The following is a 107,649-nucleotide window of genomic DNA, read 5'->3' as shown; positions in this document are numbered from 1 at the left end:
GTCTTGGCCTCCCAAAGTGTTGGGATTACAGGCGTGAGCCACCATGCCCAGCCACTTTTTCCTCATTTTTTCTTGCCATGTAAGAAGTGCCTTTTGCCTCCTGCCATGATTCTGAGGCCTCCCCAGCCATGTGAAACTGTAAGTCTAACTAAACCTCTTTTTCTTCCCAGTGGGTAAGAAATACCAGGAGTGGGGTATTGCTGAAAAGATACCTGAAAATGTGGAAGTGACTTTGGAACCGGGTAACAGGCAGAGATTGGAACAGTTTGAAGGGCTCAGAAGAAGACAAGGAAAAGTGGAAAAGTTTGGAACTTCCTAGAGACGTGTTGAATGGCTTTGCCCAAAATGCTGATAGCAATATGGACAGTAAGGTGCAAGCTGAGGTGGTCTCAGATGGAGATGAGGAACTTGTTGGGAACTGGAGTAAAGGTGACTCTTGTTATGTTTTAGCAAAGAGAATGGTGGCATTTTGCCCCTGCCCTAGAGATTTGTGAAACTTTGAACTTGAGAAAGATGTTTTAGGGTACCTGGCAGGAGAAATTTCTAAGCAGAATTCTAGATGTGACTTGGGTACTGTTAAAGGCATTCAGTTTTGTAAGGGAAACAGCATAAGAGTTTGGAAAATTTGCAACCGGACTATGCGATAGAAAAGAAAAACCCATTTTTTCTGGGGAGAAATTCAAACCAGCTGTAGAAATTTGCATAAGTAGCAGGGAACCTAATGTTAATCCCCAAGAACATGGAGAGAAATGTCTCCAGGCCATGTCAGAGAACTTGACGGCAGCCCCTCCCACAGGCCCGGAGGTCCTGGAGGAAAAAGTGGTTTCATAAAATGGGCCAAGAGTCCCCATACTGTGTGCAGCCTAGGGACTTGGTGCCCTGTGTCCCAGCTGCTCCAGCTGTGGCTGAAAGTGGCCAACATACAGCTTGGGCTGCGGCTTCAGAAGGTGCAAGCCCCAAGCCTTGGCAGCTTCCGTGTGGTATTGAGCCTGCGGGTGCTCAGAAGTCAAGAATTGAGGTTTAGGAACCTCTGCCTAGATTTCAGATGATGTATGGAAATGCCTGGATACCCAGGCAAAAGTTTGCTGCAGAGGCAGTGCCCTCATGGAGAACCTCTGCTAGGGCAGTGTGGAAGGGAAATGTGGGGTCAGAGCCCCCACACAGAGTCCCTACTGGGGCACTACCTAGTGGAGCTGTGAGAAGAGGGCCACTATCCTCCAGACCCCAGAATAGTAGGTGCACCAACAGCTTGCACCATGCACGTGGAAAAGCCACAGACACTCAATGCCAGCCCATGAAAGCAGCCAGGAGGGAGGCTGTGCCCTGAAAAGCCACAGGGGTGGAGCTGCTCAAGGCCATGGGAGCCCATCTCTTGCATCACCATAACCTGGATGTGAGACTTGGAGTCAAAGGAGATCATTTTGGAGCTTTAAAATTTGACTGCCCCACTGGATTTTGGACTTGCATGGGCCCTGTAACCCCTTTGTTTTGGACGATTTCTCCCATTTGGAAAGGCTGCATTTACCCAATACCTGTACCCCCATTGTATCTAGGAAGTAACTAGCTTGCTTTTGATTTTACAGGCTCATAGGCGGAAGGTACTTGCCTTGTCTCAGATGAGACTTTGGACTGTGGACTTTTGAGTTAAGACTTTGGGGGACTGTTGGGAAGGCATGATTGGTTTTGAAAAGTGAGGACATGGGATTTGGAGGGGCCAGGGACAAAGTGATATGGTTTGGCTGCATTCCCACCCAAATCTCAACTTGAACGGTATCTCCCAGAATTCCCACATGTGGGAGGGACTCGGGGGAGGTAATTGAATCATGGGGCCAGTCTTTCCCTTGCTATTCTTGTGCTAGTGAATAAGTCTCATGAGATCTGATGGGTTTATCAGGGGTTTCCGCTTTTGCTTCTTCTTCATTTTCTCCTGCTGCCACCATGTAAGAAGTGCCTTTTGCCTCCTGCCATGATTCGGAGGCCTTCCCAGCCACGTGAAACTGTAAGTCCAATTAAACCTCTTTTTTCTTCCCAGTCTCAGGTATGTCTTTATCAGCAGCATGAAAACAGACTAATACAAGATGTCTGCAAAAATAACAAATAAAATATTAACTGAACTAATCCAACAATGTAGTAAACAATAGATATGGTTTATCCCAGCAATATAAGGAAGACTTATCAGAGAATGCATCCATGTTATTCATTGTAGTAAAGAGTAAACAAGGAAAAATGTACATTTATTTTAAAAGATGCAGAAAAACCATTTAATAAAGTTCAACAGCTATTTTTTATAATTAAAAATCTTAGCAAACCAAGTTCTATAGATTGAATGTTTGTGACCCCCCCAAAATTCATAGATTTAAACCTAATTTCCAATGTGATGGTTTTAGGAAGTAGGTTCTTTTGGAGGTGATTAAGTTATGAGGTGAAACCCTTATAAGGGGCTGAAAAGACCACAGTTTCTTCATCCAACATGTAAGAATGAAGGGAGAGATGCCGTCTATGAACAAGCACCAAATCTTCCAGTGTCTTGATCTTGGATTTCCCAGCCTCCACAGCTTTGAGAAATAAATTTCTGCTATTTATAAGTCACAGATTTATGGCATTTTGTTGGAGCAGCCTGAACAGACTAAGACACTAAAAATGGGAAAGAAAACCCTTAAATTGCTACCAAAAAAAATCTATAGCAAACATTTTTCATATAGAGAAAATTTAGGCACATTCCCTTTAAGATTGAAAATGGGACCAAAATGCCCTGTGACTTCTATTATATGACTTCGTACTGGAGATCCTAACCATTACTGTAAGAAAAGAAAATATTTAAAGAAAAAAAAGCAGGTTTAGCTACTTGAAGGGAAAAGAAGAGATGAAACTGCCATTATGGTAGGATTGTCTATGTAGAAAAACCAACAGAGCAAAGAACCCATTATAATTAATAATAAAATTCAGCAAGGTTCTCAGGAATAAGATCAACTTATAGAAATGTCTAACATTTCTCTACACCAGTTGTTCTCAACCAGGAATGATTTTGTTCCTCAGGTACAGTTGACATATTTAGTAAATAAAAATATAGGATACCTGGTTAAATTTTAATTTCAGATAAACCATGAGTAATTATTTAGTATAATTTTGTCCCATGCAATATTGAGACAAAACACTGGGTATCCTGTATTTTATCTGTCAATCCTATGGGAACATTTGGCATCTGAAGACATTTTGTCACAACTAGGGTTGGGGTGCTACTGGCATCCGATGTATATAAGCTAAGGATGCCACTAAACATCCTACAGTGCACAGAACAGACCCTCCTTCCCACCCCGACAAAGAATTACCTGGCCTGAAATGTCGATAATGCTGAGGTCGAAAAATTGTGTTGTAATCTGCAATAACCAACCAGAAAAAATAATAAAAATCAAGGACCATGCACAGCAGCTATGAACTGTCTGTGTAATAACTTAAATAATTCACAAAACTATAGAAAAAACTTTGAAACTGATAAAAAGGCAGAAAAGATTTTATAATTTTATAATTTTATGCAAGGAGATATTCTATGCTCTGGCAAATATTGTAAAAGTCAATTCTACACCTAGATCAGTACATCCATTACACCTCTAATCAAAACTTAAATTGAATTTTTTCAGAGACTAGATAAACTTATTCTAAAATTTACATGGAAGAATAAAGAGCCATGAATAGCAAAAGTCAGCTTTGAAAAAGAAGAGGGGAGTCTAGCCCTGCTAGATATTAGGGCACGCTCTCAAGCCCTGGTAATACAAACGGTATGTTACTGGCCCAAGAACAAGCAAAACAGATCAATGAGACAGAATAAAACACTCAGAAACAGACCCTTGCAAACTTAGAATATTTAAGAAGACTGGGCGCGGTGGCTCACGCCTGTAATCCCAGCACTTTGGGAGGCTGAGGCAGGTGGATCACGAGGTCAGGAGTTCAAGACCAGCCTGGCCAAGATGGTGAAACCCCGTCTCTACTAAAAATACAAAAAATTAGCCGGACGCAGTGGCAGGCACCTGTAGTCGCAGCTACTCAGGAGGCTGAGGAAGGAGAATCATTTGAACCCGGAGGGTGGAGGTTGCAGTGAGCCGAGATCGTGCCACTGCACTCCAGCCTGGGTGACAGAGTGAAACTCTGTCTCATAAAAAAAAAAAAAAAAAAAAAAAAAAAAAGATGTCCCAGATCAGTAATAAAAAATCTAATAACTTGCTAATCATGTGAACAAAAATAAAATAAAACAAGAACCTACTTAATGTTACATAAAAAGATGGATTCTCTGAGGGTTTTGTTAATCATTTAATTGATTGGAAACAGGGCCTTTAAGGTAAAAAGTAAACCTACAAATAAAATTAATAGAAGGCCACGTTAGTGGTCTAAGACTGAGAAAGGTCCAAAGTACAAGCCATAAAGCAAAAAAAAACTGGTGGAATTAATTACACCAAAATAAAGGATTCCTGGTCATTAAATGACACCATGGACAACAGGTTAGGAGAAGATACATGCACTATCTAAAGCCAACAAGGGACTAATCTAGATTAAACAAAAAACTCTAACAAATCAGGAAGGAAAAAGAAAGAATCCTGGGTGAAAAATTAGCAGTGAATATGAAAAGGCAATTAAGGAAAATCCAAAAGCTTAAGAAACATGAAGAGATGCTCAAGTTCATAGTAATTAGAGAAATGTAAATTAAAACACCCAAAAGATCTCACTTTCCACTCAACAGATTAACAGCAATTAGGAAGTGGATAATGCCAGTGTTAGTGGAGATTTGCTGCTGGTGGGATTAGGGGCTGGGTAGGGCAGCCTTTCAGAAGAGTAATCTGGTAGTTCAGGGTCAAAAGAAACAAATGTACACACTGTGATCCCCCTTATTGTACCCCTGTGTAGACGCCCAGCGAGATTATCACAAAGACAATTAAGAGAACATGTGCAAAGATGCTTATTACAATGATGTTTGTGTAGCTGGAGTTGAGCTAATGCACATATTTACCACTGAGGGAGTGAATAGGAACACACAGTGCATCCAAACAATGGGACATTGTGCAGCCACTGGAAGTAATGAGTTAGATGTACACTGTCAGGCCTCTGAGCCCAAGCTAAACCATCATATTCCCTGTGACCTGCACGTATACATCCAGATGGCCTGAAGCAACTGAACATCCACAAAAGTGAAAATAGCCTTAACTGATGACATTCCACCATTTTGATTTGTTTCTGCCCCACCCTAACTGATCAATGTACTTTGTAATCTCCCCCACCCTTAAGAAGGTTCTTTGTAATCTCCTCCACCCTTAAGAAGGTTCTTTGTAATTCTCCCCACCCTTGAGAATGTACTTTGTGAGATCCACTTCCTGCCTGCAAAACATTGCTCCTAACTCCACCGCCTATCCCAAAACCTATAAGAACTAATGATAAGCCCACCACCCTTTGCTGACTCTCTTTTCAGACTCAGCCCGCCTGCACCCAGGTGAAATAAACAGCCTTGTTGCTCACACAAAGCCTGTTTGATGGCCTCTTCACACGGACGCGTGAGACATACACATAGCAGCGTCTGTGGATCTTTAAAAGTATGGTGCTTAGTGGATGGAAAAAAGAGACTTTTAGCCAATAGAATTTTGTAAATTTTGTGTGCATGTAAAATTTCATGCACACAATATATGCTTTATAAAAACACATACAAAAATAAGTTGCACATCAAACACAATAACACATTTGTTGATTGTAAGTAGAGAATGGAAAATGAGGATAAAAGGGAATAAGAAAATGAAAAAGCAAGAAAGGTTTATGCAAAGACTAGAAAAGGCCCGGAATAAGGCAGAACTATAAGTAATTTAGGCTTCTGCACCTGAGGCCCAAACTAAAGAAAACAAAGCAGAAAGGAAAGAAAGAAAAGGACCCAACAGGCTTGGAAGAAGGTGGAAAAGCAATTTCCAAGCAACAAACAACTTAGGCACAGACCACCCATTTCTTTGAAGGTTTAGGATAAAGAGAAAATCTTTCCCCTTCACTCTCTGAAGGTTTGCAAAGATGAACTGACAAAAGGCAGATTAATTGGAGATAAAATGCATACAAATTTATTTTAACATGCATAAGCACAGGATAATCACAAGAGTATTACCCAATAACCCAATGAGGTCCAGATGCATATATACCCTTCTTCATAAAGGAAGAAGAGATGGGGAAAATGTGGCAATTTTTTTGAGGGATAATAAATCGGTATTAGGGAGAATGACTGGACTCAAAAGACAGAAATTAACTTGTAAATAATTCCCTTTGAAATTGAATGAGCCTAAGAGGCAGACATTATTTTGTGAAAAAGTCTGTCCAGGTGTGGTTGCATTCCTCAGGCTTCTTTTCTGAAATAGATAATGAAATATCAGGGAGAGGTTAGAGGACAGTTGTGCTCTCCCAGTTGGGTCGTCCTTATGCAGATAAAGGGGTATTAGAGAAAAGCCTCATCCTATGCTTTGGACAGACAGAGGCTTGGGGCAGGAGGGGAGCATAGAGAGCTCCTGAAGCTGCTTCTTTATTTGGCATGTCCATGCACCTTATATTGGGGTATTGTTTTCTGAGACCCAACATTCCCTGTCTGAAACTTTCCTAGAAGGTTTATATATTAAAAATTTTGTGAGTAGCTGTGGACAGAAAAATCAAGTTAGTAGCTGAATGGCAACGGGTCCCATTCAACCAGCCTCGCACTCTTGGGAATAGACCAGTTCAATAAATGGTTGGCATTGCAGATGGGATCTCAAAGGTAGGCCTCCATACATGATTTGGCAAAAAGATCCTTAATTAGAGGCATTTCTATGGAAATAAGAAAAACAAATGTCTGCAGTAGTCTATAAGCTGGTTCCTTTAGAGTCTAGAAGGCAGTCAGTTAAGAAGATTTGTGGCAATCTGACAGATTTTTTTTTGTTTGTAGTTTGCATGCACAAAGTTTGTCCAAATATAAGTGTCAGAGGCATTTGAACCAGAGCAACTTCATCTTGAATATAGGCTGGGTAAAATAAGGCTGAGACCTACTGGACTGCATTCCCAGGAGGTGAGACATTCCTAGTGACAGGATGAGATAGGAGGTCAGCACAAGATACAGGTCACAAAGACCTTGCTGATAAAACAGCAAATGGTAAAGAAGCTGGCCAAAACCCACCAAAACCAAGATGGCGATGAAAGTGACCTCTGGTCGTCCTCCTTGCTCATTATATGCTAATTATAATGCATTAGCATGCTAACAGACACTCCCACCAGTTCATGACAGTTTAAAAATGCCATAGCAACATCAGCAAGTTACCCTATATGTCTAAAAGGAGGAGGAACCTCAGTTCCAGGAATTGCCTACCCCTTTTCTAGAAAACTCATAAATAATCCACCCCTTGTTTAGTATATAATCAAGGAATAGGGCCAGGCGCGGTGGCTCACACCTGTAATACCAGCACTTTGGGAGGCCAAGGCGGATGGATCACCTGAGGTCAGGAGTTCGAGACCAGCCTGACCAATATGGTGAAACCCCATCACTACTAAAAATACAAAAATTGGATGGGTATAGTGGCGGGTGCCTGTAACCCCAGCTACTCAATAGTCTGAGGCAAGAGAGCTGCTTGAACACAGGAGGCGGAGGTTGCAGTGAGCCGAGATCACATCATTGTACTCCAGCCTGGGTGACAGAGCAAGACTGTCTCAAAAAAAAAAAAAAAAAAAAATTCAATAAGCAAAAATCTTTACTCTTTAATAGATACTTAGTTTTTCAAGTAATCAAAAGAACTAAGAAAGACAGCATGAGGCATACAGAGTCTGTCTCTCTCTTCCCTTTTAAAATTTCTTTTGTACTTTGTGCAAAAGGTGAACAGCCTTTTATTATCTTATTGATGCAAGAAAATCTTATTTAAAAGGGAAAAACAAATTTTACTTTTGTTTCATCAATACTAAAGCTAATTTTAATGAAACCTAATAAATCCACTCAATCTCAGTTTTGACCACACAAAATAACATTTTCATAAACCTTTTATAATCTCTTACAACTTTTTTATTCTTTCTTCCCCCAACTTTTTATATTCATTTAGTTTTATCTATATCATTTGTTCCTTTATTCATTTATTCTAAAATGAACTTTAAATAACTTCCCCCTAGACAAAAACATTTCTTTCCACAACAAAATACCTATTTTCATACCTTATAACATCTTGCTTTCCTCATATACTCTGTATACAGAATTGTTTCTTAGAGATAGTAGTTTTAATTATACATATTAATTATAATTTTAACTCTTGGTAGCTATAATTTCTATTGAAAACTTAGGAAGTAAGTTATTTTGAATTGTTTTGTATAAGTATTTGTGGATGAAAAACATTTTGTATTTTTTAGAAATATATGTTCCTGGCCAGACATGGTGGCTCACACTTGTAATCCCATCATTTTGGGAGGCTGAGGCAGGAGGAGTGCTTGAAGCCAGGAGCTTGAGAAATATATGTTCTCTCCATTTTTTTTTCTGTTGTTTATTAACAGATCCAGATATGTTTAGCTTTTCTATACCATGTACAATAATATGTCAAAATGTATAAACATATTTATGTTTAATAATTAATATTTCTGTATTTTAACTTACTGAGAAATGAGTGAGATATTTTATGATTATCTACTACTTAATCGAACATGACTTGACTTTAAGATTTTAAGTTACCAAAAAGATTTCTGAAATGATGGCAAGCTTATAAAAGCATTTATCCCATTTACACTTACCTAATTTGCTCATTCTTAACAATTATATTTGAATTGCTCATGTAAAAGTTAGCCATTTATGTTATTTTTTCTTTTGAAAAAGCAAAACCTGTATTAGCCAATCTCATCTTAACCAAGATCTTTAAGATACTGGACACAGGTACTCTCCTCAATGTGCCCCTCAGCCCCAGTCATCCTAGCTCCCAAATACCAATGTGGTACCCAGAGCAGTTATGAAGGGTGGGGCCTATCTGTGTCCTGGATTTATATAGCGAGTGCTGAGCCCAAGACAGAGGATGGAGCTGTGAAGACAATGCCTGGAGAATCCAGTGTCTCCCAGCATGGCCAGGAGGTAGAGCTGAGCCAAGGAAGATGTGGTCATATTGGGCTTGGCTCTGCCCTGTGCTGCGCACGCACATATCTCAAGTACTCACCATGGCCACCTATCCAGACCCCAGAATACAGCTGCTGAAAACCAAAGATATAAGCTTGCAGCAAGATGTGTGTAAGGTTTTGGGGGAGTCCAGAAGCCAGCCCTTACAGCTTTAGCTTACCAACAAATCAAGCAAGTATCAAAAATATCACAGAAGCAAGTTTTATGACTTTAATACATCTACAGAGACAGCCTAAACCTGTCTAACCAGTAGACTCAGGCAAAAATGTCAGAATGAATGTTGACATGACATTTCAAAATTGTCAACATTCATTCTGACATTTTTGCCTGGGTTAGACAGGTTTATTTTACCAACAATTTTTGAACTAACTTTATTTACCAAAGATTTATTGAAGTGACATGAACTTGAAAAGCATTTGGACTTAAGTAAGTGTAAGAACAGGTCTTAGAAGAGCCAGTTTGGGGAGTTTTTAAGTTTCCCAGAATGCCAATGAAGTTCTAGTTACCAGGGGTCCCAGAAAAAGAGGCCTAGTTGACTAAGAAGTTCCCACAGGAGAAATAGGACCTAAAAGATAACTTTTACAGAAATACCTGAATATCACCTTTTAATTAAGCTGACTTCTGACCATACCATATAGGTCTCAACAAAAATCCTTTTAAATATACGAGCGGCAAACTTTCTGCCCTATGAGCAACCGACCTTCCCTGGAGCTGAGGAGTGGTGGTAGTTGTGGCAGCCGTGGCTGTGGGAGCAGTATCTCCCCTTTTTGCCTGGGAGAGGCACCTTGCTTGCTCATGGCTTTGGCTGTCCTGCCCAGAAAGTAAAATAAATGGGGCGGCGGCGGCGGGGAGGGGGAGGTGGGGAGTTGCCATCACACTCTAAACACAAACCAAAGTTTTAAACCAAAGGCATAACTTCAAATGACTCAAAACGGAAACAAATTAACACATATGAGACTAAAACCATGAAGCCCTTTATGCCTTTAACCAAGGTCTCCAAAACGGGAGTGAAAAGCTGCAACATTTCCAAGATCCAGACTACTCCCAACGACAACTTAAAAAAAGGAAAGTTTCACCAGTTGCAAATGGGGTGCAACTCACACCTCCATCTGGACATATTCTCTAGGGTCCCAACCTCTCAGCTGGTCACCTGCATCAAAGACCCAACAACACATGTGACCCAACGGATGGAAAATAGAAGCAGGAAACCTGATGCTGTTCATGAGGGAAGAAAGGATTACAAATGACTGGATACCTCCAAAAGTCAAGAGTCATAGAAATGTAAATTCAAGATAAGTAATTTAAACTCTCATAAATGCTTTTTTTTCCCCCTACTGAGTCAAAGGACTTTTATTTCCAAAGAACTGGTTCCCTGACCAGGAATTGAACCTGGACTAGAGCACTGAAAACACTGAATTCTAACCACTAGACCACAGGCTAGAGTGCGTTGCTTATAAAATCCAAAGCAGACAGTGTGAGCATTTGAAGGATATTAACTTTGTTTTAAACCTAATATTTTAAACCTAATATTAGGTTTAAAACAAAGTTTTTCTTTTATTCTTGTCAAATAAGTCTCTGAGGCTATATTTCTTTTGTGTCTTTTCATGGGTACTAAGAAGACAGTCATGGGAACCCAGGACTTGACAAACTGGCAAAACAGTTGTTTAAATACGGCTGATTTATTTATCCCATAAGTGACTCAAACCAATAAGCCTTCTTTATGGAAAGTCCCAAAGGTAACTTTCTAGATTTACAATAACATGGGGCATTTTTTAAATGGGTGCAAAAAATGCAGCCCCCATGATAAAAATATACCATGGTCACTAAACCTAAGGCAAGTCTGTACAAATGCTTTTCTCCCCCACTAACCTGAATTTGGAAAGGAAACAGAGACAGTGATTTTTACCATCTGCTCTATTGGATTCCATAGACAGACACCTGGGAATCTGACTGGTGAGAAATTCTTACCCTTTTTGCCAGTTTGTCAGGTCCTAGATTCCCTTGACTGTGGTTTCCAGAAGAGCAGACTAGATGTGGTTTATCCTGCTCACAGCCTCAAATCTGCAGAAGCAAAGAGAGAAACCTTCCCCCTCCACCCTCTGAAGGTTTTCTGAAGATGAACTGACAAAAGGCAGATTAATAGGATTGTTCTCCTATTGCAGTTTTATTTTGTGTACAAATTTATTTTAACATACATAACATGGAAGAATCACAGAATGATTACCCAATAATGTAGTGAAGTCCAGATGCTTATAAACCCTTCTTCATAGGGGAAGGAGAGATAGGGGAAATGTGATGACTTTTTCAAGGGGCGGAAATGTTTATTAGAGAGAATGAATGTGCCAGGTAGACAGAAATTAACTTGTAAATGATTCTCTTTGGAATTTGAATGAAATGCTGGAATCCACAAACATTATCTTGTGAAAAAATCCATCCAGCTGTGGTTGCATTCCTCAGTCTTCCTTTCTGCAACAGATAATAAAATTTCAGAGAGAGGATAGAGGACAATTGTGTTCTTCTAGGTGGGTCCGGTCCTTAAGAGATTTCAGGGAAAGGACAGAAGGCAGTTGTGTTCTCCTTGTGAGGAGGGGGTTCAGTCTTTACACAGATCAGGGAATATCAGAGAAAAGCCTTATCCTTTGCTTTGGGAGAAACAGGGGGTTGAGGGTGGGGCAGGAGTATATAAAGACCTTGAGGTTGCCTCTTTATTCAGCATGTCAAAGGACCATTATTTTGGAATATCGTTTTCTGAGTCCCATTAAAGGACATGGCTTTCTCCTGTGGTGAGGAATCCCACAGAGCAGGTGGGAGTTGGGCAGGGAGGCAGCCCAAGCGAAGCCATGAGCATGGGGAATCCAGGGCTTGGAGGGCATTCTAGTGCAAATACCTGCGTTAAATTATACACTAAAAAAAGTGTGTTTATCCATCCTTCCATTGCTACAAAGAACTGCCTGAGATTGGGTAATTTATAAGAAAAGAGGTTTAATTGACTAATCGTTCTGCAAGATGCACAGGAAGCATGGCTGGGGAGGCCTCAGGAAACTTACAATCATGGCAGAAGGTAAGTGGAAGCATGCACATCTTCACATGGCCAACAAGAGGAAGAGAGAGAAGGGGGAGGTGCTATATAGTTTCAAACAACCAGATCTCCTAAGAACTGTATCATGAGAACAGCAAGGGGGAAGTCCGTCCCCATGATTCAATCACCTCCCCCCTCACCAGACCCCTCCTCCAACACTGTGAATTATGAGATATGTGACATGAGATATGGGTAGGGAGAGAGAGCCAAACCATCTCACAAAGTATCTTCTGAATGTTTTGCCAGTATTATGGTCTGTGGAGAATGTGTCTATGTCCACTTTGAGCCCCCAGTGGGAAATGGGAGTGCAGATCTTCCCTGAGGCTGTGAAGTGGGGGCAGCAGTGGCCTAGGGAGGGTAGGTGGCACCAAAACTGCACTGAGTAGCAGCCTGGCTAAGGCTGGTGAACACCACCAAGCTGAACTGCAGCATGCAGACTCCCAGAGGGGTGAGTCATTTGAGGGAGAGCTGCTGAGAAAGGGGGCTGAGGCCTCTACCAGAATTCAGCAAGGCAGAGGAGGCACTCAGGGAAACCCATTACAACTCTTATGTCATATATCGTAATTTTTAACAAGTATTTTTTTTAACAAAAACAGGATCACAATACACTGTTCTGAAATATTCTTTGGCATGAAGCAGCATACTGGCAATGTTTTCTATATTACTAAATGGAGAATATTTAGTAATAACCCTGCTCAATAATATTCTATAAAACCACATAGTGGTTTTATAAGTCGCATGCCGGTTACTTTCCTAATTGCGCCATATCACAGGAGGCTCCATTTCCCAGGCTCCCTGTGCCAACACACTTCCTGCTAGGTTCAACCAATGGAAACACTGCAGAAAATGAGTGGGCGGGAGGAAGGCAGAGAATTTCTTCATCTCCCACCCCATTCCACAGTCCCAGTACTTGCCCCCTTACCCCAGCTTTGGGACTCGGATCCAGCCAGTGGGATTGAAGCTACTTTTCTTGATGTTGCTAATCCCTGGGTTGCTTCTCTGTACTGCTTGGCTTCTCAGCATTGCCGTCACCCTATGCAACCAAGTCACAGTATTAAAATGTTTACAATGACTGGAATGGATTGTTTTCCTGACTGTACCCTGATAAAGGGTGAGTGGGTCTATTATATAGAGACGGTTTCTCTCTTTAGCTATTATAAGCCATATGATAGTCAATATCCTTAAAGTTAAATCTTAGTCCTCAACTATATGTATTTCCTTAGCACAAATTTCTAGAAAATTACACAAAACCTGCTGTGAGGCATATTGCCTGTTTTCCCCACATAAGGGCTATACCAATCATACTTCCACCAACAGTGTAGGAGAATGCTCCCATAATCTCACCAGTTTGATATCAGAAAAAATAGGGTCTAATTTTAAACTTTCCCTCACCCATTGGCTATCTCCATTATCCTCTTAGCCATGGTCATCTTCTTCCCTCGGTTATTGTCAAACAGGGCCATGTGAATGTTAATGGGTATCACTAGGGACTTTTGATGAATTTACTCCCCAGACCTGTGTTCTGCTTACTGGGGAGAAGGAAAAGCTTGGTAGGGAGAGGACAGAGGCAAGTGCTTTTTGGATGTTCACGAGAGCTATATATCCTGAATATGAATCACATTTGCCAACCAAGACCAGCCAGAGGCCCTCAGGGTGGTGCTAATTTCAGCCAAGCTATTTAAACAGTAGACCGCAGGACTAGCCATAGCTCTTCAGTGGCTTGAAATCTAAGGGGTCCAAGGCAGTCCAGGAAAAGCTGCCTTCTAATTCCACTGGGACTGAGTTTCTGGAAAAGCCACATGCCTCTCAAACACACACACTCAAAATCAAGACACCCATAAATTACTCATCGGGCTGGCCAGGAAGTACTGATACGACCGGAAGATGACTACTCTCTTAAAAACACTCATGAATCACATTTGATTATTTTGGAAAATGTTAAAATTTATTAATAATAGTTAACATCACATAGTTAATTAAACTAGTTATGTATTGTACATAATGACAACATCTTCACTAGACTGAGTGCTCAAGGATTTGAGATGATTCGCTATTCATCACACCCCGAAGATTGAGATCCACTGTATTTACACAAAGCAAAGCCATGTCAGCAAGGGACTGTCAACCTGATTCTGAGAACATAAACATTCAAAATTTATTTTCCAGTGTTCCTTTTTGGAAACCAACAACACATCTTTAATACCTACACACACACACATCTCTACCTTTAAAAAAAAAAAAAAAAGTGTAACTTCACAGATAGTACCTAATCTTCAAGCTTAAAATTTAAGTTAAAATTAATCTCTATTTTGTGGGCACCCTTTAGTGAACTAAAATCTACATGAAACCTTTTGGCTTTTGTGTAGCAGGAAATACCCACGTTTTGGGTCAATTAGTGCAGATGGGAGCAGCAGAGGAGCTACACCAGACAGCAAAGCAAGACTAGAGCAAACGAGAAGGACCAGCCCCTAGCCCCTCTGTGCTCCCGGGAGGACCTGGGCTGTTTTCACCTAATTACACCCAACTTTGCTTAAAAGTCGTATAATCAGACACTATTCTCAGCACAAGTTTGATAAATATACAAAAACCAGGTTCAATTTCATCGTGAGTTTCTTTCCATTCTGATCCTTGTATCCAATTCAATAGTTACATCCCTCTTTATCATATAGTATCCAGGTTTAATGTCTGTGCTTGTTTGTATTTTAGGACAGAGGCGGGCTTTCAGATTCAGAATCAACTGCACTCTTGAAAAGTAGGGATGGAAGTTTTTAAGCCACTCTCATCCCTCCCAATAGTTTGAAATAAATGTTGTGTATAAAAAAAAGAAAAACACAAAAACAGGTCAGCAGACCAATGCCAGCTCAGCCTAGGGAAGCACATGGACAATTCTTGTAAAACATTTAAAATACAAACCCAAGGTGAAACTTGCTGGGAGGGCTCAAATACACCAAAAATGTTGTCCCTGAGGTTTTATTTGGCTGTTTAATTGTTCTGTTTTGGTTTGTTGTTGAGGATTAGATACAATTTAAAAAAAGAAATTTTGGTGACTTCCTTTATCTTGTCAGAAAGCTTTAGAATACTACTGACTGCCCTAAGAATAAAGATTTCTAAGCCATGAGTCCATTTGAAACGATTCCTTTGGTTTCCTTTGCTTAACATCCCATGGAATACTGCCAAGAAAATCTCTAGATGGAGGAGCCAATTGCTGTGGTCTCTTCAGTCTATTGGCTCGGCCTCCATCTCTGTCCCTGCCTTCCACACACTTCCAAGACCACAGGGGAAGGAGGAGCCAGAAGCAACCGCTTTGCCATTCACTCACCCTGAAGAGGCTTCCCTTCTCTTCCCACAGGCGAATGAGGTATTTCTATGACTAGTCAGTATCTTCCCCTTCTGCCCTTTAACTACACTGAGGCCAATTCTGACAAGACTTGCACATCTATATACATAACAAATTAACATATAAATACATTACGTACAACTGACCATTCATTACATGTCAAGATGAAGAAGCAGATCTACTCAAGAACTAAATAAAATTTCAAATATAAATTAAAATGAAAATACAGTGATTCCACTTTTGCAGGAAAAATTTGTAAAACAAACTAAAAACTCCCCCTTCCCCAAAGGTCCATTGCTTGTGGATAACATGTGCGCCCCGCTGAGATGCGACAGCTGGCCCAACTGCAGGATGCGTCAACTCCTGGCTTTGGTTTCATTGCCCAGACTCAGGATTCCTTGATTCCAGGAATGGCAAATGCTGGAATCCACAGGGCAAATGCTTGTAGATGAGGTTAAAGAGGGGCTGCTGCGTGGATATCCATGGATTTTCCTCCACTGTCACCCCTCCACCCTCCCCACGTCTGCCTATAGGATAATCAGGCTCACATCCTCAGTGGAGACCTCCCAGATCTCTGACAGGAGAATCAGTAACAACATCAGTGCTGGGGGATGCACCCCACTTAGAAATGTCATGTTCAGGCTCCAAGGTGAAGCAACCGTATCTTCATTAGTGTCCCCATCCTGTAGAATTATACAGGGACATGGAATTTGGCAAGGGGGATTACTAAGGGAGATAATTTTCATGTTTTAGGAGAACCAATGGGAATGGTTATGATGCATGTGAACAAATCCTTATTTGGAACTCTATTTATCTTAATAGGGCCAAGCTCAGCCACCAAGCTCTACAATGAGATGCAGAGACAAAACCCAGTCCAGTGGGGTCCTCTCTGCCAAGCAAAAGCCAAGGGGTCTGTCTCTGACACAAGGGGATGACATCTTATAATTTAAAACAGGGAAGAAGGAGAGAAAGAGGAAGTCCCTTCCGATTTCAGGGGTTCTATCGCTGTCCAGCCTCACGGATGCGGCAGGCCACAGCAGTGATGAGCGCCGCCCCCTTCCCGCTGCCATCCTCTGACTGCAGGAAAGACACATCACATTTCGGAGCCAGGTCCTTCACTGTCTCATGCATGACTTTGGCAAAGCTGGAAAAGGTGGGAGGAAGACACAGGAAAAACCATCTTAGTCATGATTGGTTTGTATTTGCACTTAGAAATGAAAGCTAAGAAGCGATGCTGGAAACACAGAAATAATTAAGAAGAGGAGAAGGATGACAGCTATAATGTATTAAACATTTACTATATATTATTAAGTACCAGAAAACCGTGGCTTGGAGACACTAGTACTATGCCCAATTTCCACATCATATCAGCCATTAGGAGAGCTAGGATTCAATTCTGGGACAAACGTCTGAGATCCTGGCAAACTGTGTTCTTAAAACTAATAGTCAGTAAAAGAGAAGTTCAACAACCATGGAAGCCACAAGTGTGCCTAACAGAGGAGCACAACTCTGGAGGGGGAGACCAGGACCAGGACTCATGAATGTGATTTTCTATTTTCCTGGCGCATAGCCTCATATCAGAGCCACATGTGCTCCAAAATGTCATCGGAGGCAAAAGAAGCAGACTTACAGAGTCACTGCTAGGATATCACAGTGATCACAGATCCTTCCTATATGGACCAGAGAAAGAGAGAGTTGTGATCTGCCCCAATACAGCAGGGTCAGGACACCCTCCCCATCTACAAAGCTGAGGATGCCATGTCCCAGGGTTGGTGGCTGGGCTTCTGCCCCCTCCCAATCCTCATGAAACTATATGTACAATAACAGCCTGTGGCTGTTGCCTGTCAACCCCTGCTCTAGAATGTTGAAAAAAAATCTTGCTCCAGAGTTCTAGCATTACATTTGCCAGAATGTTCACAGTAGCACTGTTTGTAATGGTCAAAATCTAGAAGTAACCTAAATATCACCTCAACGATAGAAAAAACAACATACTCAAAGGTACGCTATACAGCTCTGAAAATTAATGAACTACCAACTGTATACTTCAATGCGGATGCGTCTCAAAACAAACACTGTGTGAGAAAAGCCAGCCACAGAAGAGATACCATGTGATTCTATTTGTGGCAAGTTCAAAAATAAGTAAAACTAAACAATATGGATGCATACCTACATATATGGGGGTGGAAAAGAAAAGCAAGGGACTGATTCAGCACAACACTTACCCCTGGCATGGGAGAATGATGACACAGTTGTGGAGGGGCTCGGAGGGGGCTTCCCACGGTGGGGGGTGAAACACAGGCCTACTTCTGATTATGAATCTTTAAACTATAATCCATGTATTATATACACTATTTGGAATGGCTGATAATTCACTATAAAGTAACAAAGGAAAGAGAGAAAGAAAAGGGAAAGAACAAAGACAGAAAGAAGGTAGGCAGGGGGGGCTGGGATCAGGCACTCACTGAGGATGTAGCTTGTAGAGGGTCCCATCCACACCCACTGTCACTTTGAGAGCGTCCAGCCCACGGTTTTCTCGTATCCTGTCCACCACAGCGGCCATGCCTGCGCCACAGAGCTGGGCTGCCCGCCGGGCCACCACAGTGCACACCTCCTTAACAATGATGCTGTCGTCACAGGTGCTCTCAAGCCCTAAGTGTTGCAGGATGGCTCGGACTTGCAGCAGGGCCAGGCAGTCACTGGGGTGGGAGGGAGACAGCAAGTGTTCAGTCATGCACCAAGAAGGCTGGTAGCCTACCACACCAGGGCCTGAGTCCTTACAGGGGAGGCTCTGTGGGGGTCTAGCTCTCCAGGAGCTGGCCCCTCGAGGTGGTTCCCATTCCTAAATTCAGACCACTGCTCAACCTACTGCACTGCATTGACTCTTCCTGACGGTGACAGGAATACAAACAGCTCCTCATTCTACTCTCCCTACTCCAGATAGACCATTACTACTACAAAGTAGATACTCAAAACAAAGCAAATTCACTGTTTATCACAGTGGTCAGTTACAAAGCTCTTTCATGTCCATTTTCTCGCTGCTGTTCATGGGTTTGCAGGGCAGGAACTAACCAAGCAGCATTAGACTCGTGCTTTATTTCTGCTCTGCTGCTCTGGGTGGTCTGAACTGTATTTATATGCTATTTACGAAGGAAGTGTAAATAAAGTTATAGAAAGAAAATAAACCCTCCTATATAAAGAAAGCTATTTTAGAAGCCTGGAATCACCTCGCTGAACATAACAGACCTATAAGCTAGAATATATCTTTCTATTCACTGGTGCAGATGCCCGAGGGGTCTACTCACATCAGTTGTCTAGTTCCTGTTCTTCTCTGCCCTGAGAGTAATGGCACAGCATTAATTTTTAAAGGGCTCTGAAATTCACTGTTCTAATTTGGAGATTTTCCACCATTTGACTGTAGGAGGGAGGCTTTGCTCTAATGAGCCACTGTGTGGCATGTGTCTGCATTGCCTGACGTTCCAACCTTTACTCAATCCTGGCTGCCTGATTACTGCAGCCAGCAGTTAGGAAGGGCTTTCAAGCCAAGTGTGGATGCTTTAATAGGTTATCTTCCTCTGTGCGTTTCAATTTACATGCTATGAGCAGGTATCTTTCTACCTTTGATACATGGTCTAAAACCCAACAATATCACTTTGCATGACCTCAGGCCAGGCTTAGCACAAACTTTCATGAGAATGCTCTGTTTGCCCTTAAAATGACAACTGCCCATAATGTGCTTTTAGTAAACACTATAGACATGAATGTGTTTGCCACTAAACTGACTTTTGTATGAGTCATGCCCTGAGTTATGGAAATCCTTCAGTTTGTCTGCCAGTGAGAAAAAAGGACATGGCCCCCCTGCTACCCTGAGCCCTAAGCTCTCACCTCTCAATCTGAGACAAGAACTTGGTTTCAAAGATGCCCCTTGTCTTGAGCCGCTCTGAGATGCGGCCTCGGAAGAGTAGTCCACGCTTGGTGAAATCGATGAGAATGTTACGGACAATCTCACCCAGGTACATTCCACTGATCATTTTCTCGAACCTGCAATGCAAGTAACATTCATGGAGGTTAAGTAGGAAGGTGGAGGGATGTGTTGAGACAGGACAGGCCAGCTTAGTCACCCCCAGTGCATCAGCAGTGGCAGACAGGCAGACTCCCCTGATGGGAAAGGAATTGCTACTTGATTCACTTGGGCAGGATCCCTGGTGTCTTTGCATGCTAATTCACAACCTTCAGCAACACTGACCACAGTGCCCGAGGCCCGTGGGGCTCCTGGGGAAATAAGCCTTGGAAAGGAACCCACAGGGAAAGGAACTCATTTCCTTTCCAAGGCTTATTTCGAAATTTCAAGAAGCAACTCGAGAAGGAACACACCATAACCCCACTGGACTTCTCGGAGCAGGGGAGAATGCTGAGTCTTAATCTTTAACCTCACTAGGCATTCAGTATACATTCTCTTGGACCTAACCATCATTACTCAAGTAACTACTGCCAGCTGTAGGGCCCCCATCCTGGCCACTGGAACTAAACGTTATTATGCAGTGGCTTGAGGGTCTTTTGGTCCTGAATCCTGCCTTGAAAAAAAAACGAGGTCCCTAGTTTCAACCAATAGCCCATCACCACCCCATCTTATCTTGACCCAGCCTGCTTCCTTCATTAATGTTGCCTGCCTGGCCCCTAGAGGCATTTTAGTCTGTAACTTCTATTCTAGACACATGTTTTGCAAAGCGTATTCTGCAGGACTAGGGTGTTTGATTAATCTAGTTAGGAAACACTACAGACAACATCTTAATGAGAAGTGTGTTAGATCTTAAGCTATTGTCTCTTAGCTCAGACCCCGCTCCCCTACCATGCACAGGACCTTGTGACACTGGGGCTGGCCCCTTGCTCAATTCTGACAGTAGGTGGTGCTCGGCGCTGGAAGATGGAGGAGGGAGAGGATTTGCTCCTGTCTGCATCACCCAAGAGATGCTCTTCAGCCTGTCAGCAGCAGGTGCTTCAACTTTCTACTTGTTTCTCCTTAGAGTGCCAGACCTAGGGTCTAGTATTCTCCCACCTGTTCTCCTAGGCTTTTGGGTGGGAGATGCTTCTTACATTTACTAACTCAGAACTTTCCAGGTGCATTCGACAAGAAACCCTTTCCAAGAAAACCTCCTTTATTAACATCTCACGAGAACCGGCGTCCTGGGAGATGCCATTGTGGAAGCTCTGATCACTTGTTGCCATCCAGTCCTGGGATACACTTAACAGGGCCCCAGTTGGGTGCCTACCTCTGCTTGCCGGGGTTGAGTGAAAGCTCATCCACAGCCACATCAAATTCTGTGCGGAAGTCATCTAGGCATCCATTGTCCCCGAAGGCCCCCCATTCCATGTTCACACACATCCGCCCCTCTTCTCCTTCCACCAGTTCCACGTTGCGCATCTCCTCCATGTAGCAGGCATTGCTGCCCGTGCCTGCCAATCACAGGATACCAGGGCCTCACTCAGCACCAACCCCTCCACACCCAAGGCTGTGCATCCCCATGTGGAAAGGACAGTCTGGGTCCTTACCAACAATGAGGCCAACTTCACAGTGAGGGTCTTCAAAGCCACAGGTCATCATAGTTCCGACTGTGTCGTTCACCACAGCAACCACATCCAGGTCAAACTCCTGAGAGGGAAGAAGCAGATGCCCAGTTCACAGGTGAACCCCAATATTCTCCTTTCAGACAATTGCATGGGAGATTTACAGGTATATAAAATATATATCATACACCATGGCTGACCCTCTCATTCCATTCAGGTCTGTGCTTAAATGTCACCTCTTTGGTGAGACCCTCCCAAGTTGTGCTATTTAACAGTGCCCCTTTCCAGCACACTTGCTCCATCTGCTCTCCTCACCCCACTTCACTCCTTTTCTTTCTTTTTTTTTTTTAAACTCTATATGGTCTAAAAAGGGAAGGCATGAATAATACACCCCTTGTTTAGCATATAATCAAGAAATAACCATAAAAATGTGCAACCAGCAGCCCTCATGGCTGTTTTGCTTATGGAGTGGCCATTCTTTTATTCCTTTACTGTGTGTGTGTGTGTGTGTGTGTGTGTGTGTGTGTGTGTGTTTCACAGCTCTTAACAGCACCTGCCACTAGGTCATGGACTTTATAGAACAAAGCTTTGTTGTGGTCACTCCTGAACCGCCAGTGCTGAGAGCATTGCTTGACACACAGTGCACACTAAACTGCTGAACGACGCTTGAGTTAATCTTCCTCCCAACCCATGCAGCCACACTTACTGTTGCCTTCACTTTCTGAACACACAGACCAGGCCAATCATTGAGGAGCTGACACATCAGACCTCGTGCCATGTGTCTCCTACCTCTCGCCGGTGGATCGCTTCCTTCAGCAGGGTCACCACGTCCTCGCCCTCGCAGCCAGATGCCTTGAAGCCTTTTGTCCACTTGAGGAGGATGCTCTAAAAATCACACACAAGCATGGAAAGGACATCAGGGAAGAGCTCCCAGGTCAGTTCTGGGGGTCCAGCTGTGCTTCTAGCTCTCAACCTCACAGGTCAGACGGATCCCCCAGAGTCACCAATCATCTCACCCGCAAATTAAACTGTTCCTAAGGTACTTACTTGGATTTATTGAGCACCTACTGTGTAGCAGGTACTGGGCTAAGCATAGATCATGCATTACATTATTTAACCCTCACAGCACCCTTGTGGAACATCTATCATGTTTATGGCCACTTTATAAGAAACTGAGGCTCTGGAGTGACTTGCTCAAGGCCTACAGCTTGGAAGAGAGAAGCAGGATGCACTCCGAGGCCCTCCGACCCCAGTGAATGGGCTCATAAGCACCACGCAGCTGACCCTGCTGTGCAACTTCTTCCTATGTGCTTGGTTCGCTCACTGGGCAAAGCAGTTTGCTCTGTCCCTATCCTTTACATCAGAAGGGTCAGTGTATGTCTCCTAATTTTCAAACTCCAGCATCTGGCGAACAAGTGCTTTGCCCACAGCTGGGTGACAGCTAGGCTTCACCACCACCCCATGTCTTTCAGTGAGGAAAACAACTCCAGGCTCCTCCTCAGCATCCTCAGTGGCCCCTTGCCTTCAATGTGGTCCTCTGGGAGCAGATGCTTGACGGCTTTGAACCTGGGAGAAATGCTTTGGGTTTTATTCCCTGATGCCCTCTCTGCTGCCACAGCCCACCAGGAAACAAGCCTCAGGGCTTCAGACTCCTTACCCAAGAGCTCGGCTTCCATAAATGAGCTGTGTGCTCATAACCCACCCACTTGCATGATTTCTCCAGGCCTTGCTCAGGGATTCATGCCCATCAGCTTGGCATTTCATTCACATCAACCTGGAGGTGTCACACTGTGTTCAGACCCCAGGAGATTCAGAAAAACAAAGCACATACCCTCAGAGAGCTGGCTGACCAGTGTGTGCTGATCTCCACCCAGCTCTCTACAAGTTAGCTTCACATGTTTGACGCAAGTTTGTGTTTACGGGATGTTCAAATAACATAATTTCAGGTGATCCTTACTGATGAGGCAAGTGGAGGCCCAACAGCTGGGAAACACAGCTGGGGGCCACAGAGCCCTGGGGTCTCTAACCCCAGGGGCCTCTGCACTGGTGGGATTTCCCCATCACAGGAGGGTCTTGCCAGAGCCCACAGGAAGAAATGACTTCTGCTTTATTTGCTCTTAATTTTTACGGCTCTAGACCTAACACGTGCTCCTCAGAGAAACCTGGAACACAGAATAAAACCTAATCCAATGGCCTGGAATCTCACAATTCAGACAGAAACAGTTAACACACATTCTGGTTTCCCTGGCAAATATATAAATAAATATATAACCTGTTGGCATGAAAAGTTAAGATAGTATCTACTTGAAAATATTTTGGTAGGAAGTCTAGAAGAAGGATATACACTGGAGGGTTATGCTTTTATCATCCCATTAATTGTATTTTATGTTTTTTTATAAAGAGATTACCATTTCTAAAGAAAAGTAGTTTTAAAACTTTTTAGTCATATCACCAGTAATTTTTCATGTGATTAAAATTTATTACAAATAACTAGTGGCTGATACTAGCTAATAAGTGGGTCATAATTTATTTAACTACTATCTCACTATTCAGCAAGTTTGTTTCTAATATCTTTGTTATAATAAGTAATGGTCCATTAAATAGTACATAAGAATTTGTCCACATGAGGCATAAAGCAACGCTAGTCTGGTTAACACTACATGAATGTTAATAGGTGTTGAGAAATGCCAGACTAAGCTGAGTTTTTATTGCAGAACTTCCTAAAACCTTAATTATACTAGTGCACATGGGGAATTCTCTCAGATAAGGAGGAGAAGGAGGCATCTACAAAACTCAGTGAAGCCAAGGTGAGGGCCACTGTTGCAGGGACCCTGTGGGAAATGCTGCTCTTTCCTTGTCACTAGGGTAGGCTCTTCTGCGCTGGCCCAGCTCTTTCTGTCACTTGCTCCCACCTACATGACCCTCTCCACAATGGGCAGCCTGCTCACCTTTCTTTCCCATCAACTCATTCTTCTGACTTGTTCCAAGTCCTCCTGACATCCCCCAGGTATGCACTCGGATTAACATCTGTCTCACTACCTGTCCTGGGGGCTTCAGTATCCATCCCACGAGGGCCACATTCCAAACAGCAGCTCTTCCTTTTCTGAGCTTGCTTCATCAGCCCAGCTTGTTTGTAAGCATCTAAAGGTAGGAGCCATGCCTTTTATACCTAGCAGTGGCATGTGCAACATACCACACACCGGCAGCGTGCACGTGCACTCCTACATGACTGAGACAGAGACACAACTGCTTAAAAACAGTCTCCAGATACCTAATGCTTAGGGCTACCAGTCATCAGCAGATCCAGCACTGCCTACTCAGTTCTCCTCCACTTCTCGGGGCACTCATGTCCAGAACATCTGGGAGTGCCAGATCCTCATGCACCTACTTCATTCACCCAAGGTAACCTGAAGAGGAGTGAGAAGCAAGATGAGACCAGAGAAGAGCCAGGGCATCCAAACAACAGGATATGGCATGAAAATGCCCTGAGCCCATAACAAGGGCCTCAGGAGCCCCACAGCATAACTGACAGCACAGGCTCAGGCATCAGGAACCCAGAATCCAAATCTTGGCTTGGCCAGTCCCAAGCTATTATGACCTGGAGCAAGACACCCAGCACCTCTGTGGGGCTTATCTTCCTTTCTGTAGAATGGGTATTCAAACATATCTCTTATATGGTTGCTGTGAGGGTTAAACGAGATAATGCAGGTAAGAAACCTAACATAGTACCTGGCACACAGTAAGTGCTTAAAAATGCTATATATATATATATAAGTTCAATAGAGATGGGGTCTTCCTATGTTGCCTAGGCTAGTCTTGAAATCCTGGCCTCAAGTAATCCTCCTGCCTCAGCCTCCCAAAGTGCTGAGATTACAGGTATGAGTCACCACACCCGGCAGTTGTTAACATTGAGTAGCATCATCATCGTTGTCCCAAAGGCTGTCACAGCTGAGCTAACCTACTTAACCTCCACCAGCCTCAACTTACTCATTCCCATCAAGGAGCCCCTCCCCACTACTGGTAACTCACGCCCTCCTTTCCTTAGTCTTAGCTCAACTTTCTCCCCTGCTCCATACCTGGCTGGTTTTGTTTAGAGTCAATAAAGCCCACAGGAGAGCCCTCCAGGAAGGTGCTGTTACCTCGTCCAGGCTGTTCTGCTGGCAGGGGAAGGAGAAGGTAAAACCCAGAGGCAGGGACACGCCCTTCATGCCCATGTACTCGAGGAAGTCCGCGATGCACTGGACAATGTGGTCAAAGAGCTGCAGGGAGAAGTTAGGACACTGAGGGAGGGGCCCTGGGCAGGGCAGGCTGCCCCCAGTAGGGCCTGCGCACAACATCAATGTTTCTTTCCACCCAGAAGAAATGCAGGCTCAGGCACAAACCTGAGTCAAGACCAGGCTGCAGCCCTGGGTCCAGCTAGCCCTCCCCAGGGTCACAGATGAGCAGAGAAAGCACTGTCCTCGAAGGCAAGAGGTGACGTCCACCAGGGGCCCCCTCCTGAAGGCGCCGCCCTGCTCACCTCGTCCCCGGTGCCGTGCATGACCTCCTGCGGGATGGCGTAGATCTTGTTGTGCATCTCCACTCCACCCCACTTCCCATTCCGAACACGGACCAGCAGGACCCGGAAATTTGTTCCTCCAAGGTCCAAGGCCAAGAAGTCCCCTTTCTCTGGAAAATAAGCCCAGGGAAGTGATAAGTTGGGGCAGAACATGGGGAATGTGGAGACAGTACACTTAAAACGATCCAAATACACCATTCCTGTTCCATCAAATGCCACTTTATATTACATTCTAGAATACAGAAGGAACAGAAGAGTCCAGCTCCCTGAAGGAAGCTGAAGGGAAATCTTTTAAACTGAGAAAACCCTCCCTTGTTGGACAATTACAGTGTGCCACATGCTTCACACACAGTCCTCGTTCAACCCTTAGGCAGCCCTGTGAGGGAGACACTGCATTCCTCTCTTAAGGATGATTGGGATCTGGCTGATAGTTAAATCACTTGCCCGGGGCCATACGACCAGGACAGGGTAGAGCAGGGACCAAATCCCAGTCTGTCTCTGGAACCTGTAACAACTGTGCTACACTGGCCTGCTCATCGACTGTCTTCTCTGAATTGGAATAAGACCACCATTTCTGAGGTTACAAGACTTACAGCAGGGGTCAGAAATCTTTTTCTGTAAAGGCCCAGACAGCAAACGTTTTAGGCCCTGTGGGTCATGCAGTCTTTGCTGCCACCACTCAACTTTGCCAAGACAGTGCAAAACAACCATAAGCAACGTGCAGACGCATGGGCATGGCTGTGTAATAAAACCTTATGTACAAAAACAGGTGGTGGGCCAGATTCAGCCCATGGGCCATAGTTTGCCAACCCTGACTCAGACCAATGTGGTGATTGCAAGAGCAGATTCTAGAACCTGAATTCCTGGGTTTGAATCCCAGCTCCGACATTTTCTAGTTGTGTGAATTTAGGCAGGTGTCTTAACTTCTCTGCGCCTCAGTTTTCTGTCAAACATAGGTGAATACATAAAATTAACTGCTAATATTTTTTAACAGTTAACAAAGATTAAATGAGCTCATACACATAAAGTGCTTTGACACACAGTAAGCATTCAATAAGTGTTGACCATTACTACTGTTTGCAGAGGAGCACCTTGTTTGAGTTTATCAAAGACTAGAACTCCCTAGTAATACGGCTGAAGAAACGTGTTCTGGTTCAAATGTCCAATGCTAATGCTAAGGGATCCCTCCCAGGGTATCAACACCAGGACAAAGGCCCACCATGTGAGCCAGGTGGCAACCCTGCCGTGTACCTGTGCCGTCCGGGGTAGCACACACGTAGGTGGGCAGCATCTTGACGGGGGCACTGGCATGAGTCTCCTTGCTCAGACCTCGCTCCATTTCTACCTTCATCCTCCTCTTGACCTCCAGCAGCTGGTCATGGCTCAGCTGCAGATGCTCTAATGTCTTCTGGCGGGCACGGTGTTGATCGGCCAGCCGGTAAGCCACTGCTGTCACCATGGCTGCACCTTTGCCACTGCCATCCTCGGAGCGGAGGAAGCGGACATCGCAGCCGGGCACCAGCCGCCGCACGGTCTTATGTAGACGCTTGGCAAAACTGCAGTTCCCCAGGGCGGGTAAGAGACAGGTGTCCATGGTTAGGGTCAATGGTGCAAATAGTTAGACAGTTGCCCACCGCCTTAATCCAAATGCCAAAAGGCACCTGCAGGAGTGGGTGCTGCCCTAAACATCCTCTCTCCACTGTCCCAAGTTAGGAACCACTACAAGAACCATATCAACTATGACCACCCAGGATTGGTTCACCCCCGCCAATGAAAGGAAAAGACCTTTTAATAAGCCACTGTCCCCTACATGCAGCCACACAAGACCTCCTCTTCCTCACTGAAGAAGGCCCCCTGGCCACTGCTCCCTTGCCCAACATGGTACCATCAGCCTCTTTGCTGGAGCAGCCCTGTGGTATTAGGTGGTTCTGATGCCACCTATCTGTCTTGTTCTATCACTCATTTCACTAGCTGCTGTCTGGGAAAGACCCAAAATTAAAAGCTAGAGATGCTCTTCTGGACTTTAGCCTCTCTTTTGCCAGTTTCTGCCAATGATCCCAAAGGTGTCTGCACAGCTAAAGACAACGTGTTCAGCCAGGAACTCTCTGGGTAGTGGCCACTTGGAGCCATGGTCTCCAGGGCCTTCCTACTCCAAGTGCAGGAGTAGGCTGCAGCCTACTGGGGGCTGTTAGAGATGCGGGATCTCAGACTCACCCCAGACCTTCTGATCAGAATCTGCCTCTTAGCAAGATCCCCATGTGATTCACGTGCACACTCGAGTTTTTGCAACACTGGGTAGGAAGAGGGAATCTCAGGGCTGAGGCCTCCTGCACCGACAAGTTAAGAAAACAAAGGCACATTGACCTGGCATTCTTATTAGGTGAAAATGATGGGGAAATAAGTAGGCACAATAAAGAGACATCTTCCAGGTCTCAGCTGACATGTGAATATTCTGGTACCTATGACCTGAGGGATCAAAATGTGGACAGGGCAGGATCAATTTAATACCAAGGTCAGCCAGAGAAGCTGGTAACCCTCACTGGGCTGGGGTGGTCCCTGGCAGAGGACATAGCACCTGCAGGAATCACCAAGAATTCTAAGAGTAAAGACAGGAACAATAACGCATACAAGAGGGTGGCAAAGAGAGTGTCCAGCAGCCAGAGGAGCTCTGCGGAGAGCCCGAGTCATCAGTAGCCTTCAGAAATCACCTCCACCCACACCAGATATGACTTCCTCCCATTCCCCCTTGCCCAGGTGGGAACTTTCATTCCACCAAGACCCTCAGCTCTATGGTCCCTCCACACCACCCCTGAAATGCAAAATGGAGCTGGCATGAGGAGTCACTCAGCCCCAGGTACTCCAGGAACTCCGCATCTCCAGGCCCTGCACACTGACTCACTGGGGGTGTTTCTTGTAGACGGAACCGTCGACCCCAATAGTAGAGCGCAGCCGCTCCTCGCCTTTGTTCTCCTTGATGCGCTGCAGCACGGCGGCCAGGGTGGCTGCGCACAGGCTGGCGGAGCGTGTGGACACGATCTGGCAGATCCGGTGAGTGGCCACGCAGTCCTCCTGAGTCGGGTCCAGGCCCAACCGCATCAGGACCTCACGGGCCTTCCGGATGCCATCCTTCTCCCTGGGAAACAGAAAGATAGCATGTGGGCCTGTGTCTGACCCACTGTGGCCAGTGTGTGTGTCGGGGGGTGGCAAGGAAGCCCTTTAGTTCCAGCAAATTCACCACCCAGTGGGGACAGAATCCCTCTTCATTGCTTAGTCCACCTGTGCAGGGGCAGGAGGAGGAGGAAGGGGGTGCAAAATATAGCACAGCCACCCTGAGGCTCCTCTCCCAGACACCACACACACACGCACACGCATGTGCGTGCGCACACACACACACACACACACACACAGAGACACACGGAGTTGAGAAACACAAGTATTTCTTATGCATGTGCTATGTAAAAACAAGGCCCTGTTCTTGGTGCTTTACCACCAAGTTGTGTGTGTGAGAGTTTGTGTTACATCTGCTTGTGTTAGGGGAGACAGACAGTGTCTCTGCTGTCAGCCACTCTCAACATGTGAACCCTGCGGTGATGCCCACCTGGTTTCTCTCTCTAAAGCAGTAGGAGTCTATTGCATTTCACCATGGACTTGGCACTGCTTTAGCTTGTGTCTAAAGATGGTTGGTAAGGGGCTAGTGCTATAACCTTAGCACCCTTCTCAAGGGAACTAAATCTTGCATCACCTTGGGGTACTTGCATCACCTTGGGGTATAGCAACAAGTAGGCCCCATTCCTTCAAGAGTTTCCCCTTAAAACAAAGTCATTGGCACTGTTCCACTGCTCCATTTGGCTCCAAAGACACCTCCTCTCCACCATCTGGTCCCTGAAACACCAGGACTTCTTCAATCTACAAGTGGAAATCTCAAGAACAGTAAACGAGGCCCGCCTGACTCTTGGGATATTGTTAACAACAACAAAAATCAAGCCATCCTCACTCTTGCCCCTGCTGGGCTGTGAAAATGCAGGCCCCAGCTCTGCTTATTAGAATTAATTGGGTAGCTATATCTCTGGCCAATTCAAAGACCTAGCTTTCTATTATGAAGCAGGGGTCATGACAGAGTCCTTTTTGAGAATTGCCAATAGGGAATCAGATGTCAGAGCTTCAGGAGAAGGAAAAGGAGGCAGATGCAGCTAAGTCTTTCGGGGGCCCTCTGGGGTCCTCCAGCTTTAAACCCAGTGCAACAGCCCAAGTCCCTGCATATGGAGGCCAACCACCGTTCCCAGTACCATGAGTCACTGGTAGCAATCACAATCGAAATCGACAAGAGTGGAGACTGGTAAGTGAAGTGAAGCCACAGGCCCGCCATGGTCCACGTCATGTGAGACCCTCTTGCAGTCTATACTTGAAGAGTCAAAAGGTACAGCCCCCTCCTCATTCCCCAACTACCCGTCAACTCGTGTGGTGATCCAGCAAATAGAGGGGGCTGGCCAGAAGCTCACCCTTCAATGTCTGAGATGTCTTTGGTCTCAAAGCGACCGGTGTTGAGAAGCTCTGGGCTGAGCTTCCCCCCAAAGAGCAGCTCCTCCTTGGCCATCTTCACCAGGATAAGCCTCACCAGCTCCCCCATGTACATCCCACTGATCATCTTCTCAAACCTGCCGGAAGACACAAACCAAAAACATAAAGTCCCCACTGCCCATGTACTCATAGCTTCCCTGTTGAAGCAAGATGCGCACACGTGCAACTTCACAACTAAGGGTTAATGTGTGCAGCACGGCCCAGGAGTAAGATACGTGGAGAGGTGACGGCTCAGAGGGGCTGGCTTGGGTTGTCCCTGCAGGCTGATGGGCCTTGACCTATGGAGAAGAATAAATGAAACTTAAGCAGCCAAATGAAACACACAGGGAGTATGGAACATTCTGGAACAGCCTGTATTTTAGGTAAAGTTATGCGTAGGGTGGTAATCTTTAAAATTCTTCTCTAGCCAGGAAATCATTTTTAAAATTAATATCTTACATAGCCCAATATTTATTTACAAGAGAAAAAAGGCGATCTGATTAGATATGTAGCACAGGCCTAGAAACTCATCAGCTCATACTGTCCACCCCTGCAAGCCGTTCATGGGCTCCAGAGAAAATGGTGTGAAAACCACCTGGGGCAGGGGATGATGGGGCAACATTATAAAGGCAGGTTGGGATAGAGGAATCTGCACTGGGCTCCGAGCTCTAAATGACAGGTCTCAGGGGTCTGGGAGTGAAACAGGCTTCTAAGCAGGCAGGTGACAAGATGTTTTAGAAAGGCAGGGGACGGCCCCCAAACCAGCAGTGCGGTCCGGTGATTTAATTTTAACACTAGGTGGCACTGTTTTCTTTCATAATTGGTCTTTCTGACTAGAACTGAGAGGAAACCAAGCCCTGGTGATAATTCTTTTTGACAAAAGGCCCATTTCTGGGTGTTTGAGAAAGAACCTGTGTCTTAGAGGAGGCACATGGGCCTGCTGCCACTAACTAGGATGAGCCCCAGCGAGGAGGAGGCCCAGGACTGAGATGTGGAAGGGATTCCAAGGTTACCTTTCCGAGAGGAAACCCAGGCCTCCAGGAAGCAGCCTGCTCAAGACCCAAGGCCGAGTACAGCAGCATCAGGGCTAACTGAGAGCTGGCAAAATTGTGAAGATGACAGCGCGCATTTTAAATGTTAGTGCACCCACACAGGCAGAGCTTCAGGAGAAGGAAACCAGCGTGGATGGGAGCCTGGCTTCAACAGTAAGGAACTCCGTGTTGCTAAGTTTTTATTCTAGTTTTTAAAAACACTTTGTTCCAGTCAACATTTGGAAGATACTTACTTGGAAATATATTAGAGGGGACAAAAATTGTCTGTAGTGACTTCAGGGCTACCATGGATGACAATTTGGTGGGTGTCAAAGGATAAGCCGGGGGTGTGCTGTCATGGTCTGGCTGGCAAATTTGTCTTTTGACATTTGAAAGGGCCTTTAGTTCCTCGGAATGACTTGGGTGTGCCTCATTCATGGAGGCAGGCACTGAGTGACTTTTCAGCTCATAAACCTCTCATCAGCCATGGCAGACACAACCAGTATGATCCTCAGAAATTTCAAGTAAAGGACTCATTTCAACATGTGAAACAAGCTTGTGACTTAGATAAATAAACCATGCTTTGACAAAGCAAGGACTCTCAGGCCGGGCGCGGTGGCTCACGCCTGTAATCCCAGCACTTTGGGAGGCCGAGGAGGGCGGACCGCCTGAGGTCGGGAGTTCGAGACCAGTCTGGCCAGCATGGTGAAACCCTGTCTCTAATAAAAATACAAAAATTAGCTGGGCGTGGTGGCAGGCGCCTGTAATCCCAGCTACTCAGGAAGCTGAGGTAGGAGAATCGCTTGAACCCGGGAGGCAGAGATTGCGGTGAGCCAAGATTGCGCCATTGCACACCAGCCTGGGCAACAGAGAGAGACTCTGTCTCAAAAAAAAAAAAAAAAAAACGAAAGCAAGGACTCTCCTGGGTTACCCACCACTGACTTGATTTATAGGGTTCAATTTTCCTGTCCAAGTAGAGATCTGCACGAAAAGCTTTTCTACAACAGTCACAAGACCAGAGATGATCTGTATTGCTCAAAATATTTTGCAACTGCTTCAGACCTTGAAGCAATCCCTGTTTCAAGATCTTTCACACGCACATTTGGCAAATGTTTGTGAGGGTGAAATAAGGTTTTGTAAGAGATAAAAGCAACTAAAAACAAAGGCAGGCCAGGCTGGAGAATACAATATTCAGGATCCAAAATGCTAGACGCCCCTCCTCCAATCCATCCCAGGACATAGTTGGGCCAAGGTCCAAGTGAAGGAGGCCAAGGAAGCTCCTCAGCCAATGTCTCCAGGGGCCATGGGTCTGCCTGCAGCTGCAGCAGGAGGCCCTGGGACCCCAGGGAGCAGCAATGAGCAGCCAGCTGTCAGCCTGTCCTCTGGGTGGTGATGGAGTTGGAGCTATGAAAGGAGCTTTCAGAGACCCCAATCTTGGCCACCTCAACACAACTTTCCTTAGGTGGCTCACAGTTCCCATGGACAATTTACAAATAGAAGGTGGAAAGAAAGAGCAGGGCCACCCACTTACACTCAGAATAGAACCTTCCAAAATGACTCCTGTGAAGGAAACACATTATTAGCTATAATCTGGTATATCCGCTTGCTCTCTGTTTTAGATCCTCTCAGCAATTTATAGTCACAGACATTCCTATGACCAGTGGCCACCTTGGCAAGCTTTGGGGATGTAAGACTGTAAAGAAACAACCCCCTGGCCCCGACCAGCCCCAGACTCAGCTCCAGGCCCCCGCCAAGCCCACTCGCACAGGAAGGGCCTACTCACAGTTGCTTTCCCGGGTTCAGTGAGCCCATGTCAATCTCCTGGTCAAACTCAGTGCGAATGTCGTTGAGCGAGCCATCGTCCCCGAAGGCCCCCCACTCCATATTGATACACATCCGCCCCTCATCGCCTTCCACCATGTCGATGTGGCGCATCTCTTCCATGTAGCAGGCGTTGCTGCCCGTGCCTGCCAAAACAAGGGACGGCTATGCACACGCCTGCTCCGGCCCCTTCCCACCCCTCTTCCCTCTTATACTACTGTCCCGAGACTGCCCGGCCAGGATGGCTGGGATTTCTCACTGCAGACTCTGGGGGCATCACAATACATGGTCTAATCTTCTGCCACCCCCAACTCCATGAGTCCCTGCTCGGCTCTCCAAAGTGACTGGACCATTATCTTCTAATATGAACTACAAAGGAACACCCAGCCCATGGGCCCCTTCTCCCTTTCCAGCCCACACCCCCATCCCTTGGCCAGCACGGGCCCTTCATGCACGGTGTTCACTCACCCACAATGAGACCAATCTCACAGTTGTGGTCATCATAACCACAGGTCATCATGGTCCCAACTGTGTCATTCACCACAGCCACAATGTCGATATCAAAGTCCTGTGGAGACAAATGGGAGGGCTCTGACCTTCATCATCACAGAGGGCGACTTTCCTAACACCAGCTATATATCACTCCTCCTCCTCCTCCTCCTCCTTCTCTCTCTCTCCCCCCTCCCTCCCCATAACTCCTCCTGTGATAAGACTTTTAATTCATTCTCTCTCTGAGCCATTCCACTCCCATGTCAACATCATTCCAACTTTCTTACTTGGAAATCACATTCAAGTCTTCTTCAGGTTAAGAACTAAAGAGCTTTTCTTGTGCCAAGGCTAAGATTATTTATCCATTTGATAATCTAAAAACCCCCAAAGCAGCAGATCGCATACAAAATTATTGAGTACATGTGTCAGGGAAAAGAGAACTCTCCTTAAGCTCCACGTAAGCAAACAATGATGAGTCAAGGACACTCAGGGAGTCTTCAGGGTGGACCCAGAAAAGCCCACAGACCCCAAGCTCCTGCCACCCCACTCACCCCTCTCCTCTGGATGGCCTTCCGGATCAGAGCCACAACGTCTCTGCCTTCCACTCCACTGGACTTGAATCCCTTGGTCCATGAGACCAGGAAACTCTGGAAAGGGACCAAGAAGTGAATATTGATTTCCCACTAAAACTGAAACTCACACCACACCCCTCAAACCTCCGTCATTAGCAGAGACCTCTGCCACTGGGGTAAAGTCATGATTGAATTTGTGTGTTACTTCCTGGCTAGCCTAGGAAAAAGAAACTCAGGACAACTGGCACTATAAGACACAGTCATGTGCCGCATAACAATGTTTCAGTCAGTGACAGATTGTGTATACTGCGGTGGTAACAAGATTATAATAGAGCTGAAAAGTTCCTATTGCCTAGTTAGATACACAGATATCACTGTGTTACAATTGCCTATAGCATTCAGTACAGTAACATGCTATACAGATTTGTGGCCTAGGAGTTAACAGGCTGTCCCATACAGCCTAGGTGTGTAGTAGTCTATACCATCTAGGTTTGTGTAAGTGCACTCTATGATGTTTATACATAAGTGAAATCACCTAATAAAGCATTTCTCAGAACATATCCCCATTGTTATGCAATACATGACTGTACTTGTGTCCTTACATCATTAACTCTCCAAGTATCTTTCTTCCAAGGGTCTTTATCATAACACTTTAGACTGGGGAGTTCCTGATTTCTCATTCCTGTTTCTGTGGAGGGGATAAGGATACTGTGCAATGTGTGTGGGAGAGAGGGTGATAAAGGGCACTCCCAACCCCCCAGATTTCTTCACCAGCCCCCCCATCGACATACACAGTCACCCAGAAAGGCAGAACTTCATCTCCACAATCCTCCAGTGCTACCACCACCACCACAGCAGGTGGCTCAGAAGTCCCTCTCAGCCCTCCCAGCCCCAAGAGTGAAGCAACAAGTGTCTGAGGAGCCCATCTTACCTCGTCTAGTTTAGTCTGGTGGCAGGGGAACGAGAAGGTAAAACCCAGTGGGAGCTTCTTGTCTTTGATTTGTAGCTTATCCATGAAGTTAGCCAGGCATTCGGCAATGTGGTCAAACAGCTAAGGATACATGACACAGGGTGGTGAGCAGAGAGGTCGAACAGCATAGAGATTAAGGGCATGCACTTCAGGCTCAGCACGTAACTAGCTGAATGTGTGCAAAACCCATATCTCCTCTGATATCTTCATTTGCTCACCTACAAAAAGGGAATTATAACTGGACCTGTCCTCATGGAGTTATGAAAAGGAGTACATGAGTCAATACATAAAGGCTTAACATTAGTTTTTGCCCACTAAATATTGTCCTCTACTTAAGCCATTTTTCTAAACTGCTGTCAAGATAACCCTGTGAGGTAGGGGAAATCATGGCCAACATTAATCAGAAAGTCACTTCATGCCCGGGGAACAGAACATTCTTTGGTGGCCCTGTCAGAAACCCATTGACATGGAAGCCCAGTTGACGATCATACCAAAGGCCAGCCCATCTTGCTGCCAAGAAGTATTTTAGTATCCCTGTCTCTGGTGATGGGGTGGGGGGTGGTTTGCAGGGACAGCATTCTCTGTTGGCATTCTATGAACCAACTTAACAAAAACAAGTAATTTTTATATTTTTTTCTCCATTCTAGAAAACTAATCTCCTGAGGGCAATTCAAAGAAGTTATCTTTGTTTTCTAACTTTCTAAACAGAACATCCAGTAAGTCCATGAAGAGCGCTGAGAAATAAATCACATTTTGTGGGTGAGCAGCCTCACAACCGTGACCGCACGCACTCACTGTGCAGGACCCAGAGCTCCTAAGCCTTAAAAAAGCTGTATTCATAATAAGCCAGGCTTTCAATCAGCCCCAAAGCCCACAATCCCCTGGCGTCCTTCTTGCCCCACCCTACACGCTCAAAGAGAAGCTGCTGACCCTTTAGGTGAAGGCTGAGACTAGAGGCATTCAGGTGTAAAAAGTAAGCAGAGGCCAAAGAGGCTGGGCAGATTCCAAGGGCCAGGTTGACTACGTGGCAAAATCTAAAAGCCAAGGTGGATAAGAGGTCAACTATCCTTTTCCTATCCAGGAAGGTGCAAGAAGATTCGACTAAACCATGGCTTTTCAAAGTGTGCTCCTGGAACAGCAACCTCACTCCCTTAACCTGGGAACATGTTAGAAATGTACATTCTAGGGTCTAGGCCCGCCCCCACAGACCGACTATAGCAGAAACTCTGGGGGTGGGGCCCAGCCATCTGTTAGCAAGCCTTCCGCCCTCCAGGTGATCCTGGAGCAGTAGGTTGAGAACCACTATGCCAAACCACAGAAAGTTCTTACATTTATAAAGGAACTGAGAGGTTGGGAGAGGGAAACTGACAGACCTGTTGGATCTCCTGATGCCTAGGGTATGGTCAGCAGGAGGGACCCAGGAAGACAAGGCCACCCCAATCTGGAAGATGGCCAGATCTAACTAAACTTCCCACATCCATTCTGTCTGTCCCTCTGTCTGATCCCATGCAAAGTTAACAACAGCTGAGGCTGAACCTTCGACCTCCAAACCAAAACATTTTCAAGAGCAAAGGCTGGGGAGGACAAGGCTCTCTTGCCATGGGGATCACCAGTGCAGGTGAGCCAACTCCCTTGAACAGAGTTCAAGTATTTTAACATGAAAATAGGGATATATTCAGCAAATTCTGTTCTGTCGGGAAGGTGACTAGAGATGAATTATATGATACGTATATTAAACAAATTCCCAGCACCTTCTTCCTGGCACTCTAGTCAAAATGATCTTTAGTACAAATAGTTTTTATCCCAAAAAAAAAAAAAAAAAAAAAGGGAGATGCAGAAGTTGTGCAAAGAGATAAGGCCAATCATCAAAGACTGGAGGTGGGGGTTAGAAGGGGGAAAAGCAAAATGGTTTCTCCTCCCCCAGCTCTGATCACTGCTTTCTTTCCAGTTGCGCTCCTAACATAGGAAGGTAGAGAAAAATAGACCGTGAAGAAGCATTAAATACTGCCCTGCCCAATATAGTAGCCACTGGCCATCTGTGGCTATGTCAATTAATTAGAATTTTTAAAACAGGCCGGCGCAGTGGCTCCTGCCTGTAATCCCAGCACTTCGGGAGGCGAAGACGGGCAGATCACTTGAGGTCAGAAGCTCAAAGCCAACATGGTGATTCAAAAAATTAGCTGTCTCTACTAAAAATTCAAAAAATTAGCCGGGCCTGGTGGTGCACACCTGTAGTCCCAGCTACTCGGGAGGCTGAGGAAGGAGAATCGCTTGAACCTGGGGGGCAGAAATTGCAGAGAGCCGGGATGGTGCCACCGCACTCTTGGGTGTCACGCTTGGGTGACAGAGTGAGACTGTCTCAAAAAAAAAAAAAAAAAAGAAAAGAAAAGAAAAAAGACCTTAAAAATTCAGTTCCTCCGTCACACCAGCCACACTTCAAGGGCTCGATGCCACAGGGTCAGTGCCTATCATATTGCACAGGGAAGATAGGAGACAGTTCCATTGCTGCAAGAAGTTCCACTGGCTAGGGCTGGGTTCAAAGAACCTACATCTTTTCTCAAGTGGGAAGAGGAGACCTTCTGCTTCCTTGAATTGGAAGACAATCTCGTTCTCTTTGAGGAGGATCTATGGGTAAGATGCAGAGAAAGAGCTAACACGTTCCTGTCATAAAAAGGCTCAAAGGGCATCATTTTATGAAGTTAAAATGGTTTCCTTTTCCTTACTGGTCTGAAAATCTGCTCACTTCCCTTTCCACGAGATATACGTTTAAAATCTTAAAGTGGCTGCCATTCAGGTTTGCAATCCACTGCTCTTCAGGAGAAGTTAATGTGCCGGAAGACAGACTTTACCGAAGGACCCCCATTGCCCAGGTTCACAATTCTTCAAAAACCTTTGCAAGTTTGGGATTCCAAGATTTGTTCTTAACCAAAGTGTATATTTACAATCCATTTGTTTTCCTTTAAGTAAAATACTGATACCAAGTACCAAAAAAGGGGGAAAATATGGGAAAAATAGCACCAGTAATTCCACCACTAAAATAGCCACAATGAACTTCCTTTCAGCCTTTTTTCCAAGTGTTTTCTGCTGCTTTTAGGTACACAGCAGTCTTCCTATTCCTTAGGATCAAAGATACCTATATTTTCTTCTAGCTTTCTTTCCTTTTCATTTTTAAATAGCATTTTTCACTTACTTAAAATCTTTCTAATATCTCAACAGTTTTAATGCTCTTCAAGGTGGGTCTCATAGTTGTTTTTTTTTTTAATCCGGACTATACTGTTTTTCTTATATATTGCATGGAGAGTAGGTTTTCTTGATACCCTCTAACTAGGTGGTCTGAGCAATTTTAAGCTTTTTTCAAGAAGAACTTCACTCACATCTTGAATGTTTAAAATGGATTTTTTTTCTCAATTGGCAGAGACGCACTTCATTGTCCTTGCCAGGCTCTAGGGATGACGCTGCAGGGACTGCAAGGTGCCTGGCCCCTGCATGTTGTCAGGATACAAGCAACAGGGAGGGTGTTGTTCTTGTAAAACTTAAAAATCCACCTAACAAGTCACCATCACGTTACAAGTCTTTTACATAATCACAGCCAAACTTTAGATGTTATTTTGTTTGTTTTGTTTTGTCTTATCTAGTTTACTTGGTTCTTAAACATTTATCATCTGGGGGATGTGGCCCAAGGCAGGAGATCGAGGCAACGGGAAGAAAAGGCAACCACATCCCCCACAACAGGGAACAATGCAATTACTAGCCACAGAAAGTGACAGCACAAGAAGCAATTAGATAAACAGACAAAAACCCCTGTGAAAAAAACACGAAGAGTACTAGATTATGCACCAGCACTATGCCAAATACTTAACAGGTATCATCTCCTCTAATCTACACCACAATCCGTACACTATCATCCCTTTTTACAGATGAATAAACTGAGGTCTATCACTTGCCCAGAATCACACAGCTAGAGTGCCTGAATACAGGACCCAATCTCTTTAATACCTCAGCTTGGTGCAGGCATAGGAGTGGCAGTGGAAGGGCCGCTACCCTCTGTGTCCCTCCTGACGTTATACTGGAGCCACGTGACAACTTCGGTAAAGCTCAAATGCCCACAGCCCTAGGGATGCAGCCTCCCTTCTCCAACCCCAGCATGATAACAAGGAAAGCAGGTTTACCTCAAGGCCACCCCAAAGACAAATAATGAGTCTAAAAATATCTCCCCAGCGTGTTCTACTCATGGTCAGAAATTCCTTTCCCAGGAGGGAGCCTTGTGTGGGAGAGGGAACAGCCGACCACGAATCAGAGGGCTTGACCTCTTCCAAGCCCTGAGGCCCGAGATGTGACAACACTGAACAGCGTCTTACTTGGATTTCATGCTTCTTCTCTAGTCACTCCTTTTAATACTGAGTACATGTTGGGTATAAAATACAACCAGAACAGCCTGAGCTCCGGCTGAGAGGGAGCCCTTACAGCTGTGCTGGCATCCATGAGTGTCTTGGGTGACTGCCTATCCACACGCTGGGAGCGGCTGGAGAAAGTACAGAAAGAACATGCCAAGGAAGTTTTTTGTCACCAGGGGCTGCCCTGAGAGAAGGGTCATACCTGGGTGCCACTGCCTCGCATGATGTCCTCAGGGATGGCATAGATCTGATTCTCCATCTCCACCTTCTGGAGCCCATTGTCCGTTACTTTCACCCAAAGCACACGGAAGTTGGTCCCTCCAAGATCCAGAGCCAGGAACTCTCCGTGTTCTGCAGAGAAAGGAAGGGCCACTATTAATTTTGGGCAAAATTCTTCCAGGAACCAACCGAGACTTAAAACTCCAAGTCCCTCCAGGAATATCTGTGGGTAAGGGGCGGCCAGTGGGATTCACTCCTCTACAGACATTACATATAGTCTAATTTCATGCTATACACCTTTACATTATTATTTTTTTAATTCTCAGAGCTTTATTAAAACTGGAAACTCACAGGGCTGTTTTTTTTTTAATCCCTCACTCCCTTCCCATCCTTTCCTCTGAGTCTCCAAAGTCAATTGTATTATTCTTATGCTTTTGCATCCTCATAGCTTAGTTCCCAATTATGAGTGAGAACATATGATGTTTGGTTTTCCATTCCAGAGTTACTTCACTTAGAATAATGGTCTCCAATCCCATCCAGGTTGCTACGAATGCCATTAATTTGTTCCTTTTTATGGCTAAGTAGTATTCTGTCGCATATACATTACTTTTATAATTCAATCAACAATATAAGACAGTTTCGCATCCAACGATGTGCTCACCCCCTCCTGAGAGCCGACTACCTCCTCAGTGCTTTCAGCAAGCCCCATGCCAGGGGTGCATGCCTCCATCCTGTTCCTCATACCCCCAGAACACCAAATTGCAAGCACGGTATTAAATTTACTTTCTAATGTTTGCATATTATGTTTGCATATTGCAATTGCAGTACTAAATTTACTTTCTAATGTTTGCATATTATGAGGGCCATGTCCTGCAGCAAGACCAGAGGGGTCATGTGATGGAGTGGAATGAGGACCAACACATTGAGGCCTGGTGAATAAGGCAAGCAGGTGCCCCCTCAAAGGATCTCAGGCTTATCAGAATGCAAGAGAATGCTGACCCCAGAGCATGTATGTACGACAAGAGTCAGGCCACTGAAGCAACAGAAAAGCTGTGGGGGAGCAGGAAAGAGGATGAGTGAGACTCCAGAAAGGAGCCACAGACACAGATGGGTGAAGACTGTCATGTGTCACTGGGAAGGTGCAGTTCCTACCCTCCAGGAAACAGCAGTGTAGACAGGAAACATCCAGATCCTGGGTGATAATACCACCGACTATGGGGAAGGGCCCCATTGTGTGGCACAGAATGAAAGTGCTGAAGAGGCGCGGAACCTGCAGCAGGGCAGGGGCTGGCGGAGCAGGCAAGGCGCATCCGCAGGTGACTGCCCCAACTGCGAGCAGCACCGCCAGTCTTCTGCTGCCCTGCCACAACCTTCTCAAAGGATACAAGGATACAAGGCAATTTCCTGGGGGGTTCACTTATTGGCATGTTTGTCAACACTCAACCCCTTTCCTGGTGGGAGAACAGCACTGAAGTGAAGCGGAATGGGTCAGAGGTCAGGGAGATGCTCTGACTCAATAACCCAAGAATGTTTGTTTTACACCCAGGTGCACTCAGCACCTCCAGCACTTAGGCCCTGAGAAAAGTCACATCTGACCAGCTCCCTGAGAACACCACCCACAGTCCCTAGGGTCCCAAGAGGGAAAACGGTAGACATCATCCACCAGAGACCACACAACCAGAAGTGTGTCAGGCGATGTGACACACGGAGACTGGCTCTGGAGCCCACATCACCTGCTCCAGAACCCCGGCCACTATTTAGCAGAGGCAAGTTCCTGAGCCTCTGAGCCTCAGCTGCTTCATCTCTAAAATGGGAACATTGCATCTCATTGGGTTGCTGTGAGGGGAAAAATTAGACACACAAGTGTGGTGCAGGACCAAGAACTCAGGACACACTCAGTAAGTACTAGGTACTCTCTCTCCGGGCTCTAGGCAGACCCTGTCCCACAGCCTCACTTGACTCTTCCAGGCCAACGAAAGCAGAAGGGATTGCAGAAACCTGTCCAAGAAAAGTCACTGGAATTGGCTCCAGTGACGGCAGCATTCCTCCTTAGGGGCACTAATTTTCCATTTCCTGCCCAGTGACTAGAGGTGGCCCCACCACTAGCTACAGCTGCGGGCTAGCTACAGCAACATCGCCCTCATCTGGGGTTAGCCTGCCTGCCTCATGGCCATGGGTGGCTTTTCCAGACACTCCAGCTCTGAGCCTTCCCTGGTAGTGGGAACTCAGCCAAATTCTAGGAAACACAACGTGGTGGCTGTCATGAGGGATGAAAGGGATATCAAAGATGAAATGCCTCATCAGCACTCTCAAGTCCAGGATACACGCGATCCGCTGAATCAGTGACCACAGGGGACCGAGGTGGCGAGGCTGCCCCTGGTGGGTCATCATCCGAGGCCAGCCCAGCTGGACTCAGAGGCCACAGCTCCACCAAGAACGGGTGGTGTGCAGGATTTTCTGATGGACTGAAGGGAAAACACAAATAATAAAGTATTGCTGATGAACCTGTTCCCAGGAAGGAGGTCCTCTCTTGCTTTGCTTACAGGACTCCTCTGGAACACACATTCCCTGACACCCCTCCTCCCTGCAGCCCTCCTCCACACACATAGGAAGCCACAACCACCATAGCCAATGACTGCATTCCTTCCAAGTCCGGAATCTGAGGCAGGCCTAGCACTGTGACTCGGCAATCCTGAGACGGGCCCTCTCGTAACGCCCACGCATGGTTACGTGCCCATGCCAGAGCAGTGGTTAGGCACTGGACCTTAGACAGGTAGGCAGGCCTCATTTTGAATTCCAGCTCAGCAGCTTCACTACCTGTGTGGTGTGGGCACATCACAGGGCTCTCTGAGCATGTCACCTCACCTGTAGAACAGGATTCATAATGCTGACATCTCCCAGCGGTTGTGATGCTTACGTGAAACATGGACTATGTTGTATGTGAACATATAGAAACACACAGGCTGGGTGTGGTGGCTCATGCTTGTATTCCCAGCACTTTGGGAGGCCAAGGCGGGCAGATTACTTGAGGTCTGGAGTTTGAGACCAGCCTGGTCAACATGGTGAAACCCTGTCTCTACTAATAATACAAAAATTTGCCGGGCATGGTGGCGTAGCCCTGTAATCCCAGTTACTTGGGAGGCTGAGGCAAGAGAATCACTAGAACCCAGGAAGTGGAGGTTGCAGTGAACTGAGATCTCGCCACTGTACCCCAGCCTGGGCAATAGAGCCAGACTCTGTCTCAAAAAAAAAACAAACAAATGACAACAACAACAAAGAAGAAACACAGTAAATTATTCCTCCGTTAATAGATCCTATCAAGGTACTTGTTCCCTTTCTCCCTGTCAAGGCCATGGAGGTTTGTGGCATGCTCTGGTGTCCAGTAAGGCAGGACAGAGGTTTGGTATAACTATAAGTTGGCATTAATTTGTGGGTGCCAAAAAATGGCATGTCCAGAGTAGCTACAACATAGGGCTCACGTGACATGGCTATAAACGCACAGCAAATACCATTGCCAAGGACTTTCTTTCGTTCTTAAGAAGGTCAGATCTGTTTCCAAAAGGGCTCTAGTGGCTCTAGTGGCACTGTGGAGGGCTGGGATAGCACAAGGAAGCAGCTCAAGGGCTGCTGCCACAGTTGAGCTGAGCAGCAGTGAGGGCATGAGCTCCAGGGCCATGTAGGGTGGCCAACCATCCCAGTTTGCCCAGGATGGAGGGGTTTCCTATGACATGGGACTTTCAATGCCAAAACTGGGAGAGGCTCAGGCAAATCAGAACACTGGACTGTATTTGATCCAACCTTAGAGCCTCTGGCTCTTCCTTGTCACTCAATGCCTGAGGCATGCAGCCGTAAACTTGGAGGTGGGTCAAAGTCACAAACGCATACTTTCACATTCAGTTCCTGAACCAGCCCTATATTTATAACTTAATGCCCCTAAAGGGACCTGCCCTTTCTGCCCTACAATATCATTTCCAGTGGCCCCAGGTAACTGCACTGAACATTCCAATCATCCTCTATGGGGTGACTCTGGGTTGAGGGGATCTTGTTTTTTTCCTTTAGTTTTCAAGCACCTGCTAGCACACAACAGTGGACTGCTCTGAGAATGTATGGCATATACTCCAAATGAAACGAGGACCGAAAAGATACATCTCCAAGTCCTAAGCAGGTAATGTAGCAAGACACAGGTCTCAAGGCACGTATTTTCCATGTACCCGGAATCGCCATGATCACTACCACACCTGGCAGCCTCTTTTTAAACCCCAGGATTCCAATTACTCCATTACAATGCAATGCCGGCCACCATTCAAGAGCTCAGCCATACAGAAGTATTCAATACTCCGTGTCATTAAAGGCACTGAATCACAGTTAACGCTGGTGTCTGGTACAGACTAGGAATGGAGTGATCTGATCTTCTACATCATTTGTTTTCAAACCATTTTAAGCAACAGAATGCTTATTTCCAAATAAAATTGGTGGGCCAAATGCCACAACGTAAAATAGAGAAAAACAGAGCTGCTCCAACTGAAGGGAGGGGTGTGGAACACGTAAAACACATGACTGGCACCCTAAAGCTCCTAGGACACCTCTTGGAATGCACCACTCTGGTGCTCTTTTTACCCAGGAAGTGTTTCTTAAGCTCAAAATACGTGCCAGTCACAGAGAGGTGTAATTAGCCCCACAGATGTGAAACCACTCTTCAAAGGGTTAAAACATGATTATGTTTCAATATTGTGTAAGCTCTGAGCATGTTCAGCTTTTTAGGCAGGCAGACCTGGGTTCAAATCCCACTCTAACATGCATTAGCCATGTGGCTTTGGGCAATTTATTAGAAATCTGACACTCAGATTTCATCATCTGTTTTAAAAGGGTAACGATAACCTCCTTCTAGTCAGCACCTCCCTCCACAACCCAGAACAAGAACACAGGAAAACACACACATATACACGCACACATACACACACGCACCTTGTCAAGATTCAGTGCAAGGAAGTGTAAGGCGTTTGGCACAACGCCTGACAATGTAAGTGCCATCTGCTGTACTGAGGCTATCTATCAGTACAATCTTCAATTTATATCGCCTGGACTACGTAAGTACCCCAATTAACTTGCTGTGTGCTAGCTCTGGATGTATGTCTCCGCTGTACAGTTGTTAATATAATGCAGAGCAACCAAGATAAGGGCTTCCTTCAGGTTTAACCAGCTTCCATGCAACGTATCACCAGCCCGGTCTCCCTTTATCACATCATGTGCTTGCATTATATGGCCCGATATCTCTAATTGTTTTGTCTACATGGGCCTTATCTCCCCAGCACAACTTTCACTCTTTAAAGGGCACGAGGCAGCTTAGCACACTGCTGCTGCACAGAGGACCAAGCCTCGGAGAGGACTGTTGAATGAGCTGAACAGCTAGGCCTAGGTTAGTAAGAGAAGAATCCACACATTGTGCTAGCAGCACAGCACCAATGTGCCACTGGTGGTGTGCTTAAAAGCCCAGGCATTAGCAATTTGGCTGGCCAAGTTCCAATCCCAATGCTGCCACTTGCTCACTGTGACTTTGGGCAAGTTGCCTAATTGCTCCAAATCTATTGCCTTTTTCTGTAAAGTGAAGTTCAGCGTACCTACCACTGGATGACTGTAAGAAATGATGAGATAGCTCAAACACAGCGTTCAGCACAGTACCTGGCACTAACGATGTCTACAATTTTTATCATCATCATCATCACCGTCACCATCAGCATCATGGTTCCCTGCTCTCTAGAGGGTTTAAGTCTGGCTAGAGGATGGAGGTATACTTACCTGTGAACATAATTCACAATTCCGAGGTGAAGAAGAGTCAAATGATCGATCTGACACTGCCTTACCCTCACTCTGTCTCATAAGGCATAGTTATAACCAAACGATCTTGCCAAGACAAGGGTGATAAAGGCACCACAGTTACTTCATTTCTAAGTTAGAACATGCGGCTGGCACATTTTCAGTTGGGTTGTACTTGAGCTTCTTATTGGAATGATACAAAGCCAACTCGTATTTAGGATCCATTTAAAAAGATAATCATCTGATTTTCCCTAGAAACTTTGGTTCAGCAGTACAAGCCAATGTAAACTGTGAATCTTATGGCCGTGGAGTCAGGACTATCTATGCTTACATCCCAACTGTCACCATCTGCCCACAGGTGACCTTGGCAGCCATCAATCCTTTTTTAGCCTTGGTTGCCTCATTTTTAAAGTGAGAATGACTCTCTTGTAAAGTTTTTGTGGAGAGTAAAACAGATTTATGTAAATGGCCTAGTACAGACACCATGGGTGCTCATTAAATGCTATCAATTCTTCCTGCATTCCCTTTTTTTTTTTTTCGGAGTCTCACTCTGTCGCCCAGGCTGGAGTGCAGCAGCATGATCTCAGCTCACTGCAACCTCTGCCTCCCAGATTCAAGCGATTCTCGTGTCTCAGCCCCCCAGTAGCTGGGATTACAGGTCCATGCCACCACAACCGGCTAATTTTTTATATTTTTAGTAGAGATGGGGTTTCAACATGTTGGCCAGGCTGGTCCTGACCTCAAGTGATCCACCCACCTTGGCCTCCCAAAGTGTTAGGATTACAGGCGTAAGCCACCGTGCCCGACCCCTGCATTCCCTTTTAAAATGGAACTGTCCTCTGAAAGCCAGGCCCCTATGTGTGGCCCCTATGTGTGTGGTGGGGCCCCTGACAGAACTGCGTTAGGGCTGGTACCACAGTCACACGCAGGGTTGTGGCACAGATTAGGGCTGCCTACAGAGAGGTCAAGATGGTGTGTTTCCTAGCAAACGCAAATGAATGCTTTCTTTAATTAACTCTCCACTGAAAAAAAGAAACAAGGACATACAGACAACAAATGCTATTGAGGATATGGAGCAGGCAGAGCTCTCATACATTATTAGTGGGAGTATAAATGGTTCAACAATTTGGGGGAAATGTCTGGCAGTTTCTAAAAATTAAACATATACCAAATTCTATGAATGACCCAGTAATTCCACTCCTAGTTGTTTATACAAGGAACTAAAAACGTGTCCACAAAAGGGCTTGTGCAATAATGTTCATAGCAGCTTTACTCAAATAGCCAAAAACTGGAAACTGCCCGGGTGTCCATCAATATTCATATCAGATTCTAATCATACCATGGAATCAGCAGCCAAAAGGAACGAGACACTGATAGACACAACACAGATAAATCCCACATTATGACAAATAAAAAAAGACTTGCATAAAAAACAAATACTGTGTGAGTCGATTTATATGTGAAGTTCTGGAACAGGCAAAACTCACATATGTGGAAAATAGTAGAATGTGATTGCCTCTGGGGGGATCAGGTACAGGGATTGACTGGGAAGGGGCTCAAGGTAACTTTCTGGGGTGATGGTAATGTTCTGTATCTTGATGGAGGTTTTTTTTAGTTGTTTAAATTTATGAGGTGCAAACATAATTTTGTTACATGGATATACTGCACAATGGTGAAGTGAGGGCTTTTAGTGTATCCAACACCCACTACATCCGTTAAGTAATTTCTCATCATCCACACCACCCCCCACCCTCCTACCCTCATGCCCCCCACCCTCCTACCCTCACCCTTCCAAGTCTCCATGGTCTATCATTCCACTTTCTATGTCCATGTGGACACACTGTTTAGCTCCCACTTATAAGTGAAAACGTGCGGTATTTGTCTGTTTTGGAGCTGTTTCACTTAAAATAACAGCCTCCAGTTCCATCCATGATGCTGCAAAATACATTATTTCATTCTATTTTAAGACTGAACAGTATTCTATTATGTATATATACCACAGTTTCTTTATCCAATCATCTGTCCATTGATGGGCATCGACTCCACATCTTTGCTATTGTGAATGGTGCTGTGATAAACATACAAGTGCAGGCATCTTTTTGGTATGATTTCTTTTCCTTTGGGTAGATACTCAATAGTGAGATTGCTGGATGGAATGGCAGTTCTATTTTTAGTTCTTTGAGAAATCTCCATACTGTTTTCCATAGAGGATGTACTTATTTACATTCCCACCAACAGTGTATAAGCATTCCCTTTTCTGATGGAGGTTGTATTAAACAGGTGTATTTGTCAATTCATCAGATAATACTCTTTTTTTTTGAGATGGAGTCTCGCTCTGTGGCCCAGGCTGGAATGCTCTGCCTCCCGGGTTCACACCATTCTTCCTGCTTCAGCCGCCTGCCACCACGCCTGGCTAATTTTTTGTATTTTTAGTAGAGACAGGGTTTCACCGTGTTAGCCAGGATGATCTCGATCTCCTGACCTTGTGATCTGCCCGCCTCAGCCTCCCAAAGTGCTGGGATTGCAGGCATGAGACACCATGCCCGGCCTTCTATTTATTTTTTTATCAGATAATACTCTTAAGATTTATTTCACTTCATCTAGATCTTACATCACAAGAAAATACAGCAAATATTGAACTCTAGTTACTATGTAAGTATACGTCTGAACCCTAAAACTTCAGCATACATAGTAACTAGAGTTCAGTATTAGTATTTACTATACTTTCTCAGCAATTTATGTTTTGTAATGCATCAATTATAACAAGCTGGACTGATGGATAGAAGGATTGGGGGGTTGATAAAGCAAACCAAGTAAAATATAGATGACCACTATAGAATTCTTTCAACTTCTTAAAACTGTTTGGGAAAGAAGCAAAACGACAAATAGAGACCATTTTTAATGTATTCTGGCTGACACCAAATTCAGTCATTGAGTAAGACATTCCTGGACCGTTTATGTCTATTGCACTTTTAATTATGCCAACTGTGTTTCTTCACACTGTGTAGGCCACACAACCTATGAAGCACAGGTACTTCACGATTTACCTTGAACATTTCACCCCTACGGGGTTCAGTGGCTACTGACATTCCCTGCCTTCTCACACAAGAGCCCATAAGCCGTGATGGGGAGGCCTCCACCACAAATAAATGGCCTGAAACTTTCTGGTTTCTCCACATTTTCTAATAGGACTTTGATTACAATTAGATAATTGGAGCTGGTATAAGAGCTGGGGCCTGGTCTTCACTCCAAAATGCAGGGCCCCTGGTGATGGGGATGAACCCTCACACCTGCTCCCTTGATGCCAATCTTCCAAAATTAAAACCTGGGAGTCTTACACACCTTTTCTTAGTAAATTTGGCAATGAGAGTGCCTTTTGCAGTGGTGGTTTGTGGCTGCAGGAGTGTTTGTAACACATGTGAGAAAGTCACATATCTGATTCTCCCTTAATTCTCAGAAAACCGATCCCCCTGAAGTTTCCCCTTTTCACAAATGAGGAAATAGAGGATCACATCATAAATCGCTCTGAAGCACACAGCTTGAATTCAAACCCATTTGAACCTATAATTCTGATTCTCACCTCTCACCCCACACTGTCCTGAAACTACATATTTCGTGCCAGCAAGAAAGGAAATGCTCATCTAGAATCAAACTGGGCCAAGGATCATTTAAGGCAGTGGCTTTCAAACTGCAAAGTGAAAAACATTTAGCAGGTTCTGACTAGCAACTTTCTTAAAGAATAGAAGACAAACCCAACTTCATCATGTTTAAGAATAAATTCTGGTCCCCAAATTTATTTCCTTTCATATAAATATTTATATGCATGTGTTTCTTGCTGTGAAGATATAGCCCAGAAAAGTTAGAAAGCTATGGATTTAAAAATTGGCTCCCTCTAGATCTGGGGTTTGGTTTCTCAGGTTTGAAAAGAATACTAGCCATGAACGGGCTGAGAAACGAATGTTCTGAGAAAGGTGGCACTGAACAGGTGCCCCTGGAGAAAAGGCCTCGAGCCTTCTGTGGGAGAGGGATGCAGCTTCACCCCCAGCAGCAGCGGCAGGCACCCAGGCTGTGTGCGACCACATGGGGGGAATCGCTAACACAACTTCACCTCGGCCTTTCCTCGCAGCACTTCACTGGGGTGCTGACAATAGAGAATTTTCATTTTTGATAGTCTGTATCAACTTAGGAGTCACCTATTTTCACTGCCATATTCCATAACTCATACCCCCAACTGACAAAGCAAAACTTGAGAGCCCTGATGCTGACCACTTTATTTTTTTTAAATTTATCTATTTTTGTTTGTTTTTTGAGACAGAGTCTCATGCTGTCACCCAGGCTGGAGTGCAGTGGCGCAACTTCGGCTCACTGCAACCTCCATCTCCCAGGTTCAGGTGATTGATTCTCTCTGCCTCGGCCTCCTGAGTAGCTGGGATTATAGGTGCGATTAAGCAACACTGTAATGAACATTATTCAGCCATGTCTCCTTGGATTCATACAGGAGTCTGTTCAGGGCATATAGTTGGAAGTGGAATTGCTGAGTTGTCATATATACATATGTCCCACTTTACAGCAACACAAAAATGAACTAAGACACCATCCAATGAACACCAAGGGTTTATCTCCCATTACAGGATCTCAGAAGTGTTTGTGTGAATAGACTAGCACAATAGTTCTAGTAGATGTGCAGAACAGACTAGAACTGCTAGGTCCAACCTCTTTACTTTACAAAAGCAAAGGCTGAGTCCCAGAGAGTATGGAGGTGAGGAGCTAACCTATGGACCCCCTGCAAATGCGGAGGGAGGGATTAGGTGTGGGTTTCCTGCAATCTGGTCTCCATTATTCCAGGGGCCACTTCCTTTGTTTCAGTGAGTAAGACATTCCAGTATGTGCTGCAAACAGTGCAAGCTTCAAGGTGCATGGGAGGTCTTGGAGCCTCCAGCTTCAGGAAAGCAATGAGAATTTTGAAAGCTTGCCCCATAATTAGTTCTCCCCAACAAACTTAATTCACCTGCCTATAATACAGTCCAAACAATCAGTCCCAACTCCGTTCCAAAAAAATTTTAGTTGAGCATTTGCAGTGTGCTCCAGCGCCAAGTGCACAGGCTAACACATACATGAACACATATAACACATCACGTGCAGTACCGATGCCTGAACTTTGGCTTACACAAGCTTGATTCCTAACTCGGCCTCCCACTGGCTGTAGGATTTTGGACAACTTGTTTGACATTTGAACCTCAAATTCCTCATCTAAAAATTGTGGATAAAATTTGTACTTACCATAAAGGTTTTTGAAAAGTAAATGAGTTAATACATTGAGGTGCCCAAAAGAGTCCTTAGCCCATATGTATTTAGAAAAGATTTAGGGTACTTACTTAGTGTTAGTGCTGGGTGAAATAAAGACAAGGCCCTGGCCTTCCGGAGTGTGTACATTTATCTGAATGTCAAATAAAAATCTCAGAAGTGGGTGTGGTTTCCAGTCAGAGGGAGTGGTAGGTAAACATGCCAATCTAGAGGACATGGAAGAGATAAGAGGCCCCTCACCTCGAGGGGCTCTTTGAAGGGCCAAGAAACACACTCAGGAAACAATCCTAAGCAAGGTCATACCCTCAGCACTGGGTCCAGGCTGGGTCCCAAGGCTTCAGCAAACACTTACTTATTTTGGGAACGATACAGTCTCAGACGAACCAGGTCCCTAGAGGCACTTAGGGAGATGAGCCTCAAGGACACACATGTGCTGGAAACAGCACAGGCGCGTGGCATTAACAAGCCCTGACCCACGCCCTGCCCCTACTCCCCTCCCAACAACGCCCCTGTAGATGCCTCACCAGCGACCTGCCAGCTTCCTGGAGATCTCGTCCCCCTTAGATTCTTGGACACTGTGCCTCCTGGTTCTTCCTCTGCCCTGGCAGCTGCCCCTTGGGTTCTCTCTCCTGTCCTCTAGATGTGAGTACCTACCCCCCACCCACCACCCGTCATGGGCCTCACAAGCACCTCATCTCTAAAATGGAGGCACCTATTATGAGGATTAAATAAAAGCTCTGACACAACTTTGTTCGGTCCCCTTCTCTGGGATGTTGCCATTCCCAGGCAGCTGGGCTCAACAGCCGGGCCCCACCCTTGAATACTCTTTTTGCCCACCCACCAGAGCCATGTCTTGTGCTCTACCAGCTGGGCCTCGCTCCCCCTCCACTCTACCTATACTGCCAATGATGTAACATTACCAAGACACCCCTCAAAACCTTGCATTTACTCCCCAATGCTACTGCAGAGATTAAATGTTTTAGGCTTGCATTCAAGGCCTTCAGTGACCTAGCCCTAATCCACTGGACCTTTCCAACTTGAATCTCCACCGTGATCCTTTTTCCCCTGCCTGATTAAATCACTTGCTGGGTGGTGTACCATAAAATAAGGATTCTGGGCTGGGTGCGGTAGCCACGCCTGTAATCCCAGCACTTTGGGAGGCCGAGGTGGGCGGGTACGAGGTCAAAAGATATAGACCATTCTGGCTAATGGAGATCACGCCACTGCGCTCTAGCCTGGGTGACAGAGCGAGACTCCATCTCAAAAAAAAGTACTCTGTATCCAAATAAGATGATTAAACAAAGCTTAATAGGTTTGTATTGCAGGACTTCTGAGCCTTTAATTCCTTAATATGCACTGTGGCAGCGGGCGCGGTAGCTGTAATCCTAGCACTTTGGGAGGCTGAAGCGGGCGGATCACCTGAGGTCAGGAGTTCGAGACCAACCTGACCAACATGAGAAACCCCATCTCTACTAAAAATACAAAATTAGCCGGGCTTGGTGGCACATGCCTGTAATCCCAGCTACTCCAGAGGGTGAGGCAGGAGAATCACTTGAACCCAGGAGGCGGAGGTTGCGGTGAGCCGAGATCGCATCATTGCACGCCAGCCTGGGCAACAAGAGTGAAACTGTCTCAAAAAAATATATATATATGCACTGTGACGCTCCATACTTTGTCCAAGTCTATTTGGATTTCTAGTACTTTTTACATGGGGCTCAAGAAAAAAATCTAGGTCAATCTGCACTACACTGTCCCTCCCACATGCCTACACGGCGTCCGGCGTCCCAGTTAGAGCATGCACAGGTGAGCCACAGAGCGGCTCCCACGGCCTACAGTTGTGGCCACGTGAGGTACGTTTGTTGTAGTTCATCACCATCACTGCGTGCAATCTCAGTGGGACCATAAAATGCCAAACTGAGCCAAGCAGCCTTTCTCAGCACACAGGTAGAAAACAAATGGCCAACAGTGATGCCACAGTAGGGCTGACAAAGGTGCCCTCCCTTAACTGCCAGGACTGCCAGCTTTTCCCAAGCTTCCTGTCCATCCGTCACACAGCCTTCCATTCAATTCCCTGGATGCTTCCCTTAGCCAGGGTTGGTTTCTGAGGCTTTTGAGTTATTTGGGTCCCTGAGCAAAGCCAACTAAATCACCCCTGAGTAACGCAGCAGCTAGAGCCATCCCCCAGATGCAGTACCTGTCCCATCTGGAGTGGACCTCACAAAGGTGGGCAGCATCTTCACTGCTGCAGTAGGGTGAGTGGTGGCTCCAAGCCCTTTCTCCATCTCCTTGCGGAACCGCTTAGAGATCTCCAAGAGGGTCTCATCAGAGAGGCGCATGTGGTAGAGATACTGGTCAACCTGAAAAAGGAGGAAGACAAGAGCAGAAACCACTGGTTAAATAAATTATGGCATAGGTGTACGTCATGGAACACCACTCAGCTCTTCAAAAGAACAAAATCTGTTATGTACAGAAAGTTATTATTAAAGACCATTAGTAGGAACCGATTTGACAGGACTTTGTCTTAAAAAAAAAAAACCAAAAAATTAAAATTATAAAAATAGACCTAATTTTTGGAGAACTGGTGCATACCTGAGGAAAGGCCTATTAGGACAGAGGAGAGTTCTTTTCAGAATGGTTGAGTCGGAAGGCCTGTGACAACATCACTGGAGCCAGGGTTCATTACCCTCATCTCTTGTTCCCCCAGCACCTGACATGGCCAGTCACAGCAATCCCATTGCCCCTCACCCTAGGCCAGGTAGCCATCACCTTTTTCCCGGACGCCTACAATCCCCAGTTCCGCTTTTACCTCTTCCATCCACTTTCCACACCCAGCCAGACTCCGCTGATCCCCGGCTTTCAGGGCTTTCCATTGGAACAAAGCTCAAAATCCTTTCAGGGCCCCACATGATCGGGCCTCTAGCCACCTCCTAATCTTTTTATCTTTTTTTTTTTTGACAGGGTATCGCTCCAGTTGTCCAGGCTGGAGTGCAGTGATGAGATCTCAGCCAGCCTCAGGTGATCCTCCCACCTCAGCCTCCTGAGCAGCTGGGACTTTCAGGCACGTGCCACCATGTCTGGCTAATTTTGTTGTTGTTGTTGTTGTTGTTGTTGTTGTTGTTGTTGTTGTTGTTTTGAGGCTGAGTCTCACCCTGTCACCCAGGCTGGAGTAGAGTGGCGCAATCTCGACTCACTGCAACCTCTGCCTCCCGGGTTCAAGCAATTCTAGTGCCTCAGCCTCCCGAGTAGCTGGGATTACAGCGGTGCACCACCACACCCAGCTAATTTTTGTATTTTTAGCAGAGACAGGGTTTCACCATGTTGTCTAGGCTGGTCTCAAACTCCTGGACTCAAGCTATCCACCTGCCTCGGCCTCCCAAAGTGCTGGGATTAAAGGAGCGAGCCACCACACCCGGCCCCACCTCCTAATCTTATGGTAAGGTCTGGACTCTTTGTGTAGATTCTCTCCCTGGTTCAGTTCCCCAACTTCCCCAACTTGCCCATCCCTGCCTTGGAGCTCACACACACAGGCCCTCCAGGTACATGCCCTGACGATCTGCTACCACTCCTTCAGGCCTCTCTCTGTAGAGGCCTCTTCTCATCCTCCAGATCACAACAGCCAGGCCTCCCTGTTATTCTAAGAACTTGAGCTTTTCCCTTCGCAACACTATCCACAATTTGGAACTAAATATTTATTAGGGTCCAAATCATAAGTACCAAAGGCTAGAACAATGTCTGCTTGTTCACCTTTGCATACCTGGAGGCTGGCACGGTGCCTGGCACAATGGAGAGGCTCTATGTAAATGATAATGCAGCCTCTGTGCTCATGCGGAGGCAACTCTCCCTAGTTCTTTCACTGATCCTGTTTCCCACATAAATTCACATGAACTTTTCCCAGATTTAATACCAGGAGAATGAGAAGCATCAGATAACTCTCACTCGTTTTTTGTTGTTTTTTTTTTTTAATCTTTTAATTGTTATTTTTGAGACAGGGTCTTGCTATATTGCCCAGCTTGTTTCCAACTCCTGGAATCTACCACAACCTCCAGGGCTGTGGGGCACTAGCCCCCCACCCTCCATCCCACAAGCTGGGTCTCTGATCTCTGGTTCCTACAATATCTGGGAACCAAGGTGCTCCTGAGGAGGCCTGGGCCTCCCCAACAAGGACATTTGAGGCTCCCCAGGAGGAAAAAGGGTGCAGCTTCAGCCTGACACTAGACAAGGCCCCTTTCTTTTCAGTGAAGTGTCAGACAAATCTCTAGCCATCTCCAGTGACCCTAGTTCAAGGGTAACTCTGACCACCCTGGAGGCTTCCCACTCCAGATCCAATGAGACACTGACTGGCCCAGGAATGCTACATTACAACTTTCACATCTCAGGGCTAATGTGCAAAGTCTGGGGCTACCCAGACCAGAAGCCAATGCGAGGCCACATCCAGGAAAAGCCTGAGATGTCCTCATGGGCAACTGTAATAATGGCAAGCCCTCACGTGGCTCCTGCTTTGTGCCAGATCCTATTCTCCGGGTTTGCTCCCATTAGTTCATTTCATCCTTAGAACAGCCCTCTGAGGTAGGAAGTGCCAGCATCTCTATTCTACAGAGAGGGGAAGTCACACAGACACGAGGGGCCACGTTTGGCTTGATAGAGAAGTTTGGCTGGTCTGTGCTCTTGTCCACTCTGCTAGATGACTGCCCCCTGCCTGCCTGGATACAGCAGGGTCTATACAGGTCAAACAGCATTGCAGGGAATGCAGGCTGTCCATATCCATTAAAAGGCCATCTTCTATTCCAGTCACCTCCCAATGCAGACATGAACAGCACGCAGTGGAGAGTGAGGCACACAGAGGTGACTGAGCAGGTCTGGGGCAGCAGACATGTCTCTGAACATTGTCATGAGGGTGACACCTGACAAAGACACTCTCACCTCACTACTTTCCCAAAGAGAAGAGAGGCCCAGAAGCTTCTTGGTGCCCCCGCCCCACCTCCACCCTCTATGGAAGGCTTCAGGTGTTTGCAAAGGGCACAGGAGTTCCTGCACTGAGGAGCTGAGCCTGTTCCACCTCATTAAATGGTCCTATCATCATGTCCAGAAGCATGAGGTTATGCACACAAAAAAGCAAATTCTACGACAGCCAATCTTAGTTTATCTTCGATGTTTAAACTGTTTCAAGACATGTTGGAAATCCAGTCAGACACTTCTCATCCTCAACCCTTGAAGAATCGAGTTAAACAGTCACCCTTTATCCACGTTGCCTTTTGCCCCATAGATAACCATCTTCCACATGTTCAATGACAGATGAAAACAGTAATGGGGTGATGGTTACAGCGGCTAAGCATTCCTCAAGCATTTCTCACCTGTCAGGCACTTCCGGCTTTCCTGACCTGTTCTCCATTGTCTTCGTAAAACTTCTGCACCTCCGTTTTATAGATCACTTGGGTAATGAGGGGCAGAGATGGGATTCCACAGAGGTCTGTCTGGCCCCACTGCCAGGCCGTCAGGACAGCCACCCTCGCCTGTCCTGTGGGCCCCTCTTAGTGTGGATGGGCACTCCCAGCCTGCCCTGTGGTTTCTTGGATGACCCTGGGACCTTATTTTCCTCTCCATCACATGAGGAGACTAAGAGAGAAGATATGAAACAGCTGTGGATATGAAACAGTGAAAAATGTCCAGGCCAGTAGCTTGGCCCAAACTTCCCCTCTTTCACATCAGAGCTCTTTGAACTCTCAAAACTTGAGAACAGATGGCACCAGGGCATGATGATGTGTCCACTCAGCTTATTAGGGCCACTCAGGAAGGGATAATTAATAATCACTTAATGCCACAGTTTCCTAAACACACCAGTGGAGCCCACCCAGCCCTGGTAGGCACTGCTGTGTTGGTAGCCAAGGGAAGCAGAAGTCAGAAACAAGAAGCAGCCACCATACAAAGATGATTTTCCTGGATTGAGAAGGAGATGAATGCAATTTTCAGAATCTTGCCAACTTTCACCCACAGTGCCATCAGTGGGAGGGAGCACCAGGCCCAAAGTCAAAGGAGAAAGCCAAGCAGGTGATAGCAGATGTACACACAGCAGTGGGACTGCAGCTGAAAAGTATTCATCCATAGAAAGGAAAGGCCCTTAGGGTAACTAGTTCGAAAATCCCACTAAACATAGTATTCGAATTTATCTAGTTTGTCTCTCTCCACCCAATTGATAGTCATGTGGCCTAGGTTTGAATACTTCCAAGCCTGAGAGGCTCGCTATTTCTCTAAATTCCATTTTTGAACAGCTCTACTTGTTTCAAAGAGTTTCCTCAATCAAAGATAAATCTGCTTTCTGATACTTCTGCCTAATCTCCATTCTGTCACTTGTGATAAGAGTTTCCAAACTTGCTGCACATCAGAATCACATGAGGAGCTTTTAAAGAAAACAGTAAGAATTCCAAGGATCCATTCCAGACTAACCAAATGACACCTCTAAGGCTGGGGCTCAAACACCTTCCCCTCTCCTCTGGGAGGTTTCCAATATGCCAATAACGTGATCGTGGTTGGCCCTGTTCTGATCAACACTGCATATCACTTTTCTGCCTGGAATCTTTGAGAGTCGGTGGTTAAGATATTAGGCCAGGTGTGACCCTGTGAAGTAATCCTGTGTTGATCCAGCCTGCTGGGAGTTGGGAAGACAAACTCTGCATTTGTTTTTAAGAGATGTAAGTTTCTGGATACTATCAAAGCAGACTCATTCAGGTCAACCCTTGATTTGTAGCTGGTGGTGGTGAAAGGAGTGCTCTGGCATCAGAAACACCAGTATGCAAATCCTAGTGGTAGCGTTCGTACAGGTGTGCGACATTAGAGGACTCTTCATCTGAACCCCAGCTTCCTTGCCACAAAACAGGATGAATAGCCCCACATGACAGAGTCATTAGCATAACTGTGGGGACAAAAGAGTTCTCTATCACCCCCCCTTTCCTTCCACCCCTTCTTTCTTCTAAAGCTTCTCTCCACCCAGGGTCACCTTCAGGCAATCACAGACATTTCTCAACCCTCCTTAGTCACAAAGCAGAGGCTGTTTCCCCAAACTATTCCTTCTCTTTCTGTGATGGGCATGGACAAGGCTGCTTCTCTTTAAATCTCTATCTGGGAGAGGAGGAAAGGAGGAGGGGGCATTCCAGGCTGGGGAATCGGAGGCAGGCCAGAGCAAAGCCTGGCTGAAGAACGGGTTACCTTCCCGTCTGCCTGCCAAGCTGCCAGCCCAGGAAGCGAGGGCGTGTTAGACAGAGATAGCACTGTTAGTTGATATTTCTTCAGCAAGGGTTAGATCAGAGCTTCCTCATTGGGTAATTTTGGTCAGTTTCAGTTTTTCCCATAACATACCAGTCTGACATGCCCACTTCCTCTACAGAATTGGGGTTGGTGTCAGGGGAAGCCCTAAAGACAAATTAACCCCATACTCTCTAGGAAATAAGATAATACCCAAAATGGGAAGCCATTAACACCCATCCCCTTAAGTACCTGCATTTTCCTCCAGACCAGCACTTAAAAAAGGAGAGGAAATTGTGTCACTGTCACAAAGCAACAAATGGAGAGAACAAAAGGGGACATTCATGGAGGCTCCACTTCGAAGTATGCAGTGTGCAGGGTGGGCCATACACAGTCCTGGCCAGGTATGGGGAAGCCCAGGAAGGAAAGGCCTGGAGGTGACTGCAAGAAAGGGATCTCAGAGAAACCAGGCCCATCGGGGAGCAGCCTCGACCCAGGTCACACAGTTGAAACTAGAATCTGGATCACCTGGATGAATGTCAACCCTTCTGGCCCAGAAGCGCCCATCTCATTCTGCAGGCCCAATGCAACTGAAAGACTGGTGCCACTGCCTGGATCCTGAGCCCACCCCATCTGGTCCCTGTGGGAACCTGGCCTTGATCAAATTATTTACATCCAGAAGACAGCAATATTCCAATTTTGACAGTTTTTATATGAAGTACTACAGATCCTACCTTGAGTAAGGTACTCAAGGGTTTTAAAAGGGAAGTGTAGACGAAACGAAACCTTAAATTTCAATGTCTAAGTCTGTAAGATCCGTATCATTCAATCCCTGAATCCTGACTACTGTTGCAACCCCAGCATCTTCCATGTTATGGCATTTATGGAACAGCTATTAAATACAAAGCACTAGTGTACAGAAACATAATTTTACAAGAAATTAATTCTGGAAATGAATAGTGGTGGTAGTTGCACAGCAATGTGAATAACACACTTAATGCCACTAAATTGTACACTTAAAATGGTTAAAATGGTAAATTTTGTGATTAATATTTTATTACAATTCTTAAAAATTTTAAGAAATCAACAGCCCTGCTCTCTAGGACTTTATATCAAAGAAGCTGGCTCATATTATAGATCAATGAGTGTCTCTAGAATGCGTGGAGAGATGAGTCTTGTCTAATAAGAATGTCGGGCACAATACAAGGCAGCCCATGGGAAGTGTCACAGATTTAAGTGGCCTGAGAGACTGGCAATCAAAGGGGATACTTTTGGAGCTCAGCCACCTTAGCAGATAAATGCTTACCTAGAGACAGCAGTGTGAAAAGGCTCAGGAGGCATGGGCAAGCCCCTAAGACCCTGGGAAATTACCAATTCCAGGAACAGAAAGCTCCTCACCTTCACAACATTACATTAGCTCCCCATGAAATGCTTCATAGGTTTAGTTCTATCACTTTTAATCAAGGGCTCACAGGAAAGACTATAAAGACCACTGCACCAGGTAAAGCTGCTGTGTCTTTCACTAATGCTTCCCTAGCCATTCAGTCCCCAGTAAGGGTTAGTGTCAGGAGAAAGTCTGGCTGCCCAGACACACTGTGCTACCTGTTATAGGCCGATGGGATGAAAACGACTGACTCAAAGAGAACTAACTATCCTTTTTGCCTTGACTGTCAGGAAGCTTGGAGCTTCGTCAAGTTTGTTTAACTTTAGAGACAGAGTCTTGCTCGGCTGCCCAGGCTGGAGTGCAATGACGCAATCATGGTTCACTGCAGCCTCAAACTCCTAGGCTGCAGCCTTAAACTCCTGGGCTCATGATCCTTCCACTGCAGCCTCCCAAGTAGCTAAGACTATAGGTATGCACCCTCGTACCCAGCTGATTTTTTTAATTTTATTTTTTCTGTAGAGACAGAGTCTCACTGCGTTGTCCAGACTGGTCTCAAACTCCTGGCCTTAAGCAATCCTTCCATCTTGGCCTCCCAAAGTGCTGGGATTACAAGCATGAGCCACCACACCTGGCCTGTCAAGTTTTTCAGTAATCATCTCGCCAGTTTGATGACTCTCGTTCTAGAAATCTTTTTACTGAAAGCTGAACCAAATCACTAAATCCTTTTAGTAAGCAAGCAGAAAATACATAATACATGAATAAGCAAATGTTCATCACTTGTGTCTGCAGGGCACACCCTCCTGGTAGAGGGCTGAATTCAAGTGATCACATAGGATAAGAAAGTTACTCCACAAGCATAGAAGCATCAAAGCAAAGGATGCAGGATGCCTGTGGCACAGCTGAACTTTGTCTCCCCAGTCTTGGGATATTTCTAATTGATTATCTAGAACCGTCTCTCCAGGTGCCCTAGATGACCACAGCTAAAAATCCTACCTTTTAGTTTCTAGACCCTAGAAGACCAACTGATTGAACTTCACCTTTCTTAACATGCATGTTCTTGTCCTGAAGATACAATCGGGTCATCTATATATTAGGTCAACACTCCTATTTGGCCCCTTTGACAGAAACTTAGAAAGGACCATACCTTCTGGAAGTCAGGGGCCTTATTATGACTACTTTCGTCTGCTTTAAATCAACCACAGTCAAAACAGGGTGGTGGGATGGGCACAGTGGCTCACACCAGTAATCCTAATACTTTGGCTGAGGAGGATCATTTGAAGCCAGGAGGTCAAGGCTGTAGTGAGCCATGATCACGCTGCTGCACTCAGCCTGGGCAACAGTGCAAGACCCTGTCTCTTAAAAACAAAAACAAGCCAGAGTGGTGCAAGAGATAGTATACAGCAACAAGAATGCACCACCTACCACTACATGCAACCACATAGATGAATCTCAAAATACAGTAAAACACTGGCTGAAAAATGCCAGACACAAATGGCATCTTTTATATCCTGTATGAGTCTATTTATATTAAGTACAAAAACAGACCTATGCTGTTAGTCAGGACAGTGATTACACTTGATGGTGGTGGTGGGTAGGAGAACACGGGGCTGGTTCAGGTAATGATCTGTTACTGGATCTGGATGGTGGTTACCTGCTGCTTTCAGTTTCCCATGTGCATTATACTTCAATTCAAAAGACGCTGGAAAAAAAAGGCAGGTTGCACTGACTTGGCCCAAGTTTACCCACTATACACAGTCAAAGAGCCAAAGAAGATTAAAGAGGTCAAAAGAGGCCAAACAAAGAGAGATCCATCATTTAAATCTGGCCACACAAAGACTTCCAGTGACTCTGTGCTGACACATGCTTGCAACTTAATTTCAAAAGAATTTCATATTTTTGCATTATTCCTTTGCCAGTGTTTTACCACAACTCTCTGACAAGGAAACCAAGACTTGGAGAAGCCTCCCCAAATCACAGGCCTAGTCCCTGAAGACCCATAGCATCCAGTGACCAGCCGAGTGCCCTAACCTAGGGCACAGGTGTGCCCACCCTGGGAAAGCCAAGCAACTGCTGTCAGTGACCTCATTAATAATAATGCCCTCACAGACTCCTCCTGGGAAGGCTGAGGCTGTACAAAGAGCAGCAAGTTTATTCTACAAAGTTGCCAGGGCAGGGCCAGATGTTTCTGATAAAAGAAAAAAAGATGAGCCGGGGGGAAGACACACAGCAGAACATGGATTCTGTAAGTCTCCTGTCCTCTGAAAGCCCATGAACCGAAACTCAGATCTCCTATGCCACTTCTTCAGATGGGACAAGGAACTTGTCCTCGCCAGGGCAGCCATGCCACCTCAGGCCAATGCCAGCTCTGACACACTGCAGACTCACAAACCCGAGGCAGCGGGTAAGCGCAGAGCTGACCAGGGAGGCATACGGGCCACTCCTCCAGGATCCTGTTGCAGCGGTTGTGAGTCACAGGGCTTCCTGTTCTTCCAGTTCTCAGTCTCAGCTGCATCAAGTTACAGCCAGACAGACCTTAGGCAGCAGCACCTGTCCAGGGTCCAGGAGATGGGCATTTGGGACACCCGGCCCAGGGTCCTCCTGTCCTCAGACATTCTGTTCTGACTGCGGAGCAGCAGAGCAAAGGGGGATTATGTCCCAGATGCATGTGACCCTGGCACAGTTCACCTGCCAACAGATATTGACTGAGTGCCAAGTTGAGTGTGCCAGGGCTGGGCACTGAGGATACTGGGATAAAGGAGACACCAGCCTCTGCCAGGAAGGGGCTGAGTCTATTGGCAGAAGACAGATACATTAACAAGTAATTACAAACTGACAGGAAGGGCAGAACAGTAGGCAGTTTCCTTTACATTAATAAAATATGGATTTACAATCACTTAAATCACATACATCAATGTGAATCTGAGGAGTGTTTGTCTTGAAATGGTTAGAAATGTGTATGTGTTGGCCTCACTGCCCAAAATGTCCCCTCCCCTTGTCTAACAAACTCCCACTGACCCTCCATAGCCCAGCATAAATGGCCTCTCTGCAGTCATAGCAGCAGCTATCTCAATACTAGGATATAATAGGTGCTCAAGAAACCTTTGTTATAGTTATACACAAGGGGCTATGGGAACACCAAAGAGAAAAGTTGACAAGTAACTTGGTGAAGGGGAAGAGCTGGCTACTCCCGACTGACCAGGTGCTCTGTGTCGGGCCTTGCTCTTCAGGCTGGCGCCCACACTGCATGGGATCCCCGCAGCAGCATGGTTTCCTCCCAGTCCACCTGTCTGCCCTGCCTAGGATGCTAGGTCCCTAGAAGTCAGACTCTGCCTACCCCTCGACAGCCCCAGGCCAGGGACCAGAATCTGCCTCTGAGCCTCTTGCCCCACAGTGGCATCTGAACTCCCCACTCCTGTCTGCTGCCAGCGGTCCACTTGCTGGATCAAATACCTCTGGGTCTGTCCCAGTCTGCCCCATCCACCCCAAGATCACACCCACCACAGGCAAGGTACCCACACTTCCCTGCTTACCCAAGACAATCTCAGTTTACACCTGTGGTCATGGCATAACTACTGATAGTGCTTTCCTCCATTTTCAAAAGCGGCCCAGTTTGGACAATTAGGGCATCCCCCTAGATACAGCTAAGTAAATCCTGCCTTTGATCTTGGGAAACTGACACCTAAAATGATAAGAGTTCATGCTGCACAAACTGTGTTTTAAAAAAACATGATGGGGATCAAGAAACTGGGTTCCAGATCTGGGGCTTATCCTATGTGAGCTTGGGCTGGTCCCTTAGTACACAACATCTGGTTTCCTTAACTGTAAAATGAAGGGTTTGTTTAGACTACATGGTCCCAAAGGTCCCTTCCCAGCTGATACCTGACTCATAACCCCATGAAACTGAAACATAAGTGAAACTGAAACATAGTTGTCCCAGCAGCTTTGTGCTGGGGGTTAAGGGCACTGGCTCTGGAGTCACATTGCCTGGGTCTGGATTCTGGCTTGCCCTGGGGCAAGGTACTATCCTATTTTGTGCCTGGTCTCTTCATTTGAATAATAGATAATAACAGGACCTACCTGGAGGGCAGCTTGAGGGTGGCCTGAGTTACTACACACAGAGCTGATGGGAAGAGGCTACAGGACTTCATGGAGGGGACTGAGACAGAAAAGTTTGGGAGGAAACAGGAAGCAGGAAGAGGAAGTCCCTCAAATGGGAAAGAAGGAAAAGTGGCAGTTTCGAATGCCCTCATTTAACCCTAATTAAAGCTGTCAGATGGTTCATCTGGCTTTATTCCTTCAGACAATATGGAGATGCCAGAAGGAAGGGATTGGGAAAAAGGCCTTTTAAGAACATGGACCACCTCCAAGCATCCAGGGCAGAAATGGTGGAAAGGCAGGAAGGCTGAGTGGGCAGGAGGTGGGTGGGCCCCAAGGGCTTCCAGAGCCAGTTTCTCAGAGCCTGACTCACTCTCCTGGTTAACGCTGAGATAAGATTTAACCAAGGCAGGAAAGAATGTCCGGGAAATGCTTAGAGATCCATCTGCAAACAAAATGAGTGACCACCCCTAAAAGAGGGCAGCATTTTAGGGGAAATGAGATTCTCTGTTCACAGGAACAGGGCCAAGACTCCTGACTCCTGACGTGGATAAGGCAACGGCTGTTCAAGAGGTGGGATGGAGGGTATGGGTTGCACATGCAGAATCCCCCTGGGCTTCGTGAAGAACCCAGGGCACCCTGGGCTCAGCAGGAAGGAACACACTCAACAGCCCAGGGTCTGTATATGAGGGGCAAAGAGCTGACTGCCAAATCCCAGGATGCCCAGGGAACCTCACCCAATCTGCCGAAAGAATGTGAGAATGGCCATTCCCTTCTGTGAAATTCCAGGGGTCGGTGGGGCCAAACCTATCATGGCGGGTCCTGTGACTCTTCAGCACAGGGCACTGCAAATGATTTCCCCTGTGGAAAGCCAGGTCTGGGAGAGATGTGAGGATGAGTGAGCAAGTATTTAACTGACAAACTCCACAGCAGAAGAATATGAAATCCCAAGTAAGCAGCCTCCACAATGCCCTCTGAAGCCTCTGCTCTTCTCTGGGTTAGTTACCGGGGAGACAGAGGTTAGGGAAAAGGAGCTGGAACTAACCCTGTGATCATTCAGCACAACTGTGTCTCCTGCGACATCGCAAGGATGCTTCAACCTGAAGTGCACTAATGTCCCAGGCATCCCAGAGACCTCGAATGGGGGAGCCACCTCTGTAGAGGACCAGAAGAAAAGCAATTTAGAGGAAGAGCTTAAGGATGGATCTCCTACGCCCAGGAAAGAGAAGGTTTTAGAAGCACGGTGGACGCATCCTTCTTCCCTGGCTTCAGGAACTTTCCATCCTTCTGACTTCTCTGTCCTCTGATTCAATCCAACGTCACACAGAGACACAAATGGACCTGAAACCACTTACTCTAAAAGAAGCTCTTGGGAGTTATCCAGGGTAAAGCAGGGCCTCTTTTTGCTCCTGTCCAGGCGGACGGTGCAGTGGGACATCTAAGACTGTGTCTCTCCCTATGTACAGATGCTCCGACTTACAATGAGGTTATGTCCCGATTAGTAAGTCAAAAATGCATTTCGTACACCTAACCTACCATCGAACACAAAGCCTATTTTACAATAAAGTGTTGAATATCTCATGTAATTTATTGAATACTGTACTGAAAGTGCAAAACATAATGGTTATATAAATACTGAAAGTACAGGTTCTACTGAATGCGTATCACTTTTGTGCCATTGTGAAGTCAAAAAAAAATCAAGTTGAACCATTGTTAAGTACCAATACTTAATACATAAAGCATTGACTATATGTCAGGCACAGTTCTCAGAGCTTGACACCTGTTAACCCTCTTTCTCTTTCATTCTTACAACTACTCAATTAAAGTGTTATCCAAACAATCTTTGCATTTTATAGGGAAAAGAAACTGAGGCCTAGACAGGTAGAGTAACTGACCCAAGCTCACACTGCGTGTTATGCAGAAAGCCAGAGTTCAACCCCAGGGAGCCTGACTCCAGCTCATCAAACAGCCTCTCCCAGTAACTGTCAGGCTGTCCCTCAGTGGATGTCACTGGCCTACCTCCTCTGCTCCCCAGCTCAAGTGCCTTCTGAATTTCCATTACACCAGCTCACATGCCTGTCTTGTTGGGAAGCCTGGCTCATGCCCAGCCTCCATGGAAACTACAGCAGCACCAGGGTGAGCATCTTCCAAGGGCAACTGACTAAACTCCTCTTGCTGGCTTTCTGGAGCACTTGTATTGCCCACATTTCTCTGGTTGAGAATACAGAAACAGCAACTAGCTCCCGTTCCCTGGAAACCTGCCCCCCAGCAAGGAACTGTGGGCATCTGCAGACTGCTGTGAACTGTAGACCTCATCTTAAGTTCGTCTTTTGTAGAAGCCCATTTCCCACCATGACGGTCACAAGACATGGCACACTGTTGACAACTCAGGGCTCTGATCCCAACTAGGGCTACTAACTTGCTGTATGACCATCAGCAATACACCTGAAAACTGAAGGGGGTGGCAGGGATGGACCATGTTCTTCTAAAGCAGTTTCTCAAATTTGACACTGTAGACATTTTGGGCCAGGTAATTTTTTGTTGTGGGGAGCTATCTTGTGCATGGTGGAATATTCAGCAACATTCCTAGCCTCTGCTTACTAGATATCAGTAACACACACTCACCCAAACCTGCCTCTGCTTACTAGATGTCAGTAACACACACTCACCCAAACCTTTGTGACAACCAAAAATGTCTCCAGACATTGCCAAAGTCCACTGGGGTATAAAATCACTCCTACTTGAAAACTACTGCTCTAAATGAAGAATTTTAAAAAGATAGGCTTTGTCTCTGGAAATTTGAGTAAGGTGGAAATTCTTGCTCTTTATGATAGGCTGGGATAGCCCCTCACAAAAAACGTATCTGTCCCAAAATGTCAATAGCACCAAGGCTGAGAAAACTGCTTTAAAGATAAGCAGAAAGAGCCACTCCAGCACAAGGAAGCATGGTGTGTGATCCACAGAGTGTGATATGAAGACGTGTCCAGTGAGCTATGGGGATTTAATTTGCCACATCCCAACCCCCACAGCTTTTTTTTTTTTTTTTTTTTTTTTTTGAGACAGAGTCTTGCTCTGTCGCCCAGGCTGGAGTGCATTGGTGCGATCTCAGCTCACTGCAAGCTCCACCTCCCGGGCTCAACTGATTCTCCTGCCTCAGCCTCCCAAGTAGCTGGGACTACAGGTGCCTGCCACCACGCCCGGCTAATTTTTTTTTTTTTTTTTTGTATTTTTAGTAGAGACGGGGTTTCACCGTGTTAGCCAGGATGGTCTTGATATCCTGACCTCGTGATCCGCCCGCCTTGGCCTCTCAAAGTGCTGGGATTACAGGCGTGAGCCACCGCGCCCGGCATAACCCCCACAGCTTTGAAAAGGCAAAGACAGACTACGTACAGTGTTGGAAAACAAACCAAACCTGCTGACTTCAAAGCTCAACGATGATAATGAGGAACGTCTTATCAAGATGTGGTCTTTTAAACCGGAAGTATCTGAACAAAGGAAGCCAGTTTTCTGGGGCTCCAAGTTCTTTCAGTTCATCAGATCTCCTTACTCCCATTGCCAACTGTGGTTTGTGTTGCTCTGATTCCCCCCTTGGAAAAGGACCTCCAATTGCCCCAAACTCCCCAGAGTACTGGAAAAGTTCAACTTTGAAAAGTGATGTTTAAAAAAAAAAAAAAAATGCCTGGCGCGGTGGCTCACGCCAAAGTAATCCCAGTACTTTGGGAGGCCTAGGCAGGTGGATCATGAGGTCAGGAGATAAGACCATCCTGGCTAACACAGTGAAAAACCCCATCTCTACTAAAGATATAAAAAAATTAACCGGACATGGTGGTGGGCGCCTGTAGTCCCAGCTACTCGGGAGGCTGAGGCAGGCGAACGGCAGGAACCCAGGAGGCCGAGGTTGCAGTGAGCTGAGATCACGCCACTGTACTCCAGCCTGGGCGACAGAGTGAGACTCCATCTCAAAAAAAAAAAAAAAAAAAAAAGGCCAGGCGCAGTGGCTCACGCCTGTAATCCCAGCACTTTGGGAGGCCAAAGTGGGCAGATCACGAGGTCAAGAGATCGAGACCATCCTGGTCAACATGGTGAAACCCCATCTCTACTAAAAAAAAATTAGCTGGGCATGGTGGTGCGCACCTGTAGTCCCAGCTACTTGGGAGACTGAGGTAGGAGAATCACTTGAACCCAGGAGGTGGAGGTTGCAGTGAGCCAAGATTGTGCCACTGCACTCCAGCCTGGTGACAGAGCGAAACTCTGTCTCACAAAAAAAAAAAAAAATTGACTTTGGCTGAGCTCAGGGGAGTTAATTCATTCAAAGGTAGAGGAAAAAGTGCTTCTTAGCTCTCTCTGAAATGTAAGTTTGGCAATATAAAACAAACGGATGGTTAACAAAAGCTACAAAGTATTCCTAACTACCATCAGTTGTCTTCTGAGCAGAGAAAGGGACAGAGTTAGGTTACCAAGATGTTACATATTGAACAAATGGAGTGAATTGTACCTGTCAATGTCAGTTTGTCCAATCAAAATTAACATAGACAAAAATAATATTATTAAGGTTTCAATCAGCAATTTACTCTTGATACTCTAATCCCATACGTGCGGACTAATGGCACGTGGTAGGTGTCCAAAATGTGCCAAGGTTCCTTGAGGCTCTAACTCCAGCCCCACCCATGGTAATTCACTCTTTTGACCTAGCAGCCATATCTCTCTAGACAACTGAAAAGTATCTGGGTTTCTGTCTCCCATATCACACTCAGAGGGCCTTGCACTCACTGTAGGTTCTTAAAAAAACATTAAAATTCTTGGCTTTCTTGACTCTTGGGGTCTCTGTTCAATCTTTTCGCTTCCAAGATATTCCTCTCAAGCCCAGCATTGAAGGTCACCCCTTGCTCATACAACAAGGAATCTACATGAGCTATGTCTATTACAGGATTCCAGTGCAAATGTCACCAGTCTATGCGTATTAAAACAATTTGGTCAATGGTCAGAGAAAGGAGTATATACTTCATTTTATCTCTATGGTTAACCCTGATTCTCCATTCTTAAATGACAAAATCCTGCATCTTGTATACTAACTTATCTCAATCAATAGAAAGAATCAGCCAGGCGCGGTGGCTCACTCCTGTAATCCCACCACTTTGGGAGGCGGAGTCAGGCAGATCACGAGGTCAGGAGATTGAGACCATCCTGGATAACACGGTGAAACCTCGTCTCTACTAAAAATACAAAAAAATACCCGGGCATGGTGGCAGGCGCCTGTAGTCCCAGCTACTCGGGAGGCTGAGGCAGGAGAATGGCGTGAACCCGGGAGGTGGAGTTTGCAGTGAGCTGAGATTGCGCCACTGCACTCCAGCCTGGGCGACAGAGCGAGACTCCGTCTCAAAAAAAAAAAAAAAAAAATAGAAAGAATCTTCCATCTCTCCATAGGCAGGACACACAGTCTTGATTGCTGAAGGACAGGAAACTCTCCTCCCTTTCTCTCTCCCTCCTCAGGACCGGCCTCAGGTCATGCTTTGGCCTCAGGTCATGCTTTGGATGAAGAGATAACTGCGAACTACCCCTCCAAGTGTCCACCCATATACCATCCCTTTAGCCTAAGACTAGCTGGCCCTGCCCAGCTCCTCCACTTCCTGCAGCCCTGGTTTAGCTTCTTTCTCCAGAAAGGTCTCCTCCTTTACTCTTGTACTCACTGAGCACCTCACCAGTGGCCAGGAACTGCAGCGACAAACCTAACAGCCAAGATTCTCCCTGCCCTGAGGAAGGAACCCAAACTGAAAACCATCAACTCTAACAGATGGTGGAATGAAACAAATGTCATGCAAGGTTCAAACACACTAATGTTGGCACACAGGAGGGGGAGAAGGAAGCAGAAAGAAAATTAAGACAGTAAACTGCATTTGAGCTGGAAGGGGTTAAGTGGAAAGAAGCCAAGCAGAGTTCAGGGCCACAAAAATGGCAAGGGCAGGCCTCGTGCGGTGGCTCACGCCTGTAATCCCAACACTACGGGAGGCTGAGGCAGGTGGATCACAAGGTAAGGAGATCGAGACCATCCTGGCCAACATGGTGAAACCCTGTCTCTACTAAAAATACAAAAAATAGCTGGGCATGGTGGCGCACGCCTGTAATCCCAACTACTCAGGAGGCTGAGGCAGGAGAATCGCTTGAACCTGGGAGGCAGAGGTTGCACTAAGCAGAGATAGCGCCACTGCACTCCAGCCTGGTGACAGAGTGAAACTGTGTCTCAAAAAAAAAAAAAAAAAAAAAAGACAAGGGCAAAAGGACCTAGTGTGAACAGGCAGGACAGAGGAATGAAAGGATGGAGAGGAAGATGAGGCTAAGCTGGGGGGTAGAAGCGGGAGGCAATTAAGAGCTGTAGAGAGCTCCTGAAATGATCCAGTCTGGCTCCAGAAAGAGTTTTAGGGACACCCTTAGCAGGCCTCCAAAGTAACCAAGAGACCAGTTGACAGAGTTAGAGAGTTGATGAAAATGAATCCAGGACTCTCAGCTGGAGTAGCCAGAGGGTACTGGTGCCACTGATCAAACCAACAGAAGAGCTAGTTCCATCTGTGGTCATGATGGGTGGGGGTGCTACCAGCAGCCAGGAGTGGGCAGAGGCCCGGGCCAGGAGCCCGCTCACATTCCCCAGAGACAGGCAAGTATGTGCTCAAGAGCATGGTGCTCTAAAGCCAAATGCATGGCTTCGATTCCCAGCTCGTACAGAAAAGCTGGAGACCTTGGGCAAGTTACCCCTGGGCCTCAGTTAAACAGGGATGCTAATAACAATCAGTCTTCACCTCATGGGGCTGATTTGAATGTTAATAAGCTGACATACCTAAGAGCTTAGAACAGTGCCAGGTACACAGTAGGTGCTCTGCAGTCGCTCCTGAGTTCCAATTGGCAAAAGTGAGGAAATAACCCTGATTCTCATCTCTAATGCCCCAAAACACTGGGCTTGTCCATCAGGAGACGACAAGTGACCTCGTTGGGCAGGTGAACCCAAGCCTTCCACGTCCTCAGACTACAACCCAGAATATGTAAGATTATCTTATCACAAGGGGATTTCAGAAGGGTCCAAATCAAAAGGTCTTTTCAAAAGACTCTAAAGTTATACTAAATTTTCATTCTTCTCTCTTAATTCTTCTTTCCAATGGCAGCTCAGAAAGATGGTTCCAAGATACTCTGAGTCTCTGCTTTCTATGTAACTGCCACTGGAATCAAACAGCTTCGCTCACCTAAGCTGGGAGTCAAATCCCAGGTTCTGACAATTACTGAGTTAAAGGCCTGATTCAATTCTGCCCCTATTGGTAGTTTAGAGGAAATACACCCAAGGGTCTTCAGGGACACTTCTCAAACTGACAGGTGGCTGCAAGGGTAGAGAAAACCTACAGGAATGACAGTTGCACACTGCAGCGCTTAATAATCGCAACTCCATAAAGTGGACAAGCCTACTGTTATTATTGCATTTCACAAAGAGAAACGGGCTGTCCAAAGAGGCTCAGGGTGCTATGGTTAATAAACCACAAGACAGAGATTACAACTCATTTCCAGATACCCTGGTTAATTCCCGTTCCACTCTGGGGGAAGAGAGATGACCCCCATTCCAAGATTGAGAGTGGTATAACTCCAACGGGGTTCCAACCCTGGTGCCCTCCTCTGGATTGAGGAAGAGTAAATTTATGCAAGGATTCAAATGTCCTGGGGTAATACCCAAAGGAGAACTCCCTGAGATTAATGACGCTCCACTGTGTATTTTAGGACTTGCCAAGAGATGATAGCCTTCCCCAAGAGTTCTTAGAAGTTGAGAAGTTACCAAGATCCTGCCAGCTCAAATCAAAGGCACGTTTTTAAGTAAACTGAATCAAGGTGCAGAGCCACATCCCAGGAATTAGAGAATAACAGCCATTTACAAACAGTAAAACCCAAGTAAATCAACCGCCTCTGCTCGCTCCTCCAGACTTGAGGCTGGGTAACTTCTGCTTTTCTTGGAGGTTCACGCGCCATCACTACATTAATATGCCTCCTATGCCCTCGGGACCGCCAGAATGGGAATATGAGCAGGTTGTCGCACAGAACGGTAATGGCAAGACATTTTCCCAAAAATGTGTTCCCATCAGATATTGAAATTCCAAGTATGTAACTGAGCAACGCTCCGTTGCCTCACAGCTCTTAAAACAACCTCCCTCCAGCTAATCCCCTCCCAACTTGTCCCCTACCTCAAATCGTAGCCCAGGCCCGGGCCAGGAGCCAATCCCCTAATCCCGGGCATTTCAGAAACTCAATTCTGAGCGCGCCCCTGGCCCTGCCCGTCCCCGGCCCCGGCCCCATCCCCACCCCCATACCCCGAGGCGGGGAATGAGAGCTTCCCGGCTTGGCCTGAGGCTCTTTCTTATGTAAATGACCCGGCCGCGGTGAGCGCTCAGCCATAGGGAGCTGCGGAGCCAGGTGGGAACAGACAGGTCGAGGCTTAAGGAAAAAAAAGCTCGTTTTCGGAAGGACATAAATCTCAAGAATCTCAAGTAATCCAGGAACGCGGCGCGTTGGCCTCTCCGAGTAACTTTTAGGGCAAACCAGAAAGTAACAACCAAAGTCCTCCCCTTACTCAGAGGCAGATCCTGAGGACACGAGGCTGGGCGGTCCCGAGGCTGATTTGGAGGGGCGGGGGTTAATGGGGGACGCCCCTCGCCGAGCCTCAGTTCCGGGCGCCACAGTTCCGGGGAGGGGGCGCGGCGGGCGGAGTTCCTCTGCCCCTTTCCTACTCCTTCCCGGGTCAGCTTCTCCTCGAGCCCACCCCCGCAGGGCCGCGGGGAAGGAGAAGGGAACCGCTCGTCTCCTACACGCGGTCCGCGAGCGCGGACGGCCCCCGGCGGCCCCACGCGGCAGCGGAGCAGCCTCCCGCAGCCACGATTCTCTCCACGTGCTCTCGCCGGAACTCGCGCTGCAGAAGGGGGCTCCCTCCCACGTGGGCGCAGCAATCCCTGACTACCTGCGGGGTGACCCGCCCCTCCAGTAACAGGGAAAAAGGGACTGGGGGAGAGAGCGTGAGCGCGTGCCGGAGCTCAGGGAGGGAGGGCGCCCGGCGGAGCGCGACCTCGGCTCCCCGCCCGCGCGCACTCGCCGGCTGTGCTTAGCGGACGTGGCTCCTGGCGCCCAGGAGTGTCCCGGCTGCCCAAACTTTTTCCGCTCCCAGGCCCGGAGTAGGGAGGAAGCGGGTCCCCGCAGGGTCGAGGAAGAGACTGATGGAGGCCAGACCACTTTGCCAGAGCCCAGCCTGCCGCCCCGCCCGCGCTGACTTACCTTCTGCACTTGGTCATGGTTGAGCTCCGTGAAGAAGTAGGCAAGCAGATGCGAGGCAATCATCCTGCCGCGGCCCGACGGCGCAGAGTTGGGAAACCGAGGCGGAGACGCGAGAGGGGAGGCGGGCGGCGCGGTCCGACTGCTTTGTGCTGGGGCTCGGCTGCCGGGCCGGGAGCTGGGAGTCCGGACGGCGCACAAAGAAGGCTACCGGCGAGGGTGCGCCCGGCTGGCGGAGGGCGCGGGTCTCCGGAGACGTGATTTTGGCGTCACAACTGCTAGAAGGCGCCTCAGTTCTCTCCTGGCGACGTGTCCGGTTGTCCCACGTCAAGGCGCTAACTTCGGCCACAGGATCACTGAGGCTCAACTTGAGAAGAATCTCAGCCCGGCTCCACTCGGGCAGTGGGACCTCTCCGATTCACAGGCGCGTGGCTCGGGCCCGCGGATTTTCTTAGCTGGGTGACACGATGTTGCCAGCGGCAGCCCGGGACTCCTGCGCCGGAGTTTCATGCAACAATGTGGCTTATTGAGGGGCTGCCGGCCCGCGGGCCTCCGGATCAGTGACGTGCGCACGCCCATTGGCTGCGCGGGGAGGGTGTGTGCGCCCACGGACCGCCCGCCGCCGTGGCGCAGCCAATCATCGCTCACGGCTCGCGGGCGCGGCCGCTCAGACACCGGAGCCGGCAGCCTGGGGAGGCGCGCCGGGGGCGGGGGGCGGGGGAGGGGCGGGGCGCCTGAGATGGGACGTGTGGTCCGTGGCTAAAGGCTGGGACGGAAAGGCGCATGAGCCACCGCCGCGTCAGGCTCGGCTATGGGTGGGGGGAGCGTGATCGCGGACCCGGGGTGTGGGGCGACTGGAAAAACGGGCCTCTGGACCAGCACACGCCCTGTGCGGAGAGACACTGTCTGGCATCTCGGGATCATGTGAGGGGCTCCCACTGCCCAGTCACACGTCTAAAGCATCCTAGTTCTTACCTATTGTAGCACGGCCGGAAAGTGAGCCGCCTTAGCTGCTGATTGTACTAGAGCAGGCAATACAAGAGTCGGCCCATCCTCAAAACCACTGATAGGATGTGAGTTTCACTAACCCCGTTTTACAGATGAGGAAATTGAGGCAAGGCCAGGGCTCACACCTGTAATCCCAGCACTTTGGGAGTCCAAGGTTGGAGGGTTGCTTGAGACCAGGAGTTCATGACCAGCCTGGGCGACATAGTGAGACCCCCATCTTCCCAAATAAAAATAAATAAATCAGCCGGACATGGTGGCATGTGCCTGTAGTCCCTGCTGCTCAGAAGGCTAAGGTGGAAGGATAGCTTGAGCCCAGGAGTTCGAGGCTGCAGTGAGCTATGATCATACCACTGTACTCCAGCCTAGGTGACAGAGGGAGACCCTGTCTCAAAAAGAAAAGAGACTTACACGAGGTCACATAGCTAATAAGTGGCAGATAGGGAAGAGAACCCTTGTCCCTCTACTTTAAGGCCCTATTCGCTTGCCCCATTATCCCATGCTGCCTCTCTAAGAGCCAGAGAAGTAGGAGGTAGAAAAAGAGCATCTCTGCAGCTCTGGGACTGATGATGTGAATGAACTGGGTAGATGGTAAGTGTGTAACTGGGTGATCTTGGACATGGGATGGGGTGGGTGAGGAGGCTTACCAATGCTGAGAGGAGTGGAAGCTCCAACCCCAGCTAATGCTAGACACCAGACTCCAAATTTAAACACACAGTGGAAACTGGCAAGAATGAAATACTGACTTCAATACAGATTTCAAGAGACATGACATTAGCACTGGTGGAGAATGGCAAGCCTAAGGTTGGAAAAGGTTCAGGGAAGGAAGATGAAGGTCTGCCATGTTCTACTGAGGAGGAGTTTTTCAAACAGTGGGGTGCTGTCTGCAATGTGTACAGCCTTAAAATTATTATATAAGTAATCAATACTCATTGTTGAAAAATAATATATGGATAAACAGGAAAAATAAACAAAAATCATAATCCATCTAGCCTCTCAGCAAAACTTCCTTTTTTTTTTTTTTAAAGCAGGGACTCGATATGTTGCCCAGGCTGGTCTTGAACTCCTGGGCTCAAGCAGTCCTCCCACTTCAGCGTCCCAAATAGCTGGGATTACAGATGTGCTCAGCAAAACTTCTTGAGAACTATGTACCCTTCTAAATGCACGTCCTCAACCCTCCTTCCCTATACTCCACACAGAATTGAGCTCAAACTGCTTTTGTCATAGTCATCATAATGACCTACATGTTGCCAAATCTTGCATTCTCTTCTCTTCCCTGCCCTTGTCTTACTCCTTCTCTCAGGGATGTTGAGGACAGTTAATCACATCCTCCATCTGGACACACCTTCCTCTCTCAGTAAGAGCACCAGTGCTCCACTCTGAGGGTTTCTGGCTAACCTCACTCCCCAGGCTCCTGAGTCCCTGTTTGCTCTATTGGTAAATGCTGGGGTATTCGGGGCTGCCCTCCACCCTCTTCTCTGAACTAGTTACAGTTTCAAACTCCCTGAGGAGAAACTAACTTCCTAGCCCCATGACTGTTATATCATATGCATGCTGATGACTCACCATAGTAAATCTACAGCGAGGTCCTCTCCTGGAGTTGCAGGCTTATTTCTCCAGCTTGCCATTTGTCATCTCCACTGAAGTGACTAGCATATCACACTTAACATGTCCAAAGCTGAACTCAACTTTTTTTCCCAAATCTTTTTCTTTCCCAGTTGTCTCAGCAAATGGCATCGCCATCCACCCTAACTCGTCTTCGATTCCTTCTTGCCACTCACCCTCACAGCCAGTCAATCCATCAGCAAGCAGTTAATTCCACCTATAAAACAGACCGTGCATCTGACCACTTATCTCCATGCCCTTAGACACCTCCTGAGATCTTCCCACAGAATACTGCTTGGCATTCACACTAGCATGCTTTCCTCAAAAATACAAACTCTTTCTCACCCAAGGGTCTTTGCTCTTCCTTTTCCTTCTATCTAGAATATTCTTCTCCAGGCCTGTCTCCAACTCATTCTTCCTCCTCATTGACGTTCCACTCAGATACCTCCTCATGATGCAGGGCAGGCAGGCCCCAAAATTTGGACTTAGCCTGGGAAGATTTTTGGCTTCACCCAGTAAAGAATTCAAGGGATGCCGGGCGCGGTGGCTCACACCTGTAATCCCAGCACTTTGGGAGGCTGAGGTGGACGGATCACGAGGTCAGGAGATCGAGACCATCCTAGCTAACACGGTGAAACCCCATCTCTACTAAAAAAAAAAAAAATACAAAAAATTAGGCGTGGTGGCGGGCTCCTGTAGTCCCAGCTACTCGGGAGGCTGAGGCAGGAGAATGGCGTGAACCCGGGAGGCGGAGCTTGCAGTGAGCCGAGATCGCGCCACTGCACTCCAGCCTGGGCAACAGAAAGAGACTCCATTTCAAAAAAAAAAAAAAATTCAAGGGCAAGCAGGTGGCATTAGACAGCAGCTTATATTGAAGTGGCAGTGTACATCAGGAGCAGAGGCACTGGTCTTTGCAGAGCAGGGCTACCCCATAAGGCCGTGTGCCCAGAGTAGCAGCTCAGAGGCAGCTCTGCACTCATATTTCTACCCACTTTTAGTTAACATGCAAATTAAGGGGCAGGTTATACAGAAATTTCTAGAAAAAGGTTGGTAACGGGTTGTTGAGTCATTGCCATGGAAAGGGGCAGTGACTTCTAGGTGTTAAATCTGGAACTCTAATCTAGAGTCTGGTCCCGAGTCTTAGCCCCCACCTCCAGAGTCAAGTCCCCACCTTCTACCTCATCAGGCTTTCCTTGACCAGTTTATCTCAAATAGTTCCCCAAGTCACTATCACTTGGCCCTAGTTGATTTCCTATTTATTTTCGCTATGTTCTTCCTCTCCTCAATAGATGATAAGCTAAAAGACAGCAGGGTCTGTGTCTGTCATTCCTTCAAGTTTGCAGTGCCTAAAATGGTGCCTGACGCATGGCAGACATGCAATAAACATTTATTGAATGAATTCATAGAAGAATCTTAGAGATGACTACTGTTCACATGTTGTGTAACAATACACACACACATAGAGTTTATAGTTTTATATATTATTTCCCAAATCTTTTCCCATTTCTCTGTCTACCCTAGATCATATGCCCAGTTATCTCTCACCTGACTGGAACAGCCTCATAACTGGGCTTCCCTCTTCAGATATAGACACCATAAATATATAGACTTAGATATTTAACAAAGATTCTTTGTTTGTTTGTTGTTTGTTTTTTGTTTTTTTTAGATAGGGTCTTGCTCTATCGCCCAGGCTGGGGTGCAGTGGCACAATCTCGGCTCACTGCCACCTCCGCCTCCTGGGTTCAAGCGATTCTCCTGCCTCAGCCTCCCAAATAGCTGAAATTATAGGCACTCACCACCATGTCCAGCTAATTTTTATATTTTTAGTAGAGACAGGGTTTTGACATGTTGGCCAGGCTGGTCTCAAACTCCTAACCTCAAGTGATCGCCCATCTCAGCTTCCCAAAGTGCTGGGATTATAGACATGAGGCACCACACCTGGCCCCAAGATTCTCAAAGCAGGAAATTATACAATCGCGTTTGCTTTTTTAGGGCCATAACTGCCCTCCATGTGGATGGGGAGGGAAAGAGGTCAGAGACCAAAGGCAGAAAGAGGCAGAAGCTATAAGGTAAGACTAGGACCTAAGCCAAGATGAGAGTGGGGCAGGGAGGAAGGTTATGGGTTTAGGTATTGTGAAGTCAGAGGTGGAACTGATGGATTTGGCTGGGGTGGGTGAAGGAAAATGAAGAGGAGGATGCCTGCTGCCTAGAATCGGATGGAAATTCAATAGCCTGGTGCTACAAAATGTATTGTCTCCAGGCAGGTAGAACCAAAGCCAGTGGGGTTGGGTCAGCTATGATACTTTCTTCACACACTAGTTTTAATGCCTCTTCTCCACTCCCCTCTGTGGTCCCATTTCATGTGAACCGGATAATAATCATAAGGAACTTTAAGTACATGTTATCTCTTACAAAGTTCCCAGTAATCCTGGGAGGTGGTTGGAATCAGTATTGTTATAGGCCAGGCACAGTGGCTCATGCCTGTAATCCCAGCACTTTGAGAGGCCGAGGTGGGCGGATCATGAGATCAGGAGATCGAGACCATCCTGGCTAACACGGTGAAACCCCATCTCTACTAAAAATACAGAAAAAATAGCCGGGTATGGTGGTGGGCGCCTGTAGTCACAGCTACTCAGGAGGCTGAGGCCGGAGAATGGCGTGAACCCGGGAGGCGGAGCTTGCAGTGAGCAGAGATCATGCCACTGCACTTCAGCCTAGGGGACAGAGCGAGACAGGTCTCAAAAAAAAAAAATTGTTATTAACCCCAATTGATACACAACAAACGGAGGGGAGGCTACCCACATAAGGCTGACTTGTTTCTGTGGTTCTTCTGCCTCTGAACTCCATTCCTCAAGTTTATTATTTATTGAATCTCAGATCTCTCTTATACATACGTGCACATGTACACACATGCACACACAGAGATGTTGAAAATTGAAGAGACAGATGGTCATGTAATTTATATTCCACAGCCCTAGGAAGGAAATCAATCAGCAAAGATTAGTAAACCCTTACAGTGTTCAGGACACTCTCCTCAAAGTGAAATACAAAAAGAAACACAAAATGTGGGTCTTGCACCTGAGGGATTAACTGTTTAGTCAGAGATATAAACGAACACATGAAACAAATATTACAGAATAGAAAAGCCTATCATTAAGAGCCAAATATGTATCTGTCTTTATACATGGTGGAGTTCTGAAGGAGGAAGAGACAGAGCCACAGGCTAGAGTTGGCCAAGGGTGGTCTGACAGATGCAAATGCAGCTTCCTGATCTTAACACAAGGCTACTGCTGGTGCTGGTTCCACATATGACTGACCTTAGCCTAGCCATCAGGCTCCAGGGAGCTATATCCTGGGAAGAGACCACTTTGCCAAATGACCTCCAACTGCCAAATATTCCTTTTTCTAATTAGGATTTATCAAGTTTGCAGCATATCATAAGCGATGGTATTATGTAGAAAATTTTAAGACTGAGGGTGGACCTGCCCTGCATGTAAATACTCATGAGTCTATGCATCCTATTACATTTAATACTGTGCCCTATGTTTTATAGTTCAATTATAATGTATGTATTTGAGGGATTGGGAAAGAAAGAAAATGGAAAGCAGTTAGAAAAGTGGAAGCCACACAGATACACAACACCCCACTTTATCTGTCACAGTTGCAAACAAAACCCATTCAAGCTAATTTATACAGAAAATGAGTTTATTGAAGAATATTTAAGTCCCTTGCAGGCTCTTCAGGAGGGCCAGAGGATCAGGCTCAGAGGCTAACTGAGCCAAGAGTGATGCTCGAGTTATACCACTAAACTCTGCCAGGGGAGATGCTATTGCTATGGCTACTGGGCTGGCATCTCTGCCCACACTCCTGACACTGAACATGGGATGCTATTTAGCCTGGAGGTGCCACAGCCACCTTTGACAGCTGAATATCTGTCTCTCAGCACCCTTGATAAAAGGAATTCTGCATGGCACCTCCTATCTTATGGTATTTATTTCCAAATTGGCACTTTACAGCTGGTTGGCAGAGCTTGGATCACATTCCCATGCCCTCGCTGCAAGAGAATCTGGGAAAGTGGGCTCAGGGGGTGAGGAGCCATAATGCAGAAAAGTTCCAAAACATAAGAAAGATGTTCAAAGGGGCTGGCCAGTCCCAAAGCCTGACAAACCTCCACCACTCGCAACAGTCACTGAATGTGCTAAGTTTAAAATGCCCTTAGACAAACTGGCTTTATGACATCTGAAATATATCAGAAAGATTAAAAAATAAGACATCTGTACTGGATTGGAGTTAAATTCAGGGGAAAAGTAGTCAGGAGGCAAATCAGCACCAGGAAATCTGACTATAAATCAATTGACACGGAGCTGGATTATTTATGCTCTCCACACACAAGGTGTAACCCAGCACCTGTCCACAGATGCCGTCAGTGTCACAGAAGATAAGGAAAAGGCCACTGTGAAATGTTGCCAGGGAGTCCCATCCAAGGCCATCCCAAATGTGAGGCCTGTCATGCCTGATCTTCTCATCCTAATGGACATAGAGCCATAGGTATACCCCTCCAACAATCCGCATGAGAAGGGCATGGTGGCATGCTGAGGCTGGCATGGAAACACTGTGGTCTTGGGCCTTTCTGAGCCCTAGTTTCCGCATCAGCACAGTGGACATCATGATGTAGAATGGGCAAAATCTTTAGTTCAGAGCCTGGTACCTAGTAGATCCTGAATCTAGTTTCCTAAACACACTGCTTGTAATATCCAGTCCCCTATTCTATAAGAACTCAGTGATTAAAAGCCCAGGTGTCTGGATCACTTGAGGTCAGGAGTTCAAGACCAGCCTGGCCAACATGGTGAAGCCCCATCTCTACTAAAAATACAAAAATTAGCCGGGCATGGTGGCGGGTGCCTGTAATCCCAGCTCCTCGGGAGGCTGAGGCAGGAGAATTGCTGGAGCCCAGGAGGCAGAAGTTGCAGTGAGCTGAGATCATGCCACTGCATTCCAGCCTGGGCAACAGAGGGAGACTCTGTCTCAAAAGAATAGAAGAAAAAAAAGTCCAGGTGTCAAGACTAGCAAATGTGGAGTCTCAGGTACATGGGAGAGTGGTTTGTTCCAAATGGAAATGCAGTGCTCTGGTCTAGAGAGATAATTTCGTGGGGAATGGCAGGAAGGATGCTGGGCAAGTAGACAGGGCTCAGCTGAAAGGATGGGAGGTAATAGAATCCCATCAGTGCTTAAAGACATAGTATCTGGGCTGGAAGCAATGTGGAAGATAGATTAGTAAAGAGTGAAACCAGAGTCCTGAGAAAAGATGCTGGAGGCCTCTACTAGACTCATGGCAGAAGGACAGAGAAGAGGGGAAAGAAGTGAAGAAAATGTAAGAGGTAGCCTGAACGGGACACATGAAGTGATTGAGTGTGGAGAGACGTGGGAGAGAGTTGGAAGACTCCAAGACAACGCTTTTCAACCTTGACTGCTCTTTAGAACAGGCTGTACCAAGGGGAGTGAGTGGTTGGCCCTGGGTACAGGCAATGATGGGTGCCTTGCTGCAGAGAATTTATAAACAATAATAAAATCTTTACCCTGTCTGGTTTTTTTAATTATCACCATAGGCTGGCAATTTAAACAATATCAGTGACAAAATACTTCTTCCTGAATTACAGCCAGCTGACCCAGAGTATCCCTCCCTTCCTTTTTTTTTTTTTGTGAGACCGAGTCTCGCTCTGTCGCCCAGGCTGGAGTGCAGTGGTGTGATCTCAGCTCACTGCAAGCTCCGCCTCCCAGGTTCATGCCATTCTCCTGCCTCAGCCTCGCGAGTAGCTGGGACTACAGGCACCCGCCACCACGCCTGGCTAATTTTTTGTTTTTTTTGGTATTTTTAGTAGAGACGGGGTTTCACCATGATAGCCAGGATGGTCTTAATCTCCTAGCCTTGTGATCCATCCGCCTCAGCCTCCCAAAGTGCTGGGATTACAGGCGTGAGCCACAGCGCCCATCTTATCCCTCCCTTCCTGCTCCTTGTCCACTCACTGTATCAGAATCACCTGAAGAGCTTTTAATAATCCTGATGCCAAATTAATAATCAAAAGATATTAATGAGGGCTAGGTGCGGTTGCTGATGCTTATAATGTCAGCATTTTGGAAGGCCGAGGTGGGAAGACAACTTGAGGCCAATTGTTCAAGACCAAGCCTGGACAACATAGCAATACTCCCATCTCTACACCAAATTTAAAAATTAGCCAGGCATGGCGGTGTGCATCTGCAGTCCCAGCTACTCTAGAGGCTGAGGCCTCTGAGAGGATCGCTTGAGCCCAGGAGTTCAAGGCTGCAGTGAGCTATGATCGAGCCGCTTGCACACCAGACTGGGCGATAGAGTGAGACCCTGTCTTTTAAAAAAAATTTTTTTAAGATGTTAATGGCATATTTTCTTCTATTATAATAGTGGAAAAAATATTAAATTCCTGGGGACTTCCACTGTGCAATGAACTCAGAAGAAAACTAGAACAAATAGGGAGTCCCAACAGTACTTCATGAATTTCACCTCCTCTTAGGTTAATCTGTAAATTTTAAATGCAATCCACGTAAAAATAATGAACTTAAAAAGAAACCAGGCTGATTATAATGTTCCTATGGAAAAGTAAACAAGTAGGACTACCCCCAAAATTTCTGCAAACCATAGCAAGAAGCTTGCTCATTTGCTTTTTAAATATTAGACTGGTGATAAAAATAAATAAATAAATAAATAAATATTAGACTGCTGAAGCCATTTCTAAGACTAAAAACCTGTCACAAAAGACCCACAAAAGAGTCTCTATTAAGCAATGTCAAAAAACAATCTAGACAAAAATATATATCAGAAGCAAAAGGCTCATTTTCCTGCTGTATAAAAGAGCTTTTTCAAATTACTAAGAAAAAGAAATCCAACCCTTGGGTAAGGGACACATTAGAGAGTTAACAGAAAAGGAACAAATGTCTATTTGATATATGAAAAGATAATTAACATCACCCAGAATAATGATGAATGCAAATTTAAACCATATCGACATACCATTTTTTGCCCATCAGCTGAACAAAAATCAAATAATGACAACATACGTTACCATAGGGAAAGAGGCACTCTTTAAAGTAAACAGATTTCCCTAAGAGGAAATGAAATTCGTGAAGTACTGTTAACCTTCTCTACTTATTCTAGCCTTCTGAGTTCCTTGTACAGTTTAAGTTCCCAAGCATTGTGTCTTGTTCACTATTATAAGGGAAGAATACATTGTAGGTGGGAGAACACAGCCTCCATGAGGTCAGTTTGACACTATCAATTATAAGTACACCTGTCCTTTAACCCAGCAATCCGATTTTTCTTTTTTCTTTTTCTTTTTTTTTTTTAGACAGAGTTTTGCTCTTATTGCCCAGGCTGGAGTGTAGTGGGGCGATCTCAGCTCACTGTAACCTTCGCCTTCCAGGTTCAAGCAATTCTTCTGCCTCAGCCTCCCAAGTAGCTAGGATTACAGGCATGTGCCACCACGCCCAGCTAATTTTTATTTTTAGTAGAGATGGGGTTTCACCAGGTTGGCCAGGCTGGTCTTGAACTCCTGACCTCAGGTGATCCACCCGCCTCGGCGTCCCAAAGTGCTGGGATTACAGGCATGAGCCACCGCACCCAGCCAAATAAGAGAATATTTTGTAGACTCTTGTGCACTTGAACCTCAGAAGCTTCTTTTTTTTTTTTTCTTGAGACGGAGTCTCGCTCTGTCGCCCAGGCTGGAGTGCAGTGGCGCCATCTCTGCTCACTGCAAGCTCCGCCTTCCGGGTTCACACCGTCCTCCTGCCTCAGTCTCCTGAGTAGCTGGGACTACAGGCACCCACCACCACGCCTGGCTAATTTTTTTATATTTTTAGTAGAGATGGGGTTTAACCATGTTAGCCAGGATGGTCTCGATCTCCTGACCTCGTGATCCGCCTGCCTCGGCCTCCCAAAGTGCTGGGATTACAGGGTTGAGCCACTGCACCCAGCCTCCATTTTTCTTATAGGTACACCCATACATGCTGTGTAAGGTTATTCATTGCAACATCCTTTGCCATAGAAAGACTGAGACCATGCTAAATGCTATCATGTGGGGACTGGTTAGGTAGCTTACAGCATACTCACAAAATTAACTTGCCATCACATTAAATAAAAATAAGCTCTCAAAATATTAATATAGAATGATCTATAAAATACAGTTAAGTTTAAAAAGGGGATGTAGAACAATGTGCATAGGAAGTCATCATTGGTATATACAGAGTAACTGAAAATAAAATAAACATATACCTGTGTATAGTCATAAACTATCTTCTAGGTGGAAGAATTAGGGGACTGGGAGACAGGCATGGGAGAGAGATCTTATTGTATAGCCTTGTATGAGTCACAAGTATTATCTCTTCACATACACACACACAAAATTGAAGTAAATTAAGAAAAGGACCTACTGGTATGAAGGCAGCACAATTGAGTAGAAAGGACGAGAGTAGTAAAGACATCTGAATCCACAAAAATTATAATTTAAAAATTGAAAAAGATTATATCCAGGCCACACCCCAGTCCAATACATAAGTAACTCTGTGGGTGGGACCAAGGCATCAATATTTTTAAAGCTCCCCAGGCAATTCCAAAGTGCAGCCAGTGGTAAAAACCAGGACTCTCACATGACTGTGAGTGTTTTGGTTTCAGAGTTTGGGAGATCTGTTGAGTTAGTGTCAGTCTTAGCATCTAAATCTGAGTCCTCCACCCCCTAAGCACTAGTTTGATCCCTTTGTATTTCTCTGAGCCCATATCTCTTCCTGCATAAGTAGCATCTGCTTCTCATCTTCGTAGCTGCCTCATCCCTCCCCTCCAGACAGTGGGAGCTCAGTTTCCTTCTTATGAACTTGCCAAAACCCAAGTTAATTTCCTAATCTCCTGTCACTTTACAGATGGGCAATGTATTCCTTCTAATTAGAAAGGTACTTGTCCCAGCAGGAATGAGCCAGGGCCCTGTTTCTGGCAGCTCCAGCAGGACCTCTCTCTGTGACACTTCTTTTCAATGACTTCAGTTAGAATGTCACTTCTGATGCAAGTAACAGGACACTTTGCCTCTAACAATAAGGATATTTGTTGTTTCAGATAAAAAGCTGCCCAGCAGTGGGCCAGGCTCCAGGCCAGGCTCCAGGCTGGTGCATCAGGGCTCTGGCCCTGCTTCTCAGAGAATCTCTTGGCTCTGCCTCCCTCTGAGTTGGCTTCATCTTCAAACCGGTGCTAAGACGACTGCAGTGTGACCAGGTTTCGAATGTAAACAACAAGATCCAGAGAAAGAGAAGGACACAATCTCCTCCTGAGTCTCTTTCTTATAAGGAAAAAAAAAAATGTTTCCTGAAACCCCTCAGCAGCTTTCTTTCCCCTTAATCTCATTAGCCAAATTGTCACATACCCATTTTTAAACCAGTTACCTGGAAAGAGGAAAAGGATTACCATGCTGGGCTTATACCAGTGGCTCTCAACTGGGTGGGAGTTTGACTCCCAGGAACAATTTGACAATATCTGGAGGCATTTTGGGCTGTTAAACTGCACTAGGGCATGCCCCTGGCAGGGATGCTATTAAACATCCTCTAATACCTACTATAGCCCCCACAACAAAGAATTATCCAGCTCAGAATGTCAACAGTGCTGAGACTGAAACACCCTGGATTAGACTAATCAGGACCTACCCCGAGAGCTGAGGATGGGGTCACCTTCCCCTTAGTGATCTGATGGATCCCAAACAATATTAGGGTTTTTTTTTTAGAGAGAAGAAGGGGTGTAGTAGACAGCCAGCAATGTCCCCCATGTCAGTGCTTCACAGTTGCTGAGGTTCAGCATCTGCCTCCTTCAGGGTAACCCAGACAGACAGTTTAGAAATTGGTGGTTAATTACAATAGATTATATGGCTCTATCATCCCAGAACCCAGTGAGGCTAACATTCTTTATTTAATATTTATACTTCTGCAGAACGAGAAGGCTGTCACTCAAAATGGCCTTGAGACACTTACTTATTGGCCAGTCTGAGAACATTACAAAATTGCTTCTCTAAATCTTATCAGAGAGCAAAGCATGACATCACTATTGGTAGAATTTAGCCAGCAAGGAAAATGTGGGGTTGGCTGCTCCCATTTGCAACATTGTTTGGTATCCCAAGGGGACATGGGAGCCCAGGGAGTTAAGATTAAAGTATCAGCTGAAACACCCAAAAGAACAATATGTCCCTGTTCTTTTTTTTTTTTTCTGCAACAGTTACTTATCCACTATCTCTTTAGACTGAAAACAAAATCATTAATTATAGAGACCAGCTTTTTAGGGCAAAGATCAGGGTTGACATGCCCTCCTAGGAATTGTGTATGCATGTGTGTGTTACTGATTGCTAAGCCTTTGGCAAGGCCTTGAGGACTAACTCATGCCTATAGAACAGGTGCAGACAGCTGGTGTCACCAGGACTCAACCACTGCCCAGTGGACATCAGCTGATTCTGAGCCAACATGACTTCATCCCAGAGTTCTGTCCTAACATTTAAAGTCAGGTTAATTCACCCTATGTCTCATATCCCTAAAAGCTATAGTCACTACCTGTAGTAATCATTAGTTCTATTCACCAAATATTTCTAGTCTTCTCTCTAAGTTCATGGTAGGATTGCATAATCATATCCCTTTATAGTTAGATAAAGTCATGTGACTTGCTTTGGCCAATGAAAAATTGAGCAAGTGCACACAAAAAGTTGAGCTTTGGCTATCGTGGAAGCACAGAGAGAGAGCCTTTGTCATCCTGGATCCCTAAGTGAGGACAACATGGAAGAGAGTCCCCATCCACCTGCAACGGACAAGTAGCAAGAAACCCTTTTAATTTTAAGCCACTGAGATTTGAGGTCATTTGTTAACTCAGTATAACCTATTTTATCCTGACTGATACAATACCTGAAATGCTGGTTCTCCTTCAGTCATCTGCCTCCTCCTACATCTCCTCCTTGTATTGCCCCATTTTTGCTCTCCTCTATCTAATTTCCTACTACTCTTTTCATATCCCAACATTTGGAGTTTTACATTTTGACTTTTAATTTTTTAAAAGACCTCAGATGTAAGTGGTTCACTATTCTTTAATGCATAGCACACTGTCATCTGCCCAGGGAGGGCCCCTCTATTTGTAGTTTATTTCTTTTCATTTTTTTTCTTTTTACCCTTCAACCCTGATACCTGTACCCTTTTTTCTCCCTAGCCCTTGTCATAGGCTAGAATTCTAATATGTTTCAAGTAGGTCTTTAAATAGACATTTATTCAGGCTGGGTGCAGTGGCTCACACCTGCAATCCCAGCACTTTGGGAGGATGAGGTAGGTGGATTGCTTGAGCCCAGGCTAGTTTGAGACATAGGGAGACCCTATTTCTACAAAAAATACAAAAATTGGCAGGACATGGTGGTGCATGCCTGTAATCCCAGCTACTCAGGAGGCTGAGGTGGGAGGACCACTTGAGCCAGGGAGGTTGAGGCTGCAGAGAGAAGTGATCACACCACTGCACTCCAGCCTGGGTGAGAGCCAGACTCTGTCTCAAAACTGTATTCAAGGCTGGGGCGGTGGCTTATGCCTGTAATCCCAGCACTTTGGGAGGCCAAGGCGAGCAGATCACTTGAGGCCAAAAGTTCGAGACCAGGCTGGCCAACATGGTGAAACTCCGTCTCTGCTAAAAATACAAAAATTAACTGGGTGTGGTGGTGCGTGCCTGTAATCCCAACTACTCGGAAGGCTGAGGCAGGAGAATCGCTTGAACCTAGGAGGCGGAAGTTGCAGTGAGCCAAGATCAGGCCACTGCACTCCAGCCTGGGAGACAAAGGAAGACTCCATCTCAAAAAACAAACAAACAAAAAAACTATATTCAAGTATTCAAGCTCATAAAATAAAAATAAATAAATAAATAAAAGAGAGATCTTCCTATGAGGTCTTGTGACATGGCTTCTGATGAAATGGCTGAGATTCTTGTCTCCCATATACACATATCAGTATAATATCTCTTAGTATTTGAACCAGCCTCAGTGAGTCTGTTTCTTGAAACTAAAAGAATCCAAAGAACACATTACCTCACAGGATGGTTGTGGGGCTTAACTGAGAGCAGGATGTGGTGTCTAGACATCTCAGACCAGTGTTCCTTAAAAGTATCAGGACCTGTTTTATAGTAGTTGGCACTGAGCTGAATGAAGAGTTATTTAGGCCAGAATTAATGATTCAGTCTCCATATAGCCCTCTGTTAGCTTTGCCAGATACCAACACCATCCCCAATGCTAGCCTAAAAACTGTTGTAACACCTTTGACATAACAGTAGAGGTTAAAGAGTTTAACACATGACACCAGACATGATTAGACAGACTAGTGGACAGAATAAAAAGCCCAGAGCCATGTAGTGGCTTAGTATACGATAAAGTTTTGGTTTTTCAAGTCATCAGGGAAAAGATGGATTAACCAGTAAATGGTGTTGGAACATCAGGAACATCAGGGTGACCATCTGGGAAGAAAAATTTATTTTGGATTCCTATCTTATTGGTTACAACAAGATAAATTACAGGTGGAGCAAAGATTTATGTGTAAAAAATCAAATTATTAGAAAAAATCATGGGAGAATGTACGTAATACCCTGTAATTAAAGCTTTCCTAAGTATCACACAAAAACCCAGATGCCTTAAAAGAAAGCTGAATTGAATTACATTAAAATTTTTTTAATTACTCAAGACAAGCCCACCATAAACAAACTTCCTGAAAATATAAATAACTTTTACAAATCAATAAGGAAAAAATTATTGTTCCATTTGAAAAAATAGGCAGATTATGAAGCGTTCATAGAAAAGGAAATATAAATGCTCAAAATCAAGCTTGTCCAACTCACGGCTCACAAGCCACATGTGGCCTAGGACAGCTTTGAATGTGGCCCAACACAAATCCATAAACTTTCTTAAAACATTATGAGATTTTTTTTTTTTTGAGATGGAGTTTCGCTCTTGTTGCCCAGGATGGAGTGCAATGGCGTGATCTCGGCTCACTGCAACCTCCACCTCCCAGGTTCAAGCAATTCTCCTGCCTCAGCCTCCCGAGTAGCTGGGATTACAGGCCTGCACCACCACGCCTGGCTAATTTTGTATTTTTAGTAGAGACGGGGTTCCTCCATGTTAAGGCTGGTCTTGAACTCCTGACTTCAGGTGTTCCGCCCGTCTCGGCCTCCCAAAGTGCTGGGATTACAGGCGTGAGCCACTGCGCCCGGCCAACATTATGAGATTTTTTTGTGATTTTTGTTTTGTTTTTCAGTTCATCAGCTATTGTTGGTGTTAGCGTATTTTCTGTGTGGCCCAAGACAATTCTTCTTCTTCCAATGTGGCCCAGGGAAGCCAAAAGATTGGACACCCCTGCTCTAAACATACAAATATATGCTTGTGGTCAAATAAAATGCGGCCGGGCGCAGTGGCTCATGCCTGTAATACCAGCACTTTGTGAGGCCGAGGTGGGCGGTCACAAGGTCAGGAGGTCAAGATCATCCTGGCTAACACGGTGAAACCCCATCTCTACTAAAAATACAGAAAAAAATAGCCTGGCGTGGTGGCGGTTGCCTGTAGTCCCAGCTACTCAGGAGGCTGAGACAGGAGAATGGCGTGAACCCGGGAGGCGGAGCCTGCAGTGAGCCGAGATCGTGCCACTGCACTCCAGCCTGGGAGACAGAGCCAGACTCCATCTCAAAAAAAAAAAAAAAAAAAAGCAAATTAAAATTATAATAACTGCATTTTTCAGTTCACAGATTAGCAAAATAGAAAAATTTTGTAAACTATACTGACAAAGATGTATAGAACAAGCATGGTCATAAATTACTCCAGATGGCAATTCAACAATCTCTATCAAATTAAAAATGAATGTATTTATACCCCTTGATTTTGAGGAATTTATTCATAAATATATTGTAATATATGTGTGAAATTTCATGCCATTTTCTTAATGTAAATTATGATTTGTCCAAAAAATGAAATACTATGTAGCTATAAAAACTTAGAACACTTTTTTGAGGCCAGGCACAGTGGCTCAAGCCTATAATCCCAGCACTTTGGGAGGCTGAGGCGGGCAGATCACTTGAGGCCAGGAGTTCGAGACCAGCCTGGCCAACATGGTGAAACTTCATCTCTACTAAAAATACAAAAATTAGCTGGGCATGGTGGCACGTGCCCTTAGTTCCAGCTACTCAGGAGGCTGAGGCAGGAGAATCACTTGGACCCGGGAGGCAGAGGTTGCAGTAAGCCGAGATTGAGCCATTGCACTCTAGCCTGGGTGACAGAGCAAGACTCCATCTTGAAAAGAAAAAAAAAAAAGTTAGAACACTTTTGGATTCCTGATGCAGAACATATTGTTCAGAGAACAGAGCAAGGTGCAGAACAATGGAAGAGTGGGAGGAGGGGAAGGAAAGTGCACTTATATGCATGTTTGTAAATGCACAGGATCTTCAGAATGTTATGCAAGAAACTTGCTAAGGGGAAGTGGGGCGGTGTGGACATAGAAGGGAAATTTAACATTTCATGTCTACCTTTCACACCCATTGAAGTTTATAGTATGTGCATCATGATAACATGTAATGACATTTTGAATAAAAGTATATACACATAATGCTACCAGTAGTTTTTCCAACAGTAACTTGATATCCACTGACTGATGGTTTTAATTTCTGTTGACTATATGTACAACCAAAAAAAGAGAAGTTTAAAAAGGAAGCAGAAAGAGACCACAGAGAAAGGGATCTGTTTTTATTCTGGGCTATGGTTTTTCTGGGCGCTTTGTGATAAAGTAATGCCTGCCTTTTTAAATCACAGGAGCATGAGAAATGGCTCTCCCTCCCTCTAGAGAGAGAGCTACGTGCAGCCTCAGAGAGTGAGGATCAGGGAGCAAAGATAACAGACTGATCGGTGGGAGCCTGTGCTGGTCAGCAGGGCCAGGCAGGTGGCTGGGGCTCTCTAGCCAAGACTGTCCGAAAGACCCGAAGGAAAGACATGAGAATGGGGCGGTTGATTCAGCAGTGGTGACCCAAGTCAAGGGCTAGAATGCCTGAGATCCCTCTGGAATACAGGGGCCAAAAAGAAAGGGCAGCCTCCTGGGCATGGAGAAAGGAGAAGCAAAAGAATAAATAAATAGTGAAGGCAGAGCACAGAAGCTTGAAAGGGCAAAGAATACCAGGATATGGAGTGGAAGTGTGGGAGGAGGGAGAGAAGCATAGAATACTGATCTCTCTTCATTTGTGTCTGGTGATTGTAGCAAGAGATAAGGCCTTTAACTCGGACCACATAGGTTGAGTTCACAGTTGGGGTAATCCTGGTGTGTTAATATTTACCCTCACTTAAAGAGCTATCAGCACACAGTTCTAAGAGCCTGGGCAGATGGGACTCTCAGAGAAGCACCAGCATGCCATGCCCTCAAGCCTGGAGTTTGCTCAGTATTGGTGTCATATTTTTGCTTAATTCACTCTCACCCAGCCCTGTTAGACCCTGTTCCCCTTGCCCTGTGGGTTTTCCTTACTTCATTCATTCCACAAGAATTTACAGAACACCGATTTACACCAAGCACTGTATCAAGCCCATAGATATACAGTGGTTAACATGTCAAGTGTGATCCTTACCTGAAGGAAGCTTACAGTCTAAGGAGGCATGAGAGATTTAAAAAGTAAATACCCAAATAAATATGTATTACAAGTTGTGTTACAGGCTATGAGGGAAAAAAAATGTGGTCTCTGAGAGTGAGAAGCTGGCAGCTGATTTTAGGTTGTGTGGTCAGGAAAGAGGGCTGCCTTGATGGACAGCTCTAAGGGACATTGTTCATGAAAATACAATGTGCATGACATGCCTCAGTGCCAGGCAGAGTGGGGGCCAGAAAGCCTTGCAGGAGAGGGAACCACATGCTCACAGGCACTGAAGCAGGAAATATCTTGGCAAGAACATGCCTCTGTGAGAAGTAGAGCAGGGCCAGCATAGATGAAGGGGGCGTGAGATGAACCTCAGCTCCAGGGAGAATCTGAAAGGCTATGAGAGGAAGGTGGGATTTTTATTCCAAGTTCAATGGGAAGCCTCTAAAGGGTACTAAGCAGGTCAGTGGCATGGTTCAGTGTGTGTGTGTGTGTGTGTGTGTGTGTGTGTGTGTGTGTATACATGTCATATGCCACATAATGATATTTCAGTCAACAATAGACCGCATATACAACAGCAGTCTCATAAGATTATAATATCATATTTTTACTGTACCTTATCTATGTTTAGATACACAAATACTATTGTACTCCAATTGCCTACAGTACTCAATAGAGTACCATGCTGTACAGGTTTGTAGCCTAGGAGCAATAGGCTATACCATACAGCCTAGGTGTGTAGTAGGCTCTACCATCTAGGTTTGTGTAAGAACACTCAATGATGTTCCCATAATGACAAAATCACCTAATGACGCATTTCTCAGGACATATTTTCATTGTTAAGAGACATGTTGACTGTGTATATATACAGCATTCCTAGGTATCTTCAAGGAATTGCTTCCAGAACTCCCCAGGGACACCAAAATACTCAAATTCCTGATATAAAATGGCATAGTTTTGGCATATAACCTACACACATCCTCCCATATACTTTAAATCATCCCTAGATTACTCCTAATACCTCATACAATGTAAATGCTATGCAAACAGTTGTACTGTATTGGTTTTTTAATTTGCATTATTTTTATTGTTGTATTGTTATTTTTAATTTTTTTCAAATATTTCTGATCCGCAGTTGGTTGAATTTCTGAATGCAGAATCTGCAAATACAGAGGGGTGATATTTTAATCACTCAGGCTGTTGTCTGGAACAAGGATTGGAAAAGAGCAGAAGGGGAACTGGTCAACCAGTTAGGAGGCCACTGAGCCAAACAGGCAAAAGATGATTGTGGTCTGGCAAACGATGATGGCTGTAGAGAGGGAGAAAAGCGGGTGGAGTCAAGACATGTTTTGGAGATAGAACTGACAGCACTTGCTGGTGGATTGGATATGAAGGATGAAGAGCGACTCCAGGTTCCTGACTTAAGCAAGTGAGAAGTACCCTTTATTGAGACAGAAATATGGGGAAGAATGGATTTGATGGATAGATCTGGAGTTCCATTTCAGACATGCTAAACTGAAATGCCTGTGATAACTCAAGCGGAGATCACAAGTGGACAGTTACATGAGTTTCTGTTCATATCAGAAATCTGGCTGCAGGTAAAATTTGGGAGTTGTCAAGTTCACTTATATTTAGAGGCATGGGAAAGGATGAGATCCTCTACTGAAGGGGTGTGGACAAAGAAGCTTTCATTCCTAATGTGCTTGAACTTTTTTAGTCTCTCATACATTGTGGACCACACTATAGAATGTTTTCCTGCAGCAGCTGGGAGCAAGTCTTCACCTTTGTCTTTGACAGTACCGACAGCGAAGCTACCTTTCTCTCCTCACCAGCAGATGTCTGCCTAACTTGATGCTTATAGAGTGCTGGGCTAGAGCACAGTGCCTCTTCTCCAGGGTCTCAGATCTTCTGCATGTGGGATTTACTTTCCACCTCTTTAACTCTAATCCTAGGTCTGTTTACACATTGATTAAAAGGTCCTTAAATTGTTTTAGGACATAAAGATGTTTTTCTATTTCAAGGATGGCTTGGAAATAGAGATGAGCATACAAGGGAATGTGAGAGCATGCAGGATCTGTTTATTCTTCTCAACTCTTCTGTTTGTTTGAGTCCCAGTGTATGCTGGGTTTGATAACCAGGACTCAAGGAGAACTGAACCACCGACAGCTTTGTTTACTAAGGGTATACCAACATCCCTCTGTGGATCTGACATTTATATGCCTTATAGAGAAGATTTGGTTGGGTTTTTCTGTCCCATCCGATGTGGATCACCTGTACTAAGAGCTAAATTTTTCTCCAAGCCACCTCACAATGGGTTGAGCTCCATGATGTCCAATCTATACCCAGTCGCCTTTGGTTTGGGTAATGATCCCTGGTTCAATCAGTTATTGCAGCAGAAGCAAAGTTAGTTTCACTTGATATACAAGGCGGGTCCACTGCAATAAGACGCAGCCTCTGCTGGAGACCTCTAGACTCAGAAGCGGGTAAGGGGATCCCCTTTAGAGATCTGGCTCAAAGGAACTACAGTTCCTCGTCCCATCTGCAGAGCTGTTTTGACAAAACTCATCATATCTGTAGGTTCCAGAGTGTGACTCTTCAGTGTGGTGAGATTATAAAGTAACAAGACTGGTAGCTTAGAAGAACCCGCAAGATATGGAAGTACTTTCTTCAATTGCCTCATTAAATCTTTCACCATGATGTGTTGGCTGCTCTATTTTACAACTGCTTTCTGCAAAGCTCTATATGCATTTTATTTCTTTCAAACTTGAGAAAATTATTTAGGAGAGTTTCTGAACGTTCCTCATAGACCTCTTAATTTTGAGTTTAGCAATTTGGTCCAAGTAAATAGGATTGGTTCAGTTTTACAAAATTTCAAGCTACTAAAGAAGCTGAGAGCTTTGAGGTAAGAAGAATCAAAGTAACTTAAAGGCATGGTCAGTGAAAAATCATTAAACTAGCCATGCATAGACAAGTAGAACTTCCCTTCAGGGTAGAACTTCAGATACCTAGTGGTCAGATATCTGAGACACTTCAAAGAATTCCAGTGTGAGAGAAGACTTGACCTTTTAGGTCAACTGGAAAAGTCATCTAGTATGATGGGTTCCACGGAGGAAAAAGATATGGAGTGAAAGAAATGTGTCTTCTCTTCAGCTCAGCATTATCAGAGCCTTGTCATGTTAGGAGACAATTCTTCACAGGTCTCTGGCATTTGTGCATATCTTAGAGTCGGAGCACTCCCTGCCTCTATTTCAGACTATCTTTTCAAGGATGTCTGTGCAGCTAACAGCCCTGGAAGGTATAGTGTCTCCCTCCAGGGCAGGGTCAGGTTTGTTTACGCCCAGTATTAACAAAGATAGTATCTTTTTTCAGGGCAAAGTTCAGGTAGGCTTATTGTCTGTCACAAAACATTTTGTTTTTCTGAGACAGGGTCTCCCTCTGTCACCCAGGCTGGAGTGCAGTGGTGCAATCTCAGCTGACTGCAACCTCGACCTCCCCGGCTCAAGCCGTCCTCCTACCTTAGCCACCCAGGTAGCTGGGACCATAGGTGCATGCTACCACCCCTGACTATTTTTGTATTTTTTGTAGAGATGGGGTTTCATCATGTTGCCCAGGCTGCCTCCAACTTCTGGGCTCAAGCAATTCTCCCACCTCAGCCTCCCAAAGTGCTGGGATTCCAGATGTGAGCCACCGCACCTGGCCCATCACAAAAGATTTGAGTTCACTAAGCCTGGAATTCCTCTCTTATAATGTAACCCACAACAAGTGCAAGAATTACCTGGGTCTTTTGTCACCCTGTGGAAATTGAGGTTTGAGGAACCAATGCAAAAATAGGGATACTAGGCTGCTGCTATTACTTAAGTACTAACCTGTTCTTTGCCTCTGACCCAGGAGTCTTCTGTCTTCTGTTGGCATCTGTGAGTCAGGCTTGTTAGCTTGCAAGTACAGCAAAATCTCAAATCCTTCACAATTCTCGACAGTCAGGGATCTGTATAGGTCATTTTAGCCCAGGACTCAAGCTTATTTTTGTTAGCAATACCAAGAACTGTGTCACATAGACACATGGACACACAGGGGGGAACAACGCACACTGGGGCCTACTGGAGGGCAGAGGGTGGGAGAAAGGAGAGGATCAGGAAAAATAGCTAATGGATACTAGGCTCAATACCTGGCCGATGACATAATCTGTACAACAAACTCCCTTAACACACATTTACCTATGTAAAAAGCCTGCACATCCTGCACATGTACCCCTGAACTTAAAATAAAAATTAAAAAAGAAAAGGCACTGTGTTGGAACTTTCAAACAAAACTTTTCTGACAGCCCAGATAGAAGAGTTGTTTTACTTCTGATTCTCAGACTGCATGGACACATGCACAGTATTGTACTTTTTGTAAGACTCAAAATTCAAATCTTCTTCCAAAAGTTCCTCCAAAAAGTCTCAGCACTGAACAAAGTTTAGGGGACAGGCAGTACTGTCCATCCGTAGCAGAGGCCACACAACTGGACCAGATGTTTTCAAGTTCTCCTCCCTGATGGCAGCCAAGAACCTCACCCCACAACCACCATCAAGGGCTCTGCTTTCTCTTTCCTGGCTGGGATTGGGCTCTTCCCCTCTCCTCCCTGTTGCTTCTCCCTCCTAAACCCTTCAAATCCATCTCGCTCCCTTCTTCTCCACCATCCACACCTTCATCATCTCTTTCTAACCTGCCTCTAGCCTTCAGCTTCTCTCCTGTCAATCAGATCCTACACTGCCATCAGAGTTTACAACTTCCTTGAATCCCCATTGCTTTCAGCAGTTTTTGAACCAAGCAAACTTGATGGCTGCTGGTTTCTGTTTGATATTTTGAACTTCTGCTAAGATTATTTTGAAAAAAAAACAGGGGGGCAGGTGCCACTGCTTTAAAACTTTTTGGAAAAACACTAGTAACCTGAAGGATAAACTTCAAAGCCTTTAGCTTATTGTTCAAAGCTCTTTATAATATTGCCCCATCCCTGATCTTGCTCCCTCCCTCAAAATCCCTACACTTCAGCTGCTCTTCCTACACCCACATCACCATCTTACACACCTAAAATTTTGCCACACTCCTGTTTTGATCAAGCCTTACTGCCCACGGGATGAAGTCCAAGTTACTTCAGCTGGTGTTTATCACTCTCCCAGTTCCACCCTGCCCTAGCCTCCTTCCTGATGCAAACTCTTCTATCCAGCAAATTTGATTTCTTCCCAGGGTAGTGGAAACTGGGCTCCTCTGAGCCTTCTTTGAACCTTTGCTTACATATGGCTGCACCCTTTCTCTATTGTCCCTCCCCTTCACCCTGGTCTACTCCCATCTTCCACCCCAGACACAAGACATATACAACTACAATGGACAAAACCATCTCGGATCACTCCAGCCTATGCAGAATGCTCTGTGTGTGTGTGTGTGTGTGTGTGTGTGTGTGTGTGTGTGTGTCCAGCCTATCTGTTAACTCCTTGAAGGCAGAAACACCACACTCTTCTTCATACTCCATCCCCCCTCCCCAACACCCACACACATGCTCAGTACCTGGCAATAGCAGACTCCCAGTAAATATAGGTTGCTTCATGGATCTCAAGAATCTTTCCTGTGGCTCTCCCCACTTTTCCCACTTGAGTAACACAAATTCCTGATGCACCATGCTCTCTCTGATTCGACTCATGCTGTGTGCTACCCCATCGTCCCATTCTCAACCTGGAATGCACTGTCCTCTTCCCCCTTCATGAGCATTTCTACTTATTCTTTAGATGCAGTTCAGTGTCACCTTTTTGTCTAAACCAAGTTCTGTGTCATCCTAGACAACTTTAGTCATGAGGTTGGTTCATTCTGCGTCTGGATTCAGACATAAGCTCCTTGATCTTATGGTTCATTTCATAGACTTATATCAAATTTTGTAGCTCCCCCCAAAAAAAAGATAACACCCCACTCACCTCCAGGAGCCTTTCCACCATTGCTCTTATCATCTTGTATTATTATTGTCTGCTTCTTTGACCACCTTCTTCTAAAAGATGAGGAGCTTCTTGGGGGAAAGGACTAGGTTTTATCCAACTTTGTGCTCTCAACACATCACATATTCTATGTGCTTAATAAATACTTCTTAATAAAAATGTGAATTTTTTCAGCTACTCAACTAGGATAGTTAATTTTATGTTATTAATTTTTTTTTTTTTTGAGACGGAATCTCGCTCTGTCGCTCAGGCTGGAGTGCAGTGGCGTGATCTCGGCTCACTGCAAACTCCGCCCCCACCAGGTTCATGCCATTCTCCTGCTTCAGCCTCCCAAGTAGCTGGGACTACAGGCGCCCTCCACCACGCCCGGCTAATTTTTTGTATTTTTTTTAGTAGAGACAGGGTTTCACCGTGTTAGCCAGGATGGTCTTGATCTCCCGACCTCATGATCTACCCACCTCGGCCTCCCAAAGTGCTGGGATTACAGGCGTGAGCCACTGCGCCCGGCCTTATGTTATTAAATTTTAAGGACTTTATCTAATTGGATGAAGCCCACTGCATAATGAAAGGTAATCTGCTTTACTCAAAGTCTACTGATTTAAGTGATAATCACATTTAAAAGAATAGTTTGTCTGGCCGGGCGAGGTGGCTCACGCCTATAATCCCAGCACTTTGGGAGGCTGAGGCGGGCGGATTACCTGAGGTCGGGAGTTTGAGACCAGCCTGACCAAATGAAGAAACCCCGTCTCTACTAAAAATACAAAATTAGCCAGGCTTGGTGGCACATGCCTGTAATCTCAGCTACTCGGGAGGCTGAAGCAGGAGAATCACTTGAACCTCGGAGGCGGAGGCTGTGGTGAGCTGAGATTGTGCCATTGCACTCTAGCCTGGGCAACAAGAGCGAAACTCCATCTCAGAAAAAAAAAAAAAGAATAGTTTGTCCAAACATCTTTAGCCTAATGAAGCTGAAACAGAGACTTCAAACCAAAAACCAAACATATTATTTATTTATGCAAGTAATACATGTTCATTGAGAAAAAGCTAGAAGACATAGATTTTTTAAAAGCTATAACCTTATAATCTAGAACAATTACTGTAAATATTTTTATATTTGTCCTTTCAGATACTTTAAATGCATATGTAGTGTATGGTTACAGTTTTCCTTTTTTTTTTTGAGACAGAGTCTTGCTCTTGTCACCCACACTGGAGTGCAATAGCACGATCTCGGCTCACCACAACCTCTGCCTCCCAAGTTCAAGAGATTCTCCTGCCTCAGCCTCCCAAGTAGTTGGAATTACAGGCATGTGCCGCTACACCCAGCTAATTTTTCCATTTTTAGTAGAGATAGGGTTTCACCATGTTGGTCATGCTAGTCTAGAACTCCTGACCTCAGATGATCCGCCCACCTGGGCCTCCCAAAGTCTTGGGATTACAGGCGTGAGCCACCGTGCCCAGCCACAGTTGTACTTTTATAGCAAACTGGTAGCACACTATCCTTACTGGTTTGTAACCTACTTTTAAAATTTATTAATAGGCCGGGTGCGGTGGCTCACGCCTATAATCCCAGCACTTTGGGAGGCCGAGGCAGGCAGATCACGAGGTCAGGAGATCAAGACCATCCTGGCTAACACAGTGAAACCTCGTCTCTACTAAAAATACAAAAAAAATTAGCCGGGCGTGGTGGTAGGCGCCTGTAGTCCCAGCTACTTGGGAGGCTGAGGCAGGAGAATGGCGTGAACCCGGGAGGCGGAGCTTGCAGTGAGCCGAGACGGCACCGCTGCACTCCAGCCTGAGTGCAGAGACACTGTCTCAGAAAAAATAAAATAAAATAAAATTTATTAATATAGCAAGAATGTTTTTCCATTCAATAAATATGTAGCTCTGACATCAGTTTTAAAGGATCAAAATATTCCACTGCATGGACATAAATTCATTTAATAAATTGATCTCCCATATTGTAACAGATATGTTGTTCCAAATTTTTGCTATTATAAAAAGTGTTGAGATAAATATCCTTGTCTAAAATCAGATCATTTTTTATAAGTTTTTCATGCATATACAACTTTGTGTCTTAATATAACACATTCCCTTTTCCAAAGCATTATGTACCTGGAATATGGATCAGTCAAATGAATGCCGAAATTGCAGAGCATGATGCCAGGTCTTGGGGTAGAAAGGAAGCCTGTGGGACATGAGGGTAAGTCCTGGATGATTGGGGCAGGGCCAGCTACATAATTTGTAGGTCCCAGTATAAAATTAAAATGTAGACCCTTTGTTCAAAGAGTAAGGGCCATTAAAGATACTAAAATATAAGGCTTTTTTTTCTTCCACTTTCTCTCTGTTGATTCGTCGTGGTGTTTTTCATTTACTACTAGTGTCATTCTAAGTACAGAAAATTTAAAATTTAAATTATTAGCATAAATTTTACTGTTCTTCTTTATATTGTCCAATGCCAGTTTTGTTTTGTTTTTTTTTTTTTGAGACGGAGTCTCACTCTTTCACCCTGGCTGGAGTGCAGTGGCACAATCTCAGCTCACTGCAACCTCCACCCTCTGAGTTCAAGCAATTCTCCCGCCTCAGTCTCCCAAGTAGCTGGGATTACAGGTGCCTGCCACTGCGCCTGGCTAATTTTTGTATTTTTAGTAGAGATGGGGTTTCACCATATTGGCCAGGCTGGTCTTGAACTCCTGACCTTGTGATCCACCTGCCTCGGCCTCCCAAAGTGCTGGGATCACAGGCGTGAGCCACCGCGCCCGGCAATGCCAGTTTTAAATGCAAAGAAGCACATTTAACTCATATTCGAAATCATTAAAATTACACAGTTTGTTTATTTTATTTTATTTTATTTTTTGAGACAGAGTCTTGCTCTCGCCCAGGCTAGAGTGCAGTGGCGCGATCTTGGCTCATTGCAAGCTCCGCCTCCCAGGTTCATGCCATTCTCCTGCCTCAGCCTCCCAAGTAGCTGGGACTACAGGCGCCTGCTACCATGCCCGGCTAATTTTTTTTTGTATTTTTAGTAGAGACGGGGTTTCACCATGTTAGCCAGGATGGTCTCGATCTCCTGACCTCGTGATCCACCCGCCTTGGCCTCCCAAAGTGCTGGGATTATAGGCGTGAGCCACCGCGCCCGGCCCACAGTTTGTATTTCAAAGCTCAAATGTGCATGTGTATTTCATTCTTACCAGGACAGTAGAAATGCTGTGCAAAACGAACTCAACTATTTTTGTACCACTTCTCAATACGTGCACATTCTAATACTATCTTAGGCTTACTGATGGGGAAAGAAGGACTGAAGGGAAGAGAAACTATGGGTTGTGCAATCTTTTCCTTTCCTTCTATGTCATCTTATTCAGCATGAGTGGTTGACTGGTACAGTAAGAAAAAATGATAGGTTCCTTGATTGCTTTTTTTCTTAAAATGCCTTCTCTCTGTATTTGAAGCAAGTTCTAGTTGGAACAGAAGGTGTGGCATCTAGGGCTGTAATATCCCCTACTTACTCAGTTATAGATATACCACACTTAATTTGCACTCATGTGCACTTCCTTGTATTCATTAAACTCCTACATGCCATGAGTCCACTAGATTCTATGCTCATGGGGTCTCGTGAATACTACAGGCAAATGGGGCAGAAAGGAATGGCGGACACACATTCCTCCTCTGTTTACACGTGTGCTTCATTGTCCTGTTGGACTTCACTAAATAAACACAAGTTCAAAGATAAAGTCATTAGAATTTCAAGATGGCAACAGCAGAGTATCACATCAAGCATGGGGCCCTTCTGAGCATGGCCCTGTGTGACTACCCGGGGCATATGCCCATGAGGGTGGCTCTATTTGGTAAGCCATAGATGTCACTAATGAGACAAGGTGATATGGTCAGATGATTCATGTGTGGTCACCTCCCAACACCTCCCTGGGATGAGTTATTAGCCACCTGATCCTTGAACCTGAGGCCAATATTTTCCTTCCCATTCTGTGACAGCCACCACCCTCTGCCGGAGTGACAACAATGTTATTCCTCCATTGCCCTCCAGCCTCAGCCAGGGATTGGGTGCATAAATGGGGAGGATCAGGGTTGGGCATGCTCCTTGCAGGACAAGGTAACAGCCATCCCTGCCCTGGATTGCAAGTGCCCTCGGTTGCAAGTGCCCTGGTGATGATGTGTTTGGCAAGTCACTCAGTGGGTCCTCTCAACCATCTCAGTTTTGAAGCATGTCCCTGCAAGGAGGTTGCAACCTCTTGGGGGTTACCTATCAGACATGGCCTGGAAGAGTGGGCCCATGGGAAGGAGAGAGTTTTTCCAGCATCCAAGCTTCACATTTTCACTTTGCTCGGGGCCCCGCAAATTATGTAGCTGGCTCTAATTGTCCCTCTCCTTAGGGTTTCCTCCCTCTTTTCTCCCTGTTTAATGAAAAAAAAAAAACCCACCAAAAATAGTAATTATCATTTATTGGGTTCTTTCCCATATGCTAAGCACTTTAGACTGTAAGGAAAACAAGACACACAGGCAGTAATCCCAGGTAGAAATTGGGAGTAAAGTAAGTTCTGGTGAAGCAGAGATGGCTTCCAGGTGAGGGGTCTGAAAGTCAAAGGCATTGGAGCTGCCCCTGAGGGTTCACGGCAATTTCAAACAGCCACGGCCTCCTTGTTCTGCAGGGAGGTCAGAGTGGGATGCTCTGTCCTTAGATAATGGGAACAGACAGAAAAGAGCCACATAATCTAGAGAAACAGCAGAGAACACATTGTAACATCCTAGCACTAGATGACCCAGTGCCTCCTGAGCACCTCTTCTGGGTTACTTCTAGGTCTTTTTAACCCAAAGAGAGAAGTATATGGATTTGGGCAAGCACTGTGAAGTGCGGCCCTCCCAGACGCTTCTTTGCCTGTAAATAAAATCCCATCTATTCATTCAGAGGCAAGTACTTACCTCCTTGCCATTATTTCAGAGAAGAGGGCTTCTCTGGGGTTTAGAGAACCAAGACAGGGGACCCTGTACAAGAGGATGGGCTAAGAGATCAGGAAGGCAGCTGGCTTTTTGGCTAGCTCACTGGGGAGCTAGCCAAATTGGGAGATTTCCAATCTCAAATTGGAAATATTTTAAGCCAGTGGTTTTCAGGTTTCAACATGGATAAAAAATCACCTGGCAGGCTCATTAAAACACAGAGCTGAGCCTGATTCGAGTTTTGATGCAAAATGTTTGAGGTGGGGCCTGAGAATTTGCATTTCTAACAAGCTCTCAGGCAAGGTCAATGCTGCTGGTCTGGGTGTAACACATTGAGATCCACTGCTTTAAACCCGGAGCAGAATGGCTGTAAGGACCTTTGCAAAAAGGACCCCACAGACACAATCTCCTTTACGGCCATCATGGAGCTCCTGCCCTATCTCCTGCCACTTCCCCATATATCCAACTTCTAGCCACACCTGACTTCTTGAGGTTTCCCAAACTCTCCCCAACTATACGCATTTCTATGCTTTTGTTTTTTTAAATGCAGAGCCATATAAAAAATAAAATAAGATTTGCATCCATTGAAGTATAGGGAGAAAAAGAAATAAAAAAATAAAATAAGAATCAGTTCTAATTCTGCTCCTCAGAGGAGCAGAAATGGTGGACAACTGCCACAGGATAACTGCCTGGAAAGAAAGAACTTAGTGAAAGAAGTTACCTTGTAAGTTGCTAGCAAGTCACTTTGGTGCAAAGCTTGCAAATAAATCTCTCAAGGGCCTCCTTTTAAATGCCAAAGTGTAAGACAGCAGGCACCATTGCCTCAAGAAAGGTGATAAAAGACATTCTCTCCCACGGATTGCCTTCCTGAGGAAGGTTTGTCGATGTTTCACAATACTATAATATCTTCTCATGTAGCATTTTACACTTTTGCATAAGTTGTCTTTTTTTTTTTTTTGGACGGAGTTTCGCTTTTGTTGCCCAGGCTGGAGTGCAATGGCATGATCTCGGCTCACGCAACCTCCGCCTCCCAGGTTCAAGCGATTCTCCTGCCTTAGCCTCGGGCATGTGCCACCACGCCCGGCTAATTTTTGTATTTTCAGTAGAGACAGGGTTTCTCCATGTTGGCCAGGCTGGTCTTGAACTCTTGACCTCAGGTGATCCGCCCGCCTCAGCCTCCCAAAGTGCTGGGATTACAGGCGTGAGCCACCGCGCCCGGCTGCATATGTTGTCTTAATTAGGGTAATTATCCTCTTCCAGCCCCTGGCAACCAATAACCTGAACTATGCCCCTATAGTTTCGTTTTTTCAAAAAAAATCTTATAAATGGGACATGCAGTATGCTGCCAGTTATGTCTGCTTCCTCCATTTAGCATATTGCTTTCGAGATCATGTAGTTCCACTTATCAATAGTTCAGTCCTTCTTATTACTGAGTAGGATTCCATCTTGTGGATGTACCATGGTTTCTTTATTCACCAGTTGAGGGACATTGGTTTGTTTCCAGTTCTGAGATATTATGAGTAAAGCTGCTATTCCCATACAGTAAAATATATTTTTATTTCTCTTGGTTTAATATTTAAGACTGGGTTATGTGTAAAGAATATCTTTAACTTTATAAGAAATTGCCAAACTGCTTTTCCAAAGCGGCTATACCATTTTGCATTCCCATAAGCAATGCATGAGAATTCCAGCACTTCTGCATTCTGTCAGCACTTGATATCATCAGATTTTTTTATGTCCTTTAGTAGGTATGTAATGATATCTCATTATGATTTCAATTTGCTAATTACTAACAATGTTGAGCATCTTTTTCTGCCCTTATTTGCCAGCCATATCTCTTCTAATGTGAAGTGTCTGTTCAAATCTTTTGCTCACATTTTTAAATACATCTTTTTTATTTCAATAGCTTTTGGAATATAAGTGGTTTTTTATTACATGGATGAATTGTGTAGTGGTGAAGTCTGAGATTTTAGCACACTCATCACCTAAGTAGTATACACTGTACCCAATATGTAGTTTTTAATCCCTTATCCCCTTCCCATCCTCTCTCCTCCTAAGTCTTCAAAGTCCATTATACCACTCTCTTTCCCTTTGTGTACCCATAGCTTAGCTGTCACTTATAAGTGAGAACATCCATATTTGGCTTTCCATTCCCGAGTTACTTCACTTAGAATAATGGCCTCCGGCTTCATCCAAGTTGCTGCAAGAGACATGATTTCATTCTTTTTTATGGCTAAGTAGTATTCCATGGTATATATAAACTACGTTTTCTTTATCCACTCATTGATTGATGGGCACTTAGGTTGGTTCCATATTTTTGCAATTGTGAATTGTGCTGTGATAAACATAGGAGTGCAGACGTGTTTTTGATATAATGACTTATTTTCCTTTGTGTAGATGACCCGTGGTGGGATTGTTGGATAGAATGATATATCTACTTTTAGTTATTTGAGAAATCTTCATACTGTTTTGCATAGAGGTTGTATTAATTTCCATTCCATCAGTGTATAAACCTTCCCTTTTCACCACATCCATGCCAACATCTATTGTTTTTTGACTTTCTAATAATGGCCATTTTGGCTGTGGTATCTCATTGTGGTTTTAATTTGCATTTCCCTCATGATTAGTGATGCTGAGCATTTTTTCATATATTGTTGGCCATTTGTATATCTTCTTTTGAAAAGTGTCTATTCATGTCATTTGCCCACTTTTTGATGAGATTATTTGTTTTTTCCTGCTGATTTGTTTGAATTTCTTATAGATTCTGGATATTAGTCCTTGGTTAGATGCATAGTTTGCACATATTTTCTCTCATTCTGTGGGTTGTCTGTTTACTCTGAAGATTATTTCTTTTGCTGTGCAGAAGCATTTTAGTTTAATTAGATCTCATTTATTTATTTTTGGTTTTGTTGCATTTGCTTTTGGGGTCTTAGTCACAGATTCTTTGCCTAGGCCAATGTCCAGAAGAGTTTCTCCTAGATTTTCTTCTAGAATTTGTATGGTTTCAAGTCTTAGATTTAAGTCTTTAATCCATCTTGATTTTTGTATATGGTGAGAGAGATAAATCCAGTTTCATTCTTCTACATGTGACTATCCTGTTTTCCCAGCACATTTATTGAATAGGGTATCCTTTCCCCAGTTTATGTTTTTGTACATTTTGTCAAAGATTGGTTGGTTGTAAGTATTTGGCTTTATTTTGGGTTCTCTATTCTGTTCCAATGGTCTATGTATCTACTTTCATACCACTACCATGCTATTGTTTTGGTTACTATAGCCTTGTAACATAATTTGAAGTCAGGTAATGTGATGCCTCCAGATTTGTTCTGTTTGCTTAGGATTGCTTTGGCTATTCAACCTCTTCTTTTTTTATTTCATATGAATTTTATGATTGCTTTCTAAGTCTATGAAAAATGATGTTGGCATTTTGATAGAATTTGCATTGAATCTATAGAATGCTTTGGGCAATATGGTCATTTTCATGATATTGATTCTTCTAATCCATGAGTGTGGGATGTATTTCCATCTGTTTGTGTCATTTCTGATGTCTTTCAGAATTGTTTTGTAGTTCTCCTTGTAGAGATCTTTTACCTACTTGGTTAACTGGTGTTTTATTTAGGTGGCTTATATATTTTGGATACAAGTGCTTTATCAGATATGTGTTTTGCCAATATTTTCTCCCAGTCTGATTTGTCTTCATTTTCTGAACAGTGTCTTTTGAAGAGCAAAAGACTTTTCTTTTCAATTGTTCATTCCTAGGATGTAGGGAGGATTGCTTCAAAAATATCTGGCCAACTAGGTGACTTCCTTTCCTGACAGGAATCCTGAACTAGGGGATTAAGAGGAGGGTCTGTGTCTGGGTTTCAGGAAAGCATTTAAAATTGGTATTAGTTTGCTAGGGCTGCCATAAACAAATACCCAGAGTGGGTGGCTTAAACAGCAGAAAGTTGTTTCTCACAGTTCTGGAGGCTGGAAGTCAAGACCAAGGTGTAGGGTGGCAGGTTTGGTTTCTTCTGATGCCTCTCTCCTTGGCTTGCAGATGGCCGCCTTCTCGCCATGTCCTCATGTGGCCTTCTCTCTGTGTACTCGTATCCCTGCTGTCTCTTTGTGTATCCAAATTTCCTCTTCTTATAAGGATATTAGTCAGAGTGTTTTAGGAACCCCTAGCTAATGGCCTCATTTTAACTCAATTACCTCTCCAAAGACCCAGTCTCCAAATACAGTCACATTCTGAGGTACTGAGGGATTGGGCTGCAACATATGGATTAGGGTGGAGAACTTAATTCAGCCCATAACAGAATTACATGCTCATTTGTGTGGGAACAGCCTACAAGGTCCTTAGGAGTTAAAGAGTAGATGGACTTTGATATAATAACTAATTTTCCTGTTTCTACTCTTGCCTACCCAAAACAATTTTCAACACAGTATCTGTAATGACTCTTAGAAAGCACATAACACTGTCACAGCTCTGATGGCTTCTTGTGGTAGGCTGAATAATGCTCTCCCCAAATATTTTCACATCCTATTTCACAGAACCTGAGATGATGTCACTTTACACAGTAAAAAAGATATTGCAGATGTGATTAAGGATCTTGAGATGGAGAGATTATTCTGGGTTATCCAGGTGGACCCAATGTCATCATGAGTGTCTTTAAAACAGGAAGACAGGAGGGTCCAAGTCAGAGAAGGAGATATATCAGAAGCCGAGTTTGGAGTGGTGCAGCTACTAGCCAAGGAGTGCCAGTGGGCTCTCAAAGCTGGAAAGTGCAAGGACTGGATCATCCCCTGAAGTCTCCAGAGGGAACTGGCCCTGCAGACACCTTGCTTTTGGCCATAGAAGACTCGTTTTTGGACTTCTGACCTCCAGAACTGAAAGAGAATAAATCTACATTGCTTTAAGCTACGAAATTTGTGGTAATTTATGATAGCAGCAACAAGAAAATTAATACACTTCCCATCTCACACAGTGTAAGAGCCAAAGTCCTCGTAATGTCTGTGAGACCCTTTACGGCATGTCCGCTGTTAGCAATCTGGCCACACTTCCTGCAGCTCTCCCCCACTTACTCACTGTGCTCCAGCCACACTTGCCTCCTTAGTGCTATGCCTCAGGACTCTAGCACCGGCTGTCCCCTTGCTTCCTGAAATGACCTTCCCCAGGTACACATATGGCTCCTCCCTCACTTCCTTCAGGATTTTATTGAATTGCCACTTTTTCACTCAGAACTTTTTTTTTTTTTTTTTTTTTGAGACAGAGTCTCACTCTGTCACCCAGGCTGGAATGCAGTGGTGCGATCTCAGCTCACTGAAACCTCTGCCACCTGGGTTCAAGCGATTCTCCTGCCTCAGCCTCCCGAGTAGCTGGGATTACAGGCACACGCCACCAAGCCCCGCTAATTTTTTGTATTTTTAGTAGAGACGGGGGTTTCACCATGTTGGCCAGGCTGGTCTCGAACTCCTGACCTCAGATGATCCAGCTGCCTTGGCCCCCCAAAGTGCTGGGATTATAGGCGTGAGCCACCGCGCCCGGCCATCAGGCCTTTTTTTTTTTCCGAGATGGAGTCTCGCTCTGTCGCCCAGGCTGGAGTGCAGTGGTGCAATCTTGGCTCACTACAACCTCCACCTCCCGGGTTCACGCCATTCTCCTGCCTC

General features: G+C 45.5%; 1 protein-coding gene and 1 long non-coding RNA gene across 8 annotated transcripts, besides 10 other annotated features; one reads left to right on the top strand and one right to left on the bottom strand.

The window, feature by feature from the left end:
* Window positions 1-14,115: 14,115 nt before the first annotated feature.
* HK2 (hexokinase 2) lies at window positions 14,116-73,348 on the bottom strand. Of its 7 annotated transcripts, none has more exons than XM_005264280.3 (18): window positions 72,832-73,348; window positions 53,020-53,182; window positions 39,691-39,839; window positions 35,056-35,175; window positions 34,104-34,199; window positions 33,532-33,631; window positions 33,026-33,209; window positions 30,154-30,309; window positions 28,554-28,787; window positions 26,906-27,210; window positions 25,616-25,764; window positions 25,173-25,355; window positions 21,886-21,981; window positions 21,082-21,181; window positions 20,802-20,985; window positions 19,417-19,572; window positions 17,997-18,230; window positions 14,116-16,678 (listed from the first exon to the last, which is right to left on the bottom strand). In XM_005264280.3, the coding sequence occupies exons 1-18, from the start codon at window positions 72,892-72,894 to the stop codon at window positions 16,534-16,536; spliced, it is 2,817 nt and encodes a 938-aa protein (XP_005264337.1). In that variant the 5' UTR covers window positions 72,895-73,348; the 3' UTR covers window positions 14,116-16,533. The 7 variants fall into 7 exon arrangements, with proteins under 7 accessions (XP_005264337.1, NP_000180.2, XP_047300040.1 ...); NM_000189.5 differs by having other exon boundaries at window positions 25,236-25,355; XM_047444084.1 differs by lacking the exon at window positions 72,832-73,348 and adding an exon at window positions 72,137-72,305.
* Window positions 51,290-51,830: an enhancer, noted in NCBI's record as "H3K27ac-H3K4me1 hESC enhancer chr2:75082772-75083312 (GRCh37/hg19 assembly coordinates)". NCBI's record gives its function as "activates a minimal SCP1, AML or CMV promoter by ChIP-STARR-seq in naive H9 embryonic stem cells {active_cell/tissue: H9 hESC(naive)}" and the evidence as "EXISTENCE:reporter gene assay evidence [ECO:0000049][PMID:30033119]".
* Window positions 57,380-57,519: an enhancer, noted in NCBI's record as "active region_16083". NCBI's record gives its function as "activates an Ori minimal core promoter by ATAC-STARR-seq in GM12878 lymphoblastoid cells {active_cell/tissue: GM12878}" and the evidence as "EXISTENCE:reporter gene assay evidence [ECO:0000049][PMID:35858748]".
* Window positions 61,879-62,173: a silencer, noted in NCBI's record as "tiled region #11570; HepG2 Repressive DNase matched - State 14:Gen5', and K562 Repressive non-DNase unmatched - State 14:Gen5'". NCBI's record gives its function as "represses a minimal TATA promoter and a strong SV40 promoter by Sharpr-MPRA in HepG2 and K562 cells {active_cell/tissue: HepG2 | K562}" and the evidence as "EXISTENCE:reporter gene assay evidence [ECO:0000049][PMID:27701403]".
* Window positions 70,079-70,594: an enhancer, noted in NCBI's record as "OCT4-NANOG hESC enhancer chr2:75064008-75064523 (GRCh37/hg19 assembly coordinates)". NCBI's record gives its function as "activates a minimal SCP1, AML or CMV promoter by ChIP-STARR-seq in naive and primed H9 embryonic stem cells {active_cell/tissue: H9 hESC(naive and primed)}" and the evidence as "EXISTENCE:reporter gene assay evidence [ECO:0000049][PMID:30033119]".
* Window positions 70,111-70,268: a silencer, noted in NCBI's record as "fragment chr2:75064334-75064491 (GRCh37/hg19 assembly coordinates)". NCBI's record gives its function as "represses an EF-1alpha promoter that drives an FKBP-Casp9 reporter gene in an ReSE screen in phorbol 12-myristate 13-acetate-treated (for megakaryocytic differentiation) K562 erythroleukemia cells {active_cell/tissue: K562(+PMA)}" and the evidence as "EXISTENCE:reporter gene assay evidence [ECO:0000049][PMID:32094911]".
* Window positions 71,754-72,630: an enhancer, noted in NCBI's record as "H3K27ac hESC enhancer chr2:75061972-75062848 (GRCh37/hg19 assembly coordinates)". NCBI's record gives its function as "activates a minimal SCP1, AML or CMV promoter by ChIP-STARR-seq in naive and primed H9 embryonic stem cells {active_cell/tissue: H9 hESC(naive and primed)}" and the evidence as "EXISTENCE:reporter gene assay evidence [ECO:0000049][PMID:30033119]".
* Window positions 71,907-71,976: an enhancer, noted in NCBI's record as "active region_16082". NCBI's record gives its function as "activates an Ori minimal core promoter by ATAC-STARR-seq in GM12878 lymphoblastoid cells {active_cell/tissue: GM12878}" and the evidence as "EXISTENCE:reporter gene assay evidence [ECO:0000049][PMID:35858748]".
* Window positions 72,207-72,456: a silencer, noted in NCBI's record as "silent region_11675". NCBI's record gives its function as "represses an Ori minimal core promoter by ATAC-STARR-seq in GM12878 lymphoblastoid cells {active_cell/tissue: GM12878}" and the evidence as "EXISTENCE:reporter gene assay evidence [ECO:0000049][PMID:35858748]".
* Window positions 73,377-73,606: a silencer, noted in NCBI's record as "silent region_11674". NCBI's record gives its function as "represses an Ori minimal core promoter by ATAC-STARR-seq in GM12878 lymphoblastoid cells {active_cell/tissue: GM12878}" and the evidence as "EXISTENCE:reporter gene assay evidence [ECO:0000049][PMID:35858748]".
* HK2-DT (HK2 divergent transcript) lies at window positions 73,488-74,820 on the top strand. The gene has a single exon (NR_185897.1). It is a non-coding gene; the product is annotated as an HK2 divergent transcript (long non-coding RNA).
* Window positions 73,787-73,856: a silencer, noted in NCBI's record as "silent region_11673". NCBI's record gives its function as "represses an Ori minimal core promoter by ATAC-STARR-seq in GM12878 lymphoblastoid cells {active_cell/tissue: GM12878}" and the evidence as "EXISTENCE:reporter gene assay evidence [ECO:0000049][PMID:35858748]".
* Window positions 74,821-107,649: the final 32,829 nt, after the last annotated feature.

Source organism: Homo sapiens, chromosome 2, assembly GCF_000001405.40.
Source record: "Homo sapiens chromosome 2, GRCh38.p14 Primary Assembly".
NCBI lineage: Eukaryota > Metazoa > Chordata > Mammalia > Primates > Hominidae > Homo > Homo sapiens.
The sequence above is the reverse complement of the archived record's forward strand: the minus strand, read 5'-3'. Positions and strand labels throughout refer to the sequence as shown.

Excerpts from the sequence above, each read along its gene's own strand:
- HK2 (XM_005264280.3), bottom strand. The coding sequence starts at position 72,894 with ATGATTGCCTCGCATCTGCTTGCCTACTTCTTCACGGAGCTCAACCAT. Across the intron at positions 21,182-21,885 it reads AAGCGATCCACCGGCGAGAG|GAGTTTGACCTGGATGTGGT; the intron begins GTAGGAGACACA and ends CTTCCCTCTCAG. Across the intron at positions 20,986-21,081 it reads TGAAGTTGGCCTCATTGTTG|GCACGGGCAGCAATGCCTGC; the intron begins GTAAGGACCCAG and ends TGTGATTGGCAG.